Here is a 144,179-nt window from a genome sequence, read left to right as displayed (position 1 = left end):
CAACTGTACCATCAAAGAAGAGATCCAGATCAGAAGGTTTTTTTAGTGACCGTTCTAGTGTGTTATCAAGTGACCGTTCAGTCCTGGGGCCAAGTGTAGCTAAGATTGGAAATCAGAGTCATGCTGCCCCCAGTGGTTTTGAGCTTGAGCAACAAAAAGCAGAAGAACGAACTAAAAATGCTGTCCCAAACAAGCGCACTCGAACTTCTTTGGTGGATGTGAGAGTAAGTAATTTGGGTTAAACATCTTGTTTAATTAGCTTGCAGCAACTAGTTTAGTTGTCATATTGGTTGACGCGATTGTGTTACTTTTTCTGTTACTTTTTTGCTTTTTCACAATCACAATATGGCAGTATGGTTATTAGTGTATACCTTTATACACATGCATTTCTTCCAGATAACATGGAATCCTTCTTTCAGTTAATTCTTTGTTTGACAATTGTTGCTTAGTTTGGACTTTTTTCTTCTTCTGTAGATTGGTAAGAAAATTTGGTACTTTTCGCTGTTTATATATTTTTATTTACTCAAGTTTTAACAGAGGTAGCTTCTTTGGGCAGTGGTGATATATTTTAATGGACTAATTGTCTTTGATTTTCTTATTTTGGCTGTAAATCCTAATTAGGTGTTACTCATGCATACGTCCTATGTACTTGGGCCATGCCTATTACAAAATTAATAAAACTCCTGTTTACCTATTAAAAAAAAAAGCTTTAACGGATGCCTTGTCTACTCGTAGTTTCTCAAGTTCATATCTATATATGATTGTTGCTTATAAAAAATATATATTTTTATGCGATTGCATGACTTTGTTCGTGTGCTTGTTTATCTTTTTTCCTTTTTTCCCTAGGTTATTTGTGCACTTGCTGTGTCACGTTGGATTTTCTTGCTTTATATATTTTTATTTGGTGAACCGAATTTTTTGTAACATGCATTGCGTAGATTTATATTCCTCCAAGATATGACTAACAGATTCTAATAAATATAGATGGATGTGCAGAGTAATTCTCTTGTCAGGCCATCTGGAGCTATAGATAGGGACAGGGAGATGCTAAGGCTTGCAAATGGTGCTGCAGTTCAGGCAGAGGATCGAACATTGCCTATTGGTGGTGGCGGTTGGGAAAAGTCAAAAATGAAGAAAAAGCGTTCAGGGATAAAGCCAGATGTTTCTCCGAATACAATGTCAACTAAACCAATTGATGGCTACCGAGAAGCTAAACAGGGAATGCAACAGAGGCCTGTTGTTGCTGATACCCGGTCTAGGTTAAGTAATGATTCCCATGGTTTCAGGTATGACTTCTTATTAATATTCATGCGTCTGCCCATATTGACTTTTTGAACCCTTTGCATAATAACGTATGTTAAAAATATCCAATTGGCAATGCTGGTTCGTTTAGCTTCCATTTCTTTGTAGCTTTTTTTTTTTTAATATTCCCTCCTAGGAAGAAAGTCAGGAAACTTAGTAACACCCCCTTCCCAAACAGGTTAGGAATGCCACTCTGTTTTGAGCTGTATCACAAGGACTTAAGAATAAACTTTGAAGGAAATAAATTTCGTTTTCAAATTTGTTTTGTTAATTGTATATATTTTATTGATTATACAGAGTGTTATCAATTTACACAGGGAGTATAGATGATAAACACCTAAACAGAAATAGAGAAAAATAAAAGAAATCCTGTCACCTAGAAACCAATAAACAAAATTGAGCAGTTATCCATTGGTATAATGTTATAATGAAACGATCCTTGACTTTTGTCACTGTCTTCTCCCCTTTCTCTCCATAAGCACTACATTAAGCACAACTAGATCAACTTCCATAAAGTACTTCCCAAATAGCCAACAAGCTTTGTTCTCCAACATACCAAAAGATCCACCTCTCTATTTGGCATAACCCAATCAAGCCAAAGATAGTGTTCCAAAGAGCAGTCGCCACCTCAGAGTGATATAAGAGATGTCATCTCCCACTACTCTTGCACTTGGTCCAGAGGGCGGCGGGCTCCTGTAATCTGGCCTGCCAGTTCAGTCTACCTGGCCCCCAGGGCTAATGGGTGAGCGGATGGCCTTAAACCCCCCAAAAAAAAAATCTTGCAGGGGGTGGGTTGGGTTGGGTTTTAACCTGTCCGGATTTTACCCGCCTGCCCAACTACCTATATATACCTAAAACCCTTTTTTTTTTATCCCCAGCTCATTTGTTTCCCTCCAGCTGCCATACCTCATCTCATTCTTCTGGCAGTTTTTTCTCCTTCTTCTTCTTCATCTTCTTCTCCATGCAGTGACCACCGCAAGACCCAAGGTTGTGGGTATATTATACCATATTAATGTAATGCTCAACTGCCAAACAACTTGATGTTAAGGATTGTCCTAATAAAATCTCCATTAGGATGTTGTGACCTTTTGGCTTAGCAATGGTGATCGGTTAACTTTCTGGGAGTTTTTAATAGAATTGAAGCCCGTCATTTGAATTATGGCAAATGAAATAGTACTTTCCTTGAGGCTTTTGCCTCATAGTATAGAGGGGAACGGGTTTCCCTTAAACGGGGAATCAAACTTTTTTTTTTTATATACGTAAAACGGGGAATCAAACTTACCATCAGGGGAACTTAGATGTTAGGGTCTCTTCTTCAAGTGTCTTTTCTTGGGACATTAACTCAAACCCTTATAGTTCTGATTAATTTAAATTTTGGCAATTATCGTTTGTAGTTTGTTATCTAAGAGGTGATATCAATATTTATCTTTATATAGGCCAGGAGTGCTGAATGGAGCTGTTGGAGTTGGAAAATCAGATGGTATCTTACAACAGACTGGCTTGGGCATGCGTTCCTCCATCCCTAGGACTGACCCTGACTATGGTTCCCTTACAAATGACAGAAGAGATCGTCCTATTGGTTCAGATAAGGAAAGGTTGAACCTTAGAGCCGTCAATAAGTATGTAGCATCCTTCTTTTCTTGAGTTTTTTTGGGCAATTTTGTCTTATGGTATAATTGCAAGTGTTTCATATGCTTTTTTTTTTTTTTTTTCTCTTCTTCGGAGACTTGTTCCAGTATTTTTTGTTCGGTGAGCCTTTAGTTTTCCATTGAAAGCCCCCTTTTCTGACTCATTTTCTCTCTGTTAATTATTTTGCAATAAAGTCATATAATTATTTTCAATCTCTGCTTGCGCAATGCTTAGGACAAATGTTCGTGATGATTTTAATTCAGCCAGTCCTACCTCAAACACAAAAATGAATGCATCTATTCGGGCTCCAAGATCCAGTTCAGGTGTTGCACCCAAGTTGTCGCCTGTTGTACATAGGGCAACTGTTCCTAATGATTGGGAGCTTTCTAATTGTTCAAACAAGCCACCTGCTGCTGTTGGAGCCAATAATCGAAAACGCATGGCATCAGCACGGTCTTCATCCCCACCTGGTGCCCACGGGGCCAGCCAGAGGCCACAGAAGATTTCCCGAACGGCAAGACGTACAAATCTTGCCGTTCCAATTGTTTCGAGCAATGATGAAATCCCTGCTCTGGATACTGGACCTGATGTCTTGGGTAATAATGACATTGGGTTGGGATTTGCCAGACGCTTGCCAGGCAGTTCCCCTCAGCAAGTGAAATTAAGAAGCGATCCTCTGTCTTCAGCCACCTTATCTGAAAGTGAGGAGTCAGGGGCTGTGGAAACTAAATCCCGAGATAAGTGCAGAAAGTCTGATGAGATAGATGAGAAAGGCGGACAGATGGTACAGAAGGTGTCCACTCTGGTCCTGTCATCTAGAAAGAATAAGCCAGTTACTGGGGAAGACCTTGGAGATGGTGTTCGGAGGCAAGGGAGGACTGGGCGAAGTTTTACTTCCACAAGGTCTCTCATGCCCTTGCCAGTTGAGAAGGTTGGCAACGTGGGAACTGCAAAACAGCTTAGGAGTGCAAGGCTTGGTTTTGACAAGAGTGAAAGGTCAAACATTTTCATCTTATATATGTTCTGTTTTTTTTCTCAACACGTTTTCTCGGTTTCTATTCTAATAATGCTGGGCCATTTATATCGCAATCTAATTGTTTCATGGAATCTTTTTGCTCAGCAAGGCGGGTCGTCCACCAACGAGGAAACTTTCAGACCGGAAGGCCTATGCACGTCAAAAGCATACAGCTACTAATACAGCTACTAATACAGCATCAGATTTTCTCGGTAGTTGATTTCCTGAGAAAATATCTATGAACCCTTAATTTTCTGTGGTTACTTTTTTCTTTTTTCTACACTAACCACTTTTGGTTTTTTCCTTATTTAGTTGGGTCGGATGATGGGCATGAAGAACTATTGGCTGCTGCAAATGCTGTTACTAATCATGGTAATGTTCCTAATAAAATTTTGCATCCATCTTATGCTCAAAATTCATTTAGTTGGGTTAATTTATTTTTTGTTACTGCAGCTCGTGCCTTTGCCAGCCCTTTTTGGAGGCAGATGGAGCCATTTTTTGGTTTCATATCCGACGCAGACATATCTTTCTTAAAGAAACAAGTAATGGACCACCTTTCCATATTCTATAGATTATATGAGATTAAAATCTTGTTGCACAGGATGATGATTTTAATGTGGTATGGATAAGGTGCAGCATTGTAAATGTGTTACAATGCTGCTCCTACGGGAATTTGCTATATTTGGACTATTGTCTTTTAAGGATTTTTTAGTCAACACTGCATTACTTACCCCCCCCCCCAAAAAAAAAAAAATAATAATAATAATATCAAGTTATGAATATTTTGATGTATAGGGTTAAAGGCTTAGGATTGTTATTTTTATCTGAGGTAAAATCCTCTCATGGTTATCAACTATAATAATTTTCTAATTTGTTTTCATCTGTTAGGGAAATCTTGATTCTGCTGCTACGCCAACTCCACTCCATTCCAATGTTGTTGGTTGCAGTCCTGTTCCTAATGGACATGGATTGATTGAACATGAGATAGATATGGGGCTTACTAGATGCACCGAACTGCTTGCAGAACATTTAGTACCAGGTACAGGGGATCATAGTGTGATTCCCTTATGTCAGAGACTCATAGCAGCTCTAATTTCAGAGGAGGATTGTAACAGTGGACATGAAGACCTGAAATATGATGAATATGGTACTGAGTTTGAGCTCGATGGAGAATTGGAATCAAACAGTTTGAATGACCAGTCGTTACTTGGCTTTCAGTTTGTTGGGTCTACTGCTTTTAATGGCTATACAATAACTGGGAAGGTAGAGCCTGATGAACATGAAAGCAACATAATGGGCACCATAAACGCAGGGATGCACTCAAGAGTTGGTCATTCCCTAAACGGCTTACATCCGGACCAGTCAATGATGCCTAGCATGGCCTGCTCAGAAAGTCAGTATGATAATATGCAGATAAATGAAAAACTTCTCCTGGAGGTTCAAAGTATTGGTATTTTTCCAGAACCTGTGGTAAGTTACTAATAATAGAATTATTGCATGGGATTTGCATTTCTTTTGTTCCCTCATATGGTAGGTAGTTTTTTTAAAGGGTTAAGTAAGTACATAATTAGTCCCTGAGTTTTACACTGTCATCTTTTTACTAATGTTTTAAATTTGATTTGATCCTGGGGTTTATAATTTTTTTTCTCAATTTAGACCCCCCATCAAATTTTTAGTAGATTTTCTAATGGAAATCTAATATGGCATGCCAAACGTGGCTACAAAATGATTAAACATTTGAAAACATAAAATCATTTTTTTAAAAAGTAAAAAAGCAAATATTATATTATATTATATGTTTTAAAAAATTTAACATTTTTTAGCCACATGGCACGGCACATGTAAACAGTTGGCATTGCACGTCAGATTTCTGTTAAGAGAAAACAAAATCTGATAAAAGGTCTGAAAAAAAAATTACAAACATGGGGACCAAAATGATAAAATTGAGAACACGAGAAGCAAGTGATAATAGTATAAAATCCAGAGATTGAGTACGTACTTTAGCCTTTTTTAATATGGATCGCATTTCTCTTTTCTGGAGATGCTGGAATGTTTTACATCATGCTCTTTTAGCTTTGTTTTTAGGGGCTGTCAATGGTTTTGTTGATCACATGTTCTTTATTATTCAGCCTGACATGGCACTGATGGAGGATGTAGGAATCGGTGATGAAATCAGCATATTAGAGGAGAAGTACCAAGGACAGGTATTTGATACCATTGCAAAAGCCCTTAATTTTTTGTATTGTGTTCATTTTGAACTTCCCATCCTCTCGAGGTTAGTATCATATATTCATTAATCATTTTAGTGGGTGTGTGCCTATGCCTATTTTAGTTGGACAAGTTTTAGAGTTAGGACTGTACTTACAGGAAGAAATCTCTAATTTGTATGCCTCATATAGTAGGGTAATGCCTTTTGATCATTAATAAAGTTCAACTGATAAAAAGAAAAACTATCAGGAAAAAAGTCTAGAAAATTTTTGGAGTTCGAAATGAAGAATATTCATGTTGCATGTACCATGAAATTGTTTGTAGTTGAACATTTCATCTTGCAATGACCTAAATTGCACTCTCAAGACATTCATCCTAAGAATTTATTTGTTGATTCATTAGATTTCGAAGAAGAAAGGCGTACTAGAAAGACTGTTGAAGTCTGCCTCAACCATAAAAGACCACCAAGAGAAGTAACAATTCTGTTCTTTATTTTCCGATAAATTTTCTTGCTATTCTTTGACTTGTGCTTTTGTCCATCATGGTGCAAATAAAAACAATGTATTCTCTTGTAGGGAGTTTGAAGAACGTGCCCTTGACAAACTTGTTGGAATGGCCTGTGAAAAGTATATGGTAATCTTCTTAATGATCATTTCCTCCTTTCATCTTTTCTTTGTTATTGCATTTTTCTTTGTTATTGAAATGGAGTGGGCTTCAACTGCCCTTTGCAGTTGTCAATGAAAGATATTAGGATGGGGGTTCTTCAATTTTTTTGGGTTTTGATCTTGAGTATTTAGGATTTGAGGGATATCAGTTTAAGATTCTTATACTATAAGGTCAAAGGGCTTTTCACAATTGAAAGTTTTCGCTTTTCAACATTTGTGTATTTTTTGTCTGAGAATTCTGACAATGTGGTGTGCATTATTGGTTGTTTTGTATATTCATCATTTGTTTAGTTATGTGTTGTCTTGCTGTTTGCTTTCTTGTGTAACCTTTTTCGCATTTCTAATTGAGGACATCTATAATCTTTCTTTCTTTCTTTTTTTTAAAAAAAAAAAGTCATTGTTGCCTGATCTGATTATAATGCCTTAGATAATCAACAGTGAAATACTGCTGTAGTTCTGTTTCAGAAGGTTCAATTGCATACGTGGTAGGTTAAATTTAATAAAGTTTCTGTTTTATAGACTTATCGGGGTCCTCATGGCACTGGTGGGAAGAGTTACGGTAACAAAATGGCCAGGCAAGCTGCATTAGCATTTGTTAAACGGACATTGGAACGTTGTCATAATTTTGAGAATACAGGAAAGAGCTGCTTTAGCGAGCCCTTATTTAAGGATAAATTTCTTTCTGGGTCTTCCAATCTTAATGGTGCCCGACCAGCAGATACTAGCACAGAGGGTGAACCAACCAAACCATATGCCTCCATCCGTTCTCTTGAAGGTAGGTTTTCTGGTATTTCCTTTGGTGTTCAAGGGCAAAACAGTGACAATCTGCCTAATATTCAATGCATCTTTAAACATGTATTTTTCATGTCCACCGTGATCTCATGGGCAAAGTGTTTGGTTGGGTTTTTGCAGTCTGCAGATTTCTTCGGCCCCTTTTGTTTTGTGGTCTGTGGCATGATTTAGTTGTGGATTGTTATTTTGTTTTTCTGCAGGTTCAATGGGTTCGCAGCAAAGCCCTTCACAATTTGTTCAGAATGCAGACAACCATGATATTAACTCTGTGGATGTGCTTTTGCCTGAAAATCACTTATCTGAACAAACCACTGGTAAAGAAGATACATGGTCAAACAGGGTGAAGAAGAGGGAATTGTTGCTTGATGATGTTGGTGGTACTATCGTTACTTCAAGTACCCCGTCAGGCATTGGCAGTTCTCTATTGAGCAGTGCCAAAGGAAAGAGAAGTGAGAGGGACAGAGATGGAAAAGGACACAGCAGAGAGATGTCATCTAGAAATGGTACTACTAAAATTGGTCGAGCTTTATCCAACACCAAGGGGGAAAGGAAATCTAAAACAAAACCTAAGCAGAAAATGACTCAGCTATCTGTTTCTGTAAATGGCCTTGTCAGCAAGATACCAGAGCAATCCAAACCAGCATTACCTTCTGTATCAAAGTCAAATGAAATTACTAGAAGTAGCAATGTCAAGGAAAAAGATGGGTTTGGCTTGGATGTAATGGATGACCCTGTGTCTCTTGATTTATCGAATCTACGTATACCGGAAATGGATGTACTAGGTGTGCCTGATGATCTTGATGGGCAGGGCCAGGATCTGGGTTCTTGGTTGAACATTGATGATGAGGGTTTGCAAGATCATGACTTCATGGGTCTTGAAATTCCGATGGATGACCTTTCAGACTTAAATATGATGGTTTGAAGTTGCTTTCTTTGTATAGTCTTGTTCATTATACTATTGACACACGAAACAAAGTCGCTGTTGTCAAGAAATGACCCGTCACATGAAATAGTCATTTGGCTATCGGGTTGACAAGTAGGTTATATAAATTCTTTCCTAGACTCTTGCACAAGTTGATTTTCGAGTGAACCTTTCGGATGTTTTGGATTTTGCTCCTGTATTAAGTTGGTGACTTCAGACTGTAAATTTTTGTTCAAGGTACAAGTTAGTATGTCCTACAAATTATCTCTTAGCAAACAGTGGACTCTGGCTGTAGCTGTCACAAATGAGAGAGCAATGCCTCTTTTATTGTACATACATTTTATATTTCTAATAAAATCAGCTTTTTGTTCCATTTACTCATGGCTGAATTACTCGTATTTTGAGGTATTTCCTTCCTTTCATACCCTTCTATTATGATTCCTTATGGATAATTTCATTGTCATCTGCTACAGCCGAAGTTGTGGTAAATGCAGTAATCTCATTCTAGCTTTTGTGCATCAAAGATTATTTCCTTGAGAAAGTATATTTCATTAACAACCTGATGATAATCATGCCTGAGTTTTCATCAAACAACAAAAAATGGCGTCTCTGTTTTTTTTTCTCCTCACCATGTTTCTGTCCTACTTTGTATATTACTCTTGATGTATTTTTCAGGTTTCTGGTTTGCAAGCTGATGGTAACATTTTTCTTACTATTTTTGTTCTTCTTTTCTTCTTTAAAAGTCTTATGCTGTAGATTTGGATTGTTCATAAGCTATGTTTTTTTTATTTATTATTATTTCTTATGTGTAGGTCATGCCCAGTGACAGGAAGTAACATATGTCATTGTAATAGTTATGACTCAGGGATGCTATCAAGCTCATGATGATTGGTGGGGACCCTTTTCAGGAATTAGTTATCTAACTTGGAGTTTCTTGACTGGATTTGTTTTTCACCTGATTAGGTCGCCTTCCCTAATCACAAGCAGTGTTATATGGCCGAGGTACATCTCTAAGCCCTGGCCTTCAGTCAACTCAAATCATGTTTTTGATTCATTCTGAAGGTTGATCTGTGTTTCATTGAAAGCATTATTTCTATGCTTAAAGGCAACACATTTAGATTATTCAAAGGGCACAGGGAATTGGATTTAGAAGTATTGAGGCTCATCACTTGAGATTATCTATGCTCAAATTGACGATTGGTTCATTCTTAAGGCTTGCCTTATGTATTGTTGGCTGTTGTGCCTTGCCAGATGGTTTGTTGCTTCAAATTGAAACTGGAAAGCATAAATTCTGGTACTCTCTTCTGTTCATTCTTGATACTTTATTTGATTTGGTTCTCATTTTCCAGTGGTGCTGGAAGATGGTTTTTGGAGGATCTAATGCATTGCTCTAAGTCTGCCTCTTACTGAGTCCATTTCGAGCTTCATAATAAATGGTTTTCATTTTTGGTGAGTTTTAGTTGTGACTTGTATGTGTGGGGGCGTTGGCCTGTTGACCAGGCTTTCGTGGTGCTTGTCTTGATCTAGGGGCAAAATTTCCCAAGGAAATATGAATTATTATTATTATTTTTGTTTTTGGGGGCAAGACATATGAGTTATTATTGCCTTCAATATACTCTAGTAATTTTATCAACATCTTTTCTAGCTTGAATTTTACATTGGAAAATGACGAAGACGGTCATTTTTTCAGTTTTTTTTTTTTTTTTTTTAACAATTCTATTTAAATGTAAAGCATTTTCATAAAACAGAGTTGTAAGAGAGTATCATTATTTTACAAAAAAAAAAAAAAAAATCCCTCCATTTAACCAGAGTTGTAAAAGAATTGCAAAAGGTTGCATCTCTTTCATTACTCTTTTACTATGTATATGCCAAGTTGATCAAACAGATGAAAGAGGCTGCAGAACGTTTGTGGACATCGTAGTAGTAATTTTATTTGTTTTGTTTAGTGTGGCGATGGGCATGGAATGATGGAAGACTACCTCCATTATTACATCTGATTTCTTATGTAGTTTGCATTTTCGTTTGCTGATTTCTTAGTTCTGTTGCAGAGATACTTGTGTTCTTGCTGCTTGTGGTTTGATTGCTATTTATCTAAGCAGTGGGATCAGTTATAATACTGGTCCATGTATAATGCACTGTTAAAGCCTCATGTTATCTCTAGCCCCTTTTGATTCGGTGAGACTGTTAGATGTCATTTGATTATATAGATAAGAAGAGATGAGAATTCTGTAAATAGTAGTGAAATAATTTATAAATAGTAGTGAAGTGATTTGAGTTAAGATTTTTATGGGATTTTTGGAAATGAGAAAAAAAAAATTGAATAAAAGAATTATAAAGTTAAAAAAGAGTTAGAATATAATTTTTAGTTTTATTTTTATTTTGAAATTTGAAATGACGAATTGGTTAGAATATAAAAGACTGGCCCCAATTGGACCAACAATTATACCTCAAAAATAATGCTTATTGTTAGTCCTATTTGTAAGGGTACAATTGGTCTAATCCGGTTTGGTTTTGGATAAGTTTTGGAACCAAATTAAAGTTTTAAAAATTTAATAAATAATTGATCACCAAAATCAAAATTTTGATTTTTTTGATTCAGTTTGGTCCGGTCTAATTTTTTTAGTTTATTGTTTACACGTGAGACACTATATAAACTACTTTTTCATTCATCTCTTTATATAACTTTTACCAAAAATGCTACATATAATATTATTTTATAACTTTTATACAATTTCCTAATAAATATTATTATCTTTTAGATTCCAATCCATTAAAGTCAATAAAAAAATGTAAATGAATTTAAAAATAATAGTAATAATTTGTTAAAAATGATATAAAAGTTATGAAATAGTTGTTTATTCTTTTTATATTATTATAGATTGATATGTTCCCAATCCCTTCAAAAATAAATAAATAAATAAACAAGACCACAGAAGTTGGTGTCAGGCCTGCCACGAAATTTCGGAATCATACATACCAACATACTTTCGCACTTATTTCCCTTCCAAGTCCGTAAGATAGATAGATCAGACCGGTTCGGTCCGGTTCAGTAGATATTTATAGTTAGGGTTGAAGATATTTTGCTCTTGGGAAACCCAAAAAGTCTCTGCAGTGAGTGCAGTGCACGCATGTATCTAAAATCTGAAGTGGACGGACACCTTCCTTCTCCTCTTTCCTTACACTTGATGACGTCCCACTTTTACCTTCCCTTCACAGAGGCAAAAAAGGCAGCTTTTTGTTTTTTATATTTGTCACGGAATGAAATATCTTTAATGTAAATTCAATTTAGAATATATAAATCTCATATAGTTTTCTTGAAAAGAAGTGTGACCCTTTATTAAAAAGTAAATTTTTTTAGGTTAGTCACAATTTTAAAAGAAGTGATCGAGATTTGTACATCTTAATACTAAATAAATTATTTTCTATTATAATATAGCGGGCTATAAATGAACTTGTTTGATAGCTCATTCAGTACTCGTCAGGTAAAATTCGAATCGAATCAATTCGTAAAAAAAAAAAAAAACTCGACCATAAAAGTAGATATTCGCTCGATTAGTAAATTATACATACTCAACAAAACTTGACTCGGTTAAGACTCGTTAAGGCTAATTCGTTTATGCCCGAGTTGACTCATTAGCTCAACTCGATTAAAACTCATTCATATATTGATAAATATATACATACGCATATATATAAACATATATATATATTAGCTAATAATATAAGCATATCACTTTTATAATTAAATATATAATACGTAACCTAATTACTTATGTCTATATATTAAATATACTTCAAAGTTAAATTTTACAATTGGTACAATATTAGTAGATAAGATTTAATAATTTTATATACTAGTATATGAGAACTATATATGAAATAAATATATGCTATCATATTATGTGTATGTATTAATAATTTATTTAGACATAATATATTGTTATTTTGGATAAATAACAATTAGTTAGATATTAATTATTTATAAGTTTTTAAAATCTTATAATTCAATAGAGGTTCTATTTGTTAGTTGTACAAATTCAATATTAGGTTTTTTGTTTTTTATTTATCTAATTTATTAATTATTAAATCTTATTCAAAAATAAAAATAAACAATTCGAGTCGATTTCAAGTTCGAGTTGAAAATTTAACTTATCGAGTCAAGCTCGAACAAATATTAAGTAAAAATCTTGAACTCAAGTTCGAGCTTTTTTAGTCAAGTCAAGCTCAACAAGCTAAAGACCGACTCAACTAAACTCGATTACAGCCCTATATATATGTCATATAATTAGGACCTTTTTATGCTTTTGTGAGTTTAAACCTTAATTACTATATTATATCATTTAGGACACTTTTGTTTCATTTTAAGAATTGGAGCTGACAAATTAATTTAATTGAATTTTTTTATTTAGTCGGTGTTTAGAGACCATTATCCCTATTACTTATTTACTAAGTTTTGATTTGTAAGATTTAAATTTTAAGATTTTTTTTAAATTAAATTATACCATATAAGTGATTTACATATGTTATTCACATCATTATAAATAAAATTTTCCGATTCTAAGTATATATCACATCAATCACGATTATGGCAATTATTAACTCATGTCATGCTTAACTCCCTACGCCACGTGAGTGGAAGAATCAAACATATAAAGGTTGTGTATTTATAGTCATTTTAGTTATTATTTTTATAGTCTTTTGGTGTGATATTAACTTTACATTAAATACTAGGTCAAGTAATTAATAGATAAATAGATGTTCTTAATTTTCTAATATCACATCATAATTTTTTCTTTTTATTCCATCAAGTTAAAAAAATAACAAAGCATTGCTATTCATTTAGTGATACCATTTTATTATATTTAAAAAATGATAAATATTTTAAATGGATGATCTTTTGTAAAATATTTTTTTTATTTTATAAAAAAAATTTCTTTATTTAAATATAATTTTAAAATAATTGTGAAAGAAAATTATGTCACAATGTATTATCACTCCTCATATTAAGCTTATCTTTTATTTTATTTTATTTTTTTGAATAGTATGCTTTGGTCTCTTTGTCGTCTCCGTTCACCCAACCCAAAGGTTTGATTCTGTTCTCTAACAAATCGGCTACGCATCTCTCAGCTGGACACGTGTATTTCTGCTTGTTATGGGTCTCTTATGACGTGATTTGTTGCATTTGTATGCTCTATATAAGGTTCTCGTTGGCCACTTCTTTCTCCTCTCGCTTTTATTCAGTATATTTTGGAACGGTAAGCAACTCTTTAACTTCACTTTTTTTTTTTTAATTTTCTTCTTGCCTTGCTCTGTTTTCTTAGTTGTCAGAAAGTATTGCCAATGCTTCAGAAACACTATTTTTTTCCAGAAGTTCTTTGAGAGTGTTTTGAGATGTTTTATGATGGGTAATCTCTGGAGTTGAGAATGATAAGAAACGATAGGAGGTGACTTGGTTTTGCTTTACTATTTCCGCTCAGATTCATTGAATATGCATGGCTTTGTTCAACCATGAAAATAACTAAGAAAGAAACTTAAATGGATTGCCTCAGATCCAGGGAACCCATTTATTTGGACCTGTTTTTTTGTGGGCTTCTCTGTCTCTGTTTCTCTTTCTTAATCGTGTTTGTTAGATACTGAACATTTTCTTTCTTCATATTTTTCTGGGTTAGGTTCAATTTTTTCCTTATGGATCAAAGGGTCGGTTAAAGTGGTAGAAAAAAAGCTTTTAGACATTGTCTCCCTTTGGGTGATGGGGTTAGATAGAGAAGTGTCCCCTGAGTTAGTGTAAGTTATGACAGTCTCTGGAGGTATCTATTTCTAGTCTGTAGTTTCAGGAAATATATTCTTTGATTCTCACATGAATATGGGAGTTTGAATCCTTTCACTGCTTCTTACTTAGCTCCCTTAAATTTGTTTGAACTTTGCACAAAGGTCTAGGTTATAACTATCACTGATAATGGTAAATTCTGGTCATTTTTCATTTTTATTGAAAAGTGATTCTTGCCTATTAAAGTCAACCTAAATATCGCTGAAACCATCATATGTTTTTCTTGAGTGCGACCCACATGAAAAGAGAACTAAAGTAGTTGGAGAAAAAGTAGTTTATGTGATTCTCGAGGGTTTGGAAAGTCAAGTTTAATTGCTAAAAGGTAAGGCAAAAGGGGGGCATAGGAACAAAATATCTAAGCTTGTTGCCGTTCTATTTAGGCCAGGAAATAAGATCTGTAATGAGTCAGTCGGCAGTAAAAACCCACATGGAAATCAATGGGCTCAAGCTTCTTGTAAACACAACCCCCATGCTATTAAAACCTGGAACTCAGCCAAATCCACCTTATGGGTCAATTTCACGTGGAAATGAAGAAAACAGGGGAGGAGACAGAAATGACTGCATGCGATTAAGTGGTGATCCATTTGCTGTTAATTCTAGCAATATTTGTGATGAGGAACTCTTGGCCTCGGAGGTAACTTTTGAGAAAGGCTCACCATCTAATACTGACAAGTCCAAATTGAAAGAATCAGATGTTGAGTTGGAGCATGCACAAGATCCTTTTACAATGGTGTTGGATCTTTATGGTAAGGAAGGCAATGGATCCGATGCAAAGTTCTTTGCTGCAGCACCTGAGGTGCTGCAGGAAAAGAAAACATATGGAACAAGTTGCCAAAATATCTTTGAACAGAATTGTCTACCCCTTTGGGGCTTCACAACCATATGCGGGAGGAGGCTGGAGATGGAAGATGCCATGTCGGTTGTACCCCGGTTTTCGCAAGTTCCTCCTCGAATGCTGTCGGATGGCATGAATGGTCATTTGTGCAATTCAACTGCCCATTTCTTTGGCGTCTATGATGGGCATGGCGGCTCTCAGGTATGCTTTACGCTACTTTTCTTCTAATTACTGTTCAGATTAGACACGTGTGTTTGTTCGTGTCGAGTGATTTCGTTGAAGGCTTTCTTTGAATAGGTTGCAAACTATTGCCATGAACGTCTCCATTTGGCCTTGGTTGAGGAGATAGAAAGTACAAAAAGGAGCTTGTGCGATGGAAGTATTGGGAATGGTTGGCAGGATCTGTGGAAGAAAGCCATATTCAATTGTTTTCTCAAAGTTGATGCTGAGGTTGGGGGAGTTCATCAAGGGAATAATGGAAGCAACAGTGAGGCCTCTGAGGCTACTCCAAAACCAATTACCCCTGAAACTGTTGGTTCTACTGCCTTGGTTGCCATTTTATGTTCAACCCACCTAATAGTTGCAAACTGTGGGGATTCGAGGGCTGTCTTGTGTCGTGGAAAAGCACCTATTCCATTGTCAGTAGATCACAAAGTAAGGCATTTCCTTTGTAGTTTTGGATTTAATTAGATGAGATCAAAATGGGGCTGGCATTCCCTGAGTGATTGATCTTGATTTACCTTAATGCTGCTTCCAGCCAAATAGAGAAGATGAATATGCAAGGATAGAAACTGCAGGAGGCAAGATCATACAATGGTTTGGCTTCCGTGTTTTCGGTGTCCTTGCGACGTCCAGGTCCATCGGTATGCCTCACCAATCCTTTGATCTTGTTGCCATGCTTCAAGCTTTGTGTGTATAAGCATGGACATGTGCATGACGACTCTCTTGTATACACAATATACACCCCCGTTTTGTGAAGTTAAATGAAGTATTATTTGTTGCAGGAAAAAAAAGTCTTTTTCTTGTCATTATACCGAGTTCACAAATAGACATCATTAAGAAGTGGTGTCTACTGTATATTATGACATCTTGGTGATGCCTTGACATTGATCAGTTTATTTCTTACCATGTTGGTTATCTCACGTTCAAAATAGTCGTTAGGAGAAAATAAAATAGTCGTTAGGAGAAAATGCGGCGTAGAAGTGAGAGTTCCCCAGTCCATCCCAGTTCCTAGGATAGCTTAGGCACTTAGAAACCATCATCCATCCTCTCCTTTAGACATGCGGGATCTGATCTCACAAGGACAAGGACTCCTAGGCTAAAATTTCAAAGATGCTTGGTTATGTTTAGTTGCAATACATTTGGTTTGAGTTAATCAATGAATTTCCAACCCATCCACCTTCAAATGGTTTATGTAAAGAATGAGCTATACCACTTTGATTTAGATTTCCTAATTCCATGCCTTGAAGGTGATGTACCTAAATTCCAAATTTCTCTATGGTCCACAGGTGATAGATACTTGAAACCATGGATTATTCCAGATCCAGAAGTGATGCTCATTCCCCGCACCAAGGAAGACGAGTGCCTTATTTTGGCTAGTGATGGATTATGGGATGTCATGACAAACGAGGAAGTCTGTGATGTTGCGCGAAAGCGGATCCTTGTGTGGCACAAGAAGCATGGTAATACCCTACCTGCAAAAAGTGGAGATGATGGTGCTGATCCTGCAGCTCAAGCTGCAGCAGAGTGCCTCTCGAGGCTTGCTCTTCAAAAGGGAAGCAAAGACAACATTACTGTGATAGTAATAGACTTGAAAGCTCAAAGGAAGTTTAAAAGAAAAACCCAACAAGAAGAATCTCACCCATCATCACCTACAATTTTTTAGATATTTTTATAGAACATAATTCTAATCAGTAGTAACATGGTTCAGCCCTTCGATTTTTGAACTAGGCTGCTAGTGATACCATGGAGTTTTGTATACTAAAACCTGCAATATGCAGAATACTTATTATCTCTAGATTTGCTACGCACCTTCTGAGCTGGCTACATAATCTGGTTTATTGCTATGCTGATATGCATATTGTAGTGCAACACCCACTACCATTCAAGCAGGGACTTGTATTTATACTTCCCATCCCTCTTGCAGAAAGTAAATAATGTTCATGAAATCAAATTCCACTATCATCTTTCGGCAATCATGAATGCTCCCAAACAGAGTTAAGACTATATAAATTCCACCTCTTTCTTTAGTTTCTTTCTCTGAAGGGGTAAAACACACTCGTTTTGGTAAATGAGAAGAGAAAAAAAAAGGGACATTATTAAGATGTGTTTCAGCAGAGTTTCCCTTCCCCTCTTCCTCCACTACACCTGGGGTTAAACCATTTTCTTTAGTAATCTTTCTTACGAATGCACATGCATGAAAGACGGCTTCTAGAAAATAATGAAATCACAATATTCAAAACACAAGCTGATGATTTTGCACCTCTATACAGACAACTATATGAATCGTTTTCAGGTGATAATTTGGTACAATCATTCTTCCAAGTACATTGCTCTCCGTTGCAATCATAATAAAACCTCTAGAAAACACTCATAAGGTCTTCAAAACTTCTGGCAAGCTGTTTTCCTCCAACTCCCAGTTTCTATAGGATAGTACGTTTTCAGATTGGACCCTACCAAAAGTAAATAATTATAAATGTTAGTCACAGATCATATGCAACTATATTTGCCACTAAACTTACCGCTAAACTAGTATTTATGAAAATTCAAGAGAACTCTGAAGTAATCAAGCAGGTGCCTATGCACACCAACTGCGCAGTACATCCTGCAAAGGCTAGAGCTAAAAGCAGAATAATTTATGCTAACTATCTCATCATCTCCTGTTTTTGATAGGCAAAGGATTTACTAAATGCTGTGACACGCAACATGGAGAACTTGAAAATACAATGTATCAGTATTATAGAAATGCATAAATGGAATTAGAAGATGTCTCAGTGAATGATATAGGGTTCACATCCAATGCACTCAGGCATACTTCATAAACACTGATCGGAGTTTTTAGATTCAATAATTGTGTCTATAAGTAACCAGATCCAATCAACCGATTGTTCTCTATTAGGCTTAAATAAAATAAGGTAAGTAACATAATCCCCCCAGTTTGAAGGTTGTTTTAAATTACATAAAACATGTCTCTCATGTTTATCATGCTTTAAAATTGGGCAATAATTGTCGGGCGTGATTCTTGTTTACTTATCAAAAGAACTTATAATTGTCAACTTCAAGGATAATCACCATGTTTCCCATTCGTCCATATCCAATAAATTGGGACAAACCAAGAGCACGTGAATCAGGCCAAGCATTTTCATTGAATGCCTGCAGTTACCGCTCTTCATGAATAAAGGGTTTGGACAAGAAACATAAGCCTCAGAAATTATAAAGCACACACAATCTGTGCAAATATCCAAATTGATTATTAGTACATCTAGATAAAAAAACTCTACTTCCATGTCAAGCTCTTATATCAATATCTACAATTAAAAATAAATAAATAAATAAGCTCTCATTGCAACCCAACCCCACAAAGTTTTAATCATCCAATACTTGGTCCCATTTGTATGCTGCATTCATGGCATTAGCTCTTTTTATTTTTTATTATTATGTCGGGGAACCTCTCCAAGGCAGAACCCTTCGGATCCACCCCTGCAGAGTAAACTCCGGTCTCGTGCACCGCACCCTCGAAAGTTTTCATACACGGAACTAGTTAAATCGCTAGCTTTTCACCAGGAACTGTGGCCCCAAAGGATTGTTTTTACTCATGAGGTGTTGAACCTTGGACTTTGAAGGAAGTGATACCCCAAGACCAAGACTTTCACCACTTGGGCAAGGGGTTGGCATTAGCTACAGCCAGCTTGCTGGCTTTTCTCTCAATGTTTGAGGAAGGACATTTCCCAGCCCTAATATATTTTTTTTTTTTTTATAAGTAAATAAGAATCATTAATCAACAAATAGGCATGGCCCAGTACAAATACAAAAAGTATGCCTTATCTAAGTAGGCACAATTAGAGGTGGTAATATGTGACATGACTCGTTAACCCAACACGAACATGACACGATAAAAACGGGTTAGGGTTTAGCCTTAACGGGTTCGGGTCAAAACAGGTTGACCCGTTAATACACGATTGCTTAACGGGTTGATAACGGGTCAACCCGTTTTGACCCGTTATAACTCGTTCTGACCTGTTAAGAAAGTTAAAGTTACAATTATACCCTTATACCTAAAAATAAAATTGTTAGGATTTTAATTTCGATATTTTTATTGTTTGGATTGTAATTTTGGACTTGTAGTTAGTTTTATATTTTTTTATAGATATTTTGATTTTAACATTTATATAAAATTATGCTAAACTTAACTAGGTCAAACGGGTTAATTTCAGGTCTGTTCAACCCATTTACATAAACGGGTCAAAACGGGTTGACATGACACGACACGACTCATTATGTTAGTGGGTCGTGTTAAGGTTTAAGATTTTGACACGATAAGCTAAATGAGTCAGGTTAGGGTTGACCCATATAGTATAATATACATGTCTTGACACGACACAAATACGACCCATTAACACGATTTAACACCCCTAGGTGCAATAGAGATAAGAAAATCAAGTAGATCCATGCCATTATAATCAACAGCAATGGCCCAAGTACATAAAGTTCTAATAAAAAAAACTTTTAGTTCCTCCAGCGATCTCTCCTTGTCTTCAAATGTCCGTTCATTGCGCTACTGCCACAAACACCGCATGACGCATATGGGGACCATCTTCCACACAGCTTTAATCTGTTAAATGCCTCTTAGATTTGTCCAGCTGGCTAGAACTGCCATTGTCTCGGGAATAACCCAAGCCAAATCTGTTATACTAAACACTTCATTCCATAACACCCTAGCTGTCTCATAATGTAATAAGAGATGGTCTACCAACTCGCCCCCTTTTCTACACATGCAACACCAATTTGCGATGATCGCCCTCCGTTTCCTCAAATTGTAGGTTGTGAGGATCTTACCCAAGGAAGTTGTGCACACGAAAAATGCTGCTTTGGGCGGTGCCTTATGTCTCCATAGATTTCTCCATGGAAACTGAATATTGGGCTCGTGTGAGGGACTTCTTGTAAGAGCGAACCGAGAAAGAACCTTTACCTGCAGGTGTCCACACAACATATCTTCCTACTGGTTGCTCGGTTTTATAGAGTATAAGAGGCTGAAAAATTCTTCAAAGCTGCTTATTTCCCAATCGTGTGCCTTACGACTCAAATTGATATTCTACTGGATTTGCTCCCCCGCTACCACCATGACTTTAGCCACTTACATCTTTGGCACTTGCAAACCGGAAAAGTGAAGGGAATACATCCTGTAGAGCACTGTTACCACACCAAATATCACTCCAGAATTTAATCCTAGAACCCTCACCCACAAGAAATCTTGTGTGTCTAGTGAATACCTCTAATCCTCTTCTTATGTGTTTCCACAACCCCACTCCGTAAGCCCCACTCACTTTTTTAGTACATCATCCTCCCCATAATCCTCCATATTTGCTCTTAATCTCCAACTTCCGTAGGGCTTCTGGTTCCTTATTGCATCTCCACAACCATTTGCCAAGTAGCACTCGATTAAAAATTCTCATATTTCTAATACCCAAACCACCATTGGAGATAGGGCGACATACCTTCTTCCACTTGACGAGGTGAAATTTGAACTCCTCCCCCACTCCACTCCACTCCACAAGAAGTCACGTTAAAGTTTCTCAATTCGAACCGCCACACTTGCAGGGATAAGGAATAGAGACAAAAAATAGGTAGGTAAATTAGATAATGTACTCTTAATCAAGGTAATCCCACCACCTTTTGACAGGTACATTATCTTCCATCCTGCCACTCTCCGCTCAACTTTCTCAATCACTGTGTCCCATAACGAAGATGCTCTCGAGGCAGCCCCCAACAGGAGTCCAAGGTAAGTCATAGAGAGAGAGGCAATCTTACAGCCTAGAGCGTTGGCCAACCTTCTTATGTGATAAACATCTCCAATTGGCACCATCTCTGATTTGTCAAAGTTCACCTTCAACCCAGACGCCACTTCAAAACAAAGGAGAAGAGCCTTCAGTGCTCGAACCTGGCTCAGATCTGCCTCACAAAATATAAGTGTCATTTGCAAATAACAAATGAGAAATATTAATAATTCCCCTCTCCAGGGTACCAACTGAGAAGCTAGCCACGAACCCATTGTTAACCACTGCCGATGTCATTCTGCTTAGCACCTCCATCATAATAACAAAAAGTAATGGAGACAACAGATCACCTTGTCGTAAACCTTGTGTGCTATGAAAAAAGCCAGTTGTGCTTCCGTTTATCAAAACAGAGAATTTCACCATTGATATGCACCGGCGGATCCATGACCGCCACCTCTCCCCAAAACCACACCGCCCAAGTAGATAAAGAGAGAAATCTCAGTTCACGTGATCGTACGCCTTCTCCATGTCTAGCTTGCAAATGATACCTGCAGTGCCAGTTTTCAGTCTACTTTCAAGGCATTCATTGGCAATAAGAACCGCGTCTAGAATTTGTCTACCCTTTTGGGGTTTTGTAATTATCTTTCCCAATACCTCACCTAGTGGGTTCGCAAGCACCTTGAAGATGATCTTATAAATCCCATTTACTAAGCTAATAGGCCGTAACTCCTTAACCTCCGCAGCCCCAACCTTCTTCGGTATCAAAGTAAGAATAGTGGCGTTGAGGCTTTTTTCAAATTTTCAAGCTGAGAAGAACTCTTGAAACACCTTCATAAGATCATCCACTAACACGTCCCAACATGTTTGAAAGAAACCCATAGAAAAGCCATCGAGATCCGGTGCCTTGTCCTTAACCATTTTCCTCACCACTTCATAAACCTTCGCCTCCTCAAAAGGCCTCCAATCGACAAACATCATGTGGCCCAACGGAATCAAACCCAAGCCCATCAAGCGTAGGCCTCCATCCCATCTGTTCAGTAAGTAGAAGCTCTACCACCAACACTATCTTCCGAGCTACTTCTTCCTGTGTAAGAGGCCGGTCCTCTTGTATCCTTTCTAAGTCCTGAATTTCCAACCCCTTGTTTTTTCTTGCGTTCCCCTATATCACCAAAAGACTACATGTTCCAAAGCTTTAAATCATTTTTTTAGAGCTTTTAGTTTACCCGCAAAAGTGAAGCTAGGGGTCCCCTGTATCTGGTATGATGCCCACCACTGTCTAACCCTGTCTACAAAGCTTTTAGATTTCAGCCACATATTTTCAAATTTGAAATACTTGTGCCCTCTTTGGATGGCACCACAATCTAGCATGATAGGCCAATGATCCGAGCAAAGACAAGGCATTCTCTTTTGCCAAACATCCGAAAAATGACTCATTCTGGAGATATCAAGAATCTATCCAGTCGAGATCCCGTCTGATTATTCAACCATGTGAAAGAACCCCCCACTAGTGGCGGATCCACTAAGTTTAAATCAAAGATGCACTCCGAGAACTCTATCATTGATGGCCGCTCTCTTCTATTTCCCAAACATTCACTTGGAAATCTTATGACATTAAAATCTCCACCAATGCACCATGGGAGGTCCCACAAACTATGTATTCTAGCTAAGTTTGGTCCATATACACCTGCAAAGGCCCACAAAAAGTTATCGGTTACACTCATAAAGGAGCATGCTACCAAGTTAGCCCCTATGAACTCCTCTCTTTTCTCCACCACCTGTCTATCCCACATCACCAACACATCTCCTGACACCCCATTTGAAGCCAAATACACCCAATCCACTTGTACACAACTCCATAAACTTCGTCTCTCTCATAATTCATCGATCATGCTAACCTTTTAAGCTCTAACTGTTTTTTTTATCCAACTTTCCTGTGTTGTTGGTGCCCCACTTCAATGGCAGTAAGGAAAGCCATAAACTATTCCTCAAACCCTTCACACTCCATCCCCACACACTGTTGTATTTCCTTCACCTTGTGAAATACCCAATCAGAAACACTAGACTGATCAGGTAACATGTAATTCAGCAGGATGGGCTCACCCACTCTGAACTCCATCGACAAAACCTGAGTCCATCACCCACCCTCCCCAACAGGCCCATTTAGCACCTGGACGAGTCTGGTCATTTTCTTCATAAAGAGTTAATTCTTCACTGCCAGAATCATCCACACACGTCCCTTCCCTTTCGTCCCTCTCAGAGTCATCGAGAAGCTCATAAATAGTGTTCACCGAAGTAAACCCATCACCCTCATCCCATCGACACTTTCTGGCAGCCTCTTGACTGTGACGCGGAGCACGGAGATGTAGAAATGTGCACTAGAATCTTTTTCGTAGTTTTCTGAACACAGCGTGTGTTGGCCATCTACCGGCAGTTCCATCACCGCCTCCGGCATCTTTTGTGTCCCCGTTGACAGATCCTCCGTCATCCGCCTGCTTCGTGACAAGTTTTCTAGTGGAGGGGTTCGATTTCCGCCGTTAGCTGGAGCCTCCTTCCGTTCTCTCCACACGTGTTGGGCTCTCCCATCATAATGCCCCAAGGGCTTAGGCCCAGCCCGTCAGCCCACTTGATTTCTCCCCAAGGCCCCCCATATTCCGGCCCAACCCTTCGAGTCTCAGTCCATTTACCTGGTCCAACCCCCATCGAGTCTCAGTCCATATTCCGGCCCAACCCTTCTATTGCAAGTTAATGACCCTAATGGGCCTTCAATCCCCTAAGCTCATCTCAGCCCCTTTTCTATCCCAGTCCCTATCACTTTCCTTATTCCCCTCAACACATTTCAGTATTTTTTCCACTTCCTCCTGCAACTTCCACAATCGTGTCTGCATCTCCACCAAAGTGTTTCATACGTCAACCTCCTCCTACCTGACACCATCCCTGCCAACGCCCCCCTTCCGTATAACTAGGTGAGTGGCTCAATGCATATTTCTAGTAGAGTACCCAGTTGCAGACTTTCCCCCGCCGTGCCCTACTCGAATTTCATGGTGAACCGCTGCCTGCATAAGCACCTCCCTATAGGACCTTGTGTACAATTGAAGCTTTTTCACCATTGGCCTCAACTATGATTCACCGCGAGTCCCCTCAACCGTGAGTCCCCTCAGCAGTTCTCCCTTCCTGAAGATACTCCCGCAGTGCCTCCCTCAGTCTTCTCCATCCCTCCCCCGCCCCCCCCTTCAGGTATAAAAATGAAGCTTCGCCTCCCTCTCTCCTTGTATTCAACTACCGCCATATATCGACCACAGTTTCGAGCACCATTTTGCTATAAAGCTGCGATGTCCCTCCCTCATCGTCATGTAGAACTCCTTAGCACCTAAGATACAGTCCTCCAAAGCTCTCCCGAGCCATTGCACCGTGGAAACTCCCAGCAGTAGTTCATGCTCACTCTTCCACCCTCTCTCTGTGATACGTAGCAGATCTCCTTCCTTAACGAGCACAAATAGCTTTGATTCAATCACAAGCTCTCTTGTGAACCCCATCTGTGCTACTACGATCGTTAATGTTGCACCATCATTGACAGAACAAAAAAAAACTATTTTTCGCAAGTGTACTCAGCCCTAATATTTGCTGGGCTGATTTTCTTTATTGAAAGAGGTAAAGCTGAACTCTTTTCAAGTTTGCAGGAGTTTCTTTGTTGAACTCTTTTTTGGCCTTATTTAAAAAATGGTATCAATGCATAGGTCTCTCAGACGCAACTATGGCCAGTTAGTGTGCCCTCATGCCCTCCTTTTGTCATTCTTTAACAGATATGGATGAATGAGAAACATTGTAACTTTTTTTTTATAAGTAAAACAACATGAGAAACATTGTAACTTCACTGAAAGTTCATGGCTTAATTATAAAATAAAAAAATATGGGGTTTGATTTGAAACAACCCTCAAACTATTGGGGGATAATTTGCCCAAAATATATTCTCGTTGGTTCAAAAACCAAGAAACCTAATTGCAAGAATTATCAATTTTGAAAACAACAATTCAAGTGTTTGAAATTCTTAAGCAGGAAACCGGGGCGTGGGGAAGAAAATATGGAATATATTTCATCACAATAAGCAATTTATTCCTCAACAGAAAAGCAACAACTTCCTACAACTAATGAGATACCAGCACACGCATTTTTGTCAATAATTGTCAACACATTCAAGAGAACAATACCCCCATATAAGCTTAACACAGAAAATCAAGACATTGCACTTTCAATTTCAGCATTCAAAATCAAACTATGGACATACCAGATGTTTTTATAAGGTTGCAAGTGGAGATCCTGCACTTGTGAAGTAAGATGAGAGATCAATGTCTAAGTCTTCATACATGGCAATGAAAGGATGAGTCTGGGTTTCACAACAATAAAAATACCATCAGATTAATAATATAACTAAGCACATCCTACTTTAATAGTTTTACATTGAATATAAAGATGGAAAATAGACAGGGCTCATGCATACCATAAGTTGATGTGCTGACAGTCTAGCTTCTTGTTCTTTCTGTACACTGAATAGGGATATAATCTCGTGAGATCAGAAGTTGCAAACATCAAGGATAAAATAAAACAACCAAATGTCAAATATCTAAGCCAGTTGACTAACATGCAATACAATAATCACTTGGAACATAGCAAATCCAAAGAAAGCTTCTCAGTTGATTAGTCTTTCCATCATTTTAGGGAAGGGCAGAAATGGCAGGGAATGAAAAACAAATGTTAGGTCAGATACAATTTCCGTTAAGTTTGACTTCAACCAACAAAAAAAAACATGACAAATGTACAATGGCCATGTGTTCTTTTCTTCTCCCAAACAATGGATCATAATGAAGTCCCTTAGAGTTTCAAAAATTAGCTACTAAAACATGTTTTTATCCTTACCATGCAGAAATAAATGAGCAGAATTGTGGAGAAAATTGATCAGAAGGTGCAGAAGGTGGTGATTTCTCAACAATAGCTTCCATGAGCTCATAAAAGTTGACCCATCCTTCACCCTGCTCTGGTGGTGAATATGGGAATTGACCTGTTGCACACTCGAGCAATACTAATCCCAAACTCCAAATGTCACTTTTGTAGCTATATCTGCCTCCAATAATTCTCTCTGGCTTCAGAATACATAAACAACTGGTAAAATCCATAGGGCACATAAACATTGCATCATAGGGATGCTTCCTAGAAGATAGATGGAGAAAAATAAGAAACGATTTTTCTATGATTCACTTACAGACATATAGTTGTACGTGCCAACAAACGTATTTGCCTGCCCAGAGGTGCTTGCCAGAATTGCACTCACACCAAAGTCAGTAATCTTGACTTCCCCTCTATGATTTATCAACAGATTGGAAGGTTTTAAGTCCCTATGGATAACATGTTTTTCATGATGAAGATACAGCAAACCCTTAAGCACCTACAAAAATTAGGAAAAAGAATAGTAAGATAAGAATAACATGTTCTGATTGATATTAGTAGTAGATAAATTTCCAAACAAGCAGACAATTTTCAATTTCCCCACCTGTTTACAGATGGCAGCAAGAAATGGCTCCGGAATTGTTTTGACCTTTTTCAGAATATCTAATAGAGATCCACCATCCATGTACTCTAAGATGATTGAAATGGCACCATTATCATAGAAAGACTGGTAACAGACAACAACATATCGACATTGTGCTGACTGATTAATTTTCAGTTCCTGAGCAATTTGCTTGCGATGGGACTCCTCAATATTCATTTGAATTACCTGAATATATACAGAAGAAGTAATGAGAAAGTGAGGATGAGATATCTGAATGATAGAAAATACACAGATGTTTGGCATCAGGTCTATTGTTGGTTGGCTTAAAAAATCTGTAGAGGCATAATGGCAAAACAAAAACAAACCACATGGAAGTAGCCTTTCAGGCTGGTTGACAGGAAGGTGACTCAAAGAGCCACATACGAACAAAAAGAAGTGTAAAATTTGAGACATACGTTGAAAGGAATGACTAACAAAGCTATAGCTACTTTTGGCAGATACTACATACACGAATTCAAACCTAGAGAACCTGTTAAATTGAGAGGAAGAACAAATAACTCTTTTAACGGACTATAAGAACAATCAAATTGTTCCCCTTTTAATGAAAGAATCGTGCATTAATGATCTTTTAAAATGCAACCCAAGTGGAACCAATCAAATGGTTGAAATATAAAGAGGCTTAGGAATAGTTCTCGAACTCACTTGTCTTTGAAATATGAATTCAAGGGTTAGAAACCTTTTGAGCATCCATTTTTGGGTAAACAAAAATGTTTTTCTAAAATCAAAAACAGTAATACTCACAAATGAAGATATTTTGACTGGAAAACAGATGATGAATAATGAAAAGACAAAAAAAATGAGTTTATGACTCGAACAGAAGAATTTCAAGAACGTTCTAATCTATTCTTTACTCAAAAACTAAGAAAAAGTGTTAGTTTATGATGATAAGAGCACTGACTTCTTTGAAGCACATGAGAAGATATTTAACTGGACATGTAGAGAGTGAATGATGCATAAATAAAATGGATGACGGGCATTAAATTTTACAATACCTTTAATGCAAAAAATTGGCCAGTCCATTTGTGTTGCACCAATTGCACAATCCCGCCATTTCCTTTTCCTATGACTTTAATGGAGTCTAGGTCTGCTAAATTCAACTGATCATCTGATGGCTTGATGGGGGGTGGCTGAACACAAAGGCATACACATCAAACGAATGAACAAAATAACTCATGCAGCAAATTACTCAAGGCATGACATATATTAAATTCCTAAATTTGACAAATTTGAGATTCACAGATAAGATTTCAATGAATGAGATTCAGTTGGCGAATATCATTTTGCTAACTATAATCAACTGGTCCGATTAGTAAGAACATTCAGTAGTTAGCCATGATTAATTATTTTTCATTCCTCTGGGCTGAACACTTAAAAAGGAAACTTTGTAACTTTATGCACATTAGAGTGACCCAAGAACAATCAACCTTTCATAACAAAGCTTCAAGCCCTTATGAGTTAATATAACGGGAGATTCAAGTAGGATAATAGTTCCTTAAGCAGGTTTTGACCATCGAAATAACAACTTCTGATGAGCAAGTTGGGTTCATTCTCCAATAGCAGTCCGGAGATGAACACAACAAGATTCTTGGAACAATGCCAATTTCCCAGGACTCATGAGCCAAAAGCCATCAACTTTAATAAATAAAATAAAATGCGTAGCTAATTGAGGTAGTTTTTGTCTTTTTCTTTTTTGTTCAAATAGCAGCGCAACAGCAAAAATAAGATCCAAAATTTCTAATCTTTTTTCTCGCTCCGTTTTCTCAGCAACCAGACTGAGGGAGACATAAAGTCTGACGTGATCAGCTCCTCCCCACCCCCAAAGAAAAAAAATATATATTTGCGAGTGACGCTCAATTTGATCAAGGAGAAGCTAAAATGCAAAACCCCTAGATAGCAGAAAAGGAAATATAATAGGAATCGTATTTCAGCAATCAAATGCAACGAAAAGAAAAAACCCGCAGAACCCATGACATTGAGCCAAAATCAACAAGAATTTCAGAAACATAAATTTGAGATGTTAATCGTACAGCTTCGACTTCGGTTTGAGAGACAATCCGAACCCCGTCCCTGTTCACGAGCAGATCGCCATCCATAAACGTACCGCTTTGAGTCCTACCAGGGATCCATGACTACAATTAGCCAAAAGAGAAACAACGAAAAGTAAAACAGAGAAAACATCATCGAGAGTGAGAGAGAGAGAGAGAGAGAGAGTTACAGGAACTTGGAGAAGGAGACCTCATCGGGAGGAGGGAGAGTGAGCTTGAGGTTAGGAATTAAGCCTCCCTTCTTCATTCTGATTTTGATTTGCTATTCGAAGCCTCTCCTATCTCTCTCTCTCTCTCTCTCTCTCTCTCACACACTCACTCACTCTCAAGTCTATCGCTCTAGGGTTTCAGACAGGAAAGGGCAGCTAATAAATAAACATAGGGCTGGGTTGGACTAGCATTAGTCGTAGTTATGACAGTAGAAGTATTGGCTGGTTGGTAAAGACATGTATGTCGCCATTATCGCAGAAAAATGAAGGAAGGAAGGAAGGAAGGAGATGATGGTGCTTGCCTTCGTTTACTTTTCCTTTCCGTTTACCCGCGCTAATAGTTCACAAACCCATGTGATTTGACTTTCCAACTAATAGTTTGTCTATCTATCGCTTATAAATATAAGATTTTATTCATTATCTTTCCATCATATACTATATATCACATAATTTTTTATTTTTTTTCTCTTATTAAATATATAATATAAGAATAATAAATATATAAAATTCAATTAATTTAAAAAAATAAAAATAAAAATAATATATAATGTGTAAAAATAATTAATAGAAAAGCTCCTTATAAATTATTCTCGAAGATTAACAAAAATAAAAATAAATACATTTTTCTCAATTATTTGATAATTATATTATAAATAGAAGATGTTTTCCCAATTTTATAATTATTTTGGAGTCTCTCCTCCCTTTTCTAACGTTTTCCTTTTTTTTTTTTGTATTTTTAAATTTAAAATTATTGTAATTTTATTTTTCATTGTTATTTACATTTTTTAAGGAAAAAACTTTGACACGTGTCAATTCTAGAGAGTAAAACGTTTTTTTGTGAAGTGGAGTGGACGAAATTAATTCTAAACTTGTGACAACACAAGATATTAATCATAAAAATATTATGCAATGGACAAATGTCAAACCAAGTAAGGTAAGGCACGTGGAGTTATTGGCTAAGAATAAATCTTCTCATCAGTCATTATTTATTACTCCACACCATACATCTTATAAAAAATAATAGTTGTCAGATATGAGATTTAGAGATAAATAATGACTAATGTATAACAAAACTCACTGATTATTTATCCATTTTCATTAATGAGCTTAAAAAAGTAATATCATGAGTTTGTTTAAAATTATGAACCTTAGAGTCGTGTTCAAAAAAAGTCCAAATTTCAAGGATATGAACAATAAGTTTTCTTTTCTTTTCTTTTTTCTTTTTTTTTTTTAAATTTGAAAATAGGCAAAGGACTAGATGAAATATTGATACCCTTAATTTGTAGAAAAATATTTTTTATTTTTTTTTATCTAAATTTGATCATTTTTAGTCATACTTAACTCTTTCGCTCATTTTTAGTAATTTTATATAGCAATCACTTAAATGGCAACCAATTAAAATGTGTTATATTAACATGTGTGATTGAAAATGACAAAATAGTATATATCTTATTGTTGTATAATCATAGCAATATCTGATATTTATTGATACTTTCATGAGGATTCTAAATAACAGGAAGTGCAGCCACTCTCTCAATACAAACTTTGAGTGCTATATAAACTTAGCCCCTCAGTTAGTAATACTTGAATTCATGATCTTAACAAGCCCCATGAGAGTCAATCTTTTCACCATTAGTCAAAGACTCAAAGCCCTTCATTTTGTAACAAATTGTTTTAGAATAAACATAATCTAGACTATAAATTAAAATATTGTATATATATATATTATTTTGAAATATGAAGCGATAGATTTTTATATATCAAAATATAACCTGATGTTATATCCCGAGCTACATATATAGTAGTGGCGGAACCAGCAATTTTTCTAAAGGGGACCAGCAATATTATACAAGAAGGTAATCAATGAAAATCTTGCATTACTTTATACTTAATAGAGATAAGTACAGATCGTTTATAATAATGTCGTATGACCCTAATTGTATATTAATCTACATTTTTGTTCATGTTTGAATGATGAATCTACATATGACTTTGAATTTTTCTTTAGAATTGTAATCTTCCCTTTGCAACCCTCAAAAGGACATGATGAGCAAAATAGGTTGATAGTATTAAATATAATTTTGTTATGTATTAAAGAAATGATGATGTTACTCAGCTCTATATTTTGCTCTCTCAAAGTTATTATTAGATTAATTGTTTTTTTATTATTATTTTTTTCAATATTTAAAAAAAATACAAATTCTAGAAAGTCAAAATAAGGAAGTAAAACCAGGGGCAATTTAGTATTTTTAAAAAGATGATGTAACAGCTTCTTTTTTTTTTTTTTTCTTGCCATGTTGCTTGTAATAGTAAGAGGCCAGAGCCGTAGACTTGACCAATAAAGTCAGTCAACAACAGCCCACAGCCACAAATCATTACGTTACAGATTTGCAGTGATCTGTCTCTCTCTCTCTCTGTATAATTTTGAGCAAAATTATTGTTTATCAAATGACTGAGAAATAAGCGAAGAGTGATATATATATATATATATATATATACACTTTTATAAGTGGAGGTGGGGTTTTCAATCATATTTTTTATTTAAAAAATCGGATTATATCTCATCAGATTCTTGGCGATCTAGATATAATCTTAAATATGTAAATTTTGCATACATTTTTTAAAAAGTAGTGGAAAATATTATTAAAAATTAAGTTTTTTTTATATAAATTTTATAAGTAAAATATAATAAATAATTTTTAAAACGAAATATTTGGTTGACATGAAAGTCTTAGATAGGAAAATTTATGTACTAACGTTGTTTGATATGATTCATCATATTGTAAAAAAATCTTATTGTAAAAAGATTTAACGTATTACATTAAGAGTCTATTTAAATATGTAAAATATTTCAATATATTTATGAATAGTAATAAAATAATTAAATTAATATGTTTTATTAGATTTTGAAAAAGAATAGAAAAAAATTGAATAAAAATATTCCAAAGTTAAAAAACTATTTAAATATAAATTGTTAATATTATTTTTATTTTGAAATTTGAAAAAGTAATATCATTTTTTGTGTTTTGTGGAAGATTTTGAAAAAAATTATTAGATAAAAACGTTAAATATTTGAAATTAAAATTAAAAATTTTTTATATTTAAATAAAACTTGGAAAATAAAATATTTAAAAATACTTTAAAACAATTATATTGCTAAAGGATCCTAAATTTTGTTGATTAAGATTTGTATGTATATTTACTTGTAAAAAAAGTTTGTATATAAATATAATTATTTAATTATTTAGCATCACATCATTGAAAAAAGTAAAAAATAGAAAAAATAATGAGTAAGATTAGACCAATTGTTTGGAATAAAATGGATCGATGTCCTTTTCATCCGATTCATTACTCAATTATAAACTCAAAACGATCTTCGTTGGCACGTCCTTTTCTTTTTTTCTTCTCGGCTGTAATTGAAAACGATTGACAAGAAGTTCAGAGGCAGCGAGGCACGTGTTCTTTGACATTTTGTCATATTACAGAAAAACATATAATTATTAATTATTTTCATAATAATGTTTTAAATGAGATATTTTTATAAAATAATTTATAAAAATAATATTATCAATTTAAAATACAGTTGTATAAGGAATTATAAAAATAATAATAATACATTTATTTTTACTCATATAGAAATAATTCGATATTAAAAAATAAGTTCTACTACAAAGCATTCATTCCATCAATATATTTATTTCTCATTTATTCTCTTTTCATTTTTTTTTTGGTTTTGAAATAGAAACATCTGATTTTCATTCATCAACTAAACTTAACCATTACATTGATTTTCAAGACAAACAAGACAATGAATATATGAAGGATATTAACATAAATAAAATAAAAGATTCCATCTCAACAAAAGTCTTAGAATCTTCAGGAATAAAATCACCAGCTGTACATTCAATAGAATCTTCCTATGAGCCCTTTGTTACTTCAATAACCATTAGATCCGATCCTATCACTCCTCATGAATTGTATCATCTTCTTCTTATCCATGAGACCAGGCTGTCTCATAACTCTCGTAACACCAACCGCCCCATCTGTCAAGTGTGCTCTAAACCAGGTCACGTTGCCCTACAATGCCACTACAGGTTTGACCATGCTTACCAATATGAACCACCGCAATCATTCACTGCAAACTACACCTCTTCTACTTCGGTTGCTGATCCAACTTGGTATCCAAATTCCGCTGCTACCCATCACCTCACTCATGATCTTTCTCACTTAAATATCTCTTCCGAACCATATACAGGACATGATCAAATTCGTGTTGGCAACGGGAATGGACTGCCTATTGAAAATATTGGTGACTCCTCTTTTCTCTCTAACTCATCCTCTTTTCATTTACATCAGTTGCTTCACGTACCAACTATTACAAAAAACTTGGTTTCTGTTTCTCAATTTTGCACTGACAATAGTTGCTTTTTTGAATTCCATTCCAATCATTTCAATGTCAAGGACAAAACAACCGGGAAGCTCCTCATCAACGGCTCAACCTGTGATGGTCTTTATCAGTTTTCACCTCCGTCGCATTCTTCTTCCCCAAAAGCTCTTCTCGGTGAACGTACCTCTCTCAGCCAATGGCATCGGCGACTTGGTCATCCCACTCTTGAGTTGGTCTCCCGTGTATTGCGCTCCAACTGTTTGCCATATTTCCCAACTAAGTCTCAGTTTACTTGTCCGGAATGTCCTCTTGCAAAAGCCCGGCAGCTTCCTTTTTCTTCTAGTTTAACTCACACTACTAGGCCTTTAGAGTTGATCTGGGCCGATGTTTGGGGTCCAGCCCCTATTATGTCAAGAAATGGATTTAAGTATTATTTATCCATAGTTGATCACTACACAAGGTTCTCATGGATTTTTCCTTTAAAGCTTAAATCAGATGTTTTGTCAACTTTCACTTCTTTTATTACTTTTGCTGAACGATTCTTCAATAATAAAATCATAACCCTTCAAACCGATGCTGGTGGAGAATTTCATTCTCTCACTCCCATATGCAAAAATCTTGGCATTACTCATCGTTTCTCCTGTCCACATACTCACCAACAAAATGGGCTTATCGAACGCAAACATAGACACATTGTAGAGACTGGACTTACTCTCTTAGCCCAGGCCTCTCTTCCTTTTTCTTTTTGGGATGATGCATTCGAAACTGCTACTTATTTAATTAACTTACTTCCCACTCCTATTCTAAATCATAAATCTCCATATTTCATGGTCCATCACAAACCACCGGATTACTCTTTTATTAAAATTTTTGGATGTGAGTGTTGGCCTAATCTTCGTCCCTATAACCGTCACAAATTAGATTTTCGATCCACATCATGTATCTTTCTTGGTTATAGTACATCTCACAAGGGTTACAAATGTTTGGATTTAAAATCACATCGTCTATATATCTCTAGAGACGTCGTTTTTGCCGAAACAATTTTTCCTTACACAAAACACAATAAATCCACCTCAACTTCAAACACCAACTCCACGGTTTCTATTCCCTGCACATTACCATCAATCTTGGGCCCACCTCCTCTCACATTCTCTAGCCCACCTCCTGCACATTCTACTCCCAGCCCAACCTTCCCTCAATTAATTGACCCGTTGCCTAACACAAACACCGGCCCATCCAACCCATTACTTCACAACCCAAATCTCTCCCAACCCATTAATCACTCTACTCAACCCGAACAGACTTCGTCGTCCTCTTCTTCCTCTGCACCTTTACTCATCGAACAAATCCCTCGCATGCTTCCTCCCCGATCCCCCATCATCACACGATCACAAACCCTTTCCTCCCGTCCTCGTGTCTTCAATGATGGCACCATTCCCTATCCAACACGAAATTGCCTCATATCTACCAAATCCATCCCCGATGAACCATCTTCTTTTGCCCTAGCCTCAAAATTTCCATATTGGCAAGAGGCCATGGCCCGTGAATATCAAGCCTTGGTTCAGACTCAAACATGGTCACTTGTTCCCCCTACAGAGGCTTCTAACATCGTTGGTTGCAGGTGGGTGTTCAAAACCAAATTGCATTCGGACGATTCGATTGAAAGGAGAAAAGCTCGGCTTGTTGCAAAAGGATTTCATCAGCAGCCTGGTGTGGATTACACAGAAACCTTCAGCCCGGTTGTAAAACCCACCACTATTCGGTTAGTTCTTTCCATTGCTATTGCTCAAAACTAGTATCTCAGACAAATTGATATTCAAAACGCCTTTCTTCATGGAAGGCTAACTGAGACTGTTTACATGCAACAACCCCCTGGTTTTGTTGACCCTCATCAGACTAATTATGTGTGTAAACTTCACAAAGCCATCTATGGTCTCAAACAGGCGCCCCGTGCCTGGTTCTCTGAACTAAGCAACTGGCTTCTTGGTTACGGCTTCCATGCCTCCAAAGGGGACCCTTCCTTGTTCATCCTTCATAAATCTGATTGTTGCATTTTTACTTTAGTTTATGTTGATGACATGGTTATTACATCTTCATCTTCTGCTGCCACTGAAAATTTTCTTGAGGACCTTAGTCGAGTTTTCCCTGTGAAAGACTTAGGACGGTTGTCTTATTTTCTTGGGTTGGAGTTAGACTACTTATCCGATGGTATGCTTCTGTCTCAGAGAAAATATATCTCTGACATTCTCCAAAAGACAAATATGACTGATGCAAACCCCATTTCATCTCCCATGTCAGCGTCCATTAAGCTCTCTAAATTTGATTCTCCCTCATTTGATAATCCTACATTGTTTAGGAGTGTTGTTGGAAGTCTCCAATACCTCTCACTGACCAGACCAGATATTTCCTTTGTCGTAAACAAGGTTTGTCAGTTTATGCATGATCCTAAACTCACACACTGGTCTGCTGTAAAAAGGATTCTGAGGTATCTCAAATACTCTATTAATCATGGTCTCTTCTTTACAAAAAATTCTGACCTTACTCTTCATGCTTATTCGGACTCTGATTGGGTGGCTGTCCCGATGACCGACGCTCTACTGGAGGTTTTTGCATATTTTTAGGCCACCATTTGATTTCCTGGAGCTCTCGCAAACAAAACACAGTGGCTAGATCAAGTACAGAGGCTGAGTACCGTTCCTTAGCAACCACTACAGCTGAGCTCATTTGGCTACAAACTTTGATCAAAGAACTTGGCTTCTCTCTTCATCATCCACCTATTCTATGGTGTGATAACCTTGGTGCCACATACCTCACTTCTAATCCAGTCTATCACTCCCGCACCAAACATATGGACATAGATTTTCACTTTGTTCGAGATAGAGTGGCTGCCAAGACATTACAAGTTTCTTTTTGTAGCAACAATGATCAGCTTGCAGATATTTTCACCAAGCCGTTGGTTGCAGTCAAGTTCTCCTCTTTACGGACGAGTCTCAAGGTGTGTGACACCCCATTGGACTCGCGGGGGCGTATTAACATAAATAAAATAAAAGATTCCATCTCAGCAAAAGTCTTAGAATCTTCAGGAATAAAATCACCAGCTGTACATTCTATTAGCTAGTACTGTCCTTTGTAACAGATTATTATTCTCTGTGATGTATCACGTCCATTACTCTGCTTGTAACCATATGCCTATATAAAGGCATGCCTGCTATTGAATAGGGTCAGAGGAAAATCATTTTCACGGAAGTCCAGTATGTGTTCTTCTTGCTTTACACTTTTTCTCATTTTATCAAAGGACCATCTTCTAACTATACTGTTTCGCTCTCCAAGTCCAGTGCTTGCTTTGCTATATGGTGAGCTACCTTGTTTCTTTCGCTCGAGATGTGCAGCACCCTCCATGTTGGTCTGTCCATAAGAATTGTCTTTATGTCTTCAATCACTTGACCATACCAAGAACAATTCATCAATGTACTATTTACTTCTCTAACTACAGCAAGAGCATCACCTTCAAACTCCACCTCATTTCATATGAATCTAGCAGTCTCCTCAACCACTCCCATTCTTCTAAAGTAGCCTTACAAAAAACAATGCAATCATCTGTAAAAAGCAGATGATTTATTCTGGTTCTCCTTTGCTACTGAAACTCTTCTTATCCACCCTTATATTTCTGCATTATTGATCATTGTTGTGAAACCTTCCACACATAAGAGGAAAAGATAAAGAGATAATGGGTCCTCTTGTCTTCCCCTTGTCTTAACCCTCTTGTGGGAATAATAACATCTCCTGGCTATCCATTGATCAATATTGAATAATGAACAGTGCTGACACATTGCATAATTAACTCTATCCACTTCTCTCCAAAACCCAACTTATGCATAATACCCCTAAAAAATCACTACTCCACTCTATCATATGCTTTAGCCATGTCTAATTTAACAGTCATACTACCCATTTTCCCTTTTTGTCTAGATTTCATAGAATGTAAAACTTCATAAGCAGTGACTATGTTATTTGTAATGAGTCTACCTGGAATAAATGCACTCTAATTGTGGGAAATCACCTCTGGTAGAACCAGTTTCAGCCTATTTGCTAATGCTTTTGCAATGATTTTATACAAAATATTGCAAAGGCTAATAGGTTTATACTCTCCAACCCCCTCAGGATTTTTATTTTTAGGGATCAACACTATGTGTGGCATTTAAAGATTTCTCTAATCTACCACAATTTAAAAAATCAAGAGCAACCTGACTTACCTCATCACCCACCAAGCTCCAGTAAGATTGGTTGAAACAAGCCCCAAACCCATCGGGACCTGGGGATTTTAGAGGGGCCATATCATTTAGTGCTGCTTCAACTTCAGCTCTTGTGAATTTTTTCTGCAGTTTAATATTCATGGCTTATGTCACTCTGTTTTCCACCTCCCCTAAGCAAGCCCTCACTGCTCCTTCAGAATTTGATGATTTGTCAACCTCCGCATAGTGATCCTGAAAGGCTTTCCTTATACCTTCCTCTCCTGTTCTAACTCGATTATAAGAATCACATATTTTTGTAATGCTATTGTACTTCTTTCTTTGTGTAGCACAAGCATGAAAGAATCTAATGTTCCTTTATCCTAGCTTGTACCAATTGTTCTTAGCCCTCTGCCTCCATCTCATGTTTTCTTTCTCTAGCAAACTGCCAACTATCCTCTGTAGCTGCTTAACTTCTTGCACATTACAAGGCCTTCCTTCTTCTTGTAACTTTTTCAACAGATATTCTCTCTAATATTAGCTTCACTCACTGATTCTCTACTACGACTCCATCTTATGAGCTCTCCACTACAATGTTTTAGAGCCTTCTGAACCTTTAGCATAGGTACACCTGGGGAACTTTTGACCTTCTATTCTTTCTCAATAAGCCTTGCACACTCTTCATCATTGAGCCAGCTTGCTTCAAATCTGAATAACCTCTTTTTCCTACTCCATACTTGCCACTTCCTTTCACATGACAAAAGCAAGGGTCTATGGTCTAAGGATTTAGCCACTATACCTTCTACTCTCCTTTTTGAAAACATGAGCTTCCACTCCCTATTAGTAATCACCCTATCCAACCTTTCTTTTATGAAACCTTCCCCCATCCTGATTGTTATACCATATAAAAGGATCCCCTGTAACCCCTAAATCATACAACTGATTTTTTACAAGGGCCTCCCTAAAATCCACCATCTAGTTCTCAGGTCTTACACGTCTACCCACCTTTTCCCTACTCCACAAAATCTCATTAAAATCTCTTGTAATGCACCATGGTACATTTCCCCCTGGGTTGATTTCTAATAAAAGATCCCATGATAGAGCTCTCTTCCTAGTCTCAGGGTATCTATAAAATCCAATCCAGAGCCATCTTCTTGACTGATTTTTCACACTAAACCATCCATTGATGTGACTATTAGAGAAGATGTGAAGGTTCAAAATTAACATGTTGCTTCCACAAAATAGCCAAGCCCCCGCTCATTCCTATTGGTTCCACTCATAAGCACCCTTCAAACCCTAGCTTTCTTCATAATCCTTCAAGCTTAGACTTTTGTAATAAGGTTTCCATTAAGAAAACCATCTCGGGTCCCTTGTCCTTCACCAATTGGTGAAGGTCTTGAACTGACTGAGGGTTCCCAAGCCATCGACAGTTCCAAGTCATCATAATCATGGCTCTCGGCGAGGCTGATCATCAGCCTCTGCCATTCCACAAACCAAAGAAAACTCATTCCCAATACAAACATTTTTACTCCTCTTACCCAACCTATCCTCATCACATTCATCCCGCAAAGACAGACCGCGCTTCCTCTCCAATGTAAGAGGACGTACCTTCTCTGTCTTCCCTCATAAGCATGCTTTTCTCTTCCAAGAACCTCTAGTAGTTAGTACATCATTCTCTCCATCACCCAGTCTGCACTCCACCTGTTTGTCGAAATTATGTTGAGAAGAAAGGCTTCCTACTTCAACTGTCTTCTATTTCTGATCTACAGCTAATATTGGGCTCTACACTCAAGGCCCATCATTTATGTTAAGCCCCAGACATCCCTTTGTTCACTACTTAAACTCTCATTTCTCCTTGTCTCCTTTTAAAAAATGGATAAGCCTCCTTGCTAGGGGTGTAATCGGTTCGGTTTGATCCGATTTTGGATAAAATTTGAGACGGTATGCACCCGTTTTGCATTTTTAAAAACCAATTCCGTACCGGTTACCCCCTAAACTGGTATTTTCAATTTTACCGATTCCGGTCCAGTTTTTCGGTTTTAATATATTATATACTATATTATATATAATGTATAATAATATATTATAGTATATAATACTATAGTAATAATATATTGTAGTATATTATAATATAAATTATAATTGTATTATAGACTATAGTGATATATTATAATATATAATGTAGTAATATATTATAGTATATTATAATATATAGTAATATTGTATTAGTATAATTATTAATACGCACTATATAGTGTTAGTATAACTATTAATACAATAGACTATAGTGATATAAGATTTTAAAATTTAATATTATATTAATTAGTAATTTATCATATAATACAAAACTATTTTATATAAAATTATATACAATATAAAAAAATTATAATATATATATAAACCGGTCCGGTTCGGTCCGGTCCAGTTTTAGAAAAAGAAAAATTGGAATCAGACCGATTTTGATCGATTTTAAGAAAAATAAAATCAATACAGGACCGAACCAAACTCGGTACCGGACCAAACCCATCGGTTTGGTTTACCGGTTTACTGGTTTTTTTTTACACCCCTACTCCCCGCCCTTGAATTTCCTCCTCCCTCTCCTCCAGACTCCTCATCCTCAGCTCTGTTTGAATTTCCTCATCCTTATCCACCAACCCTTCTATCTTCTTCGTACCAACCTCAAAACTTCCTCCAAGAAACGCGGCCTCCGTAACCACCTTATTGTTGCCCCACTCATTTTGGAATTCACCTTCATCCTTCCCTTCGGTACCGGAATTCGCTGCCTGACAATGGCTGCTCTGATCACCCTTTGGTTCCTCCTTCAAGCTATCCTCATTACTTGACCTGGCTCCTTTGAACCTTCCTCCACTTCCCGCTCATAGCCAAGGCCCATATTGGTTTTCCTTTAGTTTTCCTCTGCCCATGGATTGACTTGTCTCTAAACAGCCCTGCACCCCATGCAACAACTTGCCACACCTCAAGCAGAACCTTGACAACTTCTCATACTTCACTGGAACCCACATCTTGGTATTGTTGAACGTGATCATACGTCCTCTTGGCAGTGAATGATACACGTCAAGTTCCACTCTAACCCGTAGATAATTTTCCCACCCAACGTCATCATCTGGCGTATCAACCTCCATTACTTTTCCCAGGGACCCCCCAATCTGTTCCCCGATCTAACGATTCATGCACAACATTGGCAGATTATGCAGTTGAACCCAAAACAAATCAGTGTTAAAGGTGAGCTTATCCTGCTGAGTGGCTCCATCAAACGGTTTTAACACCAACAAGTTATTATCAAAAAGCCATGGCCGCCATCCAAAACTCGGTCTTTTATCTCTGGTGTTAACAAATGTAATCACATATACATTTGGTCTTATTTCTTTGAATACTACAGGTTTGCCCACTCTCCAGACTTTCAACATGGTAGATCATACTACCTCCTTCCCGATACGTCGATCCATATAAATTTTCCCAATTAAACTCCTATCCCCCACCTCACCTGAGTCTTCTCCCTCCATCATTGTAATCTCGATTCCTTCATTCTCATCCTCATTAAGAGACATCTGCTCCCATGCCTCCCCGAATTCCTCCATACTGCACCGCCCAATTAATACCTTATGCCCCTCTCGCTGTAGTTGACCACACCTTCTCTACTCAGTAGGAGTAGAGAGACTCTCTACTTTGACTTTCCTTCCTCTAGAGAGAGAACGAAATATGATGATGCGTAACTATGTTTTATCTGATTTTTATTTGCACTATTTCTCTTTTACCAGTTATATGAATTGGATACCAATTTAACTTCTATTTAAAGTGAAAGAGAAGTGATACAACCAAGAGAAAATTTCATAAATATAAACTCACAAGCTGACGTGACTTCATGTGATCTATTATATTTATTTTATAATAAAAATAATTTTACAATCTGACGTACCACATCAAGATATGTAAATTTAATTTTGTAAAAAAATTTTGTGACTTTAACATTTTTCAAAGCGAATATAGTAATGAATAATTGTTTTTAATGGGCAAAAACAGATAAATATAATTCAAAAGTATGATATAAAGTTTTGGAAAACACTAACAAACACTCCAAAAAAAAAAAAAAAACAATTATGGTGTTGTAAATAAAAGCGGCTCTCTTAGATGAAGGAGAATCCATCAACGCTAGGATGTGCATTAGAACTATCGTAAGGTGCAGTTTTGATAGTGAGATAAGATAAGATAATTTTAGATAAAAATTTAAAAGTTGAATAAAATATTGTTAAAATATTATTTTTTAATATTATTATTGTTTTAATATTTGAAAAAATTAAATTGTTTATTATGCTTTATATGAAACTTTAAAAAAATTATAATAATAAGACGAGACGAGACGAACACTTTCGCTATCCAAACAGATAAAATTATAAATATATACAATACTACTCATAAAAGAAACATAAAGCCAGTTGACGACCAACTAGAAGTTGTTGGCATCTATTTGCAAAAAATAACATATATATATCTAGAAAAATGAAGAAGAAAAGAGAAAGATGGTGGGAGATAAATGACAAGAAGAGAACATAGATTGAGAGTACTTGAGGTACTATCATAATACCTCATTATTATTTTTTATTCTATTATTATTTTTTATCTACTTTTTATTACTATTTATTTAATTACTATTCAATATTCTATTATTATTTTTTTATTACTTTTTCACTATTATTCACAAACATTCTTAAACAGTTGAGAGGTCATGGAAATAAATATTAAGTAATTTGAAATTTTAAAGGTTTGTGATACTTCCTCTTCGATTCCATGATCATAAACTTAATTACTTCAGCTTAAAAGAAAATTAAATGTCATGTCAATTAATATTTAGTAATTTGGAATTTTAAAGGTTTTTAATGTTTCCTCTTATTTCTTCTATAACCTTTCATTTTCCTTCCTTGGTATTTAATTCAACATAATTAATAGTTAGATAAAGTCATATTTATATTTAGATAATTCTACTTAAACCATCCAAATTTTAAAAAAGTAAACTTACAAACTGACGACTTGATGTGATATATCATAATTTAAATCTCTTCTAATTAAAATACAGTAGTTTTTAAACTTACTTTTGTAAGAATTTTTGGTAGATAACTCCACTACTAAGAGTACTAACATCCAAACACTTCCCAAGCAGTTTCTTTTTTTTAGCCATAGTTCAATTCTTAACAAGCTGAACCGCATCAAGACTTAGACAGGTCCAGTCCGGTCCACATTTTATAGGACCAAAAACATTCGGTCCGGTCCACGATTTTTTCGGACCAGACCGAATGAAAAATAAAAAACATTTTATATAGATTTTATATATAATAATTGTACAATTAACAATATAAATTTTTAAATATATTATTAATACTTGTTAATATTCTATAAATTAACAATATTTTATATATATCTTCATCTAACCTATCACTATTAACAATATAAAATTTTAAATATGTTATTAACACTTGTTAATATTCTATGAATTAATAAATATATAATATCAATTAGTTAATTATATAGTAATTATATAAATTAATAATATAATTTTCATCTAATTTATTATCATTAACCATATAAAATATTTTTTTTATTGAGTTTGTTACATAATCCACATTAATAAGTCACTTAATTTAATTTAGTATTTTAAATAAATTTTTTTATTAATTATTAAAAAAAAAAAAAAAAAGGCCAGACCGACTGGATCGGACTGGACCGATAGCTCTCGGTCCGGTCCGGTCCCTTTGAGTGTTCAGTCCGGTCTGGTCCGGAAAAATAATGAACCAAAAGTATTCAGTCCATCGCCAGACCAGACCGGACCGTTTGCAGCCCTACTCCTAGGCCAGCAACCCAAGGGCTCATAGGAGCAAGATATCAACAAGGGGGCGATTATTCGCAAGGAGATAACACCCTAAGATGAAGATAGTTATTCTGAGATTGATAACCCCTATAAATCAGAGCAGTTATCCCCTCCTCCTTTTGTTAAGGGATAATTAGAGATAAATTCAAGAAACGAATGGTCATCGACTCCCTGGACACGTCCCTACATCTCTATAAATAGTACATGAAGGTAATAAACGTTCTCCTGAAGATTATTGAGATATTATATATTGAGACTACTTCTCTAACGTAAGCATCAGAGCTTATCTTGGGGCACCCAGTGCCGTCGGGTTATTCATTGCATGTCGTTCAAGGGTGTGAAATACGTCCTTTACAATAGCAATGGACGTAACAACATCAGGAAACAATTCTCCTCATCCTTTTCCTAAATGGAGTCAGAAAACCAGTTTTAAAAAAATGAAGTCAGGGAACCGAAAATGCATATGCAACAAGAACTAAAACGGCAAAAAGGTTTCAGAATTATTTGAGTGCCTAACACTCCTGCAGCCACGAAAGAGCCTTACAGAAGCCGTAGAAGCATCTGCCGCTATGGTCCAATCATCAATAACGTACAAGCCATACTAGAAAACACAAGAGCATCACTCGTGGTAGTAAATTCAGATAACCAAATGTGTGAACCAAATATAAAGAATAACATTTGTATTGCAGTGCTCAACATTACTAATTCATCACCTTTTGATAGCCTATAGAAAACTATATAATATATACAAGTATCTGTCCAGATTCCAGAAAATTACTTCCTCAGATTAAAAAGCTTTCTGAGACATCCCTCTTCCTTGTCCTGTATACAAATAGACTACTCTATAACGTGGATTTTAAGATTCAATGATGTTGAATGAAAATTTCGATAACAGCTGTGGCACGCCTGATATAATAGGTCCATATGTCTGCAATGCAACAATGAAGTTAATCAAAGAAGATTTATAACAATTCATCACATTTTTCTGCAAGCAATTTTCAATTCATCGCATTTAAGAGGGTATTAAAGCATACAGGGTCTTCATGCTAGTTGGAGCAATGGCCAAGGTCATCAAAATATAGCGGAAAGAAGGTCAATCGTTGAAATTTGAAAGTATTCTTATTTCAAACAGGTACTAAGACATACAGGAGGAGTTGAACGGGGTCACAATGGACTGATTCCATCTATATAGGACATCATCGATGTTAATCAAGAATATGAGGTTCGTTACCTTGTGATTTTCATGAATCTGGCACAATGGAACTGCAAGCAGTTTTAGAGTTTTTGGTACTATGAACTTTTGACTAACTGGTAGCCTCACAAGAAAGAGTTTGGTGCACTCCTACAGAAGAGGATAAGGGATAAGTTTTCCATGACATCAAAACTTGAAAGAAGAGATTCACGCAGACCAACTACCTTAGGCCTTTTTACATTAGGTGGCAGGTATGGATATAGTAATGTTTCAAAATCAGGCCTCCACCACATCCCAAGGCATTCTCCCACCTAAGATTGATGCATTATTTATATCAAATGTTGGTAATGAGAATATTGCAACATAAATGAGATAAACTTGAAGACCTTTTTGATACCTGCCATGCAGTCTCATCACCACTTCCATTGGCAGAGAGTTTTTTTGACAGCTTACGCCTCAATCCATCAATATCTGGGTATTCAATTCAAAAGATCCTAGCTCACTAAATCCTAAGAATACTAATATTCCACAATTGAACAACCATTTACCATCTCAATATTAAGTTGAATGAACGGTCAATTTACCTGATTCACCTGGTCTTAAGCGGCCACCAGGAAGCTTAAAGATGGAATTTCTTACTTGCAACAGCAACACATGCGGATGTTTGAACAACTCGACCTGATTTAACAAAAGTCGCAAATGTTTAACACAATATCATATGCCATGATACTTTCCTTATTCAATGGAAAACAAATTGTCAAGTCTATGGTATATGAAGGGAAACCTCAGAGATACTAATGATTATTAACCAAGAAAAGAGGATCCACCAAAAATTGTTCATATCCCACCCCCTTCCAAAGAGAATAAGTTGAATAAAAGGATTAAAAATCCTTAAAAACTATATTAATAATGTGACCTGTCTAATTGAGAGAGCTCTATCATATGTACCATAAGATCTTACAGGAAAAACAATCGATTTTGTAGTCTTACTGAGACCTCTAATGTTGGCCTATAGGGCACAATGATGTTTCTATTACAATCTTGATCTCCATGTGTGTATGAGAGAGATTTTATATGCAAGAAACAAAGATAAACTGGAGCTAGGCCATCAGAGCCACCCCCCCCCCCCCCCCAAAAAAAAAAAAAAAAAAAAAAAAAAAAACCCCAAAACCCGAAAAGTCTAATGAAAACCAAAACATCTCATTGCTTCCTAAAAAGTACTGAAAAAAAAATTCTTTGCCCGTAAAAGATTTCAAATGATCCCCCAGCCCTAAAATTATGAAAAAAAAGGTCCACAATTACTCTCAATAAACCTCAAAAATATATTTATGTGGATCTTTGTTAATACTCGAAAAATTAGTCCTAAATTTTTAACTTTGAAGTTTGGCCTCAAAAGGTTGTAAATGTCAAAAGATATCTTTTTTTTTCTTTTGTTTATAAACGAATAGCCCATGAACCACCATATTCCTCTACTTTGCTTTATCTATTCCTCTATGTCCACGACTTCAAAAGGAAATGCCGAATTTTCAGTTAAAGATAGGAACCCATTATTGATAATTCACGATCAACTTCAAACATTCCTAAGTTGATGAACATGTTATTTATATTTTTTTCATATTCTGTGTGTGTGTGTTGTGTGTATGTATTGCTATGCAGGTCAATATATAAGTCGCACACAAAGAATATCAAAGATATTTGATTATCATAATATTAGGTCCCCAACCCCAAGATAAATTCTTGGCTTTGACCACTGGCTGTCCCAACCAAAAAATGAAAACTCTGCTGTCTCGGCCTCTCTTATAGTTAATAAGCAGCTTACTCAGTGCCTTGGATCTGTATTTGCTTTATTGCTTACTTGTACATTGAAATGAAACAGAAAATAACATAACTCATCGCATTATTTCTCCAATTTCTTTCTAACTAATAAAAACAAATAAATTTCTTTTATCCTCGACCAGATGGCAGGACCTTCAAAAGCAATTCTGATCTCAAAGTGGTGTTTCTTGTATTCAACGAAATCCAGGTTTTACTCTATTAATAAACACTTCCAAGAATATTTACATATTTATTTAAAGCAATTTGTAGCTTTTTTCAAGCAGATTTAGTAATATCAATCTGATCAACCTAACCAGTTGATTGTTATTACACTTCTAGAATACAAAATCAGTAGATGAAGTTGAGATTAATAAGCAAATACTATGTAATTAACCTGGCTAGTCATCCAGCCCCATAAAACTCAAAATGGTTGTTTCATAAAACGATAATGAAAAGAAAGAGAAATTAGTAGAAAGTTCACAATACAGAAAAATAATAATAATAATCGTGATATAGCTAGGTTACTAACCAGGATAACAGCTTCCACAGAAGTCCTTAGCCCATGAGCAGCGTAGCTGAACAACAACAACAAGAAGTTTCAGGAAAGCAATAAACAAATGAAAACAAAACAAACCCAGTTGAGCAAACACAGTGAGTGAGTGAGGGAGTATGTGGGTGTACTTGGACTTCATCCTCTGAACACGATCGGCCAAGGTCTCGTCCTTGAAGGGAGCGGCTTCTTTAGATCCAAAGTAGTAGCAACTCAGAGGGTATATGTCTATTACACGATGACTCTGATCATTGCCGCTACTTTCACTGACATTTCCATTCGAACAGAGTCCATCTTCCATTTTCGATTGCCCTGAAATTCAGGCACAAAAGAACTTACTTGTAAGAAGAAGACGATGACGATGATGAAAGATTTTTAGGTCTGTGCTATACAGGGTTGTACGTTGGCTATGAAACGTGGCACTCCAGAGACACCTGGTCGTCGGTCGATCTATCTAATAGCATTTCGGGCTTGTAGACTGCTACATTTTGTGCTCTCAACAAGGTTCTGTACATATTCAGCTGTGAAAATGATACAATAATAACTATATCACAATTCATCTACAATTAAGCATTAAAAATTAATTTCTTTTCACCTACTTTGAACTGTTGCTAGGATAATATTTTCCGGAATAAAGTTAAAAAAATATTCTTTTAATATAAAATTATAGATAAGTTGTAGGGTAATTGGTGTTGTATTATTATCCATCTAGAAAAAATTGAGTAATTCTATTATGTTATTGATTTATAGCACTCACTTTATTCAAATGATGGTAAAGATCAAGTATTTTGCGTCGAACTGAGCTCAGCAATGCAAAGACAGGCTCTGCTTGGCTCGATTACAGCCCTACTCCAACGTCTAGGTTGTTCGAATATTGCAGCCCAATACCAATTCTAGTTATTCTAAAGCCAGACGTTGCGAAATTTTTTCCAACGAGCTTCAGCCACCAATGGTAGCAGTCGTCCCAAGCAATGGTTCGATTAATTTCTTTTGTGATTAACCTGACTGTTTCTCGGGGTGGCAAAACGATGACTGAAATGGTGTCTAATGACTGTCTTAAAAATAATTAGCATTATGTTAAGAGTCTAATGGTTTGATGGCATATAATCTGGTTCTCCAAATAAAAAATTTGGGTTCGAAACCCCCCACTCCCTTTGTATAAAATAATAATAATAATAATAATAATAATAATAATAATTAGCATTATGGTAATTAAAAGTTTAGGGTTTATGTTTTAGAGTTTTCAAAATTAATCTGGTTTGGACCTATGTTTGAATTTATTGTATATTTTTAGTTATTGAGGTAGGGCTTGTCTTAAGTGTTTGGATAATTTTATATATTAATTCCTTAAAATTGAAAATTATAAATATGATTAGGATGAAGAATCACATAAAAAAATCTCATGTTCTTCCATTTCAAATAAGAGAAATGTTGTTTTTCATCTTGTAATCCTTAGCCACACTTGCAGCTATATGATACATTTTAAATGACTTTTATTTAAGGAATTAACATATTAAATCACATAAAATATATCACAAGTTTAGATGGAATGCAAGATTCGGAATGAAGAGCATCATTGTTCTTCGAAATGATACATAAACATTTCTTTTAACAAGTCTTTCTTATGAGTGTAAAATGGAATGTTGTTATGCAAAATCCGAAATTCAAATTAGATGAGCAATTCAATGTTAAGAAAAACTAATAATAATAATAATAATATTTTATTGAAATGAAAATTTCACATTGGCGGATTATAAAACTAATTATAAAATAATTATGTATATAACATGTTCTTTTTTAAAAGGAGTTAGTTTTGAATATTATTTTACCTTGGATTTTTAAGTGAAGGTTTTCTCTTGTTTGTGCTGTCAAAACCTCAATTATATTTTTACCTATTATATATAGACATAGTTAGATTGCAAATAAAAGAAACGACATAGACCAAATAGATGAAAGCCTCCTCTCGTTTTTTAGAAATGTTTGATCTATATATAGAATTACGAAAATTTTATTTTTATAAATTGACGTATATTGAAAATTATAATTATTTATATGTTCTTCCAAACTAAGCGACCGTGATCTTTGCTTTGCTTCAAGATGATGAAAGTTGAGGAATCTTGAAGTGGTTTGATTGATTAGAAAAACAAATAAAGTTGGTATAAGGGACAAACTATCTAAGTCCAAGACCAGACCAACACTAGGAGATAAGAGGAAAAGTAAGAAGGTAAGTGAAAAGAGTGCGTCAGAAGGCAAGGAGATAGTGTCAGGAGGCAAAGGGCAATGTCAAAAGAAAGGAGAGGTGGTTAGACACTCAAAACGGACGTCCCTCACCACTATCTAAGTGCATGCAAGAAGAGTGTCAGATAAAAAGCAATCAGCCAAACGATTATCTTCTTCAGCTTCTTCAACCTCCCAAAGGGGAGCCAGCGAGAGATCTTTTCCAGCAAATATATTCAACATCTCCATTATACAGTGAGAAACGAGAGGCTATGAGAAACTGTAAACAAGCATATTATATTAGATTTTTCCTCTTCAAATGCCCCGTGGACGTAGGCAATATGCCGAACCACTTAAATTTGTGTGTCCATTTCTTTTTATTTTCTCTGTACTTGTTTTCTATTCACCGCCATGGATGTACTCACCGCCATGGATGTACGCATCAACATCATACAACTGCACCAAACCACTACCAAAAGTTCCAAACAACACCGACCAAGGCTCGGATCATCATAGCGGGTCAAGAATGACTATTTATTCCCTTCCAGCCTGTTGTGTGATTTTTACACATCAATAGTTGGCGTCGTCTATGGGATCTAATTTACTTTCTACACCAAAGGTAGGAGAATGACAATTTTTCAGCATGCTGAATAATTACCGGACAAGCAGATAAACATCCTCCTAGATAAGTGCTCTTAATTTTTCAACTCATATGAAAAACACTTCTGGAAAAAATGAACGAGTGAACCTTTTCTCGCCCAGGCGAGAACCCAAGCTCTTCACCACTGCACTCACTATGCAAAAAGGGGAGTACATGGTGCGTACTATTCACGTAAAAGACAATCTGCCCACGCACATATACTTCTCGAGTCACTAGCATTATGCACTACACACGTCAAGGGTACTATGCACAATATAGTGCACAGGGGGAGTGCACAGTACCATGCACATCCCCACTACTGTACATAAAAAGAGATGGGAACCTGAGCAAATGTGCATTAAGACGCGCTCAGGCGCATTGTACACATGTCACACATGGCACAGTGTCGTGCACGTACAGGCCATGCATGGCAACACGACTGGTGCACGTCTTGTACACCAGAGATCCACCTCGGGCTCACGCCACTCTCGCCCACCAGGAAGGCCACCAGCATTCTCTATTGCGCCCGTGGTGGTCACCAGCAATGAAGATCGTGCACGGCAGGCAACGACTGGACGTTGTCCCATGTGATCGAAAGGCTCAAGACGGCCTACCTGACCTTTCGGTGGCCACCACTTGGGCCGCTGAAAGTTTTTTTCTTTGACCGGCTTGCCCCCAATGCTAGGGGCCGAGCACAGTGTACCTAAAGGGTGCATGACCACGTGCATCCGAGAGGCTCATGACTGGCTGCCGTGAGCCCGCCACACCTGTTGGCGGCCACTAAGTAGCACACCGACAGTTTCTTTTCTTGTCAGGCCGTTTCCCATTGGCAAGAGACATGCATGTCATGCACGCCGAGGCAACATGCCCAGGGTTAAGAGCTTGTTCAGCATGCTCCCAGCCTAGTGGCGACACTACAGGCAATTGTTTGGACCATCGGCATGTTTTGTCGCTGGAAAGGTGGTCTTGACCTCGAAACTCGTGCACTGTGGGCAGTGACTCCCATCCATGAAGGAAGTGCACATGGTGCCATCGGCTACCCATGGACTCGAAAGCCCCCTAGTGGCCACTACCACACCAACATCTTTTGTAGGTGGCTTAGTGGTTCTAGGCCTAGAAAACGCATGTGGGTCCCCTTCCCATCACTCACTCCTCATCCACGAGGTGAGTGACACGGCCTCACCTCTTCAGTCACACAACGAGCACGCCCTTCTCAGCTAGACACCTTGCTCGGTCACCCAGCATCTAGCACTCCTCCTCGGTCAGGGACCAAGTGTCTCACCAAACACCTCTCGACCACAATGGCGAGCACCTCTCAGCTGGCCACCCATGGCGGGCAGCCACTTTCCTCGGCCCGAGACCTTCCTCGACCACGAACTGGCGGGCAACCACTTCCTCGCACACCTACTCCTTGCCCACTGAGTGGCAGGCACAAGAGCTCAGTCAGGACAGGATCCTCAGCCGTATACATCACGACCATTCACTCGGCCTAGGGTTGAAAGTTGGTTAATCCAGACAGGAGAAACCGATTAGACCGATTGGTTTGATCCGAATCGGACCGAATCGAGATTGAAGTCGGTCGGTCTCGATCCATGTAATAGAAGACTGAAAGTTTTCGGTTCCGGTCTCGGGGTGGGGTATTTCCACCCCAGACCGGATCAGACAAACCAAATAGTAAAAAATATATATTTTATATATATATTATTTATATAATAATTGTATAATTAATTCTGTAATTTTCATCTAACCTAACATCATTTACAATATAAAATTTTAAATATGTAAATTGTAATTACAAATTAATATTAAAGTAATTAACTAATGTATAATATGAATATCAATTAACTAACCTATCAACAATTCACCATTAACTAATTAATAACATTTACATTTATGATCTAATTAAAGTTCTAAATTATTAGATAAGTTTTTGTAAAATACCTAAGTTATAACTTGCCAGTATAAAGCAATTACAAATATTAATGTAATTAACTAATGTATGATATGAATATCAATTAACTAACTTATCACCAATTCACCATTAACTAATTATTAACATCTACATCTATGATCTAATTAAAGTTATTAGATAATTTTTTTGTAAAATACCTAAGTTGCAAGTAAACATAAAGCATGTATGGACAGGGGCCTATGGATAATTCAATTATTTATGTTTTATATACAAAATGTAAAAAGTTTAATATAGTTCATTATGCATTAACTATCATAATACATTGACATACTCTAAGTTAGTAACAACTTAGTAATTAACATCATTAATATAATTATAATTAATATTTTTTTAAAGAGTTAGTTACATAATCCACATTAATAATTTACTTAATTTTAATTTAGTAATTTAAATATATATTTTTTTAAATTTATTTGAAAAAAAATAAAAGATAATTGAGCTAGACCGAATGGATCGACCGGTCCTTATGGATGTTTGGTCTGGTCTGGTTCGGGAAAAATGATGGACCATCACCCTCGGACCAGACCAACCGATTTACACCCATAACTCAGCCAATTCCTTCTCAGCCACGTGAAGTGTTGCCCGGCCACCAAGCATGCGGGTACCTCTCTCTTGACCAGTCACATATGCATCTTGGTCAAGCAACTCAGTCACCGCTGGCGAGCAATGCCCGGTTCGATTAGAAGATGACCAGCCCTTGAGCCGCTCGATCACCATGGCGAGCAACACATTGCCCAGCCAAGTCCCCTCGATCACAACACTGGCTTGACCACATGAGTGTACACGCTCCAAGACGATGCTTAGTAGGAGTGATACCCGCCCCCTAAGGGGCAGGGCCACCCCACCCCCCGCCCTCGCATATGCGAGGGTGGGGAATTTTTCCCCGTACCCCGCCCCTGCCCATGCTAGGCGGGGTCCCCCGTCTGCTGGCCGGAGTGCGGGGGTGGACCCCCACCCATTCGCACTCCACATCCCCTACTGGGCCTTAGGCATAGTACATTTTTCTGGGTCCTAAATGGCCCAAAATCAGTTTTTGGGCCCATAATTCGTTTTTGAGCTACTTTGAGCCCATTATTTAGATTAAAAAATATATAAATTTAAAATATATATATATATATATATAGAATCATAGATTGAGCTATTAAGTAGATATTAAGTTTCAACTATTAACTAATTAAGTAATAATCATCACTAAGACAGTAAGACACTATGCTAAAATAAATAGTTTACAATTATACAAATTAAGAGTACTAATAAACTATTACATTATTACAAACTCCTCTAAAAAAATAAATATTACAAATTGTACAATTAACTATTGTAGCAACATTATAATTAATTGTAAATTAACAAAATCATAATTTTTCAATTTGATTAATTTGATTTTGGGGTGGAGCCGTAGCGATGAGTTCACTGAGTTGTGAGTTGTGTCGATTACTGTGAGACTGAAAATCAAGATCATAAAAGTTAATAAGTTATAAAACCTGAAATATTAATAAGTTAAAAATAAATAAAAAATTAGAATTAAAAAGTTATAAAGATGAAACAAAAGTTTAAATGCAAAAAACAATTAGGGGAGAAATTATGCAAACCATAGTAATGGTGGGTCCAATACAAAGTCATACTGCATTGGAGGTAATCGTAAACACAGTCTCATATATCACTATAAGTATTAAATTTGAAATCAAATTAATGAATACCAATTTAATAAAAATAAATAAATTAAAATAAATATCAGATCTAGACTGATCATCACCCTCCTTCTCGACGTCGGCCTCCTCATACTCAAGAACATTCGAAACATGAATTGGAGTTCCCTTGATCCAATTCTGCGTGCAAATCAAAACCTCCACAATGGCAGGAGCTAATGAACTCCGAAATGAATCTAATACATGCCCTCCGATGCTAAAGGCCGACTCTGAGGCTACTGTGTTAACAGGGATGGCCAAAAATGTGCGGGCTACTCTCCAATGATGGGATACTTCACGGTATTCACCTTCCACCAACTTAATATATCGAAATCTCGTGAAAATGGTAGAATCTCTACTGCTAAGTATCTATCTATCTCTGACTGAGCCTCTACAGAACTCTGGAGTAAGGGAGTCTGCTCATACCTCTCACCCTACTCCAATCTATGCATTTTCCCAACCTCGACTTCAGGAAACTGTGAGCCTGAGGCTGAGAGGGTAGGTGTAGGTGCCGCAATATTACCACCCCGCAGGGTGGAAAACTCATCAAATAATCTAGTAAGGGTTTTCCAAATCCTTGTTGCAATAAGCTCCGCCCATACTTGTCGGTACGCAAGGCCCAATCCAAATAACATGCCATACAACTTATACCTCAGGTCAAAGGCGACAGCTACATATAACAAAATATTAGCCCTAGTTAAATCTCTCTAATACTTGTCGTATTTTGTTCTCATAATCAATGCCATCTCCTGCAGCCTAATGTGACCACCCGCGAAAATATCATTTAATTCTTCTTTTACCCGACATATTTGCTGACATACAACGTTGGATGTATGGTACAAAGTTCCGGATAGTCTCGTGGTGATATCGTAAAAAAGCCTAAAAAACTCTACAAAAATAGTTACAATTTCCCAATCATCATCTACGAGTTTCCTCAATCCCCCGTGATCTTTAACATATTGATTGGTTTCGTCACCCAATAATGCAAATGCCAGCCTATATTCTTGGGCTGCCTCCAACATCAGAAATATTGAGTTCCATCGTGTAGGCATATCAGTACAAAAGCCCTTCTTAGATGTTAGACCCGCAGATCTCGCAGCAACCTTGAATTTCTCCAACCTCGAAGGAGAAGATCTCACCCATCTCACAGCAGTCCTAACCCAAGTAATCGAGTCATGAAGATCCCTTAAACCATCAATGACAATCAGATTCAGAATATGTGCCGCACATCTCACATGCAGACACTGTCTTATTTGCCTCTGTAAGATAGGTTTTCAGATGTCCCAATGCAATATCGTTAGACGAGTCATTATCGACTGTGACTGTAACAACTCGGGTCAAACCCCACTCCTTTATTGCGGCATCCAAAGCCTTCCCAATTGTCTCACCCTTATGATCGGTGATTTTAGAAAATTTTATAATTTTCTTTTGCAATATCCAATGACAATCAATAAAATGCACAGTCAAAGACATATAATTAAAATTTTGGATTGATGTTCAAGTGTCAGTGGTGAGACAAACAAATTGATCCGTCAATTGACCCCTCAACTTCTCATTTTCAATGTAAAAATATTTTTTTACATCCTTTGCCACTGTGTGACGAGACGGAATATTAAACCTTGGTTCCAAGTAACGAGAATACGCTTGGAATCCTTTCCCGTCAACAATTTGGAAAGGTAGCTCGTCCATTATGATCATACGAGCTAGGTGTCTTCTACACTCATCGGGATCATACTTAGTATACCCCCACAAAGTTGCACCCCCACTAGTCTCATCCACCATTTTTTGAACTCCAATTTCTAGTCTAGATTGGCTTTTCTCTTGTAATGATCTTAATATTGGATTTTTTTTTACATTGCTCTTCTAAGTGCACCTTTAATTGTGAGGTGCCATGTTTCCTATAGTAACATCCATAAATTTTTCCATAATGGTTACACTTGACTTAGGGGTTACTTGAGTCACCATCCTCAAGTTTGGTGAAATGACTCCAAACTATTGAAGCAGGTTTCTTGCTGGGCTTGGGAGCGAGGCAAGGTGCCGTAAGGCTAGGGGTAGGGGTATGAGTAGGAGGGGTAGGTGTAGGTGTAAGTGTAGCGGTAGGGGTGCCCTCGGCTTGGAAATGAGAGCTCGCACTAGAATCTGCTGGCATATCTATAAACTCAAGCAAACAAAAAATATGAAATTATAGAAAATATAACAACTATATAATGAACATAAAAAAAAGTAGAATAAAAAAAAGTATCACTTGACATTTATATATATATATAAATATATATTGAGTACTTTGGTTATAAATGTAATAAAGTATATTAATAATATAGTTTATTAGACATGAAAGATTGCAAGCATAGCAACTATATAATGAATATAAAAAAAAAAAAAATTATCACTTGACATTCATATATATATATATATATATATATATATATAGAACTACTACGAAAACACGATAAGAGATCACAACTTTTTTTTTTTTTTTGGTGTCGTGTTTTGCTCATCTAGCTCTTACCTATATAAGAAAGAGACACCCCCGGCCATTTATAATTAATCTTCCCAAAATACATCCTAAATATATGCATATATATAGTACAGCTTTCTATTTTAATCATGTCTTGCAATCAAATGCAACGGATCAATTTGAGATCAAAGGTCCTTCAGAGAAAAGAAGTTGCAGTACCAGTACTACTTTGATGAAAGAAAGAGTTGACTGTTTCAAATAAATATCTGAACTGGTTGGTGTGTGCATATTAATGTCGCACAAAAGAAAAACAAAAAATGTGTTTGGCCAACGTATAAAGACTGTCGGGAAACTTTGAGATAATTGAGAGACATCAGCTATAGAGCATCCTCTTTGGACCAGAATTAATATAGCAGCAAATGGACAGTACTACTTTCAGCATGTTTAAAACGCAAAAATTAAATTAGGTTAAAATTAACTTAATTGGGTACTGATCATCATGTCTTGTTCCCTATTAATATAAGCTCATTGGCATGCACTATATATATATATATATAGCCAGGTTTATGTATCAAATTTCATGACATTAATTTCCAAATTCCTTTTTCTTACAAACTTTAATTATGTAATTAGGTGATTCACTTTTCACTTAGCTTGTTAATTATTTCTAACTCGTTCAGGTGATCTAAATTTATATAAAATTTTCTATTTTTTTTAAATATATATTTATTTGGCCTGCAGTGAACATTATGATTTAACAGGAATATAATGGCATTTATATATATAGTGTTTATGATCGGCTCATGAACCATATATAATTTAATTTATTTATTTTTGTTCCGCCTTTGATTTCATCGTTGGAATAATTCTTTTTTTTTTTTTTTAACAAAAGGAAATTATTAGGTGTTTAGATTTATTAATTATTTAATTCTATATGCCAAAAGCAGGAGCGCCAGTACTAGAGTTAATTATTTTTCTTTTATGGAAACAGACTCGTTTCATTAATAAAACGAAATTACAAATGTGACTTATACATAGAAAATTCAGACTATAAGCCAAACTACACATCAGATATGAGGCTTCCCCACACACAAATTTCTTTGTGGCGGACATTGTCTTAACTTCTAGGAACTCTCTCTAGACAGAGAAAGCACTCTTTAAAAACAGAACTTCACGATCCCCTCTGTCCTCACAAGGAGGAAGAGCACGGGACACTGCTATGGATATTAAATTCAAAAACCTATTTCTATTATAATACTAGCTAAAAATAACAACAAATAAACTACAAATAACACCACATAACCAAACTACAACTCCACAAGCACTGGCGTGAACCCGGACGTCACGCCTACCGCAAGCATCGGCAAATCGAATCTCGACGACACGAGCACCCAGCTTCACGCACGAATACACAGCCTCCATTGCGTAAGCAACACCTACGCATGAACACTGGTCGTACGACCACCAGCCATAACATCGTCCGCCTCTCTCGAACAGCTCTTGCTCCGGATTGCGTCCGATCCAAAAACTCAGCACCACACTTGCGTAAAAAACAAACAAACTAATCGACAAAAAAGAGAAAAACAAAACTGGACAATAAAACGAGTGAACAGTACACATAACGTCGGCAGTGGCGCGTGCATCTCACTGGTCACTTTGGGAGGAAAGTTGGCAGTCAATCTTGGAAGTCCCGGAGTCGGGGAGTCCAGAGAAGCCGAGCGTGTCGTCGGAAAAAAGCTCCCCGGTGGCGCGTGATGGACACGCGTAGACGCGATCCGGAAACTTACTCCCGCGCGTGCGGGCTACGCTCCACTCCGATGGACGCCGGAATCGGTGGTCTTGAAGATCGGCGTACTAGAGTTAATTAGATACCGTAAACAAGGATTTGATTATGACATTGTAGACTCCTGCATGATGCATGCTGTGATTGGAGGGGCCTAGGGATTTCATTTTCACATTGCTTAATGGACAATATGTAATTTAGAGTATTTCGAAATCTTAAATTAATTTAGGGGTTTCAGGGTTTTGGATTTGAGTCCTAAATTAATTTAGGATTCAGAAAAATCCCTAAATCCGAAATATTGGAGCTCTAAAGATTGAAACCCTAAATCCGAATTAATTAGACACAAATAATATGGCACTCTTTAAAGTATAAATCAAACAAAAAAAAATAATTATAGAAAACAAAAAAAATTCACATGCACGAGACTCATTCAAAGTTCAAACCACATGCACAATCTAAGCTCCACAGCACACAATTCACAAAAATCTCATCCTCCATCTACGATAAACCCCATCATTCCTCCAATCTCCATTAAAAATATAAATCACAAAAAAAATAAAATTTTGAATTTAGGGTTTTTTACCTTCGGATCTTCGGTGACGGAGATGAAGAGAGAGGGATCGGGTGCGAGTTGTGCGACGGCGACGTTGAATGGGACGGCGATGCAAAGATACGGACTGGGTGCGGTGCCAAGAACTCAAAGAGAGGGAGAGACTGAGAGTTTGAGCGAGGAAGACGAAGTGAGTGAGGGAGGGAATCGGGAGGGGGGCCGGGGGGTAGGTTTTTGTTATTAAACCAGGTATGAAACGACGCCTGGGTTAAAAAAAAAAAACCTTTTTTTTTATATAAATATATAAAATATATATACGGGGTTGGGCGGGGTATTTGCGGGGCGAGGGTCACGCCCATCCCGCCCCCGCCCCCGCCCCCAGAGAGAGGCCCAGATGCGGGCGGGTGGCCCCACCCCCTGCATCGGCCGGACGGGGTGATTCGCCCCACTACACGGGGGCGGGGCCCCGCTGCCCACCCCTAATGCTTAGTACCATAGGAGAAATTACACACGTTGCATGGGCCATGCAACGTGCGTGCTCCACCGACTTGCTTGCCCGTCATGCTCCACCAATTTGCTCACCAAAGTTTGCTCGGGCATGAAGCCCCTAGCCCCAACTGCTTAAGCAACAGACCACAAGCTACCAAGCCCTCGTCCAAAAAATGAAGCTAGTCAGTCGTGTTCAACATTGTGAAATTCACTCAGTAGTAATTTAAAAAAAAAAAAAAAGAAGAAGAGCAAGGAGAAAAGAAAGCGACAACCAGTGTCGGACAATTTCAGTCAAACAAAAATAGACTAAAGCGACTAAAACTCCACGGTTTTTCTCTCTCAAAATTTGTGTGAATTTATTTATATTGACAAAACTGTTTCCTATGGTGCGGAACACCGGCCACGTAGTCCCGCTCAGGCACTGCTCAGATGTCCCAATATAAATTCGTCAGGACAAATTGTTTGGCACTAATGCGAATGTGGGCACATTGAACCTCCGTCATCGCTAAAACATGACAAGCCACAGGCTTCACCGGCACATCTCCAACCTTCGCCACCCCCCATATCGACCTTAAGAATCGCGAGCAACTATAAGGGACAAGATATCTAGGCCAAAGACCAGACCCAGCCAACCAGGCTACCACTAGAAGATAAGAGGAAAAGCAGGAAGGTAAGGGAGAAGAGTTTGTCAGGAGGCAAGAGGAGCAGTGTCAGGAGAAAGTGGAAAAGGAAGAGGTGGTCAGACACGCAAAACAGACGTCTCTCACCATTACTAAGGCGCATGCGAAAAAAGGGTCAGATAAAAAGCAAGCGGCTAGATGACTTCGTCTTCTTCAACCTCCCAAAGGGGTCTTCTCCAGCAAATATATTCAAAATCTTCATTGTACTTTGATAAATGAGAGGCTATGATAGACTGTAAAAAAGTATATTATAATAGATTTTCTCTCCCCAAACGCCCCATAGACGTAGCTAATATACCAAACTACGTAAATCTGTATGTCCTTTTCTTTTTATTTTCTCTACACTTGTTTTCTATTCACCGCCATGGATATACGCACTGACATTGTATAGCAGCATCGGATCACTGTCGGGGGCTCCAAACAACACCGACCAAGGTCCGAGTCGTCATAGTGGACGGGGAATGACTTTTTCTCCCCTTTCGACATGTTGTGCAATTTTTTACGCATGAAATAACAATTCACCATATTTTATTATATTGACAATTTGATAATCATCCCAATTGCCAACAAAGAATGGGAAAAAATAATCATTCCAACCACCAATTTAATTTAAAAAAAAAAATTTATTATATCAACAATAGGAACGAGACTAAGGACATGTTTGGCAATGAAATTATGTTCTGACAATCAAGATATTTTCGCTCCTAAAAATATTACATTTACCATCTAAAAACTCTTCAAGATTTTTGAAATCATACAGTCTAGATTGGGCCGTCCGTAGTGGCTCCTCTAACCATCAAGAGTTTTTTAACCAACACAAGTGATCAATTTGAAGCATTCATTGATGGCCCAAATCTAATTGTCGTGGCTGATCAATTCACCTCGTGGTACCACCATGGGGTGCCTTTTTTATTAGTTGCTAGGTCAAATGGGTGCGGCTACTATGCCGCCCCATCTTGACTGGTGGGTTTTACTGTCGAGTTGTAAAAAAGTTTTTTTTTTATTATATTTTTTTAATATATTTAAATACATTTAAAAAAAATACATAAATATATTTAAAATCACTTTCTTAATTATTAAAAAATTTAAAAAAAAAAAAAAAACAGTCAAATGGAGGTGACAAATAGAGTGGGTATAATAGTGTTTTTCTAGGTCAAATATCCCCTCAAAGGAAATGGGCTAGACCCCACGTTCCAAAGGCTCACGAACCAAGGACCAAAAGCTGCTTAGCCTGTATAAATAGAGGTCAAAGTACACGCCAGAGGCAACTTCGGAACGATCTGAGAATTGAAATACTTCATACACACTATTTTAACGTAAGTATCCGATGTGTCATTCACCATACCGAACCCATCGTATCTTCTTGGTGCAAGCTGTTGTAAGTCATTAGCAAGAGTACGAAACACGTCCACAAGAAAAGTATTTATCACATTTCCTTAGAAACTCGTCTAAAAAACTCTTATATAAAACATATTCTCAATGAATCTCGCCACTCTTATAAAACTTATTAAAATCTCATTTAATAACTCATTTATATTTAATTATGAGTCTCCAGCTTACAGAGAATATCATTTTATTTTTTTAAATATACCTCCTTGTATTCATTAACCACTTGTATCATAATCCATAAACAATTTATCTATGAGATAATATCAAATTAAGATAACATTTGATTTTATTATCATTCTTATCTTATTTAAGAGATTTGGTTTAATTTATAATTATCATGAGATTTATTTTTATCTATTTACAATGCAATTTCTTATTTCTCTACAAATATATACATATACTTTCTATTCATTTTCTTAAAGAATAATAATGATGTTGTGCTTAAAGTTTCTCTCTCGTTCTCATTCTTCACTTTTCCATTTCCACTTCTAATCAATTTTAAAGAAAAATCATAGCTTCCATTTGACCGATTCCTTTTTATTTAATTTTTATTACCAATAAAGAAAATATTTTATAAACATCATAAACTTCATTTCATATAACTTTTTTTTTTTTTTTGTAACAATCATTTCATATCAAGTCAAAAACATGTTTTAAAATGAAAAATGATAAACAAACACCACTTTCACACCATATTTCATAATATATATTGTAAAATAAAAGTATTTTTGTAAGCTAACTTGTAAAAGTAACATTATTTTATTAAAATATCTTTATTTTATAATATGTATTGTGAAATTTGTATAGATTTTTTTTTTAAAAAAATCATATTTATTTTTATATACATTATTATATACTCTATTTTGTCAAAACATCTTGGAATAATTGTCTAAAGTATCATCCCCGCAATAAGCGGGCAAATATAAAAACAAGAAATTGGAGAATACGGAAATTCTTCGTCACCCATTGAGCATCAACCAATCAAGATCTAGAATTTCAGAGAAAAATGAAAAGTCAAACTGAGGGCATGGTTGTCTTTGGTGGCTTTTATCCAATCAAGCTTCATTATTCAGGTATCTTACATCAACAACGACGGATGTTCAACAACTCCTCGAAATGTTTTTATTTTTGGTAATTTTCTAGAGAATTAATAAGTTGAGTAAACTAGATAACTATGAACAACTTCTTTCATGTTAAAGACAAAGAGGGAGTCAATTTTGGTAAGCTTTCCACTCTTAAATGCTAAAGGGGATACCTTTGTTTGTCATGTCAAAACTGGGTGAAGACTCCATCTTTTTGTCACCTCTTTCTATATATCTGATCTGAAGGAAGAAGAGGGAACGAGAGAGAGAGAGAGAGAGAACTTCCGTTAATCAGTTGTTGTTCTTCGTAGGCAAGTATTGATCTGTTATTCCACTTCTCATTTGTCGATTGTTTTGATGGAATAACTGTTATAATTTTCTGGGTATTTGTGGTACTGCAAATTAAGTTTGGATATATTGTTGATTTTATGTGGTTTAGAGAACTTATTGCTCAATGGGTAACGGCAATTTATGTAACTTTGGTTGGATTATGTTATCTTTGAATGATATTGGATTTGTTGTGATTGTATGTGGTATTTATAGCCACCATATTAAGGAAATTACATGGTTTTAGATGGTTTTGGGATTGGAAGATTATTATAAAACATGAATTAAGAGCCTGAGGACAGATTTTTCGAGCTAGTCTTTTGCTTCATTTTTTTTTTATAGCATCTATAACTGCTTCCGGTTTAGGGACTATCAAGAGAAATTAGCTTATCAACTTCCTGAACAGAACTGTAAGAATCAGCATTGATCATCCCCTGTTATTGTACATGCTCCCATAGAAATAACATATTTTGGTTCAAGCATTTATTCATTTCATCCCACAAAATGGAGCCATTTCTTTTCATTGTTACAGTACGTGCAGTTAAACTTAGGTCTGCCTTTATAGGACTAGATCTTGTTGCCAGTATCTAATGATCAAAGTTGACTCGTGGTCTTATTAATGAAGCAAAACTAGTATCACATAGAAGCCATACTACTTATGTATCCAGTGTTCATTTTTATGCATTGCACTATAATCAGCAATGTAGGATCTGAAGGTACAAAGAAGAACTGCTAAACGAAGTAATTGAAGAAACAACATATGCTTTTATTGTTAATTATACACTAGATAGTAATAAGATAGGGGTCGCCATACAGTTTTGTTCGAGCACCTTAGTGCATGAGACTTATAACTTAATAGCAGTTTGAAAGCACTATCCCACTCTCACTTGCAAATTGGGTAGTTATTCTGAATATTTTTCCTACTTTTTACCTGTTGATTGGAGCATGGTGATGTTTGTGCTGTGCCTTTATAAGATACAATCCTAAGAAGCTGTAAATAAATAAACAACTGTACTTCTCTAATGTATTCACAGAAAATGAAAAAAAAAAAGAAGCCTCATTGTTAGGTATTCCCTCTTTAAATGCTTATGGCACACATCGCATACGAATGGTTCACTTTTTATTGAAGGAAGAGTTCATGCCATCAAGATACGCTTTACTTGTGCTTTATTATAAAAAAATTAGCATGTTTTCTGCTCTAGTCACATACTTTGTTATGCGAATATGGGGAAAACTTCCAGGTTGGAATTCATGTACCCTTTGTTAATTTTAGCATGTTTTCTGTTATGTACACGGGTTATGGAAGTGGCTCACTAGTTTACATTTAACAACTAAGAAAAAACAAATGAAGCTTTCCGTTATGATATTGTTGAATTTGATACTACTAAATAAAAATGTTGTATGCTATACTATACCTTCATCCCACTCTTATCCTACTTTGTTAATGTGACATTATCCATCATTTCTTGACTTGTTATTTTAAAAAATAAGAGCTAGTCTTATGGTTGATGCCATCAACATAGTATGATGGGAGTGGGGATGTGTAGCATATAGCATAAGTCAGTACTAAAATATGCTAGAGATTTGGTGAAGCGTTTGATCATTTCAACCCATTTACTTACAAGATTCCATCTTTTCAGTTATGTCTCTCTGCATCATGGTGGAGTATTTGCATAATAACAGGTGTGTAATCTGAAATGCTCTTTCATACTTGCAAAACAGGTTCTTGTTAGAGTTGCAACAGAACAGAGGACTTCAACCTGTGGAATAAATCTCTCACACAATGGATCAAAGTACTCAACTTCTCTTGATCATCAGTATTTTCTTATTGTTGCACTCATTCTCAAATGTCATCAGGCAGATTAATACTTGTTGCCTTGGAAAGAGATTAGTGGTGATATATGGTCCCTTCTTGTTTCTTGTTCTTCTTCATGTTTTTACCCATGTAGAAATCATGGTTATACTCATATACACCAGCATGTCTCACTATACAACATGTTTGAAGGCCAGCACTTCTTACTTGAAATGCTACCTTTTCCATATCGTGGACTTTCTACATGAATCTTCTGCCACCTTTAATATCCCAAGTCATTCAGGCACAAGGTTAATTAAAAATTAAGTAAATAAAACAGTTAATAGTTACTAACTATAAATCAGCACCACTTCTTGCAGAGGCTACCAGAAATGGCCTTGAGTTGGTGAGATCAGTCTCTGATAAGCATCTTGATCTTTTGAGGTCATCCACTCGATATATTTCAGTAGTGAAAGGTATGCATCCAACTTGGACTAAATACGCTTTCGATGAGGAAATTTGAGAAATGTTGTGGTTATATTCAATTTTCCTCTGTATAAAAGAATATTACCTATGCCATTGTTCCTCTTCTTTTGGCTAATTTGTTCACGTTCCATAAGGTACATCATTTTTCCTGTTTAGTTCTGGCAGCACTGTCGGATTGATATTATTTAATCAGCTGATACCATTATGAACTATGAATCAAGGACATTGATTTTTTCTGGATCTGCTTCTAAGTTGTTTATGAGGACATGCGTACCTTTACTCATGTTCATTCTGTCAGATCTGGTTGCTCGTGTGATTTGTATTTAAAATTTTAGCTATCTAATAGATATGGGATCTCGTAAATTTTGAATGTTCTTAGCAAGTTAGTCTCTCTACGAAATGTTTGTCCAGACCAGTGATAGGTTTCGTGATTATGGTAGGGCAAGTATCCGATGCTGTGGGGCGTGAAAAGGGCAAGTATACCCTCATTCGAGATCTGGAAGAATCCCAATTAGGGATTTATGACAAGCCCCTTCCATGCTTTGGCTGTGGGATAGGATGGTTTTCGTAAGTATATATTGTTCCTTGTTCCTCCTCCAACAGTACTATTATTCATCATCTAATGGCTTGATGTTTTTGTTAAAGATTTCTTTTAGGTTTTGTGTTTCCACTTCTTTGGTACTATGGGACAATTCTCTATTTTGGAAATTACTACAGGAGGGATCCTAGGGAGCGAGCAGGACTAGCAGCCTCAGCAATTGCTGTAATCTCTCTCTCTCTCTCTCTCTCTCTCATAAAATCTGAGCAATAATTTTTTTTTAAAAAAAATTGCTCTCCTCTCATATAAAGAAATAACCATCCAATCTGCTGATAGATTGAGTTGATTTTCTTTTTTTTTTATGCAGTGCAAATTGCAAAGGTTCTCCTGTGTCTTAAAAGTAGCATAATTTATTATTTTCATTGCAGGCACTGGCTTGTACTGTAGTGTTGCTGGTCATAGCAGCTATTCTTTTCTTTTAGCCACTGCGACTCTGTTCCTGGGATGCTCCTAACACATTGTGAGCATCACAAAATTGAACTAGAATCATGTAGATAGCACGGCTCAAGAGACGGGGAAAAGCATATAATTCAAAGAATACTCCCCAAAAATTTGAGACTAGATGAGATGATAAAAATCCAAATGCCCTTTTTGTCCAGTTATTCTAAAGCTGGACGTTGCGAAATTTTTTTCAACAAGCTTCAGCCAACAATGGCAGCAGCCGGCCCAAGCAATGGCTGGATTAATTTCTTTTGTGATTAACCCGACTGTTTCTCGGGGTGGCAGAGCGACGACCGAAATGGTGTCTAATGATTCTGCATTTGTATGTAATAGATGCCAAGAGAATTTGTTTACATTTCAAACTGATAAATGTCTATGACACTTTATTTGAAGCTCTTGTCCATGGTCCAAATACATACATACATATATCCACTTCATCACTGTCTTCATGTATAAGAAAGCTAATGGGTCTGATTCGTCTACTAACTTGATGGTGATGATTAAGAAAGGTATGCCAAGTAGTATACATATTTGCTCTTGTCGGGCTTAAAAACTTGAAAAGCTTCTGTTTGACTGGTTGTGATGGCCATCTAACAAATTTCATCTACAGTTTTTTTAATGGTTATGATACTTAAATCAAAATTGCCAGAGTTTTCCTTCTGAGGTTGTGGTCAAAATGCTTCCTAAAAGACTGAAACATAATAAGTAGATCACAAATCCAGAGAAATATGAATAGAGGTAGGTTACACCCAAGAACTGAAGTTGGAAAACTATTGCGTATGCCCAAAGTGGTCGGGTGTCTGAATTTATCAAACTGAAGTACATAAAGAGAGAAAACGACCACTACCCACGGGAATTCGAAAATGCAAAAGTCAGAAATTTACTAGAAATCCGTAACAAAAGCACAACTCTTCTCTCGCGAAGGCAGTACAAAAAATGGATTGTTTTCTATCGAATAATATAACATGGCAGTTTGTTTTCTTGACAAAAATGGAAGCCACGTACAAAAGGAGGACCGGCTCAGCTTCATTCTTCATTAAATGAGAGAAAATGCCTACAAAAGCTGGATTGGGGAAATTACATCTAAATATGTGTTTCAATCTCTGGCCACCAGATGGACATACCTCTTCTCTATGGTGAATCTGGAGCTTGAATTGATCTGGCATCAAGAGAGAAAACTGTGAAATCATTGCGGCCTGGTGAAGATTCAACCGATATACCATATACCATAAAAAAAAATAGACGGAAAGCACAGTCCATTAGATGGGCTGACCTTGTGCTCAAGCATGTCAATGAGTTTGGATTCATCTTCTGTTATGCCAGACTCCCGTAGAGCCTTGAGAACAAGTTTCCTTAGTTTCCTCATCTTCAGAAATCCATCAGGATTCTACCTCCAAGCGAAAGATAATCAGTAAACCTAAGAGAGTACTTTACAGAGAACACAAATGTAATCCCATAATTCATTGCTCTAGAAACTACTCTGCATTATGCCTTTATATTGATCACCATACTGGAGAAGAGTAACTGGTTCTCTTATATGCTATCAATTTTATCGCATATGCAAGATAAAAATGTTTAACTAAGGAGATAAATGATACACATGCAAAAGAAAAGTGTACAAATATGTGACTGAAAATGATATTAGAGCTATAGTATTCAAGATACATACAGATTTCAAGGCTGATGTGATCAACTTCCTCCACTTTATTTTCTCTTTGGTATCTTCTTTGGCTGAGCTAGATTCTGCCAACTTACCATCCTTCAATGGACTCTTTGTTTCCGCTGCTTCTTCTTTTTCACCATGAATCACTTCCCCGTTACCTAAGTCACTTGAAGTATCATCCTTAGTCTTTTTCCTTGAACCATCCTTCGCAGATCCCTCAAGTTTTCTCTTTTTCTTTGATGGGGCAGCTCCTTTATCTGATTCTAAGTTGTTGTGCACAATGTCAGCCTTAGGTGGATCTGGCAGTTTTGGTTCCTTCGCATGTCCATTGGCAACCATTTCATCCTTTTGAGTGTCTCCAGTCTGAAGTTTTGCATCTGGAGTGGATTCTTCTGTCTGCTTAGGTGGGTCTTTTGCAGCATGGAAAGCTCGGGCTTTTGCCCTGTGCTTCTTTCCTTCAGCATGGAGAAGTAGGGCTTGCTTACTTGTAGCACTGGCATTGCAGAGACTGAAAATACAGAAATGCATCCAACGAACAATAACTCAGATCCAATCATAAGAAGTAACCATGAGTCATCTGTTGGGTTCTGCAACTAAACTCCCTATTCTTCCAATACTCTAAATTTATTTATTAGAAAGAGAATTTTGCATGATATTTTGTGCACAAATAAATGAGAATTTAGTCTAAAGTTAACATTGCGATATGGCAAATTTTTAATTTTTGGGAGGGGCGACTCAGATCAGGATAAGAAGGAGAAATCAGTTTGATGGCTAAAAAGTCATGCTTACAAATCAGGATAAGACGGGTCATAAAGATATAAACAAACCTACAAAACCAAGGTGGGCGCTCTGACAGTCCAACATTTATATCAATATCAGGTTGTTGCTTTGAATTCTTGTTGGGCTTGGCAGTCAGAGAATTCGAAGCATTCCCTTGACCCTTTGGACCATATTTTTCCTGAAAACAAAGGCAAACAAGTGATATTCTCAAGCCAGATAGCTGTATGCATCAAAGTTTATAACCAAGTTGACAAAAAAAATTATAACAATAGCTAGCAAATGTGGCTGATTAATTTTGATAGATAATAAGAGAATTTATTCCAAGTAAATAGGCATAGCCCAAATACACAGGAAGTATATAAGTGAGTACACCTAAATACAAGCTAAAGCAAAACAGAACTAAGGCAAAACATTACAAATATTCCCATCCCTTACAAGGTTCTTCACCCAAAAACTTATAGTGCTAAAGAAAAAATCCCTGAATTTCCACATAGAACGTTCGCAATCTTCGAAACACCTCTCATTTCTCTCTAACCATAAGGACCAAAACAAACACAAGGGGATCATCCTCCATACTGCTGCACTGCCTCCAAATCCCACTGAACCTTGCCAGCTGGCCAAAAAGTCCACCACATGCAAAGGCATTACCCAAGCAATGCCTACCCTTGTAAAAATCTCATTCCACAACTTTGTCACCACCACATAGTGAAGGAAAAGATGGTTAACAGATTTGCCATCTATTTTACACATAAAACACCAATCAATCACAAATAAACCTCTTTTCCTCAAATTATCCGTGGTTAATATTTTCTCAAGAGACACCAGCCAACAAGAAAATGCAACTTTATTAGGTACCCTTGCTCTCCAGATACATTCCCAGGGGTATACTTTATCACCATGACTATTTAACACCCTGTAGAAATATGTTATCCCTAAAGGTAGGAATGGAAGTGGATGGGAAAATTTCGTTAGGAAAATGAAGGAGATTATCGGTTCAAATTCCTTTGTTTTAGCTCCTAGAAACAGAGGTGTTCTTAACAAGGGTGCTGCTAAGAGGGACTCTAAAGGAAAAGAGGTGAGTATGGTTAATCCTCAAAGAGGAGCTTCTTCCTCGCAAACAGCTCCTTATTTGTTTGCATTGATGGAAGCTGTTAATGATAATCCAGGCCCCAGTAACAAACACGGAAAAGGAAATAACAAGAAAGATGTGATAGTGTCGAGGGTGAGGAATACGAAGGTTGGACCAAAGGAAGGGAATCAGAGACATCTTTCCGGTGATGAAGGTGACGGTTAGCATCTCGCAATGTTGCAGAAATTTGGTGAAGTCAAAGGGTCATTTTGGCATGTGCGGGCAGAACTTCTTGGTTGGAAAGACAAGTTGGATTCGATGTTGAAGATGATTGATGAAGGATTAGGCTTAATTATGGGTCTAGTTTCAACTAGAAAACCAGATGGGTTAGTAGAGGAAAAGGGGAGGCTGTATGGACCCAAGGCTTCTAATGTCTACGTAGGAACTAGGCCTATGAAAGGCCCATTCAAGAAGCCCGTTACACAAAAGAAGCAGTCTGGCGTTGGGCTTCAACAATCTACCAACCCGAGAAGAGAGTTGTGCCATCCCAAGCCCGTGGTGGCTCTACGACCTGGTCCGTCTTCACAGAGCGGGTCATCGGCGGCGAGCATATCTCCTGGAGGTTTCCCAGCAACAAGTTCTTCTACAATACTCACAGCGAAAGAGACCATGAACAAGGCAAAAAATTTTAGAGATCAGCCCAAGGAGAGGAATGCTTCGTATTGTCTTCCCTTCACTTTTTTAGATTTCAAGGCATCAAGATGCAGCTATGGCTGATTCTATCTCTTTTTTGAATAATAGTATTCAATGGAAGGTTGATTTTGTGAGAAATGTGAATGACTCGGAAGTTAATGTTAAATCTGATTTTTTTAGTAGATTATATGAGTTGAAGATTGTTCAAGGAAGGGAGGATGGATTGATGTGGATTCAGGAAGGAAATTCCAGATTTTCTGTTCATTCCTATTACAATGCATTAATCTGTCAAGGTGTATGTGACTACCCATAGAAAAGCATTTGGAAAGCTAAGGTGCCGAGTAAGGTGGCTTTTTTCTGTTGGCCGGTGTCTCATGATAAAATTCTGACTACAGAAATCTACGAAAGCATGGACTTTGTGTCGTAGATTGGTGTTCCATGTGCAAGACAGATGGTGAATCAGTTAATCACTTGTTACTCCATTGTGAGGTGGCTAAAAGTTTGTGGCACGAGATTTTTGGAAGGATGGGTATTGCTTGGGTGATGCCTAAGCAAGTGATGGATTTACTAGCTTGTTGGAGAGGTGTAGAGAGGAGTCAACAAATTGCTGCCATATGGATAATGATTCCTTTGTGCTTGATGTGGTGTTTATGGCTAGAGAGGAATGGGAGATGTTTTGAAGATAAAGAACGGTCACTGGAAGAAATTAGGGAGTTTTTTTCAAAACTTTATGTTTTTGGGCTAAGGCTATTGTAATGAATGGTGAAGATATTCTGGATTTATTTTATTCTGTTCTGTTTTTTTAGCTCCTGTATGTAGGTATTTCCTCGTGTATACCTCCTGTATACTTGGGCTATGCCTATTCTTGGTAATAAAACTCTTATTAATTATAAAAAAACAAAAAACAAAATAGCTAGCAAAACATAAATTCCTTTGTTCCTATTCTTATTAACATAATCTGTTACTTACGAAAATAGTTTTTTTATAAGTAATAAGAGATTTTATTGATATAGAATAGGCATAACCCAAGTACACAGGAAGTATACATGTGATTACACTTAGTTAGGAACTAGCAATGGTTACAAGGAAATAATGAAAGCTGAGACCGTTAAAATCTATAGAAATTGCCCATATAAATAGAGTCTTCCAGAAGAAACACTGAAACTCTTCCAAAGAACGCTCTCGATCCTCAAGATTTCGGTCATTCCTTTCACTCCAAATACACCAAAGTAGGCAAATGAGCCATCTTCCACACAGCTGCAATCTAGGGTATCCCCCTAATCCCTCTCCAACTAGCTAATAGATCGACCACTCTCCTCAGCATAACCCATGCTAAACCCATTTTGCTGAAAAAACAATTCCATATGGCCCTTGCAAACTCACAATGTAGAAGTAAATGATCAAAATAGTGGTAAGGGTGAACTTGTGTGCATGAGCCCCATGTCACAGGTTCTATTCCTCCAGGGATCAAACTGTGATTTAAGTGGGAGGCCATGGCGGTGGGTACTAAGGACTCTGCCGTCTTAAAAAATAAATAAATAATAATAACAATAATAGAAAATGCCCCAATATACGTGGGTTTTCAGATATATTCGATTCAAAGATAGCATAAGAGACTCAAGTACTTAACTTTGCATGATAATTACACAAATTTTTTAACGCAGGGAATTTCATTGCAAACCCAAAATCATAACACCTAAAAACTACCGTCAAGACTTTCTCTGGACGCATCGAGACACCAAATGCTCACACATCTCCAAAGTAATTCTGAGCTATCCATTTACAAACTTTTCATCATTTGATTCGGACCAAAACCATGTTTGGTATTGACTAAATCCACTACTTCACTCCCAACCGAGGCAATCAACGCATTGATTTTTCTCTGAAGGAAAAGAAAACATCGACCTCAAGTTTGTTGACAATTAAAAAAGAAAAAATAAGAAACGAGACACGCACCGCCTCAGTGATACACTGCGTGTGGCCCTGAACGCTCTGCTGCCCGAAAGTTTGTCCGCAATCAATGCAGGAAAGCTGCACGATTAACCAGAGTTAAAAAAAATATGACTGACGTTCAATTCAAACAAGAATAATAAATATATATATATATATATAGAACAGAAGACGAAGGAACTAGGGTTTTGAAAATGAAGGAAAAGCTAAAAGAAGACCTTGCTAGCGGAGCAGATCCTGAAGTGATTTGGGAGCTTCGGCTTCTTCAGGTTCTCTCCGCAATCCTCGCATTGAAACCACACCATTTGTCTCTGTTCACGTGATTAACTATGAGAAAGAGAGAAATGTACGCGGAGCTCTGCAATAGAAGGAAGTGATCTGGGGTTTAAGGCGAGGTTAGGGTTTTCCTCACCTACAGCCTTCAGGCTTCGAAGTTCACAGTTGACAGTACTTTCTAGTTTCTATAGTAGGCCTAGTGCCTACACAAAAACAAACGACGTCGTGTACCTTAAAAAAATACTACGTATGCCACGTAATCAGTTAAGACACAATATGCCACGTAACAAATATTATATGGGCCAATAAATAACACCGCCTGATAGTTTAATTTTTTATACTTACAAGATTATCTACACTAAATAATATTTTAAAATAAAAATCAAACAAAAAAAGAAATTTTTTTTTTAAAGATTTGCGTACTCGCCATTATACTTTGCTTTTGGATTTCTAAGGAATATGTTAAATGTATTTAAAAAAATTATAAAAAAATTATTTATTTATATGTCAATTATTGATACGTAAAAAATTATAAATTATAAATATTTAAATTTTAAATTTTTAAAAATAACAATAAAATGAATCTTATATGTAAATATATAAATAAGATTATAAGTAAAATTGTAAAACATTCTCATTAGTTTGGGCAAATGAAAATGATAGCTAAAATTTGGATAATCTGTGCCAAAAATATCCCATATTGGGTTGGGCATATCAAAAATAATTTGAATTTCAGATACAGTACTTGGCCAAAGATAGAAGACTATTGTTAGTTCACCAAACATTAAAATACTAGTTCTCACTCCAAGCAAACATTAACATATTAATTTCTCACTCTAAGCAAAAATACTATTTGGTTTGTAATTAAGAAATTTAGATAGAATTTTAAATTAGTTTAATCAAATATTTTTTGTTATTAGCATTAAATGACTTTTGAAAATATGATTTTTTTTAATATTAATTTAATTAGAATATAATTATTATTAATATTTAATTGGTAGAACTACAAGATGTGATCAAAATAAATTAAATAAAAATTTATTAAATTAATAATATTTTATTATTATATAGAAAGTGAATGGATAATCCAAAACTGAATTTTTGACAAAAAACATATATAAAATAAAAAATAATAATTAAGTGAATGCAGTAATATAAGTTGTCTAAATTCATTAAATGTGTTTATTAACTAAAATAAATTAATAATATTAATAGTATGTGTATTATCAATATTTAATACCCTAATTTAAAATTCTTAACCTTTAATATTTTATATAATCTAAATATGTCAGAAGAAAATTACATAATTATAATTAGTTAGAAGGAATTTAAATAATTAATTACTTTCAGTTTATATAACTACTTTAAAAAACTATAAAATATCATATACAAAAACTATTTAAAAATTATATAATAAATTCAGTTGATCCAATCCTGCCAGAATGAAAAATCTCACCTTGAGACTGTACTGAAAACCAAATTTTCCTATTTTCTTGGATCATGATTGACTAATTCCTTAATCGATCCAGTCCGGACGAACCGAAACCCGATTGGTTTTTTCAGTCTAAACCAAAGTTCTTACACCTTTAATCATGCATAAACACTACCAAACAATATGGTAGCCCAAATTTTTGTTGTTTATCCAGTAAACAATCTTATGACTGCTTTGGTGATTACGAGACTTTTTTAATAACTGCTTTGTTGGTTTTTTAGCTTATTTTAGTAGGTGATCATAGTTTTGATTTCGATACTTGAGAGTTTGATTATTGTGTCTTTACAAGTTGCTTGCTTCCTTACGTGGGTTCGATTTCATTTATCTTATTTACGTGGGATTGTGGATGCTTTTATCATGGAAGATTTTCTATCACAATGCATGGGAAATTTCCATTTGTCCAATGTGAAAACTCAAAAGTTGTGATGCAGGATACAATTTGGGTGTTTACGGTGGATCAATGCAATTGTTGCATCTTTTCCATTATATTTGTTAATAAGGAAGTCTTTAAAGCCATGATCAAACCAGTATGGAATCCTACGAAGGATGAAGTTATATGATCTAAGTGATGGAATATTTATAGCCCAATTTGCAAAACATGGGATAAAGTTCATGTCCTCAGAAATGGTCACTGAATTTTTTTTTTATAAAAGTCTTGTACTAATACAAGACTATGATGGGAATTGTCAAAGTTAAAAAATATGTATGAATTATGCTTTCTTCTGGATTAGGCTCTACAATCTTCCTTTGAGCTGTATGAATGTTGTGGTTGCACGTATGATTGGTAGTTCTCTTGGAGAGGTAGAATATATCGCTTTACTATAAAGTTTGAGAATGAGGGGCTCTCGTATGGTGCTTGGTTACGTGTGGATGGTGGTTTTGGTGTGAAATAGGGGTCGGATGATATTTTGAGAGGAGGCTAAGGTTGGTTATTTTTCTGATTTAAAAGGTAATAAATCTCGGGCGTTTGGTCCATTTTGTTCAGGTGGTCATTGGTGGTAAACCGATCAATTCAAATGTTGAGATGCTGACACTGGAGCAACGGTTACAACCGGTTATCTCAGACAATGGCTTTCCAATTTCGTCTTTGCATAGTTCTAAGATGAATGAAAAACTACAAGTTACATATCAAAAGCTCATGGATTGGGCTGGGCTTAGGCCTTCAAAGGATATGTTATTAGATTGTGGGCTGGATTCAGTTAAGAGAAGGGCTTCGATTACTGGACAGGGGACTAATATTTATGCTAGTAAATCAGTTTTCCCAAATTGTCAAAGTGTTGCAACCCTGACTGATAAAGGTCCATCATCTAAGGTGGTTTCAAATAAGGGCAAGGGGATTGTAAGTTTCACTATTGTATCATTTTCTCCAAATTCTCCAATTGTTTTGCCGAATTCATTAAAAACAGTAAGACACCGTTTGAAAAAGCTCCATCGTCCACAGTGGGTAGTCTTTGGCGTTGGAAAGTGAACAATTCTCCTCAACATGCTCCAAAAAAGTTGCCCTCTCTTATTCATTCAAAACTTGTCAATGATATTGTGGTTTCGATTGATACTTCTATCCAGATTGATTCAAAAAGGCATTGTTTCTCAGATGATCACTATTTGGTGGGCATCCAAGTGTTATCAACGGAGGTAACTATGAAAACACTTAGTTGGAACTCCCATGGGCTTAGGAACCCACAAGAAGTTCATGTTCTTCATGATTTAGTGCGAAGAGAAGCATCCGAGGTTGTCTTTGTGATTGAAACCAAATCAATCATTAGAAAAATTGAGAATTTAAAATTCTATATTTTCTGATTGTCTTGTTGTTAATTATGAAGGGAGGAGTGGGGGGGACTTGTTCTGTTTTGGCGTAAGGATATCAAACTGGAAATCATATCTCATTCTAAACATTATGTTGATGCTTGGCTTTCAGATTTAAGTACAGGTTGTAAGCGGCATTTGATTACTATATATGAGTATCCTGAATTTGGGTGTAGAAAGGAAGTTTGACATTTGGTCAAATCCATATCTATTGTGGGTAGTTGTCATTGGCTTTATTTTGGAAATTTTAATGAGGTGGTTTCTAATTCTAAAAATAATGGTGGTAGACTTCGGTTTGATTGGCATATGAGGGATTTTTGAGATGTCTTGAATTCTTGTAATCGTAAAATTTTAAACATAGAGGGTGTTTTTTTTACTTGGTCAAATATAAGGGAAGGAAATGCATTCATACATGAGAGGCTTGATAGATTTCTTGCAAATCCTAAATGGCTAGCCATGTATCCATCTACAAAGGTTAGTAACTTTGCTACTACATATTCTGATCACAATTGTTTAGTTCTTGATGCAAGTGGACTTGTGTGTGTACCACGAAGAGGTAAAAAACGTTTTAGATTTCAAGTAATGTGGATTGGGGTTGAGTGGTGTGAAGATATTATTTCAACTTCTTGGGGTAATCAAAATTGTGTGGATGAACTGTTAATTTAGAGGAGGCTCTCACTCTGTATCGTAATAATTTACAAGGAAATACAAGAAGTTTTGTCATGTTAAAAAATAGTTGGCTGAGAAACGAGTAGAATTGGATAAAGTAGTTGGCAGTAGGGCTGAGCAAAAATCCGACAATCCGACTCCGAATCCGGCTCCGCTCCGATTCCGCTCCGGCTCCGACTTGTCGGAGTCGGAGTCGGAGTTTTTTTCTTCTTGGAAGTCGGAGTCGGAGTCGGAGTCGGAGTCGGATCCATTGAAGATCCGACTCCGACTCCGCTCCGATCCGACTCCGCCTCCGACTCCGCCTCCGCCTCCGCCTCCGCCTCCGACGTCGCCCTCCGACTCCGCCTCCGCCTCCGCCTCCGAGTTTATACATATTTTATAAAATATGTGTTTTTCTATATATTAATTATTTAAATTTTATACAACTATATCTTATATAGTTAGTTAAACTCAATAATATACTAGTTAAATAATATATTTATACTACAATATATAGACTAAATTGACTAATAATAGTTTAGTATATGACTATATGTAAATATCATACTATTACAAATTTACAATATTACTACCATGTAACACTAAATTACTAATGTATAAATATAATAACATATAATACTAATAATTAATGTATATATAATATACTATAAACACTAAGATGAATAATGACATCGACATGTAATATTGTAATACTAATGTATAAACACTAATCTATAAATTTATAATAACATATAATACTAATGTATAATAACTATTAGTATAACTAATATCGCTACTAGTATAACTAATATTAATACTAATACTAATATACTAATACTATTATATAGTTATATTAAATTAAAATCATTATAGCAAGTACTAATATATAATTATTCTAATCACTAGATTCACTACAACTAATTCTAATACTAATATAGACTATAGTTATAACTTGTAGTATCATAATTATACTAAATCACTATAACTTATACTAATATAGTTATACTAAATGACTATATCTATAACTATATATATTATATAGTATTAATATCACTATTAGTATAATATATAGTATTAATAATAACTAATAGTCTAATACTAATATAACTATTAGTATAACTAAGTATAACTAATATCACTACTAGTATAACTAATATTAATACTAATACTAATATACTAATACTATTATATAGTTATACTAAATTAAAATCATTATAGCAAATACTAATATATAATTATTCTAATCACTACAACTAATTCTAATACTAATATAGACTATAGTTATAACTTGTAGTATCATAATTATACTAAATCACTATAACTTATACTAATATAGTTATACTAAATGACTATAAGTTATAACTATAACTATATATATTATATAGTATTAATATCACTATTAGTATAATATATAGTATTAATAATAACTAATAGTCTAATACTAATATAACTATTAGTATAACTATTAGTATAACTAATATCACTACTAGTATAACTAATATTAATACTAATACTATTATATAGTTATATTAAATTAAAATCATTATAGCAAGTACTAATATATAATTATTCTAATCACTAGATTCACTACAACTAATTCTAATACTAATATAGACTATAGTTATAACTTGTAGTATCATAATTATACTAAATCACTATAACTTATACTAATATAGTTATACTAAATGACTATAAGTTATAACTATAACTATATATATTATATAGTATTAATATCACTATTAGTATAATATATAGTATTAATAATAACTAATAGTCTAATACTAATATAACTATTAGTATAACTAAATCCCTATATAATAATATATATCATATATTTTTTTTATGAATCTTCATATATATATAATATAAAATAGATTCATATTAATTAGTATATAATGTATATTAGTATATTACTATAGTAACTATTCATTATAAAAAAAAAAAAAAAATCATTTATCATCACAGCAAAAACGGCGCCGTTGATTCATTTATTTTAGAATTAGGTCTAACGCTGCACGCAGTCCCTCTCTCTCGCGCAAGACTCAGTCACTCAAGTCACCCGGTCCCTCTCTCTCGCGCAGGCTCGCAGCGCCGCAGCCCTCTCGGCTCTCTCGCGGCCTCGCTAGTCGCCAGTCGTACTCTTTCTCGCGCAGCGCCGCAGCCGGCGCATCTCTGTCGCGCAACCCCTCTCTCGCAGAACCCCTCTGTCGCGCAACCCCTCTCTCGCGCAGCGACTCCCTCGCACGGCCCGAATCGCAGAGCCCCTCTCTCGCCGTCTCGCGCAACCCTCCTCTCACGGAGTCACGCATGCCGCAGCTCCTCTTGGTAACCGATTACCCAACTCCATCTCTGTTCTTTAATCAAATTTTTGAGGTTGATAATGTTGATTTTTTCGAATTTTTGAGGTTGATAATGTTGATTTTTTCAAATCTTTGAGGTTGATAATGTTGATTTTTGTTGGTTCTATAATTAATTCCTAGCTGTACGAATAGTCTGAATCGAGAATCTGCGAAGCCTTCAAATATTTGTTTGTTTCATTCCGTGCTTATTATATGACCCGAATGGAGTATGTGCAAATTTGGATTCAAATTCCTTCAGAAGCTGTTTGATTCTTTACATATGATTTCTGTGTTATTGGTTTTTCTATGTGTAGGTGCTTTATGTCTCTGTTAGGGCTTTTACTGATCCAGAAATAGATTCCTCTCTTAGTGTTTGTTAAGTCAGCAGAATTATTCCACTCAAAAGAATCTTCTGCAATATCTCCTTGTAACAGAAAAGATAAATAGTCTAGCTAGGTGTCATGAGTTGATTGGTTTGTTTTAGAATTCTGTTATGAAATGCTTCTATATATTCTCTACTGTACTGAGGTTTTGTTGTATGAAAATTACAGAAGATGAATGCAGAGCATCTTTACGGTTTTATCTCAAACAGTGCATATGCATTTTATTTAAACCGTCTGCCCTGTATTTTCTACATACATGAGTAGTACCATATATTAAAACAATGTGCCTGATCTTTTCCAAGGACAGAGATCTGGGACAAGTAGTTTTCGACGACTATAATGTTTTAACCTTTCAACCGTATTATTTTAACCGTATTATTTTATTTGTTTGTTGTGTGTTAGTTCTTAAATCATGAATATAGAAGGCAGACACACGTCTACATCCACAGCTGCATCTTCTCCTGGCATCCCTGAACAGCCTATTGATGCTCCTTGTCCCATGGTTGAAGAGTCCACCGGACCAATAGAATCTTCGGTAGGCACTCGGACTCCTAGTGCCTTCTGTTCTAACCCTCGCCCTCCACCTGGTAGTAGAGTTCCTAAGAATAGGTCTTTAGTATGGGTCCACTTCACAAGAGTGCCTGATTGTGATCCTGAAGAGCCTATAGCTACTTGTAACCATTGTGGGAGGCAATGGAAATGCCATCCCAAAAGGCAAGGCACTTCGGCCATGAAAACACACATCCAACTTTGTCCCAAAAACCGTAAGAGTAAGTTGGACAACACTCAAACATTCTTGGTCCCGGAAGCAAGAATTGAAGGCCAAGGGGAGAAGACCTTAGGGATGACCAAGTACAATGAGAAAAAAATCCGGGCAGCCCTTGCTAGGATGGTGATAGTGGATGAGTTACCCTTTAGGGTTGTTGAGGGCCAAGGGTTTCGGGAATACACTAAATCCCTTGATCCTAGGTTTTCAATTCCTTCTCGATTTACCGTAATGCGTGACTGTATGAGGCTATTTTTGAAAGAGAAAGATAGCTTGAAGAAAATGTTTTTGACCACCAAACAAAGAGTGTGCCTGACCACTGACACTTGGACTTCTATCCAAAATATTAATTACATGTGTGTGACCGCTCACTTTATTGATGGTGATTGGAAGTTGCAGAAGCGGATCATTTCATTCGTTCGGATTAGTGACCACAAGGGGGCAACGATTGGGAGGGAATTGGAGGAGTGTATGCTTGATTGGGGCATTGACAAAATCCTCACAATTACGGTGGACAATGCTACCTCTAACGACTCTGCTATTGATTGGTTGAGAACAAGGGAAATAGGAAGTGAGGATTGTGTTGCAGCTCACGAGTTTATTCACATGAGGTGTACGGCACACATCTTAAACCTTGTTGTGAGTGAAGGTTTGAAAGATGTTGATGACTCGATCATAAGAATCAGAAATTTGATTAAGTATGTGAAGTCTTCTCCCCAAAGACTTGCCACTTTCAAGTCTTGTGTTGATAGGTCAAAAGTGCCATGTTCTAGTTTCTTGTGCCTCGACGTGCCTACTAGATGGAACTCGACTTTTCTTATGTTGGACGTGGCTGAGAAGTATCAAAAAGCCTTCCAACTTTTGCTTGATGAGGATCCCTACTCAAGAGTTTATTTATCTGAGGATGAGCATGGGAAAAAGGGTCTTGGAGCTCCTGAGTCTGATGATTGGGAGACCATAAGAAACTTTTCGAAGTTTCTTCATGTATTTTATAATGTCACCATGCGTATTTCTGGTACACTATATGTTACATCAAATTTGTATGTCCAAGAGCTCATTAATAGACGCTTGAGTTCAATGGCTTTGAGAATGAAGACAAAATATAATAAATATTGGGGTGATCTTGAAAAAATAAATCGATTGTTGTTTGTGGCTGCCATTCTTGATCCACGGTACAAATTAGTTGCTCAAGCATATTGGTTCAACAAAACACTGGGGGATGAGAGGGGTGAGGAGTTTGCTGTACTCCTCAAGAGAGATATGGAATATTTATATGAACAATATGTAGGGTTTTGTGGTGGCCGTGTAACTGGGTCTAAGTCAAATCGGAGTCGGAGTGGTGAGGCTAGTGCATCAATGGGGAGTAATAGTGGTACCGGTAATGATGATGATCCCATGGACTTTTTGTTCGAATTCCATAAAGATCAAAAATCAGCATCCTTGATGGATTGTAAGTCTGAACTAGAGCGGTATTTGTTGGAGGATGTTGAGATTCCTACGGGGAATTTTGAAATTTTGGTATGGTGGAAAGTCAACTCAAGCAAATATCCGGTTCTTGCCCTAATGGCAAGAGATATCTTGGCCATTCCGATCACCACCGTTGCATCTGAGTCGGCATTTAGCACAGGAGGCCGTGTCCTGGATCCATTTAGGAGTTCTTTGGCTCCTAGAACTGTCGAAGCTCTTGTGTGCACGCAAAACTGGTTGAAATCAACTCCTATATGCTTGAGTCAAAATTATACGGATGCCATTGATGATGCGGAGAGTTATAAGTTAGACTCAGGTAATGTATTTAGAGATTTTTTTAAGTTGTTATATATGTTGATTTTGACATTTTCTGATACTAACCTCTTATACTTTAACATCTTAATGTAGAATTAATCACTGGTATGGCCAACTTACTTCGTGAAGATGATTGACAATTTGACATATTGAGCCTTTGAGGTTTGAGCTACTATCCAAAATACTAAATGCTTCATGCTAAATTCTGTTTACTTTTCAAAGACAACTATGCTATCTACTTCTACTTTATTTATACCATTGGTCCATATATATTTAAGTTTCCGAGACCTTACTTCTACTTTGTTTATTTTTCATATGATATTAAAGTTGGGTTGTTTTTCTTACTAATATTTTCATTTTTTTTTTCAGGCACAACTTGAAAGTTGGAAGTTGGAACATTTGGAAATTTGTAACATTTAATATATTTTGGTTCATTTGTTGGGCATTTAGAATATTGTAATTTGGAAGCTTGTAATTTATTTTATTTTGGTGCATTTGAAAGTTTGTAATTAAATATTTAAATGTTGTTGGAACATTTATTTTGGTTGGCTCTTAGAACATTTTGGATTTCTTTTTTGTTAGCTATGTGATGGATGATGGATGGTAGGTGTGATATGTGGATGTTTATTGAAGTGATTAGTATTTAGTTGGATGTGGATATGAGGATATGGATGATGGATGATGTGGATATTAGTAAGTTTGGCCCTTTGAAATAGGTGTGATATGCATGTTTTTGTTTGCATGTTCTTTTAGTATAATGATAACATTAGATTGATATTGCATGCATGTCCAGGTTTTCTATTTAGTTTAGATTGTAATATTGAGAAAGTTGAAATTTGAAAGCCCACAAATTTTTTTTTTTTTTTAAAAGTGGATCAAATATGAAGTTAAAAAAGACAAAAAAATAAAATAAAAAAATCCGACTCCGCTCCGACAAGTCGGAGTCGGAGTCGGAGCGGATTATGTGCATTGCGGAGTCGGAGTCGGAGGTCGGATTCGACCTCCGACAAAGTCGGAGTCGGAGTCGGAGGTTGGGCCCTCCGACTCCGAATCAATCGGTGCTCAGCCCTAGTTGGCAGTCCTCAGTCAGTTTTAGTAGTCAAGAGGCTTAAATATGATATTAATTTGTTATTAGAAAGGGAAGAGATGATGTGGAAACAAAGATATCAGGTTTTGTGGTTACATTCAGGGGATCAAAATCCCAAATTTCTTTCATTATAAAGCATCCCAAAGACGGAGTCGAAGTTTTATTGATAAGCTTAAAGATGCGGATAGAGTTTGGAAGGAGCGGGTGAATTGAAAAATGTTGTTGTGAATTATGTTTTAGATTTATTCTCTTCTTCTAATCTAAGAGGCATGGACAATGTAATTGAAACTTTGTAGTCTAAGTCATTAATGAAATGAATGAAGTGCTTTTACATCTATATTCCATTGAGGAAGTTAAAAAATCTTTGTTTCAAATGCAACATTTGAAAGCATATAGTCCGGATGGGATGTCGCCTATGTTTTTCCAAAAGTATTGGCATATTCTTGGAGATTTAGTGGCTAAAATGATGTTGTTCTCTCTCGATCATGGTATTATTCTTTCTGAGTAGAATGAAATTTTATCGTTCTAATCCTTGAGAAAAGAAAGCTTGAAAAGATTTAAGAATTTTAGCCTATTAGTTTGTGCAATGTAGTATACAAAATAATTTCTAATATGATAGCTAATAGATTGAAAGTTATTTTACCACAAGTTATTTCTTCTAGTCAATGTACCTCTGTTCTAAGGAGGTACCTCTGTTCTTGCGTATGAAGCTTTCTACTCAATAAGAAAGCAAAGAAGGGCTAGGAAGGGTGTAATATCTATTAAATTTAATATGAGTAAGGTTTATGATAGGGTGGAGTAAAAGTTTTTTGAAAATATGTTGCTTAAATTAGGATTTGATAAAAAATGGGTAGCACTAATTTTATCATGTATCTCTTTAGTATCTTATAAGATTCTTCTTAATGGTGTGCCTATGTCATCTTGTGTCTCTTTACGGAGTTGGCGTCAAGGCGACATGTTGTCACCTTTATTTATTTGTTTTGTGTGCTGAAGGATTATCCGCTCTTATTCAAGATGTCGAGAATAGAAGATTGATCAAATGTGTGAAAGTGTGTAATGGTGCTCCAACAATGAGTCACTTATATTTTGCTAATGGTAATATGCCGTTTTGTCAAGTTACTATTTATGAAAGTTCTGCTATTAAGCATTTGTTACATATTTATGAAAATGCATTTGGACAACAACTAAATCCAAAAAAAAAAACATAATTATTAATTAGTAGAAACGTTAATGAGGATGTGGTTAACGCTGTTAAGGATCACTAGAATGAGCAGTCCATTCAACAACATGAACGATATTTGGGTTATCATCTTTTGTTGAGTGATCTAAATCTGTAACTTTTTAGGGATTAAAATTAAGAATTTGGAATAAATTGTAAGATTGGAAAGAGAAACTCCTATCACAAGCAGTAAGGGAAATTTTAATCAAATTAGTGGCCTAAGCTTTACCTACTTACACTATTGACTGTTTTCAATTGCCTAATTCATTTTGTAAGGAGTTAGAGACCATATTTGCTAGACTTTCGTGGGGATAGCATGGATCTGAATGTAAACTGCATTGAGTTAGTTGGACAAAAATGTGTGATTATAAATTGCATTGTGGATTGAGTTTTTGTAATCTAGAGATTTTTAATTTGTCTTTGTTTGTTAAACAAGGGTGGAGATTGTTGACTAATTCTGATTCTTTGCTGCTTAAGATTTTTAAGGCTAAGTACTTTCCACATACAACTTTTTTACAATCTAAATTGGGTGTAATCATTCTTATGTGTGGAGGAGTATTTGTGCAGCAAATAATATTCTCATTAAAGTATAAAAAATGTATTTCCTCCTTATATGGCTAAGAAGATTGATCATATTCGATTACATTCTTAAACTATTGATAAGCTTGTTTGGAGTGGCAATAGAAATGATATGTATTCTGTAAAATCAGGGTATCATTTTACTATAGGGTTATTTAAAAATGGTGGGTGAACTGAAAGTTTACATTCACAAAGGAAGTTAGAATTTTGGCAAAAGTTATGGAATTTGTCTCTTCTTAACAAAGTGAAAAACTTTGCTTAGAGGGCTTGTCATAACAACTTGGCAACTAAGCTGAATTTGTTGAGAATAGATGTTGTATATGATGGTTTGTGTGCTCACTGTCATTTGCAATTTGAAAATCTTATACATGTATTTTGTTTGTGCTCCTATGTTAATCAAGTTTGGGTTTCTAAATGCAGTCAAATTTTACAGTTGTTTTTTGCTAAAACTCAATTTTATATTTTGTGGTGGAATTTAATGGTAGTTTATATGCTTTTAGTTCCATATTTTCTTATTATTGTTTGAGGAGTTTGGAAATATAGAAATCTTAGATTATTTGAGAATGTTACTTGTACAATTCAATAAGTTGTTGATAATTGTCTTGACTCTGTGGCAAGTTTCAATTCTATTAAAAACTTTTAGTTGATTGTGAGAAAAGAAAGTGTACTTATGTAGTAGTGCTATGCATTTTCTCCGTAACTCCAACTTTGGCCGACCACCCACTCCAATTCTGAATCCGACAGAGTTGGAAAGTCAAAGTTTGGAGTTAGAGTTTGGAGTTGGAGTTGGAGCCAATATCGGCTTCAAACTTTGAACTCCGACCTTATAAAAAAACATTCTTGATTGCCACTTTTACTTGTTAACTTTAATTCCAATATATGTCATGTTTCTTCCAACCTTTTATTTATGTCCTTTTATTTGTTTTCTTCTCATGTCTACGCTACTTCTAATCTCAATGTTGTTAAGGTGCAGAGTGTGGGTCGATGACAAGAGGAAGAAGAAAGGTGGAGGCTTGATTCGGGAAGAGGAGATATCAAAGGGGCACATGAGGAGCAGAAGGGGATTTGGGGCATTTCAAAGGGGACGTCGAAACGGTGCATGGGAGGAAAGGGACATGCGGCATCGTTTCAAGTTGTTGTTTTAGTTACTTGATTTTAGTTGAAAAAAATGTAAAATGTTGTTGTTTTGATTAATGTCTCTAAACGCCGTGTATTAACAGTTGGGTTGTAGGGACCTTTATGTCTTTTACTTGTATTTCTGTTAGGATCATGCAGATAAGGGGAAAAAGGGAATCAGTGATTTTCTTATGTGAAATCTGAGCTAATTTGTCATCTTCTTGTGGGAGGTTTTGGATTCTTCGAAAATCCAAGTTATCATCAGTGGAAACACTGTAGCTTTCGTTGTTATCAGCTACCTGTGGTCACCTATTGTCCTTCCTATTTTACTACGCTATTACATTGTTAGTACAAAAAAAGTATAACAAGTGGTATCCTTAGAGCCTACGGTCTTTCCCTTCCATCCACCATAAATCGAAGCAATATTTTATTTACCAATCCGGAAACTCACCCAACCAGTGTGCCCATGACGGATAACACCAGATCCAAATAGGAGAACAAACAACGCAAGGCTGAAGACCAGGAGCATGCCCTTCAACAGCTGGCTGAGAGAGTGGACCAGATTTCTGAAATGCTTCGTACACTCTGGGAGCATCAACACTAGCAGATTTCTGAAAACAAAAATGATAGAGAGAGTGAGAGGAATGAGCAAAGAAGAGCATTAACCAAGGGAGTCAAACTTGATTTTCCACTATTTGAAGGAGAAAACCCAGCAAGTTGGGTGTTTAAAGTCAATCATTATTTTGACTTTCACCAAACTCATCCATCACATAAATTATTAATGGCTTCCTACCACATGCATGATGAGGCATTAGTATGGTACTAGGATGCTTGGGACAGTGGTCATTTCACCAATTGGAAAACTTTTACACGGGCACTTTTAATTCGATTCGGACTCACAGCTTTCGATGACCCGATGGAAGCCTTGACAAGGCTTAAACAGACCTCCACTGTGGCCGCGTACAAAGCTTAGTTTGAGGCACTCTCAAACAGGCTCAAAGGGCTTTCCGAGGTGCACAAACTAAGTTGTTTCATCAGTGGTTTGAGATGAAATACAGCTCCCATTGAAAATGTTTAATCCTACAAGTCTGAATGTAGCATTTGGATTCGTTAAGATTCAAGAAGAGTACATTCTTAGCACACGAAAAGGACTAAAACCAGGAGGAGAAATGAATGTTTTACCCATGGCAGGATGACCATCACTTGGGGGAGAGCATTCCACTAAAGGCAGTAGTAAGTGGACTAAACCATTCACTCATACACAGAAGATTTTCTCGACACTAATGGATAAGAAATTGCGGAAATGTTTATGTTATAATTGCGACGAGAAATGGAACCAGAGTCATATTTGTAAGTCTCCCAAAATTTACCTATTACAAGGTTATAAAGACATGGAGGAAGAGCAAACCGAGTGTGGGGAAGAATGAGATCAATCAAAGGATGACAGCTTGATGCTTACTAGAGTTGAGGTAAATCCTGAGATTTCCTTAAACATCATTTCTGGAACCCCTAGCCCGAGTATTATGAGAGTGAAATGGAGGGTTAATGACGAACAAGTGGTGATTCTAGTATATTCAAGAAGCTCACTTAGTTTCCTAGACCCAACAGTAGCTAAAAGAACTAATCTAAAGGCCAATCAGTCCAGTAAATTGGCAGTGAGAGTGGCAAATGGAGCAATTGTTCAAAGTAAATGCCATTGCGACTCGGTGCCCCTAAAAGTGCAAGGTATACAGTTTTGTTCCTCTCTTTATCTTAATGAATTGGGCGGGTGTGATATTATATTGGGAGTAAATTGGTTGGAGAAACTTGGTTCCATTGTAAGGAATTTTTCAAAATTATCTATGCAATTTGAAAAAGATGGTCATAAGGTGGAGCTTAGAGGGTTGGAACCCCAACCAATCTCTATTGAGGGTAGTAGCAAGGCAATGTTGGCCTTGGTGACCAAGGGAAGGGGTTTTTTGCTTTAGATTCAAATGGAGAAAAAAGTGAAAATTGTGGTTGTGCAAAACACTGAAGTTAGTGAGCTGTTGAAACAGTTTAAGGGGGTGTTTGAGGAGCCCAAGGGGCTGTCTCCTATGAGGAATCATGACCAAAAAATTGTGTTAAAAGAGGGTACCCCACCTATCTCAAATCGACCATGTTGCTACCTCAATTACCAGAAAATCGAGATAGAGAAGATAATAGCAGAGTTGCTGAAAATAGGAGTGATTAGGCCCAGTTCCAGTCCATTTTCCTCACTCATACTGCTGGTACGTAAGGCTGACGATAGTTGGGGCATGTGTGTTGATTATTGTGTACTAAATCAACACATAATAAAAGATAAATTCCTCATCTCAATGATAGATGAATTATTGGATGAATTGTGTGGAGCGAGGGTGTTTTCAAAGCTGGACCTACGGTCAGGATATCATTAGATTCGGGTGGTACTTGAGGACATTGAGAAAACTACTTTTAAAACTCACGAAGGACACTACGAGTTCTTGGAAATGCCCTTCGAGCTTAACAATGCCCCCTCCACTTTTCAAAGGCTTATTAAACAAGTATTCAAGAAGTACTTAAGGAGGTTCGTGTTAGTATTTTTCAACGACATTTTGGTGTATAGTGGGTGTTGGAATGAGCATTTACAGCACTTAAAAACAGGTGTTGGAATTACTGCAGCAACACCAACTTTATGCGAAGTTGTCTAAGTGTCGCTTTGAAGTGGAGGATGTTGATTACCTCAGGCACATCATTTCTCATGAGGAGGTACGGGCAGATCCGAATAAAATTAAGTCTATAATTGATTGGCCCTCACCAAATAATACTAAGGCCTTGAAGGGGTTCTTAGGCCCAACGGGCTACTATAGAAAATTCATTAAGAGATACAGATTGTTTGCAGCTCCATTGACTAGTTTGCTTAAAAAGAATAATTTTAGGTGGAATTCAGATGCTGAACATGCCTTTAATAGGTTGAAAGAAGTGGTTACTCAGCTCCAGGTGTTGAAACTTCCAGATTTTACTCGTCCTTTCACCATTGAGTACGATGCTAGTGGTACGGGAATATGGGTTGTCCTAATATAATATGGACAACCTATAGCTTTTCTAAGCAAAGTATTGAAGGGGAAATGACTCTTCTCCTATCCACCTATGAGAGGAAGCTGTTGGCTTTAGTGACGACTGTCCAAAAGTGGAGGCCTTACTTGTTGGGGCAATCATTTATAGTCAAAACTAATTAGCAAACACTGAAATTTCTACTGGAACAAATAGTAGGCCCAAAAGCATGACAAAAATGGCTTAATAAGTTGATGGGGTACGAAATTAAGATTGAGTACAAGAAGGGGCAAGATAATAGAGTGGTTGATGCTCTTTCTCAAAAGGAACGATTGATTATTCGGTAGAAGCAGTGTTTACTTAGATTTCACTTCCAAAACCAGATTGAGTAGGGGAATTGAAGCCGAGTTATCAGCTGTCTAAATAGTTCACAGATATTCTTGCCAAGGTAGAGGGACAACAGAAGATTCCTAAGGGAATTTCTATCATGCAATGGCTACTTCTAAAGAAGGGAAGATTGATGTAGGTTCTAGGATCACCTTTCATTAAAAAGTTGCTACATTATATCCACACTGATCCGATGGCTGGCCATACATGGTACTTCAAAACTTATCAGCAGGCTAAAAGAGAATTTTACTAGGTTGGTATGAAAACTGAATATTAAAAGGTAGGTGAAGGAATGTGAGGTGTGCCAAACAGTTAAATATGAAAATATTCCTCCTACGGGGTTGCTTCAGCCATTGCCCATACCAGAGCAAGCTTGGACAGATATCTCTATGGACTTCATAGAGGGTCTACCCAATTCAAATGGGGCCTCAGTGATTCTAGTTATTGTTGACAGATTCACCAAGTATGGTCATTTTATGGCCCTCTCACACCCCTATACAGCCCAAGACGTGGCCCAGGTTTTTATGAATGCAGTTTTCAAACTACATGGTTTTTCCAACATAATTATGTCTAACCGTGATTCTATTTTCCTAATTTCATTTTGGAAAAGTTTGTTTGAATTACAAGGAATTACATTAAACTTCAATTCTGCTTATCACCCTCAAAGTGATGGCCAAACTAAAGCTTTGAACAAAAATTTGGAGAGTTATTTGAAGTGTTATGTGGGGCATAAACCAAGAATCTGGGTGCAGTGGTTGTCATTAGCCGAATGGTGTTACAATTCAAGCTACTATAGCTCAACAAAATTGTCACATTTTGAGGCTTTGTATGGGCACCCTCCACTAAGACTCATTTTTTACATACTCGGGACCTCAAACAATAATGCAGTGGACAAAGTGTTATGAAACATATCACAGATACTGGAACTTGTAAAGCAAAACCTCAAATCAGCTCAAGACCGTATGAAATTATTTGAAGACAGAAAAAGTACCGAGAGAGAGTTTAGTGTAGGTGACTGGGTTTACCTGCGTCTTCATCCCTATCGACAGAAGACTGTTGCTGTGCGCCACAATTTGAAGTTGGCCCATTGGTTTCACGGGCCCTTCCAAGTGATCTAGAGGATCGGATCCGATGCACCGCCTTGAGCTCCCACCGATGTCCAAGATCCACCCTGTGTTTCATGTGTCCTGCTTGAAAAAAAAAAAAATCAATGAGAAAGTTCAAATCTTGCGTACTCTACTATCCACAAACGAGAAAGGGGAAGTTTTACCTGGGCCTGAGTAGATAGTTGAGAGCCATATGAGGCAGCAGAGCCACCATGCCGTGACCAAGGTCCTGGTGAAGTGGACAGGAGCCTCTATGGAAGACAACACTTGGAAAAAACTCTAGGATCTCAAAGCCTTGTACCCACACTTTGTGGACAAGGTCTTGTAAGTGTGGAGGATTTGTTAGGGTGCTGAGTGTGGGTCGATGACAAGAGAAAGAAGAAATGTGAAGGCTTGATTCTATCGAAGAGAGTTAGGGAAAATGAGGAACAAAAGGGGATTTGGAGCATTTTAAAGGGGACGTCAAAACGGTGCGTGGGATGAAAAGGACATGCAGCGTCGTTTCAAGCTGTTGTTTTAGTTACTTGCTTTTAGTTGAAACTAATGTAAAGCGTTGTAGTTTTGATTAATGGCTCTTAACGCTGTGCTTTAATAGTTGGGTTGTAGGGACCTTTATGTCTTTTACTTGTATTTTTATTAAGGTCTGTAGATAAGGAGGAAAGGAGAATCGGTGATTTCCTTACGTGAAATCTGAATTAATTTGTCATCTTTTTGTGGGTGGTTTTGAATTCCTTAAAAATCCAAGTTATCATCAATAAAAACACTATATTTCCATTCTTATTTCTGTTTTGCTACGCCATTACATTGCTAGTACAGTAAAAGCATAACAAATGTCAAGAAAAGAATTCTTCCCAATCTACTTTTCACGCCATTCGGATTCCCAATCTCTGCCACTTTAAGAAAAATTCATTTTTATTTGTTTTCTTCCGCCACTTTTTCATCCCAGGTAACCAAGTTTCCTTTTATTTGTTTAACTGCTGTGCTGCACACAACTCTCTCTCTCTCTCTCTATGTCCCTCTCTCTGCGTGCTGTGAGATTCTTGGCTTGGCACGAAAGAAAATGTTATTTTTTTATAAAAATATTTTAATATCGAACCGAGTTGTATAAAAAATATGTTATTTTTATAAATTATTGTATAGAAAATGCCACAGAGTTGTGAAAATAATTGAACTCTTTTTTTTTTTTCAATAAATAAACAAAATTAGAGAGATTACTCAGTAAAAAAATATAAAAATAAAAATATAGAGGCACGTCCGCCGCACGTGAATAAAGTAGACCAAAGACGAAAGGAAAGAGCAAGAACAGTGGATTAGGGTTCGTTCGTTGCCTCGTTGGTGCTCGTACTGGCAAAATGAAGCTTGCAGGCCTGAAATCCGTCGAGAACGCCCACGATGAGTCAGTGTGGGCGGCTACGTGGGTCCCGGCCACCGATACCAGAGGTGCCCTTCTACTCACCGGGTCTCTAGACGAGACTGTGAAGCTCTGGAGGTCCGACGAACTGGTCCCGGAGCGCACCAACACGGGCCACTGCCTCGGGGTTGCGTCCTTGGCGGCTCACCCCTCTGGCCTCATCGCCGCCTCGGCCTCTCTCGACAGCTTTGTTCGGGTCTTCGACGTAGATACCAACGCTACCATTGCCACTCTCGAAGCTCCGCCATCTGAAGTCTGGCAATTGCGCTTCAATCCCCAGGTAATGGGACCAACTATACCTTTCTTTTTCTTAAGAATTATCTCTATTTTTTCTTTTGGTTTATGAGAAGTGGTTGAACAGAAAAACAGCTAAAGTTTCGATTTATGCTCTTTTTTTGCCCTGTTGAGCCTAATTCAAGTTTGTGGGCTTGGTCCCGATATACCCGGAAATCGTTAGTGTTTCTGTAAAATCGAATTGTTTGTTATTTTTTTGTTTCAAATCGTGTGTTGAGCTTCAATAATGTTAGTTATTAGTAGTTCTCTTTTGTACTTGTTTTAATAAAAAGAGCTATCTGGTGGCTTATGAAAGTTAAAAGCTTAGTGACGCAAAGCGTCGGTCTTTTTTTATGTGTTTAAATTTGCTTGTAATCGATCTAAAGGCTAGGTTCATAGGAAAAATAGCGTATTTTAGTGCATTCGTATTTCCGAGCCTTCAATATGTTTTTCCTCTTCTCTCTCTCTTTCTCTCTCCAATTAGCTTGTACATGAATTTCTTCTACTTGTTACAGTGATGGCTTTTGGTTCTGATTCTCATTGGAATCGAGGAACTAAGTTTGAGTCAGTTTATTACTTGCTATGTGATTGGTTTAGTTTTTGTTGCTAACCTCGAGTAGTTCATGAGAGAGGCACCGTGGATTGACATGGTTGATTGTTGTCGTGGTCTAATTTTTATCATATGTGCGTATTAAGTATAATGGCTTTTCAAATATCTATCTTGCATCTACTGCCAAGAGCTCGTAAGGAATTTCAGCTTTGCTTTTCTAACTTTAGAAACACACTTGCATATTGGGAGCCCTCCTCTCTCCATACCATTAGAATTTCAATCAGTGGCAATGCCATCTTCTATGCCAGCTTCTTAGAAATCCATTCTTGGCCTTGGCCCTCCACTATCGGTGAGTTAGAAGTTTTGAATGACTTCAAAAGTTGGAATTGTTTGTCTTGTTCTATAGTTGCACTTCTTGTGCTTATTTATATTAAAACATATGGTACTTGTTTTGTGCTTAACATCTATTCTTCTATGCTGTGTCTGTAAGTTGTACTTTGCATAGAAGATCAACATATTCTATCTAAATATAAATATTTGTTTTCTAGTTTGTGTTTTGGTTTGCTTGAACAGAGATTTTGTTGCTCCACATTATTAAAATTCTTGAGAAAACACATGCCATGCCTAGATATTCATTAAAAAAAAAACAGAGAACACGTCTAAATAATTTTTATTTGAAAACTAGTAATTTTCTTTTGTGTACATATGCAAGTAACAAGGATACTAGAAGAATGAGTGTAGAGTCCATCCCATTCACTCGAATCAGTTTTTGCACATAACAACACTCAAAGCTAGCTCTCTTGCAATTATGCAAATCATCTATCACTTCACAGAGCTTAAGTTCCTTTTAATAGGCTGCTAATGTCAGTTCATTAGAAAACTTGAACATTATAGGCTAGCTGTGCAATTGAAAATAGCAAAAAGAGAGAAGATAATGTGTTAATATTCAAAATTCAGGACTAGCTGAGAGAGAAAGAAAATCAGAAAACATGATGTTAAACAGCATGCATGCTGTTATGGTAGCTGAGTCAGGGGCATTGGGTAGCCATGTAACCATGTTGCCATTCTTTTTTGTCTGCTTAGCAAATATGATTGGCTTCCTGTGCAGTTTGCACATGCAACTTGTACGTTTGATATGCCACCTTGTATTTGCAAGATAATCCAAGTTTTGCTTCTTTCATTTAAATAACTCTGTATGATAAAACAGCAACTCGGAACCCATGCCACCTTGTATTTACAAGATGAACCAAGTTTGGTTCTTTCCTTTACATGACTCCTTATGCTAAAAGTTGAAACCGGGCCTTTGCACTTTTTAATGAAATTCGTATAACTTATACATAAAAAAGGGTGGAATCTGGGAAGTCCATCATGTTTTGAATATTTGTTGCAGTATGCTCATAGTAGCTGCCTTTCAGGGTTCCACTCTAGCAGTTGCTGGTGGGGGTAGTGCGTCAATCAAGCTTTGGGACACTGCCACGTGGGACTTGGTTGCCACTCTACCTATTCCTCGTCCAGAAGGTCCCAAGCCCTCTGATAAAAGTGGCAGCAAGAAGTTTGTCCTATCAGTTGCCTGGAGTCCTGATGGGAAGCGCCTTGCTTGTGGCTCAATGGATGGCACTATCTCAATTTTTGATGTGGCTCGTGGAAAATTTTTACACCACCTTGAAGGACACTTCATGCCTGTGAGATCTCTGGTGTACTCCCCCATTGAACCACGGCTACTCTTTTCCGCCTCGGATGATACACGTGTGCACATGTATGATGCTGAAGGAAAATCCCTTGTTGGAGTCATGTCAGGTCATGCAAGCTGGGTATTGAGTGTGGATGTAAGCCCAGACGGGGCAGCTATCGCCACTGGCTCTAGTGACACCACCGTGAGGCTTTGGGATCTTTCAATGAGGGCGGCTGTGCAGACAATGAGTAATCATACAGACCTGGTTTGGGGAGTGGCATTTCGACCGCCAGGAGGGAGCGGCGTTCGGGCTGGTCGGCTTGCTAGTGTGTCGGATGACAAGAGCATATCGCTTTATGACTATTCCTGAAGTAACTGGCATGTGGAGGGTGTACACAAAAAAATTGTGTTGTTATAACTTAATGGATCCCATAAAATATTTGGTTTCTTGGTTTGATCTTCTGATTGGCTATTAATATGCTATTCATCATCCTTATCATGATGTGGCATCATATGATTAATAGGTAAGTGAAATATCACAAATAGCTTTTCAATCATTTAATACGGCTTTATGAGATGATACGAAGATGATGATTAAAAAAATGATGAGAGGTATTACTCTAACTGATATGGTGCATGTTCATATCATAAATATGCCAGATTGTGGTCATATTTATAGAAAAATAAAAAAGTACAAAGTTTATAAAGAGATTAACGAAAACAAAGTACAAAATGAAGCGATTAGATGTACGTCATGATAAAATTATTTTATTGAAAACTTTGTTATTTTTAATTTTATTGTAAGATAACTAACTTGTAGTACCAAATTACTAAAATACTCTAAAAAAATTTGTGGTTTTATCTTCCATACTGGCTCCATCGTAAACATAGGTAAAATAACTTTATTATGCAACGCCAAAGCACATGATTCATTGTTGATTTGACCTAACTTCTTGTGATATGTTAAATTTATTTTATAATAAAAATAATTTTATAATTTGATATATCATATTAAAACACGTCAGTTTGTGAGTTTAATTTTATAATACTCTTTCGTGGCTGAAGCATTTCTCATTTTAGAATTTAAGTTTTATATTTTAGTGCTTTAATTTATTTCTAGATAATGATATTTGGCGTATATTATTTAAAAAATGTGGCATCTTTGAATTCAATAGTGTAAAAACCACTCAACCTTAGCCCTATGAATGTATATCCTAAACTTTTACACTCAACCTTCGTTTTTTTAATCCCATTTCAATTTTGAATACAGTCAATTACGTGTTACAGCTTCACTCCACGTATCGTTCACTTCCACGTATCGTCCACGACTCATCGTTGCCTCATTATTATATGTGTGAAAAAAAAATTGGCGCCTAACATATTTTGTTGCATTTTAACGTACTATATAATTATGAAATAGAGAGATGTGATAAAAAGTTCTTATCTATTCCATTTTGAAATATTGAACATATTAGTAATAGAGCAGATGTAGCACGAGACCCTTCTTGATAAGAACAAAAATGTTTTTTATTTTTTTTTTAGTACTGCTACATCTACAAATAAAATACATAAAAATAATCTCACAAATTGATATGACTTTATCTGATCCGTTAGATATACTTTATAATAAAAGTAACTTTATAATATGACGAACCACATCAAGATATATCAATTTATGGGATTGTTTTGTGTAATTCCTTTTGTGACTAAAATATTTCTCTTTTTTTTTTTCATTCATTTTTTTTATATTCTTAAACAGTTTTTTTTTTTTTATCTAAAAAAAATTCACAACTTTAATAAAAAATATTTTCTTAAGGAAAATGCTAGAGCTCCCGCTGGGGCTCCTGCTGGAGCTCTAGTGTGTTTTATTATGTATATTTTATAGTTTTATATATATATATATATTTTTAATAATTTTAAATATTTTTAAAAAATAAAAAAATTCATAATATTATTATAATACTTCCTTAATCACGAAATAAAATAAAAAATATTTTTTTTATTTATTTTATTTCGTGATTAAGGAAGTATTTTTTAATAATTTGTTTTTACCTTTTGATTAAAAAAATATTTTTAATGATGTTCTAAATTTATTTTATTTTTTAAAATTATTAAAAAAATCTATATAAAAACAACTTAAAAAAAAATACATGTAAACACATGCTACAGCTCCACGGGAGCTCCCAGCAGGAGCTTTAGTATCATTCTTTTCTTAATCAATAAGTTTAAAAAAAAAAATTTGTCGAGATCCAATTGGGACACAACATTCGGTGACTCTAGCATTTTTTATAGTAATATGACCATCCCAAATTAATTGGTTAATTGTGACCATAAATTATTGCGTTATTACGTTAAATACTTCATAATAATTATTATTGATGGTAACCCGCATCATAATGTCTAATTTTAAATTTTGAATTTTAAAACGTCTATTAAATTATTAATTATAATGCACTCCAATAGTTAAAAAATGATTAATTTTCTATTTAATTTCTTTTACATAACAGATGTAGACAATGCTCGCGCTATAAACACGAATATATCAATGGTCTTTGGGTGCTATAAACACGATTTTTATCAATTTTTTAGTTGGGCATATGAAATTAATTAATTGGATTGGAAGCTTTCTAATCATGGATTATCTTTACTTCTAATAAAAGCTTGATTATTCTTCTAGAAATAACCTAAAGTCATGACTTCATCATGGCTTAACTAGATTTTGTAAACTCCCTAATTAATCAAACTCATTTTTATCAGATATTTTTGCAAAATATAAGTCTTAGGCTGCGTTTGGTTTTCAAATTCAGTTGAGTTTAGTCTAATTTTAAGTTGAGTCTAACATCCAAACACTCAACTATTAAATTACTAAACTCACCTCAACTCAAAACCTTCTTACACGTGGGACCCACAACCTTTTTCAACTTAAAAGATCTTTATATGTGGAACTCATAACCTTTTTCAATTTTTCATAAAAAGTATTAAACTCATCTTAACATTCAAATACATTTTAAATTAAGTTTAGATGAGCCCCACATAACTTCCCTCACTACTCAACTTACTACTATTCGTAAAAAACTAAACTTAGCTGAACTCAGCTCAACATCCAACCTCAACCTTACACTTATTATGGTGGCAAGTTTAGTTGCATTTAGATAATAAAGTATTCTCAGATATTTTGTAAATAATATTGAAAAAATAATGATAACATATTAAATAGTAATTAAAAATAGATAAAAAATAATAATAAAATAATAAATAATAATGAGATATTCTAATCAGTTCCCAAACTTAGTTTGGGACTCGGGTGTGTCGACAAAAATGTGTCGGGGACTCGGGTGTGTCGACAAGCAAGATTGCAAATAAAATTTTCATACAATATTTATTTTGTAATAACTCAAGATCAATATTATATCAAAATTCAAATATTAATTTTATTTTAATTATTTGTAATTAATAATATAGGTCAAATTTAAGTAGACAATAGTTCAAGTCGTATACAAGTCAATCATAATCCCATGAATTTAATTGGACAAGGATTTTTCTGAGGATATCCAGCCCTCCATCTCCGACGGATCCCAGCTGACTCACTTTAGACACCGCCCGGATAAATTGAGAAAAAAATTAAAAATTATTTTTTTAAAAAATTAAAAATTAAAAATTAAAAATTTAGAGAGAGAGAGAAACAACAGAGACGGGAGGGAAGCTGAAACTTGCTTTTCGTGTCTGTGTTGTAATATATAAAAGCCATCCACAGCTCATTTTCTTCAAGACAGAGAGAGAGAGAGAGAGAGAAAGAAGCTGCAGAGAAGAGGGCAAAAGGGAAATCAGAATCCTCTCTCAGAACTTTGTATTCTGCTAATTATCATCTTCTTTCAGCTCTCTTTGCCGTTTATATTCACAAAGCTGCCACTCCGATCTGACCACTGAGTTCGGTTCTTTTCCAGTCGGTCCCGCCTCGGATGAGTTAGAGACCGTGATCGCCTTTTTTCTACAATCTTTATGGTAACTCAAATCAAATAAAGAGACCCTAATATATATATATATATATATATATACACACACACAAACACACACACATATATTTACTTCTTTTTTTCCCCGTTTGGCTGATTGGTTCTATTTGCTTGACTCTTTGATTGGCTGAGTTGAATCGGCTTTCATATGTTTTGGAATCTTAGCTTGTGCTTGAAATTAATTATTTCTTTATTTTGTAATTGTATTATGACATATAACTTTGAAAATTATAGCATAAAGGCTAGAATCTTGATTTCTTGGAATTGGTTTTTTGGCAAAATTTATGTCTCAAAATAACTCCTGTTTTATCACCTGCATTGTAGAATTATTGGTTTAGTGCATAATTTGTGGAATTTGAGTATATGGCGGGCACCATTGAAAATAATAGACAACCCACTCCATTATCTTATAATTCATAATTGTATAGTTAGAGGAACATCATAGTGCCTTATGATTAGCCCAAAGTTGACAGGGATTGACGTTTAGTGACTGACCGAGTTCAATCATGCCCTAGGAAAGAGAGATTGATCTAAGTATTCACCTGGTCGAAAATAATTTTCGTACACATTGAGGGATCAGTACAAGTTGATGTGGCTTGGTCTTGGCTCAAATTAGTGGGATTAAGTCGACCATTTTGCTTAAAGAGAAGTGGGGTTTGATGGCTGTGCCTTGTTAGTAAGAATATTTGAGCTCAAGTCGTTTGCTTGTATGGCAGTGTTTCTGCATGATGGTGGAATTTCCACCTAAGGAATAATTTTGACTTAAGAAATGGAACCATTGGTTGCAGGGCTGTAAACAAACAACTCTACTCGAGTTTCGGTTAAACGCAAGTTTGGCTCAAATTCGTTTATTAAATGAGCATTCACGAACACAAAATAATGATCAATTTATTACACGGTACAACTCGTACAAAGCACGGCTCTACTCATGCAAGCTTGTATAAACTCGAATAACTTTGAATTTATTATTTTCTATAGCATTATCTCTATATGTATAATGAAAACATTTAAAATGTTGAAAGGGATTAGAGCAAATCATGTTCCTAATGCTAATATGTTACTTGAATCCTTGTGAATCTAATTCCTGATATATGTATATACAAAATTTATAAAGATATTGGCAAAAATTCAAAATTTTTAGATAAAGTTTCGGTTAGACTCAAGTTCGGCTCAAATTTGTTTATTAAATGAGCGGTTCATGAACACAAAATAATGATCAATTTTTACACGGTACAACTCGTACAAAGCACGGCTAGACTCTTGTAAGCTTGTATAAACTCGAATAACTTTGAATTTATTGTTTTCTATAGTATTATCTCTATATGTATAATGAAAACGTTTAAAATATTGAAAGGGATTAGAGCAAATCATGTTCCTAATACTAACATGTTACTTGAATCCTAGTGAATCTAATTCCTGATATATGTATATACAAAATTTATAAAGATATTGGCAAAAAGTCAAATTTTTTAGATAAAGTTATAAAATACAATATACTTTATAAAGTTATAAAGAGCAATATAATTTATCTATTTTATCTAAATGAAGCAACTCGCGAATAAGCTCAAACTCGCTCGAATATTAAACGAACTGTTAATGAACATAAACCTTGTGTCGGTGGGGTTGTCGATAACTGAGGAGGCTGCACAGCTGGGGTTGTCGACGCCGGGAGGGCCATGGTCCAGTGGAGCGACACAGACTTGTGCATCAGAATTTTGTGTGTTGCCTCCCGTCACCACGGCCATGAAGGTGACGTCCCAGGTGCCGGACATTGAATTACTTCAGCGTCCTGTAGATGAGAGGTTGGTAGTGTCGTTGGTAGGGCTGGAGCATTGTGGGATGCCACAGAAATTCCCGTTGGCGACCCTTGTGCTGATGGTTGACCTCCATGCTGTGCAGGTGCCTATAACGGCGCCGAAATCCATTAATGTAGCAGAGGAACACACAATTGTCATCTCAGACAACGCGGGAGGTGTGGGTAATGAAAATGAGGTTAAAATGGAAGGGACTCTGGTTGTATTTGAGTCTACAGAGGGAGAGGAGATGGTGGTTGAGGGGTGGGAGGATGCAGAGGGGGCAAATCCTCTTTTGAGGTGGAAGAACTTACTCCCTTGAACTCATCCGAGGGTGTCAGATTGGGTAATTCAAAAAGTTATGGAGATCAAGCATTGTGTAGGGATTACATGCGAGGGTTTTGAAGAGGGATTTTTGGCGTTACTGACATCTATAGAAGCTGGATATGCGCAATTCAAAGCTGATCCATCCCATAATTTGGCTAAAAAAAGAAAAAGGGAACTCGAGAGGCTTACGTGGGCCATGAACGATGATGAAGGGGAGAGGAGCTCTAGCCGGGGGTCTCTCAAGGGGCGGGCAACGACGATTCCTATATGAAGCCAAAAATAATATCATGGAATGTAAGGGGGCTGAATGAACATAACAAACGGCTCCAAGTCAAAAACTTACTTCGCCAATGGCAAGGTGATATTATTTGCTTATAGGAGACCAAGTTAGAATTAATTGCTAGAAAACTAGTTCGAAGTTTGTGGAGAGGTCAACATGTTGGGTGGTTGTATTTGCCTTCTAAAGGAGCATCTGGTGGTGTTCTAATTATGTTCAATAAAAAGGTGGTGGTAAGGTTGGAGGAATGTGTGGGTGATTTCACTGTGGCTTGTTCCTTTGAGAATGTAGAAGACGGTTTCCAATGGGCATTTGTAGGAGTCTACGACCCTAATATTGATTCAAAAAGATGGTCAATATGGGAAGAATTGGCGGGACTTCTTAGTTGGTGGGAGTTACCAAGTTGTATAGGGGGTGACTTCAATGTATCTCGTTACCCTAGCAAAAGGTTGGGTACGTCCATTAATGGGAGGTACATTTACTTGGTCCAATATCCGTGAACTCCTATCTTGTTTGAGGATTGATAGATTTTTGCTAATTCCAGAATGAGAGTTATATTTTCCGGATGTAACCTAACGAAAGATTACCTAGGGTATGCTTTGATCATTTCCCTATCATCTTAGATTGTGGAGGCATCCAATGGGGTAGAAGGTATTTTAAATTAAAAAATGTGGCTTAAATCTGATGGTCTTGTAGACAGGGTTAGACCATGTGGTCTTCTTGCCATTTCCAAGGTTCTCCAAGATTCATAATGATAAGAAAGTTAAAAGCACTGAAACATGATTTGAAACAATGGAATGAACAAGTGTTTGGCAATGTGATTCTACAGAGATGCTCCTTCTTAGAGGTAGAGGAGTTACAAGGTCTGGAGAGCGAGGAGGAGGCAAGAACTCTTTCTGAATCCAAGAGAAATCGCAAGAGTTAGGTAGTCACAGAACTTGAAAGAATAATATTGATGGAAGAGATCTCTTGGAGACAAAAATCAAGGGCACTATGGCTCAAGGAGGGAGACAAGTGCACGAAGTTCTTCCGTAGGGTGGCTAATTCACATAAGAGGAATAATGCTATTGATATGTTGATGGTAGATGGGTTTCCTCGGATCAGTCAGTCATTAAGAATCACATTGCACAATATTATGAACATCTCCTATCCGAACAACAAACACGGAGACCGAGAGTAGATGGTTTGACTTTTTCAGCATTAGATCAACAGTGTGCAGGGTGGTTCAAGAGGCCCTTTGAAGGAGATGACGTATGCTAAGTAATCCGTGGTATGGCTAGTGACATGGCTCTAGGCCCTGATGGTTTTATCGTGGGATTTTTCCAAACCTGTTGGGAAGTGATAAAGGGTGACCTTATGCGGGTATTTCAAGAGTTCCATTATAATGCAAGATTTGAAAAAGTCTCAACGCTACCTTTTTAGCACTCATTCCCAAAAAGGTAGGGTCTGTGGATGTTCGAGACTGTCGTCTCATTAGCCTTGTGAGTGGGGTCTACAAGACTCTTTCCAAAATGCTAGTGAATCGATTGAGTACGGTCATGGAGAAGTTAATTTCGAAGCCGCAAAACGCATTCTTCAAAGGCAGACTAATTCTAGATTTGGTCTTAATTGCAAATGAAGTGTTGGACAGATGACTCAAATCTCGAGAACCTGGGTTACTTTGCAAATTAGAGATGGAAAAATCCTCTAATCACATCAATCGGAAGTTCTTACTTTATTTACTTGCAAGATGTGGCTTTGGAGGGAAATGGCTAAATTGGTAGAATTTTAAATCTCAACAATCCACATTTCTATATTGGTGAATGGTTCATCAATGGGTTTCTTTGACTCCTCTCGTGGTTTGAGACAGGGGGATCTGCTCTCTTCCTTACTCTTTTTATTCGTCATGGAAGCTGTCAGTAAGATGACTGTAGGCCTTGTGGAAGGTGGTTTTCTCTACGGTTTCTCGGTGGAGAATGGTAATTATGGCGCTATCTATATTTTTCACCTGCTTTTTGCTAACGATACCCTCATCTTTTGTGGAGCAAATCATGGGCATATCCAATCTTTGAGGGCTCTAAGCCTCTACTTCTTTGTTTCAAAGTTGTATCGGGTTTGAGAATTAATCTCCCAAAGTCTGAATTGGTACCCGTGGGGACTGTCCCCGAAGCTGTGACTCTAGCCTCTCTCTTGGGATGTAAGGGTATCTTCGCTACTCCTGAAGTATCTTGGCTTACCCCTGGGCACTTCCTTTAAATCAGAGCGGATTTGGAATGTTGTGATTGAAAAGATGAAGCGCAAATTGACATTTTGAAAGTGGTTGTATTTGTCTAAAGGTGGTAGGCTCACTTTGATTAAAAGTACTCTTTGTAACCTACCCACTTATTTTTTGTCCTTGCTCCCACTCCCAGCAAAGGTTGTCAACAATATTGAGAAGTTACAACTTGACTTCTTGTGGAGTGGATTGGATGAGTTCAAATTTCATTTGGTGAAGTTTGCACTCCATTTTCTGGGGGTGGACTGGGGATTCGTTACTTGATGAAGTTCAACCAAGCCCTGTTGGGTAAATGGTTGTGGTGGTACCAACAAGAAATGGAGGCCCTGTGTAAGTCCATTACAGCTACACAGGTTGGGGAGGCTTGGGGTGGATGATGCTCGAATGAGGTATGTAGTCCATATGGGGTGGGTTTGTGGAAATATATTAGAAAGGGTTGGGAGACCTTTCGGAGACATGCACATATTTTAGTGGGTGACGGCTCTCGTGTCATATTTTGGTATGACAAATAGTGTGGTGAACGAAGCCTCCAATGCTTTCCTTGTCATATTTGAGCTCACACGAGCAAAAGATGCAGTGATAGCGGACCTCTTGGCCTTTTCTAGTGGCTCCTCCTCAATGGAATGTTGATTTCACCATGGCAGCCCAAGATTGAGAATTGGAGGCTATCACAGAGTTCTATGTGGTATTGTATTCCGTAAGTATGACCGAGGGTACAATAGATAAGATGATTTGGAGCCCTTCCAAGAAAGGTAAATTCACCGTCAGATCATCTCACAAAGTTTTAACGAGCCCAGGCGTGCCCACATTCCCATGAAAGCTCATTCAAAAGCAGTTTTTTTTGTTTGTACAACATCATTGGGCAAAATTCTCTCTACAGATAACTTAAGGAAATGTTGGGTAATGGTGTTGGATTGGTGTTGCATGTGTAAGAAGAATGGTGAATCAGTAGATCATCTGTTTCTACATTTCGAGGTGGCCAGGACCATGTGGGATGACTGTTTTGCAGGAATTGGATTATCATGGGTCATGCCTCTTAGATTGGTGGATTTTCTAGCAAGTTGGAGAGGCCTTCGAGGTAATCCACAAGTTTTAGCAATCTGGCAAATGGTTCTTATACGTATGTGGTGGGAGTGAAATGATAGAAGCTTCGAAACCCGTGAGAGAATAGAAGCTTTGAAAACCGTGAGAGAACAATGGAGGAGTTGAAAGTTTTCTTCTTTAAAACATTGTTCTTATGGGTGGAGGCCATTGTTTGTAATAGACTAAATGTCCATGACTTTTTACTGTCAGTTGTAAACTCTAGTTAGGTACTTCTCATGTATACTCCATGTGTACTTGGACTTTGCTTATTTCTATGAATAAAAATTCTTGACTACCGCTAAAAAAAAATGAACATAAAATCCAACTCGATGAAAAGCTCAAGCTCAATTGATGTTCAAATAAAAAATTAAACGAATGAGGCTTGACCACCCACTACTCGCACGGACTCGACTTGTTTACCCCCCCACTTGGGAGTGGTGGGTAGTGTATGATGCTGAGAAATGGTCAGTACTATGTCAATGGTGGAAAATGAGGTTGGGGACACAATGCTGGTGTCTTCCAAAGTGTTGTTATATCTGTGAGCTTGGCACGGACAATTAGTCTTGCTAGTTGCTTGTCCCTTTCCAGAGTCTTTGGCGGTTGGAATTGCAAATCACACTGTTAATTTATTTTGAATGTCTCACATATATGATGTGCCACAACCTTGAAGAAGCATTGTGGCAAGTAGGAAGTTATTTTTGATTGGCAAGTTCAAGTGTTTGTGTACTCTTAGGCCAACCTTTTAACACAAACACTTGAAATTGCCAATCAAAAAAGAAAAAAGAAGAATTGTGATGTCATTCTTCTTTTTCTTTTTCCATAACTAAGTTCATATGGATCTCTCATGTATGTTCATATTCTTGTGATATAATTCAAAAAGTATTGCCTATAAACTTTATCTAGTCATACGAAGCAGTTTCCACCATGTACACTTTGAATTGTGATTCAAACCTTTTTCTATCAATTTCTGTTTTTCTACAAAGAGTATGTAACCCGTTTTTGGGTGGTTTTACATGGACTGGTTGCTAATTTAACATATCACCTTTTTGTCTACAATTTCTGTCAAAGTAGGAGAGAAGCCAAATTTCACCAGTTCATGTTATTTATTCCAATCTTTCTGTTATGCCTATGGATTTTAGAACAGTTTTGTTTGCTTAACTTCTTTAAAAGATTACTTATGTTAGATCGATGAATCTTCTTTAAACGTATGATGTGCTTTGTTTGTAGGCTGGACCAGATAACATCATTGTAGGTTCTCATGTGTGGGCTGAAGATCCCTCACTGGCATGGATTGATGGCGAAGTCTTCCGAATTAATGGTGAAGAAGTTCATGTGCAAACTACAAATGGGAAAACTGTGAGTCAAAAAGGCTTTTCTGTTGCATAGAATCTATGCTACTTAACTTTTGTATACAAGTAGTTTCATTATATATACATATTGTATTCAAGTGTAATGGTTTCTGAGGCAAATTTACTTATAATTTCATTTGAAGGTTGCCTCAATATAATTTAAAAATTTATTAGAAAATTTGGATTGAGGGTTTTATAGTTTTCACTGACTGGGAAAAATAATTGCAGGTTGTTACAAATATCTCAAAAGTGTTTCCAAAGGATACCGAAGCTCCTCCTGGAGGTGTAGATGACATGACAAAGCTTTCTTATTTGCATGAACCTGGAGTTCTGCATAACTTGGCAACTCGATATGAACTTAATGAAATTTATGTAAGATATTATAGATTTTCTACCCCCTCCCCCTGACCCCCTCTTTTGTTCACGTGGTAAAGTGGATTTTGAATTGAACAAAAGAAGAATGTTACAGACAGTCTTATTATACTCTTTTTTAACTACCTTCCCAGACATACACTGGAAACATCCTGATTGCTGTAAATCCTTTCCAAAGATTGCCACATTTATATGATACTCACATGATGGAACAATATAAAGGAGCTGCATTTGGAGAGCTAAGTCCTCATGTTTTCGCAGTTGCAGATGTTGCATACAGGTAGTTGACATATATATTCTTAGACATCATACTTTTTTCTTTCATGCTTTTATTGCATTTTATACTTATATTTGCCAGGGCAATGATCAATGACGGAAAGAGCAACTCAATTCTGGTTAGTGGAGAGAGTGGTGCTGGTAAGACAGAGACAACAAAGATGCTTATGCGATATCTTGCGTACCTCGGGGGTCGATCTGGAGTAGAAGGGCGGACAGTTGAACAACAAGTTCTAGAAGTAAGATTAAGCTACCCTTTTCTATGGCTTAGAACTCTAGTTCCTTAAAACTATCTCAATTCTTGATACATGTCTTTAAGGAGTGGAAATGCAGCCTGACTTGGATTTTCTGGTTGATTAATTATTACAGTCAAATCCAGTTCTTGAAGCATTTGGCAATGCCAAAACTGTCAGGAACAACAACTCAAGGTGAGTATATGTACAATACATGGCTTGACAAAATAATCACTGCTCTAATACATGATCTAGAGGCGTAACTGCAAATGATGAAAAAGCTGGATAGCCCGTGAGTGGAGTAATTGCAAAAATAAAAACATCAAGGCAATGTTTGGTTAAGTCATATTTGAAAAAATTTCAAAATTTCAACTTCAAACCATGCATCTTTTATCTCATTTATCTCAAAAGAATTTATTATTTCAATGTTTCATCCAATCCTTTGCCTAGATTTTAGTGAGAAGTAAAAAACACAAAAATCAAAACAGAGATATCCCAAGGGGATGTTTGGAAATAAATCTCATTCCATCTCATTTCCTTCCCAAACATCATTCAAATACAAACACTTTGAAACTAATCATTACAAAATTTTCAAATTAATCATTACAACTTGTCAAAATAGTATGTAATGGCCGAATCAATGGCCTTGAGTGTTCTGCATATTATATATAGACTTTACTAGAATGCTATACATGGAAAGAAAATAAGTTCCCAAATGATTCTAGTCCTATAGATGGAAACTATATTCTGTCAAAATTGTATGCTAACTGTACAAGCATAAGTAAAATAAGGAAAGCTGAAATAAGGAAAGAAGAATTATGGACAACAAGGTTGTTTGTTGACAGCCCCCCTCAATTGATGTGGGTTGATCAACAGGCATCAATTTGCTACTTAAGAAGCAATGTCGATGGTGAGTGAGAGCTTTGGTGAAGATATCAGCAATTTGTAGTTCGGTGGAAATATGTGGAAGAGTGATAACACGAGCTTCAAAGGCTTCACGAATAGAGTGACAGTTGACTTCAATATGTTTTGTATGCTCATGATAGACATGATTGGCCGTGATCTGTATAGCACTCATATTATTGGCATGTAAAAGGGTAGGATTGGTATCAGAGAAGTCTAGCTCAACAAGCAAACCTCGAAGCCAAATAATTTCGGAACAAGCAAGAGACATCGCCCGGTACTCAGATTCTGTAGATGACTTAAAAACCCTGTCTTGCTTCTTACTCTTCCAGGAGGTCAATGCATCACCAACCCGTGATGGAGAGACATGTATCAACACAATCGGCCCAATCAGTGTCGTTATAAGCAATAAGGCGAGGAGAATTGCCTGTAGGAAAGAATAAGTCATGGGCAGAAGTGCCCTGAACATAGTGTATGATCCTACGGACAACAACCAAATGAAGATGATGAGGGGTTTGAAGAAACTGGCTGACTTGTTGTACTGCAAAGGAAATGTCCGGTCTAGTAATGGTGAGGTAGACAAGGCTACCCACCAACTTCTGGTATAAACTAGGATCAACAAGTAGGTCACCCTCCTCCTTGCGAAGCTTGACATTCAATTCCATGGGAGTATCAACAGAGGTGGCCTCTTGCAGGCCAGCTGTAGCCACCAGGTCACTAGCATACTTATGTTGATTGAGTGAAATACCAGATGGACTACGATGCACCTCAAGACCGAGAAAATTGGTGAGAGACCCAAGATCTTTCATATGAAAAGACTCTGAGAGATGAGTCTTAAGCTGACCAAGTAAAGCAGAATCGGAATCAGTAATTACAATATCATCAATATAAACCAAAAGAACAACAATACTCATGTTTGATTTCCGAAGAAATAAGGAAATGTCCTACTTGCTCTGCTTGAATGAAAATTGTAACAAAGTGGTTCGAAATTTATCAAAGCAGGCCCTCAGAGCTTGTTTGAGACCATAAATGGATTGATGAAGCTTACACACATGTGAAGTGAAAGAAGAAAACAATCCCGGGGGTGGCTTCATATAAATACACTTTTAAAGATTCCTATGGAGAAACACATTTTTGACATCCATATGATGTAGTGACCAATCATTGGAAGCAACAAGAGCTAGGATAATACGAACGATAGTCATTTTAGCCATAGGTGCAAATGTCTCTTTATAATTGACAAACAAGCGAAAATAGGGAGATTCCTTGTGTAGAATTTGGGAAGGTAAACGATTAATCAAGTGAGTAGCAGTTTTCATAACCTCGACCCAGAATATGGATGGAACAGAGAATTCTAACAAGAGAGCATGTACCACATCCAGAAGATGATGATTTTTGCGTTTGGCTACTCCATTATGTTGTGGAGTAGCTGGACACGATTGTTGATGAATAATACCTTTAGAAGCCAAGAAGTCCTAAAACTTATTAGACAAATATTCATCACCAAAATTTGTGTGTAATGTTTTGATGGAGGCAGAAAATTGATTTTCAACATGCACTAAAAACATAGTGAAAGTACGAAAAATCTCAGATTTAGAGCAAAGAAAATATACCTAAGTAAATCTGCTATGATCATCAATGAAAGTCACATAATATTTAAATTTATCATGTGAACTAACTGGGGAAGGTTCCCACACATTACTATGGATAAGATCAAAATAGTGAGAAGCTCGACTAGCATGCAAAGGAAAGATGAGAGTTTTGCTTTTACCAAACTTGCAAGAAGCACACTCAAGAGAGGAAGAACAACGTTCTTTATTACCAAGTAAACCAAAGTTTAATACATGAGATAAGATTTGAGTATTAGGATGGCCTAAACGACGATGCCACACCATACTAAGATCTGAAACATTATTACAAGCAAAGGAAAAACTATGAGAAGCTGAAGAAAATGCTAGAACATGCAAAACTAGTGGAAACAAGTGCCCCACTTTAGGTCCCTTTGCGATTGGCTTCTCTGTTACCTAGTCCTGTACAACACAACTATCACTAGAAAAATTAACAGCACAATTGTTATCAACTAACTGACCAACATAAATAAGATTCGTGGAAAGTTGAGGAGTAAGAAATACATCAGTAAACTTGGAAGAGATATCTCCGACAACAGCGATTAGCAAGGAACTGCCATTGGCAGTTTGAATAGCAAATCTTCTAGCATAGGGCCGAACATGGCACTAAGCGGTGGGATTAGAGGCCCCCGAGTCCACATACCAGAGTTTAGTAGAATTATTACCTTGGAACCCCATTGCTGATAATGTCCAAATTAACATCTGTTGCACCATTTCGGGTGTACAGTAATTCGCTGTAAGAGGTGCACGAACATAGGAATCACCTGGAGAAGAGGCATTTGCCACATAAGTCACTGCTTGAGGTGCAATAACAGAAGTCTGAAATGCTTGAGCCCGACGATTCTGGAGGCGGATACGACATTCTTTGATAATATGACCATTCTTGCAATAAGAGCAGTATTTCTTGGGACAATTGGCAGCAATATGCCTATATTCCTTGCGGCAAAAACACTGCAAGTTTTTAGAATGCATAGGCGGTCCTCGTCCTTGGGCAGCATAAGCCACAGTTCCTGAACTGCTTCGAGATTGCTCCAAAGTAGCTTGAGTACTCAAACGTTTTTCTTCACGAAGTAACTCACCAAAACAAACATCAAGAGAAGGAACATGAGAGGAGTGAACATATTCATATTTCGGGCTTAGTTTCATAAGAAACTGATCACGCTGACTAGTCTTGTGAAGATGTTGAATAGTTGAAAGATCGGCAACAAGAACATCCGCTGTAACTAGATCAATATATTCATTTCAAAGAGTCAGAAATGCCAAGTAATAGTCTTGGATGGAAAGGCTGCCATGTTGAAAAATGGCAATCGCATGCTCTAACTGAAAGCGACGAGCATCATTATCTTGATGATAAACCTTCTTTAGATTAGGCCACATGGATTGAGCAGAGCGATGAGGACGCAAGTTGGTGACAATATGGGATTCCACCGAACCAAGAAGCCAAGACATGATTCGAGCATCAAGCACAATCCAAGAAGGATAAGACCCGAACTCCTTGGATTTGTCAGTGTTGGATGTTTGTGCGACATCCGTGCCATCAATATGACCCCAAAGGTCTTTTCCTTTGAGGAAAAGTTCAAACCAAAATGCCCAAGTAGAGTAATTTTTGCCCGTAAATTTGATCCACACTGGTGCGAAGTCCATGGCAAATAACATTGTTCAACAAATAAGCCGAGATCCACAAAATACTCAAAGTGCTTTATCGAGAGCCACAAAGACCAAAAACAATTGCCGAAAAAAATTACCCAGACCAAGCCGAAATCCCACCAGACTTGAAACACCTAGACCAATAACAGAAGCTGCCGAAAAAAAACATCCAGACCAGAAACAGAAGCTGCTGAGAAAAAGAACACCCAGACCAGAAACAGAAGCTATCGAAAAATCACCCAGAACAAAAGCAGAAGGTGTCGAAAGACTAAGAAGAGGCCAAAACACACCAAGGCAGAAACAGAAGGTGCCGAAAAACACCAAGAGCAGCACAGACCTCACCAAAACACAAGAAAGACACCTCCAAAACTGAGAAACAGAAAAAAAATCGAAGGAAACGATGAACTTAGCAGTCGGCTCTTGATACCATGTCAAAATAGTATGTAATGGCCGAATCAATGGCCTTGAGTGTTTTGTATATCATATATAGACTTTACAAGAATGCAATACATGGAAAGAAAATAAGTTCCCAAATGATTCTAGCCTTGATTCTAGTCCCACAGATGGAAACTATATTCTGTCAAAATCGTATGCGAACTGTACAAGCATAAGTAAAATAAGGAAAGCTGAAATAAGGAAAGAAGAATTATGGATAGCAAGGCTGCTCGTTGACACAACTTTCCCAAATTTTTAAACAAAAAACAAAAAATAATTCAACATTTTCAAATCCCTAAACAAAAATAATATTAAAAAAATTATATTATAACAATATTTTAACTTACATAGATAGGTAGCAGAAAGAAAAACTCTCTCGGACGTAAAACCCTAAGGAAGCCAGCACCACCCTTGCCGGCGAGTGACCTCTCATCGTCGTCACAGACAAAGCCGACGGGCCCCGGCGACTTCCCTGAGGGCCGTCCGGCATCGGTCCAGAGGAGAGAGAAAACAATACGAAGCGTGAAAACCCTAAGGAACCAGATCTGCTGCCACCCACCCTTTGTCGGCGAGACACACCGCACCGTCGGCACATATAAAGCCGACGGACCTCGGCGACTTCGCTGAGGGCTGTCCGGCGTCGGTTCAACCTCCGGCGTCTTAGATATCGCTGTTTTGCCTCTCAGAGTACTTCGACGATCCTCCCGAAGGCTTCGTTGGTCGTGTCTTCGACCCTGAGGGCTCCGACGAGTGCTCCGATGTCTTCTGTGAGCACGATTTGCAGCTGGAAACAACTCTGCAGTGCTTGCAATGAGCATGATTTGGAGTCTGCAACTTCGCAGTGCTTGCAGCTCCCAACGGATTTCTTATTTGGTTTCTCTGAGACGATGAATGGTTGTTGAAGAAGGGGAGTGGGTCAGTATGGGTTCTTCTATGGAGTTGGCCATAGAATCTAAATCCTTTACTCTGGTAAAGGAGGGGAGCATGTTGGCCATTACTTAAAGGAGTCGAAGGGTGATATCTAAGTTGGTTTTGGGTTCGACAACAGTGCAGTGGCTGGCCAAGGCCATAGAAGCGTGTACTAAGGATAAGAAACAAGATTTTTTCTCCATTGTCCGGGAAGGTCGACGTAGTTTCACAACGCATCGCTGCTCGAATGCTCGCGGATGTTATATGGTGGTGGAGGAGTATGGTGGTGGGGGGAGGAGGAATTTTATTTTCATTCCTGAAGAGGGGGCAGTGGTTGGAGAAGGATGGGGGAGGTGCTGCGCCATTTTTCCTTCGGTAAGAGAGGGAGTGACGGCTTGGAAGCACAAGGTGGTGTGGTAGGGAGGGAGAACTTGGAGAAAGACCCAAGTACATCCTTGGTGGCGAGGCAATCCTATGCGGCAGCTCTAAAGACGGGACATGCTTCGGGGGTTCAGAGTGTGGGGGGTCTGCCAATCACACCTCAAGACCAGCTTGTCGAGATGCACAATTCTCTAAAGGAGATGGAAACCCCACTTGTCGAGTTGAAGACATCGATAACTTTCTTGTTTATGAAAATAGATTGGCTTTCAGCTGGAGGCAACAGGGTGGTAAGAAACATGATAGGCCCGAATCCTTTAAACTTAGAAAAAGGAAAACGGAAGATCGGATTCGGCCCTGTCCCTATAACCAGATCCAGGAGAGTATGGCGGGTCAAAAGGAAATCTGGGTTATTTGAAGTGGGGTCTACATCGGGTATTGGCGTAGAGACATCAGTAATGGAATGTCATTCGCCTCGTGTAACACAGGATAGATCGATAGTCGGTATTACACCCTTGGTCCCTGAAGAAACTATGGCTCCCTCATTAGAGTTGAAGGAAAAATGTGTACTGCCGAGGTTTGAAGGAGATGTAGGATCCGCTATCATCCCAGAGGTGAAGGGACTTGTTGTCAACTCAGAATCTCCAATGGGGGACCCCGATACCTTTGGAGAGAACCAATGGAGGTACTGGAGAACCAATGGGTTTGGCGTTGGTGCCTTGTGTAGAGGAATGTCTAGAGTCGGGAGTGCAGGTTGATGGGGATATTGTGGCTCCCCTGGTCTCTCTTCCTCCAATAGCAGATTGGATTCTGCCTAAAGTTAACAAGATTCAGCAGCTCGTGGGAATTTCACATGGAGGATGTGAAGACCAATTTAACAAACTAATTACTGCGATCGAGGCAAGCCGCACACTTGAAACCAAATCAAGCTTTAAGAAAAGTAGAGAGTTACAGCGTCTCTTTTCGACAATCAACTACGACACTAAAGGTGGTAGTTCAACTAGAGGGAAGTCTAAAGGGAGGGTATTGTGAAGACGGGAATCAAGGTGTTGGGGTTGGTGTTCGGGTAGAGTTTTAGTTCTACTGGAAACAAGGATTGGGGTCGGGTCTGATGTACTTTGGGTTGGTTTTTTATGGGCTTTTTGGGTCATTAGGGGCTTGTTGGGTCATTTTGGGCAAGGTGTTTTCTTGTATACATTCAGTGTACTTGGTTTCTCCTTTTGATATATACAATATTTTTACTTATAAAAAAAAAACAATATTTTAATTTTATAATATTTTTTATTCAAATTTTTCTCTCATTTTCCAAAACCCAATCAATACTTAACTCAAACTATCTCACTACTATTTATAAACCATCTTACTATTATTCACAAAATTCTATTCTCATCTCATTCTCTAAGCATCTCCTAAAAAAATTATATTTAAACAACTTTTCAACTCTTCCCATCCACTTTCACAACTCCCAATACAAAACTTCTTTAAAAAAATTATGCAAATTTTCCTATCTACCTCCACAAAACTAAATAAAAAATCATCTCTAAATTTTTCAAAAAAAAAAAAAAAATCTAAAAAATCTCATTAACCAATTATGTCCTAATATTCTTGAGTTGCATTCTCATGTTACAACATTGGTATATAAGGAGCTTGGGGAAGCTTTAGATGAAAAGGTAATGTGTTCTCCCATCAACCCCCACTTTGTCCCTAAAACATTAGTGGTTTAATCAAATGGACTGGGATAAGTTTGTTGTTCCGTTATCCTCACTGATGGTTTGCTTCAGTTCTGGAAACTTTGGATTTTTTTTTGTTGACAAGTAATCGAGTATTTTATTAAAAAACACTGAAGGCATAGCCCAAGGACACTGGTATATAAAAGATGAACACTTAGGCTGCGTTTAGATGTTGAACTGAGCTTAACTGAGTTGAATTATTTATGCATAGTAATGAGTTGAGTAGTAAAGAGAATTATGTGGGACCCATCTAAACTGAGTTTAAAGTGTGTTTGGATGTTTAGATGAGTTTAATACTTTTTATGGAAAATTGAAAAAGGTTGTGGGTCCTATGCATTAAGATGTTTTAAGTTGAAAAAGGTTTTGGGTCCTATGTGTAAGAAGGTTTTAAGTTGTTATGAGTTTAGTAATTTGAGAGTTGAGTGTTTGGATGTTAGACTCAGTTTAAAATTAGACTGAACTCAGCTGAACTCAATTGAGTTCAATAACCAAACGAAACCTTAAGTAGACAGACAACTCTGGATTCTTCACTGGCCATTAATGTCACTTACTATCCTAGCTCAGTTATGATACGGTTAATGTTCATGAATGTTGTTTGTATGAGTTCAACTTATGCAGTGGGGCTCATCTTTATGTCTATCCTGATGTCACAATGCAGTCGTTTTGGTAAGTTTGTTGAGATCCAGTTTGACAAGAGTGGGAGGATATCTGGGGCTGCTGTACGAACTTACTTGCTCGAAAGGTCTCGTGTTTGCCAAATTTCAAATCCTGAAAGAAACTACCATTGCTTTTACCTTCTTTGTGCAGCACCACCTGAGGTAATTATCCTCTATTTTCTCATTGAGATGTGCCCATGTTCTCAAGGGTGCATCTAAGGCCCCTTATGCCTGTAATCACAAGCCATTGCCATTGTCTTTCTTAATTTAGGATAGAGAGAAGTATAAGTTGGAAGACCCTAAATCGTTCCATTACTTAAATCAATCCACCTGTTATGAGCTGGATGGGTTAGATGATAGAGAAGAGTATCTTGCCACCAGAAGGGCCATGGATATAGTTGGAATCGGTGAGGAAGAGCAGGTCAGTCTTCGCACTGGTTCTAAGAAATAGTTTGTATTATATTGCCTTCAGATTATTTGTAATATAATTTTCTTTTCAGGAGGCAATTTTTAAGGTTGTAGCTGCAATTCTGCATCTTGGAAATATTGAATTTGCAAAGGGAGAGGAGATCGACTCTTCTGTCGTTAAAGATAAGCAGTCTAGATTCCATCTTAATGTGACAGCCGAACTGCTTGAGTATGCCCTGTTAAAATCTTTTTCTTCATTTACAGTGCATTTGTGTCATTGTTTATTCAAGTCATATACCTTGTGTGGTAGGTGTGATGCCAAGAGCTTGGAAGATGCCCTGATTAAGCGTGTAATGGTGACACCAGAAGAGGTTATTACAAGAACTCTTGATCCTGTTGCTGCATTGGGTAGCAGGGATGCATTAGCTAAAACCATCTACTCTCGTTTGTTTGATTGGTAATAGAATTTCCTTCATGTTACCTCTTTGTGCGTGTTTTTGCATTTTTGCACGGTCCCTGCATTACATGATCTGATTATCAATAGGAATACATGGCATTCACATGTCGAAGGGACAAATAAGTTTGTGTTTTAAGTCCTGTTTGCTTGGTTTTTGGGCTGTAACAAGTTTTTTTTTATCATTATGTACAGGATTGTGGACAAAATCAACAACTCGATTGGGCAAGATCCAAACTCAAAATCCTTAATTGGAGTTCTTGATATTTATGGGTTCGAGAGTTTTAAGCAAAATAGGTATGCAATGAAAATTAAATATCATTTGCAGTGAATCGAGCCTTACATTTAACAAGTTTCCATATTCAATAGTTTTGAGCAGTTCTGTATCAACTTTACAAATGAGAAACTGCAACAACATTTCAATCAGGTTTGATAATACTTGGCATTGTTCATGCTCCCGATTTTGGTTAAAACTTCTACCCTCACTTACTGTAGGTTTTGTGGTAATTGGAACATTTGCAGCATGTCTTCAAAATGGAACAAGAAGAATATACGAAAGAAGAAATCAATTGGAGTTACATAGAGTTTGTCGATAACCAAGATGTTTTGGATTTGATTGAGAAGGTATTTTATTGTCAGTTGCTGCTTGTTAATTTATTTTATATCTATTTATGTGAAGAATATCATTTGCTTGATAGCTTTATATGTTTGGCATACTTCCCATTGCTGTGCATTTCTTCATAACAAACCAAGTTTCATCCATATGTTGTTCTTCTAGTATCATTTCGTTACAACTGAGTTGTTTGATCTTCTTACAGAAACCTGGAGGAATTATTGCACTTCTGGATGAAGCCTGGTAAGCAGCTAACTTTTTCATAGCTTCATAATTCAATGGGCCCAGATTCCTATCTGGACATGAGTTTATGATGAACGTCTCCAATTTATTATTATGAGGGTGATAACTGCACCTTCAAATCCTTTATTTTCATACTCATGTTTGTTTTACTGCTTTGCACAGCATGTTTCCTAAATCCACACATGAAACATTTGCTCAGAAGTTGTACCAAACATTCAAAAACAATAAGCGGTTTATCAAGCCTAAGCTGTCTCGTACTAGTTTTACTATTTCTCACTATGCAGGAGAGGTAAATATATTTTCCCTTTTAGGCATGCTCCATTTATCTATACTCTAACTTCAATATAATATATGCTGAAAGATTAAATTTTTTCCAGGTAAATTATCTGGCTGATCTGTTCCTTGATAAAAACAAAGATTATGTGGTGGCTGAACATCAGGATCTGTTGACTGCTTCAAAGTGCTCTTTTGTGGCAAGTCTATTTCCTCCACTTCCAGAAGAATCATCAAAGTCATCCAAGTTTTCTTCCATTGGCTCTCGCTTTAAGGTATTCTACTCTTCCTGGACAACTGTATCAAGTGAATGCTTTATTTGGTGCTGGTTGACTTTATCGTTCTAAAGTTCAAATGCCTTACGAAGATAACCTTGTAACTCAGGTCCTGTATAGAGAGTGGATGGTACCAAATTAACTAGAATAGCATAGTTAACCAATCTGAACAATTGTTCCACACTTAAAACATTCACCTTAATTAGAAATAGATATAATTTAATAATATTTTGGACACGTTTTGGGAAAGGGAGCCATGGGTATGGCTGCTTCAGGGGTCAGTTACCTAAAAGAGTCGATAGAATTGATGTTGGATAGTCTAGTCTCAGATGCATCTTAGAGAGAACTATAAGCAATATAGTACAGTTCTGAAACTTAGCCAACATAGAAGAGTAGGTTTGTTTGAAGTCAAAATCTATTCAATTTTGGTGGCCACAAATTTTCAAAACCCAGAAATTATTTGAAGTGATTTATTGGATTTAAGTGTTTGGATGTTCGGGTGAAGAGTTTGTTGATAGGGAATGATTACATCTGTGGAGGCTGGAATACATTATATGTCATGTCGGGCAACACCATTTAGAGCATTAATAAACTTCAACTTGCGTATAAAAAGGCAATAATATAAAAATCAACCTGGTGTCATGCTGGGTTCCTTTAAGCATAACACCTGGGATTTTTAGGCATCACACCCTAGAGAAGATGCATCAGGAATCATGTAATGGTATTTACAACGCTACCCAGCCAATATTTAATGATTTTCACTTTAGGTATATATCCTTATTGTGGCCCTTTTAGTTCTTCCTCACCTTTTCATCACATGACATTGGGCTTGCAGCTGGGCTGTACCAAAAGATTTGTTTCAACTTTCAATCATATCCTTTTAGTTCTTAATTTGAAAAGGTGATCATGCTACCTTATAGGTAGAGATGCACTAACCTTATCAAGCAAATTTAAGCGTCTAATATGTCGGTTTCATTCTCAACTTGAATTTTTGAATATATCTCGTTTCTTAAAAATAGTGAGAAGTATTCTTGAAAATGCAGTTACAACTTCAATCTTTGATGGAGACCTTGAGTTCGACGGAACCTCATTACATCAGATGTGTGAAGCCAAACAATGTCCTCAAGCCTGCTATCTTTGAGAACCTGAATGTTATCCAACAATTACGCTGTGGTGTATGTATACTCTGACCATACCTTTTGCTTTTTGTTTTTTCATTTTAAAATTTTTTATACTTATTTTATTTTTTGTGAGACCTGCAAGCATACATTTTTTTTTCTAATCCTGTCCATTAAGTGGATTCCATGTGTCTTCATGATTTGTTGTAGGGTGTTCTTGAGGCAATTAGAATCAGCTGTGCTGGGTATCCTACAAGGCGAACATTTTATGAGTTTCTTCACCGCTTTGGTGTTCTTGCTCCTGAAGTTTTGGATGGAAAGTAAGCATAGATCTTTTGTTTTCGAGATTTTATGGCTACTAAGTTCCCTAATTCTGAGTAAATTATGAATATCTAATGGAACATACAAGTTAACAATTTGAATATCTTATGGCACATCATGTGTTTCTTTCTTTCAGGTCACTTCTTTTATTCCTTCTTTAGATCCGTATATTCTTGCTACAGTATGTTTTTGTTTTTCAAATAACTGTCATAACTTTTTCATGAACAGCTATGACGAGAAAGTTGCATGTCAGATGATTATGGATATAAAAGGATTGAAAGGTTATCAGGTAATTCACGTACCCCTTGGTGACTTATCTCGATGTTGCTACTTGGTTGTAATGGGGTCAGGTTGGCTCAGGACTCCATTCACTGCATAGGTACAACTTCTTATCCCTGTCCGGATGCATCAGGACAAGGTTGGATTAGGATAAGCTTAAAACTTGGGTTAGATGGAGCCAATTCCCACCTGAGTATTTGATTTTGTTCCAATATCTTGTCACTAATATCTGATTGCCTTTTCCTCACTCACGTGCATTGCCAAAATCCTTGCAGCAATTTATCATATTCCATTTTCTTTCCTTAAAGTTCCCTATTATTATGTGACTTCCCTTCATTCTAAGAAGTGTACGGAACGTTCCAAAAGTCTTTCGAAATTCTTCTGGAGAGATGTGATTACAATTTGTCTATACCAACAGTGGGTTCCAACATGGGTTGAAAATACCTAAAATCTGTCCTTAAACTGATGCTGGTAGGGACATATAGACCATCCTTCGTTTTCTGTGATTGTCAGCCTTGTGTTCCTGCCTTAATAGGGGGGCTGCTCAGGGTGGGCTGCCTCAGTCACCTAGCCCATTGTCTAGGAATCTTCTTGTGATTTGTAAATGTCTTTTCAAAGCTAAGCACATTTTAGAGTTGTATATTGAGATTTCAAAATTGTTTTATTTTTCACACACAAGCCTAGTCATTTATCAATACCCTTCATTCTAGAAGTATATTGAAAGTTCCAAAAGACTTGTGAAGTTCTGCTGGCGAGATGGGATTAAAATTTGTCTATATGAACAGAGGTTTCCAACATGAGTTGAACAAAAACAAAACCTGTCCTTATGCTAATGCTGGTAGGGATAAATGTGGGTTCCACATTTTAATGTTGTCTATACCAGCAGTGGGTTCGACATTTCCTAAAATTTTATATTGAGGTTTCTAAATGGTTGTTCTATTTTATTTATACATGCTTAGTTATTTATCAATATTTCGGGAATGTGTGTGAGGCATTTTCTCCATCTGTGTGTTTCTAATGCCATGCTTTGTTCAACATGGCTTTGCAGATTGGCAAGACAAAAGTTTTCTTGCGAGCTGGTCAGATGGCTGAGTTGGATGCAAGAAGAGCAGAGGTGCTTGGAAATGCAGCTAGAATCATTCAAAGACAAAGTCGTACATATATTGCACGGAGGGAGTTCCTCGAAATACGTAAAGCTGCGATTCAATTGCAGTCATGTTTGCGAGGTATCTTCAAGTTGTCTTTGTACCAATGCTGCTTAGTACGTTGATTCCCAACATCTGGTAACAATTTATTTTGAGAGATTTGAATTCACATGGTATTTTTGTTTAGTTGTTGTTTCTTTGATTTTGTTCGTTTGCAATTTAGATTAGTATGGAAGTTCTATGAAACTCTATACCTTGCCCTTTCTTATGATTCCACATGTCTAATCATCAGATTTTTAAAACACTTTTACAATGAAAACCTCCTCTAGAACTACTTTTAAAGGAAAAAGAAAAAATATAACCACCTCCATAATTTACCTTTTCAAACTTAACTAACCAAGCTCAAAGCTAACTGAGCAAATCTTCAGCTCAAGGCATGTGCTTGGTTGTTTGTGTGCAGGTTAGTTGCACGTGTGAGTTGGGGGAGGGGTGGTTCAATAATACGGGATGTAATACTCAGAAAAAAGGAAGGGATGTAGAAGCATATAATTATTTAATAATGCATAAAGCTTATGTAGGTTTTTATAGGTTAAAGCTTGTATAGTTCTTATGACATTATTTTAACCAATATGCTGGACATAGTAATGTTGGCATTATTTTCTAAATAGGTTACTAAAATAGCATTTGTGGCAAGGAGACTGCACCGTACATATTAGTATTCTATTTGCTGCCTCTTTTAGCCTATGAATCCAGATTCATATTATAAAAAGCCCATTGTTCTTGATTATTATCAGGTATATTGGCTCGGAAACTCTATGAGCAATTACGTCGAGAAGCAGCAGCTTTGATGATGCAGAAGAATTTCCGAAGATACATTGTCAGAAAATCTTACTTAAAAGTTCGGTTGTCTGCAATCACATTGCAAACAGGGTTAAGGGCAATGACTGCTCGCAATGAATTCAGATTCAGAAAACAAACTAAGGCTGCAATTATTGTCCAGGTCATATATCACATATCTCTAAATATACTCTCTTAGAATATGGAAACGGAGATCTTGCAAGTGTTGTATGCATGCTGCAAAACCGAGCTCTACTTAGCACTTAATTTTGGTTGGAACTTATGAAAGAATTTAATATTGAATGAATGAGTTTTTTGGATGGATTTCAGGCTCATTTGCGTGGCCACATAGCATATTCTTATTATAAGAATCTCCAGAAGGCCGCACTAGTTACTCAGTGTGGTTGGAGGCGAAGGGTTGCACGGAGAGAGCTCAGGAAGCTCAAAATGGTATCATATTCCTTAATCTTGTTTTTTTCCTGCAGTAAGATGCAGTGTGTCAGACATTGTGTCGGAGGAATAATTCATGCGGTGACTATTGGTGTAAATCCATACAGGCTGCAAGAGAAACTGGGGCCCTTAAAGAAGCAAAAGACAAATTAGAAAAGCGGGTGGAAGAACTTACATGGCGTTTGCAGCTTGAGAAGAGATTAAGGGTAACTTCATTTTCTTTTATATTGTACTTCAACATCAAGTAAGCTATGATGTGGATTAGTGAGACTATACCCGCCACAATTGACTTGCATTCTAATTTAATTACATGTTGAATTGTATCAGACTGATTTGGAAGAGGAAAAAGTCCAGGAAATTGCAAAGTTACAGGATGCTTTGCATTCAATGCAAAAACAAGTAGAAGAAGCAAATGCAAGGGTTATCCAAGAACGAGAAGCTACTCGGAAAGCTATTGAAGAAGCTCCTCCAGTCGTTAAGGAGACTCCAGTTATAATCCAAGATATGGAAAAGATTGATCATTTAACCGCTGAGGTGGAGAGTTTAAAGGTACGCAATCTAGCTTGGATGATAATGATTGTATGCATTAGGTTTTCTCCCATGAGTTATTTGGATGTATGATTAGTGTTTTCTCCCGTGAATTCTTAACTACTGTGGTGTTGATATGTATACATATTGTCTTCCTAGACTAGAATAGCTAGATTATAATGAATCTTGATGGACATGTCTCTTTAATGGAGAAGTACTGCAATTTCCAATCTTTTGAAGCTAGTTCATGTTCAATTGTACTTCTAATTTACACACCACAATAGACTTGCATTCTAATTTAATTACATGTTGAATTACATTTTAATAGCTAGTGATATGAAACTTCATTATTGCATATACACGTGGATTTCTTCTGTTCGTTGGCTTAATATGAATTGATAAAGCTGTATGTACCACATGCTTGAGTTATTTGAATTGACGTGAGAATTGCAATATTCGCATTAGTCTTAGGGCTCGATTGGACACTTGGAGTGGGTACTGTGAAGCAGTACTCCAACGATTAGTCTTCTGGTGTATGTAGTGGTAGTTAGTGATTGATTGTAGTGAGTTATGGGTACTGTGAAGCAGATTCTCATTAAATCTAAAGTTTTTGAGGTAGTAAGGGATGGGAGGTTTATTTATTTGATTGAGAAAGGATGGAAGGTAGTGAAAGAGATTAGACTAGGGATAGGCACGGCATGGTGGTTCATCAAAGCGTTGGAGGATTGCTTAAAGACTGTGAGGAAGGACTTTTATTTTGCCCATAGGGAAGGAGATAAGGGCTATGTTGCACAAAGGCGTCACAACTCAAGAGGTTCCTTCATGGCATTGATGGAATATGGTGAAGATGGGTATCGAAACTTCTTATTCATACCAGAAGATAGGGAGGGAAGGGGGTGGAGGAAGCTGGGGGAGACTATGAGGGAGGTTGCATGGACAGGTGGTCCTGTGTCTCAGCCACCACAACAACTACCATTTCGGTCATACCGGGAGGCACTGCTACACAAAGGCAGTACAAGGGGATGCCATAGTTCTGACACCTTGACATGCTCAAGAGGTGGAGCAGGCCTGCAAAGGAGGGCCACCACTTATGAGGGGGTGCAGGCTCGAGAGAAAGGTGATAGAGTGGCTGTCGGTTTGTTTGAGGAAAAGGAGTTGCGACCACTACAGGAGATGAAAGGTCAGATAGATTTGTTGCAACGGAATATCAATGGGTTGTTACAGTGTGCAGAGGAGAAAAGACGAATGGGCTTGGGACTGGGAGTGGGCTGTGGTCCAAGTGATGATAAGAGGAAATTTGTTCCAGCAGGGGAGGAAGGTAGCATACGGGAAGAAGGCTTGTGTTGGGATTAGTTTGGAAAGAAGAATGTTGTGGGCCATGAAGAAGACTGGAAGGGGAAGAAGATAGCTCATGGGCCGGGCCCAAGTAGAAGCCCAAGCAAGGTCTAGAAGCAGAGAGGCCTGATTTCGGGCAGTGTATCGGGTGAACCAGTGGTACCCGATACGCCTACTCCGGGCCCGAGTTATGAGTCGGGTCTGACACAGAAAGGGCTGACCACTTCCGGCGACTCAGGTGGTGGTGGTCGGTCGGTGGTCTTACGGCTGCCAGAAGTGGAGGTGGGGGAAATCGTAGCAGAGGAACTGTGTATTGTTGAAGTGGAAGGTTCGAGGGGTGCTCAAGGAGGGCCGTCGTCGGGTGGGTTGCCTCAGACTATTCCGGCGAGCCTTGTCACACACCTTGACCTGTCTCCCTTGGGTCAGGTACAACTAAGGTGGTGGGGGGCAGATATGGCTCACGGTGAGCCTTTGGAGGGAGTCCGAGAAGATCATTCTGCTGCTCTGGAGTGTGGGGGGGCAGATTCAACTCACGGTGAGACTATAGTGTGTGGGGGTACGTCGGATAAGGGGGAGTTAGATGAAGGGCAGCAATTGATGCTTTATGATCCTTGTGTAAACTCAAAAGAGGGGGAGGAGTCAGCAGGAGAGGATCCTATCCCTATAAGTATGATCCCTCCTAGTGTGTCCTCTGATTGGGTGTTGAAAAAGGTAGAAGAATTGCAAAGTTGTATGGGAATCTCGTGTGAGGGCTATGAAGGGCAGTTCAAGGCATTGATTATAGCCATGGAGGCAGGACATCAAGGTGCAGGGTCAAAAAGGGAGAGGGAGTTGAAGAGGTTGACGTGGTCCATTAATTACGATGGAAAGGAGGGAAGTGCAAGTCGTGGTAGAAACAAGGGGAGGGCTGGAACAGTTGATAAATGAAGCCAAAAATTCTGAGTTGGAATGTTAGGGGACTGAATGAAATTAATAAACGCCTTCGAATAAGAGCCTTATTAAGGCAATGGAAGTTGGACATCATTTGCTTGCAAGAAACAAAGTTGAAGCTTATCAATAGAAGAATTATTCGGAGTATTTGGAGTTGTCAATTTGTAGATTGAGCATACTTACCTTCGAAAGGGGCCTCGGGTGGAGTGTTGGTGATGTTGGGATAAGAGGGTGGTGGAGAATATTGATGAGTTTGTGGGAGAATATTCGGTGGGGTGTTTGTATAAAAATATTGAGGATGGCTTCGTATAGGCTTTTGCTGGGGTATATGGCCCTAACTTAGACAATGAGAGGAGGTTGCTTTGGGATAAGCTAGCTGGCTTATGCTCTTGGTGGGAGGCTCCTTGGTTTATTGGTGGGGATTTTAACGTGACAAGATTTCTCAGCGAAAGATCAAGGGGGTGAGGGGTGGGGGGAAGACAAAATCAAGCTATGGTGGATTTCTCGGATTTCATTTTTGAGTTAGATTTGATGGATATACCTCTAATGGGAGGTGATTATACTTGGTCTAATTATCAAGTTTGGTCAAGACTAGACAGATTCCTCATTTCTCCCTCGTGGGAGCTACAATATCCAGACTTAAGCCAGAAAAGGCTCCCAAGGATATGTTCAGATCATTTCCCCGTCTTGTTAGATTGTGGTGGCATTCAAGGGGGTAGAAGGCCGTTCAAGTTTGAGAATATGTGGTTAAAAACGGAGGGGTTTGTGGACTTGATTAAACAATGGTGGAATTCATACTGCTTTGAGGGTAATCCGAGCAATGTATTGGCTGGAAAGTTGAAAGCTTTGAAGAAGGATTTGAAGACATGGAATGAACAGGTATTTGGTGATGTAACTATACAGAAGAAGAGCTTATTTCAAGAATTACAAAGCTTGGAGGGTGTAGAATATGTGAACAACGGAAAAGATCAAGTAGTTTCTGAACTTGAACGTCTGACTCTAATGGAGGAGATCTCGTGGAGGCAAAAGTCAAGGGTATTGTGGCTTCGGGAAGGGGATAAATGCACAAAGTTTTTTCACCGAGTTGCTAATGCACATAGGAGGTTCAATTCCATTGAGTCCCTGAATATAGATGGTGGTGCATCCTCAGATCAGGTTGTGATAAAGGAGTATGTGGCTGCCCATTTCGAACATCTGTTGTCAGAATCTCAGACCTGGAGGCCTACTGTAGATGGTTTAGCCTTTGAGGCCATTGATCAAAATAGTTCGGCCTGGTTGGAAAGACCATTTGAAGAGGAAGAGGTACAACAAGTAATCAGGAAAATGAATAAAGATAAAGCTCCAGGTCTGGATGGTTTCACTGTGGCTTTTTTCCAATCTTGTTGGGAAGTGGTGAGGGAGGATGTAATGTTGGTTTTTCAGGAATTCTTCACTTATGGCAAATTTGAGAAAAGTTTAAATGCTACTTTTATTGCTCTAGTTCCTAAAAAGGCTGGTGCAATAGAGGTACAAGATTATAGGCCAATTAGTCTTGTGGGTAGTGTCTATAAGATACTTTTAAAAGTCCTTGCTAATAGGATGAGTTCGGTCATGACGAAGATCATTTCTAAGTCACAAAATGCCTTTGTGAAAGGGAGACAAATTTTGGACTCGGTCCTTATAGCTAATGAATGTTTGGACAGCAGGATCAAGTCGGGAGTTCCAGGTATTATATGCAAATTAGATATAGAAAAGGCCTATGATCATGTTAATTGGGATTTTCTGATTTATATGTTGGGGAGATGTGGTTTTGGGGAAAGATGGACGAAATGGATGAGGTATTGTGTGTCAACAGCTCGCTTCTCAGTCTTGGTAAATGGGGACCCATTGGGGTTCTTCAATAGTTCGCGAGGACTACGTCAAGGTGATCCATTGTCACCCCTCTTGTTTGTTCTAGTTATGGAGGCGCTAAGTAGAATGGTGTCGGCTGCAGTAGAGGGAGGTTTTTTTCACTGGCTTCTCAGTAGGAGATATCCACGGCTCTACCATTATTTCTCACCTTTTGTTTGCAGATGACACCTTGCTATTTTGTGAGGCAAATGTAGGGTATATTAAATCTTTGAAGGCTATCCTACTTTGTTTTGAAACGGTATCCGGGTTGAAGATTAATCTTGTTAAGATGGAGATGGTTGTGGTTGGTGATGTAAACAATATCAGAGGGTTGGTTGACATATTGGGTTGTGTGGTTTCTTTGTTGCCAATGAAGTACCTTGGACTTCCGTTGGGGGCTTCCTTCAAAGCTAAGACAATTTGGGAGGTGGTGCTGGAAAAATTTGAGCAGAGGCTAGCCGGGTGGAAAAGATTGTATTTATCTAAAGGGGGGCGTATCACGCTTATCAAAAGTACTTTATCCAACCTTCTCACATACTACTTATCTTTATTTCCTCTTCCTGTAAGTATTGCAACTAGAATGGAGAAAATTCAACGGGACTTTTTATGGAGTGAAATAGGAGATGAATTTAAATTCCATCTGGTGGGGTGGGACAAGGTATGTTCTTCTTGAGGGATGGTGGCTTGGGGGTTAGGAATGTGAGAGATTTTAATAAGGCCTTGTTAGGTAAATGGTTGTGGCGTTATAACAATGAGAGGGGAGCCTTATGGAAAGGGATGATTGACATGAAGTATGGTCGTGAATGAGGGGATTGGGTTTCTAAAGAAGGTAGGGGGTCTTATGGAGTGAGGCTATGGAAGTATATACGGAAAGGTTGATGCTCCTTTGCTAGTAATACTCGGTTGTGTTTGGGGGATGGGAGTAGGATCAGCTTTTGGAAGGATGTGTGGGTGGGAGACATGGCCTTGAAGGAGGCTTATCCCACAATTTTCAGTATTGCAAGGGAGAAGGAAGCTATGGTGGCTGATTTGCGGGTAATTAACCAAGGTTCACATGAGTGGAATATTAGCTTTACTCGGGATGCTCATGATTGGGAAGTGACTTGTTTGGTGGAGTTTTTGAACTTGCTGTACAGCACTCCTATTGCGGCCACAACTGAAAATTCGTTGGAATGGAGACCCTCTAGGAAAGGGAAGTTCTCGGTACGCTCCTTCTATGACTCTATTACTATGCAACAAAGGCATAATTTTCCATGGAAGACCATATGGAGGAGTAAAGCACCAACCAAGGCAGCATTCTTTGTTTGGACAGCAGCTCTAGGGAAGATTATGACCATAGATAATCTTAGACGTCGTGGCCTTATCATCACGGACTGGTGCTGTTTGTGCAGAAATAGTGGTGAAACGACGGATCATTTACTCTTACATTGTGATTTTACTCGAGATATTTGGAGTTATTTCTTCAGCAAAATGGGAATAGCTTGGGTAATGCTTGGCAGGGTGGTGGAACTGTTAGCAAGCTGGAGAGGGATCACTGGAACACCACAGATCAAGGCTATGTGGAAGATGACTCCCATTTGTATGTTTTGGTGTATTTGGTGTGAAAGAAACGAGAGGCTTTTTGAGGATCATGAGCGCTCCATGGAAGAGTTTAGGAATTTTTTCTGGAAGACTTTGTTTTTGTGGGCCATTGCTCTAGATTTGAATGGCCTTAGCTTCCATGATTTCCTTGTAACTGTTTCTAGTTCTTAAATAGGTGTTTTCACATGTATACTTCCAGTGTACCTGGGTTATGCCTACTTTCTTTATCAATGAAATAATTTATTACTTATAAAAAAAAAAAAATTTGTGAATATTAGTGAAATGGTTTGTGAATAATAGTGAATAGTTTGAGTTAAGATGTTTTATTTGATTTTGGGAAAGCAAAGAGAAAAAGTAAAAATATTATAAAGTTAAAAAATTGATTGAATATAATCTTTTTAAAATTATTTTTGTTCTGAAATTTGAAAAAGTTGTATTGATTTTTTTGTTTTGTTTTGAAGTTTCTAAAGGTTGTAATGATTAAGTAATGATAAGATGAAAAAGTTGAAGATTTTGAATCTCATGTCATCATCTCATTATGCTAATTAGAATGATTAAGTATGAGTGACTTAGTGTATTGCCCCAAGGAAAACCAAAGCCACATCTAGGCCCATACTCCATAAATGCTAGTCAATATTATAATTGGAGCCTTTTGGAATCATTATAAAGGACTTGAACTTCTCCCTCACAAGCAATGTGTAATCTCATTCACTACCTTACACACACAATCCGGAGAATTACAATCTCTCCCCTAAAATCCCTGATGTTCTCATTGGGCCAAGTCCATCATGTATGGCACAATTCAAGTCCTACACTTCTGGTTGGAATTGATGCTGATACCATTTGTAACAATCTAAGGAAGGTCCGAGCCACATCTAGGCCCATACTCCAAAAAGATTAGTGAATGTTCCAATTGGAGCCCCTTGGAATTATTATAATGGAATTATTATAAAGGACTTAAACTTCTCCCTTCCAAGCAATATGGAATGCCATTCACCGCTTCCCATCACACAATCTAGGGTATTAAACTTAGAGATAGAAATTTGGAGGTTCGCTACCTAAATGAATCTTTCTCGCTATGCAGGCTTTGCTACTATCTGAAAGGCAGACAGCAGAGGAAGCCAGGAAAGCTCGCACAGATTCTGAGGCTAGAAATGCAGAGCTGTCCAAAAAACTTGAAGATGCAGAACAAAAGGTGGATCAGCTTCAGGAATCTGTGCAGAGGTTTGTAAACACTAGTGAGACTTGTGCAATTGTCAACTGTTGTTCTCATGTGATGCAGACAATGAGCTGCATGTCTGGTTGACTGAATCCACCCTTCTTTTCAGTATGTTTAGTTGATTCAGCTGCATTAACGTGACCGTGATTGTCCTCCCCTGTTGTCTAGTTAAACAACATGAGAGAGAGAGAGAGAGAGAGAGAGATTAACCTAGTGGTGACACTGAAATGTATCTGCAAGTTCACACTTTGCTCATTGATTACCGTGTTTCTCAGTTTTCATTATTTTGTAAGGAATTCTACTCCAACTTGTCTATCAATTGTTTTTAAGTCAGGCTTCCCATCCTCTCACCTCTGATCTAGAAATGTGCACTTCTCTGTTTGTGTTAATGTATGCATACAGGAGCATATTGGTCTAAATCTCTCTCTCTACGTAAACATTTTTAATGCCTAAAACCTTAAAAATGTCTGTGAAGTTGATATATCCATTTGATTCAGGTTAGAAGACAAACTATCCAATTTAGAGTCCGAGAATCAAGTACTTCGACAGCAGGCACTGACCTTGTCACCAACTGGCAAACCTTTGTCTACGAGACCAAAGACTATGATTATTCAGGTATAGTGGAATTGTCATTTTTTTTACAATTTCTTTGCATGTAATATACAAATCTGTAGAAATGTGTTTATTTCTTGAATTTTACAGAGAACACCAGAGAATGGGAATGTTCTAAATGGAGAAGCCAAGGTTGCTTCAGTGAGAGATCATTTCCTTTTAATATTTAAGTCGTTAAGAAATTCGTGGGGATGGAAGAGCAGTCAATTCTGATTCTGCATTTTGTTTCAGGATATGACTCATGCTGTCTCAAATGCGCGCGGGCCTGAATCAGAGGAGAAACCACAGAAATCTCTTAATGAGAAGCAACAGGTGACATACGTGAAACAGTCTGCTCCTCAAAAGCATACATAAAAATTTCTTGGTATTCTATTTTCCTTCTTTAACTGGTTTCTTGCACTCTGCTTTTCTGATGCAGGATAACCAGGACCTTCTGATTAAATGCATATCTCAAGATTTGGGATTTTCTGGGGGCAAACCAGTTGCTGCTAGTGTCATATACAAATGCCTTCTTCACTGGAGGTCATTTGAAGTTGACAGAACTAGTGTTTTTGATCGTATCATTCAAACAATAGCTTCAGCCTTGGAGGTAGGTTGCGGTTTTATCATTTTTAAAATGTATGCATATGTCAATTTACCCTACCTTTGAGTTTCAGCTCTTATCTGCCTTTGCTTTTTGAGTAATATTTTCTTTTTTCTTCTGACATATCATTTGAAGTTATTAATGCTGGTGAGTTTTGCGTATTGAAGGTCCCAGATAATAATGATGTATTAGCTTATTGGTTATCTAATACATCAACTTTATTGTTTCTGCTCCAACACACGCTCAAAGCAAGTGGAGCAGCTAGTTTGACTCCACAGCGGCGGAGAAGTGCAACAGCTTCTCTTTTTGGAAGGGTGTCTCAAGTATGAAACATTCATGTAACCTCGTACATGTAGTTTCTTCTGGGGTTTTTTTGTTATTTTTATTTCTTATTCTTCTTCTTTTATTTCCTTTTTCCGTCATGTGAATTCTAGGGGTTACGGTCATCTCCTCAAAGTGCAGGGCTCTCATCATTTCTTAGTGGTCGAGGGCTTGGTAGACTTGATGACTTGCGGCAAGTTGAGGCGAAGTATCCGGCATTATTGTTTAAGCAGCAGCTTACTGCCTTCCTTGAGAAGATTTATGGAATGATAAGGGACAATCTAAAGAAAGAGATCTCTCCATTACTTGGATTATGTATCCAGGTAGTTCTAAAAGCTCTTTGTTGTTTATACTACCATTGATATCACTATTTTTCAATATATATATATTATATATTTTTTACCCCAAGGGGTGGTGTGGTGGTCTGTGGCGAGCCGTATAAACTCAAAAGTCTTTGGTTCGAAACTCTTGGGGCCATCAGAGTAGGGAAGTTTTCCCTTGAATTACTCAAGGTGCCCTTGCAGAAAACTTCTTGCCAAGAGCTTGTGCACCATTGAGATTAGTTGGAACGTTGTCCCGGACACCCGGTGGCAATCATATATATTACTTCTGATAGACTGTAAAAGAAACTGCAATTGAAGATAGTAAAACAGATCTTTTTTATAACTGTAATACAGATGATTGAAGCAGCCTAATGATTGCTTGTTATAATAATCTTGCAATTGTAAATAGCAGTAGAGGTTTTTTATTTTTATTTTTCAAAAGTGATGGTTTGTTTAGCTTAAAGGAAACTCATGGCATCCTCAGAGTGTCAGCAAGGAAAATCAGTTTTTTACCCTTGTGACACAAAATCACTCACACCAATCTGTAAAATATATCATTTTTGGAGCCTGAGCTTTGCTCATATTGAGCCACAATATCTAATTTACTCTATATATTTAGATATTTAGGTTTTGAAAAAGTTTTGAAGATGAGAGGTTTCCACCATTTCATGATTACTTAATCAATAAAGAAAAACAGACTCTTCATCTTATTGTAGTTATTGATTCTCCATCAGTTACCCCTTTGGCTTCCCCACCACTTGGCCTCTTCTACTATTTTATTATTACTACTTTTTCGCTAAAAAGAAAAAGACTATTCATCTTATTGTGGTATTGACTCTCCATTACTCACCTTTTTGGCTTCCTCACTACTTAATTCTTCTACTTGTAACTCTTTGTATTTTAACCAGTTAATTTTGATGTTTGGTGAGAGACATTCAAATTGTTTTTCCCATTCAGTAAACTATTTTTCAATATATATGACTCCAAAGCCCAAATACTAATATTCTGGTGTGCCATTTTCAAATTTCCTGTTTTTTAATGAGAATAAGATTATAAGAATGTTCTTGCATTTTAGACTCTTTGAGACAGATTTTGGACAATTGATGCATGATAGTCGGGTAATTATCTACTATTGGTAACTTGAATTTCCCAATACACAGCATTCATTATAGGGGAAGATGCATAAAAAGTTTATGGGTGCCATTATCTGTTTTGATATGTGTTGATCCCACTTAATAAAGGGGAGTGGCAAGTAGGATAGGAGCAAAAATGTCTTTGTTTTAATATGTTTGTAAAATATTATGCAGGCACCCAGGACATCACGGGGAAGTTTAGTGAAAGGGCGTTCCCAAGCTAACGCTGTTGCTCAGCAAGCTTTAATTGCACATTGGCAGAGCATTGTTAAAAGCTTAAACAACTTTTTGCAGTTGATGAAAGCAAACTATGTGAGATCTTTGGTTTCACAAATGTCTACAATTTTTTTTTTTTTTATAAATACAAATGTCTACAATTGTGTTTTTGTTGGAACAGTATTATTCTCTAATATGGTCTGGCTTTACAGGTGCCCCCATTCTTAGTCCGTAAAGTGTTCACTCAGATATTCTCTTTCATCAATGTTCAGCTATTCAACAGGTAGATGCACCCATCACTCTCCTCTTCGCTTCTCTCCTATTGCATTTACTCTTCATTTATTATATATTGCAGTCATGGGATATCTGTAATTCCCATAAAACTCAAAATTTACTTGCTGCTGCAGTCTTCTTCTGCGGCGTGAGTGTTGTTCATTCAGTAATGGGGAGTATGTAAAAGCGGGTCTGGCTGAACTAGAACAGTGGTGTTACGGGGCTACTGAGGAAGTGAGAATTATTCAAATTGTGTAACCTTTATTTCCTGCATTTTTTTTTTGTATCTTACCTGGAATCCTCGTGTACAGTATGCAGGCTCAGCTTGGGATGAACTGAAGCATATTAGGCAGGCTGTTGGATTCCTAGTAAGATTCATTTGTACAAGCCTTCAGGCGAAATAACTCAGCCATCTCATTATTTCATATTGCCTTACCAACTCTTTTCTTTCAATTTCTAAACAATTCAGGTTATACATCAAAAGCCGAAGAAGACTTTGAATGAAATAACCAAGGAGCTTTGTCCTGTTAGTGCCTCTTTTCACTTAAATTACTTAGTAGTATGCTTTTATTTGTATTTTTTTTCCCTTTTTGTTATTTTTATCGAGGTTGCTTCTTGTTTGCTTCTTCAGGTGCTCAGCATACAACAGTTATACAGGATCAGTACAATGTATTGGGATGACAAATATGGCACACATAGTGTGTCTACTGATGTAAGTCGAGTTTGATTAGCACTGGACATTTGTTAATCCATCATTGCCTTGGTGTGACAGAAAGTTCTGTTCATATCCAGATATGAATATGTCATGCAAAAATTTCTTTAATATTTCAGGTTATTTCGAGCATGAGAGTTATGATGACAGAGGACTCTAGCAATGCTGTTAGTAGTTCCTTCTTATTAGATGATGACTCAAGGTACTGTTTTTACATTACACTCCGTTTCCATTGATATCTTTCTCCATTCGAATATACAACCTTTTGTCTTTACATTTTATACTTTCAATGTAGTATCCCGTTCTCTGTGGATGACATCTCCAAGTCAATGCAACAAGTAGATATAGCAGACATCGATCCTCCTCCCTTAATTCGTGAAAACTCGGGATTTGGGTTTTTACTTTCACGTGCAGAGTGATGATCATAATCATGGTTTCGGTTGTCTGCCCGTGGGATCTACACGTCAATGATGTGCTAAAACCTGTGCATATAATCTTCTTTTCTGTTGTTGTTCATGTGTATAGTACATAGTCCATCAAGCCTAGGCGGGTTTCTTGGTTTGACGTCTGGGTCAATTCATTTTCGCCCCTCCGGTTATATCAACATGAGGGGGGGTATTTGTTAAGAAGCCATTATCACGTTTTAATGTGATAATGTGCAGTTATATGTGGGGCATTGGTGTCCCTGTAGCCATTGTCATGCAGGCAGTGGTGGTTTTTGTTTAATGCTTCCATTATTATTATTCTTGTTGGGTTCTCAGTTCTTGTAGTGGGGTTTGCTTTGTAATTAGTAACTGCAAAATTCATGTCATAGGTCATCATTTGTTGTATCTGAAAGCAAATAGAATATATTCAATAGACTAATATTTTGTTGTATGATGCAATATTCTTTTTCGGTTTTTGAAATAACGAAATCTCTGCACATCTCAGGGCTTGAATTTTCTGAATTTTTTTTTTTTAAAACAGGTAAAGATGAATTTTTGTAGAGGGTGAGTACTGTACCAAATAATAATAATAATAATTAAAAAACAAAAAAAGACTGTGGATATAGCACCCTATTAAAAGCAAAAACGTTAAATTTTAAAAGCCCATAAATTCTGGTTGCAATTATATCAGAATTAGGCCCGTTTGGATACAAAATTCTTTTGATTCATTTCAATTCATCTTATTTATTTATTATAATTTTTTTAAAATTTTTTATATAAAATATAATAAATAATTTAATTTTTTAAAATTTAAAAATAATAATATTAAAAAATAATTTTATAACAATATTTTATTTAACTTTTAATTTATATATTAACTCATTTTTATCTAAATTTACTATCCAAAATTTTGCTTAATGTGTTTGGATGAGAGGGGTATTAAGATGGGTGACTTGTGGGTAAGGAAAATGATACTATGCCCTTAAGTTCGTTTTTTCAATTTGATTGTTCATGTATTTTATTTTATTTTTTAATATATTTTATTTTACTTAATAGTTAAGTAAGTTATTATTAGTGTATTTATATTTTTCTTATTTTTTAAAAATATTTTGAAATAAAAAAGAAAAGAAAAGAAAAGTACATTTTAGACTGGGCGCATTGGCCAAACTTGGGTGGCATTGACGCTATGGGTAATAGAGTAATGCTACTTAATCGCCTACTGTTCAGCAACCTTCACACATTGATTTTTTTAATTTATTTGTAATCAAAACACCCCCCTGCGCTTCCCAAAATTACGTCTTTCCCCTTCCCCCCATATTACATCCCGATTTCTCCCCTCGGACCCCAACATGTTACCCGTTCCGTTTCAAATTTCAAGTCGGATTCTATATCGTCCTTCCTCACCACCCGTTACTCGTATTGTATTGTTTTGTTTTTTCAAAAAGGTAAGAAATGAAAGAAAATATTTTTATTTTTCTCTTCTAGTTTTGTATCTCTATTTTTATCATTTTGTGTGTTTTTGTGTTTAATAGATCAGTGAGTTTGTGTTTTTTTTATCTATATTTTTGTGGAGTTTTGTGGGGGTGTTGTGTTGTGTTTTGGGAGGTTTGTGGGGGTTTTGTGAGATATTTTATTCTGTTTTGTGGGGTATTTTATTCTGTTTTGTGGGATTTTTTTTGTTCTGTGGGAGGTTTGTGGGGTTTTGTAGGACTTTTTGTTTTGTGTGTGGGGCATTTTATTCTGTTTTGTGGGATTTTTTTGTTCTCTAGGAGTTTTGTGGAGTTTTGTAGGACTTTTTGTTCTGTTTTATGGGAGTATTTTGGGGGTTTATTTGTTCTGTTTTGTGTTATTTTTTACACAGAGAAAGGCACGAGGCTACCTAGCTATAGCTAGCTTATGTCTTTAATTGGTGAAAGCTTGTGAAGTCTACATAGTAAATCTAAATAGGATCTTAAAAGCCATCGTGTTGGGAACAAAAAAAGAGTTTTTTTTTATTTGGGAAACTGTTAGGAATCATCTGTTGGTTGGTTTATCAATTATGGGGGATGGAGAAAAAAAGTACAATACACTATAAAAGACAAATAATAAACAGAAAGAAAACAAACCTCATGAAGTTTGGTTGACCTTGGATGCATGGGATGGAGTGGGGTGGGGTGGGGTTGGGACAAGTGTTTGTTGTTTGTACAAAATAGGTTAATGGTATATTTTCTGAATTTTCTCTTTGGTTGCTTTTCGTGAGAAAATGAATGACAATCATGATTTTGATTGATCCATCTATCATTTCAGTGTTGTGGCCTCTATGATTTTAACATCTTCTTACATTTTATGTTTGCGTGTGCAGTTGAAAGGGTGAGTACTAGTCACCTGTAATCAAATTTGAGTTAAATAGCGTGATGGATGATGAAGAAGATAAAATGTCACCCATGCCTTCGACATCGATTTCACCAAATCAGGTATGATACACATTGTTAGTTAAAAATGTCGTTAATGTTTTATATTGCAACATTAAACTAATGCATTTTTTACACTTTGTTATAGGGATACCATGATCCGCTAATTCCATACCGCTCGCCATATATGTTGTCATAAAATACATATCTAAATTCATATTTGTATTCTTGGGGTAGCCAGTTTGACATATCTTTCTTTTTTTTAATTAAATCTTTTTAGTTGCATGCTCTATAATGGAGTCTTTCTAACATAGTTGGTAATTGCAGCAACCGAAAATTTCACCATTTCGACCAACTATGCTTGATCCTCCTTCAAGTAATCTGGAGGATTTGAGACCCATTGAAGATATGATAAATGTAGTATGTTTTTATGTTTGAGAAATGTTTTCTTGTACGTCCGTGGATCCGATTCGTTCTAACCCAGTGGGTATTTGCAGCATCCAGTGATGCCACCATGCAGACCAAGTATGCCCTACCCACACTGCCTAAATCATTCATCAACTATGGCAGTTAGTGCTGAAAGTGAAAAGCATGTTGGAGGTACGTTATAGCTGAATGATCAATATTTTGTCATATTATTTTAGCCTATTACATATAACAAAAATGCTAACCTAAACGAAAATATTATTTTTAGAAATTTCATCTGACGTTAACATCGAGCCGGATGCGGAGGGGACAAATGAAGTATCAGGAGATGATGAAAGAGTTGAGCCTCCAAAATTTGGGATGAAGTTTACAACTGATAAAGATGTTTTAGCCTATTACAAACGATATACCAAGCAAGAGGGTTTCAGTGTTATCACAAAAAGGACGAAGAGAGAGGTAGATGAGAGTGTGAAAGCCACAACAATTTATCAAAGCCACGACCAACAATTAAAACGGATTGTAAGGCGAAGATAAATGTTCACTTGGTAAATAGGGTATGGGTCTTGACCACTGTTGATCTTATACATGATCACGGTACTGTGACCCCACAAAAGTCTAGATTTTTTAGATCTCACAAATATTTAGATAAATATAGTCACGACTTGAATGACAGAGCGAATATTATGATGAATAAGAATTTTCAAGCACTTGTGACTGACGCGGGAGGGTTTGAGAAGTTAGAATTCCAAAAGAAAGATTATCAAAATTTTATTGAGAAAACTAGACATTTGAAACTAAGTAAACGGAGGTGGTGAAGTAATGACTATTTTAAGAGAATGAGGCCGATGAATGATGGCTTTGTGTCAGTCATGGATGTGGATGATGAATGCAGAGTCATGAATGTATTATGGGTTGATGCATGAAGTCGAGCGACATACGAGTATTTTGGAGATGTGATCACGTTCTATACGACATACCTCATTAATAGGTATAAGATGACGTTTGCTCGCTTCGTGACACCATCATGGACAATCCATACTGTTAGGGGTGGGTTTGATTTCAAGCGATGATACATGTACTTTTATTTGGTTGTTTGAAGCATGACTAGAGTGCATGAATGGACAGGCACCTAAAGCAATCATAACAGACCAAGATCGAGCAATGAAGAATGTTATTGCCATTGTTTTCCCGAATAGCTGCCATAGAGGTCCGACGAATGCAAAATTTAAAGAGGTTCAACAAGAGTTTGGGGGATGATTATGTGTAACCCTACACTCGTTAGTACACAATGTTGCATTTCCACATTTGATGTTTCCGAATAAATTTCCACCTTCGATGAACATGTAAAAATTGTCAAGTTTTCAGTTTATTATAATGAAGAGGAGTGCGAAATTAAATGCACATGTGCCCTATTTGAGATAGGCATGCATTTAGAGTTTGCCAAATGAAGTACATCCATGAGCAGCCAGAGAAATATATATTGGATCGATGAAGAAAAGACTAAAAGAGGAGATACATATTGGTGAAGAGTAGCTATGATGACTTGAGGGTCAATGCAGATGCACGACGGTATGACCTTGTGGTTAAAAGATGTTTGAGATTGGCAACGCATGTATCTCCGAGTGATGAACATGTGAATGCATTCTTGCACCATTTGGATGATTTTGAGCATAAGTTCGCAGGATTACAACTTGACTCCGGTTCAACCAAGGTGAAAGAGAACACAGTCACCGACAAGGATAAAAAAATATTAGGCCCTCATGTAGTTCGGAGGAAAGGGAGGCCGCCAACAAAAAGAAAGATATCGCCAATAGAGAAGGCTACAATGAAGAGAAAGAAGAAAAATGTATTATGTTTTGTTCAAATACTTTGTGTAAATATTAATTTATCTACATGTTACTTTCTGACATAAATTTTTTTGTCAATTTAGACTTGCAGGAAAATCTTTGACGACAAAGCACAATATAGTGACCTCCCCGAATCACAAGTAGGTGGTAGTCTTTACGAGACTATTATCCCAACTCAATGTAGTACTCTCTCACAACTACGACCACCGTGCATGCCCCATGGGAGGTAGTGCAAAACACTGGTCGTGTTTTTTGAGCAACAATTAGTTTAGATGGATTACTAAAATGAAGATTTGTAAATAGTTGAATAGGGTATGAAAAATATTTTTGGTGCGATTTCTATACTAGAGGGGGTGTGAAAATGATTATAAAATGATTGAATGGCGTGGAAATGATTGTAAATTTTGTTTTGAACCGGTATGGGAAATAGTGTAAATATTTTTTAGTTGATCATGTATGAAAATTGTAAATACAGGTTATGGTGCAGTGGTAGTGTGTAAAATGGTGCACTGGTAGTGTGTGTAATGGAATTCCTCCAAGTTATGGTGCAGTGGTAATTTTTTAGCTTATGTTTTTATCACATTTTCTCTTACACCTTAATATTTCTATTAGCAAAGTGGAGTCTAAAAAAATATCTAATGTTGTGAGATCTGTTGTTGTAACCCCTATGTTTCCATCTTGTATGGGTTTGCCATAAGAGGGTGATGTAAATAAAACTCTGAATGAAGAACTCAATTATTCTTTGACCTTTATTGAACAATACCTAAAGTATATTGAATGTATTGATGATATATTTTAATTGCTTTCTTATTTAATTGCCGTGTACAATTCTTAACTTGTTCTTAAAAAAGAGAAGGAAAACATTATAGCAAAGGAAGCTTCAATTTTTAGCATGCATCACTTTACTGAATTTGAGAAGTTGTCAATCTGGTAGTATTTTGCATGTGCAGATTTTGCTACCAGGTTTAGTGCATTAAAGCCAAGATTTCTACAAGTATTTAGCGCATTTTTTTGCACCATGAACAGTAATGAACATATTGAAAAAAACTACATTTTCATAGATTTCTGCAAGGCTACATTTTAACAACATCATCCTTCATGTACTTCAAAATGATCCATTTGCTATCCACAGCTACATTTTCAAAATAGATTAGATTGCATTTAATACTATCCACAACTACATTTTCAGTACATATTAGATTACATTTAAAACTATCCTCATACATTCTTCAGTCTGATCCAACAAAAAACTATTACAAGAGATATGATCTAGTACAAATATAACAATTTCCAAGCACCCATATTCTCTGCGATCTGCCTTTGAAGTTTCTACTATTGCTTGTGAATCTCTTTCTCTCTCTCTCTCTCTCTCTCTCTCTCTCTATTAGTTTATCTTTGGCATTTTTAACTTCATACTCACGCAGCAATAAATCATTCTCCCTCTTCCGAATAACATTATCTCTTTTTAAAATATTTCCCTCTACCAAGTGCAATATATCTGCCCATATAAAAAATTTACATCTTGCATCTCCCTACATAGAATTCAAAAATTTCAAGTTTCAAATATAATGCCTTGCCTAATAAACAGCCACAAAAATGGCTAACAAAAATGCGAACAAATATGCCAATCTTGTACAAAATGCATTGCCTAATAATATGCTAACAAAACTGCCAACAATATGCAATGGCTAACAATATGCTAAAAAATTTTGATACATTATATTTCTACACATCCACACAACTTAAGCACAAAAAAAAAAAAACACTTAGCCAAAATCTACACAACCAAACTGGCCTTATGAGCCTTTCCTTACAATACACAACCAAACACTACTGTCAATATTAATCATATTACAAATAGAAATAAAAGAAACAAAGAAACAATATACAACCAAACACTACTGCCAATACACTACTGCCAACATCACAACAGAAACAAAAGAAGGTACATTGAACGCAACAACTCCTTTCAACTCAGCAACTCCATTCGATCCATCCATTCAACACAGCATTCATTCATTGTATTTTCCATATTACAACAATTTCCCAACCAGGTTCATAACAACTTCACAATCAGTATACTACAATAAACTTAGACAAAATCTACAAAAAGCAGTATTCAATACAACAACTCCATTCAACTCAGCAACTCCATTTCATCCATTCCATCCATCCATTCAACACAACATTCATTCATTACATTTTCCACATTACAACAATTTCCCAACCAGGTTCATAACAACTTCACAATCAGTGTACTACAATAAATTTAAGGCAAAATCTACAAAAACAGTGAACATTCGTACACAAAAAACTTACCTCAACCGATAATTTTCTCCATCATTTCCTAAATCAGACACCAAAATATAACAAAAAAAAAAAAGAAAAAAGAAAAAAAAAGAAATGTAGAGAAAAAATAACCAAAATCCATAGAGAGGGCAAGAGATTGAGACAGATGGAGAGAGACTCACCGTAGCACCGAATCTATGTCTACGATGTCTAGAGTTTCAGGAGTGTTAGCTGGGCGAGATGGGTTGAAGGAGAGAGGCAGTGGGCGAGAGAGAAGAAGAAGGGTTGAGGGAGATGTTTGAGTGAGAGAAAGGGCGAGGTCTGGTTGGGCGATTTTGCAGAGAGGCCTGGGCGAAACCGTGAGAGTCCCAAGTTTGAGAATAAGAAGAGAAGAAGAAGAAGGGTTGGGGAAAGGCCTAGGTGAAGGCGTCGAGTCTGAGAAGAGAGAGGCCTAAGCGTCGAGTTTGAGAACTCAATGGGAGAAGGGTTGAGGGCATCAAGTCTGAGAAGAAGAAGGCCTGGGTGAAATCGTGAGTCCCAAGTTTGAGAATAAGAAGAGAAGAAGAGGGTTGGGGAGAGGCCTAGGTGAGGGCATCAACAGGGAGAAAGGTTTGAGAAATGAAAGAGGTCGGGGGAGAGAATTGAGTGGAAGAATCGGTGGATGGGGGAATCGGGTTTGCCACGTGTGTGTGTGGTGTGTGTATGTGTGAACTGAGGGTTGAATAGATTTTTCCATGGGTAATAATCCTGGCTGGCTGATATACTATCTTTACACATGGCACAAGATTATTGATAGATTGAGTGGAAAAGTAGACATTCATACCGGAGGAGATTTTCGATATGGATAAGAATATTGCGCGCTTCAAGGAGCAAATTCAAAACCCACATTTTCCCAATGCGGTTCATGGCCATTCAATTCAATGATCACACAATTTGTCTTTACTTGTCTCTTCAAACGCCAAAGTTCATACAATCTGGTAGTTAGTGTGATGATGTTCTTATGAGAATAGATTGCGATATATCAAATAAATAAATGTTTTAGTACATAGCAATCTTATAAAAATAAATTTATAAATTGACATGACTTTATGTAATATGTTAAATTGTAAAATTATTTTTATTATAAAATAGATCTAACATATCATATGAAACTATGTCAATTTATAAGTTTATTTTTGTAGAATTCTAAAAAAAAGTGTATTCATATTCTATTTAATTAATTTTGATATGATAAAGTTTTTGCATATTAAGACTTGTTAAACAATGGTTAATGATAATATTTAATTATACCATGTAATCATAAGCTTTTTGTGTTATGTTAGTGATAAGTTAGTGTGTTATCTTTTTTATACCATCTTTCTTTCTAGATCAGGCCTGGTTTGATTGTAAAATTAAAATCCAAAATTTTGAAAACCTCTAATCTCATTATTATAATTTTTTTAAATTTTCATACAAAATAAAATAAAAAATTTAATTTTTTTAAATTCTAAAATAAAAATAATATTAAAAAATATATTATAATAATATTTTATTTAATTCGTCTCATCTTTGAAAATAAATAAGGTAATTAGCTTCTCTCAACTTTTGAAGTAATATTGTTTTATTACTTTGAACAAAACTTTTCAGATAAGGCTTTGCTTGCTTTACGTTTAAACCTGTGTTTTATTTGCTTTGAACTACTATTATTTACGTTTTTATTAGAACTGACTCATGATGGCCTTTCGATTATGGTTGCTTGACAATATATACACTGAAGGCAGAGTATTGTAAGGGTATTTTGGAATTGTAGAAATTTTCTGATTTCCTCTTCCATTTTCTTCTTATTCGAAGGAAGTGAGCCATTACGGGTATTTCATCAAACAGTTGGAGTGTTTTACATTTTCGCATCATTAGCTTCCTTCCTCTCCATCATTCTCATTGCTTTTTCTCTCATTTTTCTTTTGGTCTCAGTCCTTTAGAAGCAAAATCTATATTACGACCTCTTATACATCGACACCGTTACCTTCAACCTGTCATTTCTATGTCTGGCTGGCCCTGTCATGTTGCTCCAGCACAATCTAATACATCATCATTTCGTTAAGGAAAGCATCTATTTCTAGTTTTAAATTCTCATAGGAAGAATATTCCAAAAAGTAGACTGTTTTTTTTAGATGATCTTTCCAATTAAAAGATATGAATAGATAATAAGATCATAAAATTAGAGGAATAATCTATTCACTTTAGATAATTTCTGTCCATTCTTTTTAATTTCAAACTTCAATAATTAAAAAAATGGCAAGATACTATGAATAACAATAATTAACTCATATTTATTGAGTTTTTAATAAAAATATCCAATTTAGAAATAAATACATTGGAAAAAAATATACATATTATTTTTATATATATTTATGAATCTGTCGAATTCATTTTTTAAAATACCATTTCTATTTTATTTTATTTTTAAAACTTTGCCAATAATTTCTCTTTTGTCCGTTTTTTAAATTTCAAAAGAATAAAAAATTGGCATGACTCTGGCAACAGGTTGGCGCGTCATTTTAAAAATGCATGTGATGTTCTTTGTTTTTTAGTTAATATTTGGGAATACTTTTCAAGTTTTTCATTTGAATTTTGCACAAAACCGAGGGAAAATTATTAAAAAATACCATCAATATAAAAGCAATTATTATAAAATACCCCGGGGCATTAGAATTTCTCTGGACATCTAGTGTCGCCCTCTTATCTATTGCAGGTCATCCGATCAGTTGATGATGTGAAACACATCATTTATTTATCGTCGTGGTTTGAAAATGTATTAAAACTATAATGAGAAAACTTTAATTTATTAAAGTTTAAAATTTCCCATCTAAATAATCTAACTAGACTCCCAAAAGATAATGAAAAGTTGGATACAAAATAATTTGAATTACATAAACATGTTTAAGATGTGTGGATTAATACATTAATATATATATATATATATATATATATATATATTCAAAGTTGTTGGGCAAACAATGATTACACGCAAAGTGTAAAGTTCTAAAAAGAAAAAAGCCTTTCCCATGCTTCTTCTAAACAAAAGACAAAATATTTATTTATCTTCTTTTGATCACAATTGTTGCCACATTTTTGGTCATTTTATTCTTTATTCCACCAAGTTTATGCATATTTCTTCTTGCGCCCCAAAATTTATTTCGTTGGTTGAAAGATTTTAATCACATTAAATAATAATAATAATACGGAGAACAACAATGAGCATTTATTAGGAAGGTTCTCATTTAACTTACAATTAATAATATTAGATCTAATTACAATTTTTTAAAATTTTCGCACAAAATATAATAAATAATTCAAAATTTTTAAATTTTAAAACAATAATAATATTAAAAAATAATATTCTAACAATATTTTATTTAACTTTTAACTTTCATCTAAAATCATCTCATCTTATCTTATTATCCAAATGGAGCCTAAATCTTTAATAAAAAAAAAATGAATACAAAATTTAGAATTAAACTGAAAAAGGTGCTTAAAAATAATAAGTGATATATTCATAATTCATTAATCTATTTTACAATCAAATAATATGTAGCAACACTCCTTCAAAAATCTGTATTTTTTATTTAAAGTTATAATTACCCTCCATTTAGAACAAAATTATAAAAACTGTTCTATCTTCGAACCTGTGTACAGAACATATATAATAAAATATTTATTGATATAATTTAATTTAAAAGATAAATTTTAAAATTTAAATATTAAAAATCAAATATTACCATTTAAATAACTTCACATGACTTGATAATAGAAGAACTAAAAGCAAAATAAGCAATACAAGTACAAGGGTGTGTTTGAAAAGATATTGCATAAAAGAGGCAAAGAGGGTAATACCTAAAGATACGGGCACCGAAACCTTAAATAACCTTATTTATTATATACACAATTCTTTAGTACCATCTTTGAAAATTGCAGCGGCAATTCCCAGGCCGAGAAAGAGAGATTTCGGGGGGTAGACAAACGCGCCTCAGACACCGCACCGTAAATCTCTCTGCAAGATCAAGATTTTTTTCTGCTTTCTTTCCCTTTTCCTTCTTTTATACGTGTATTTGAGTTTTCTTTTGAATTCCACTCTCGTATATTTCTGAATGTTCAGGGCTTGAATTTTTCAGATGGAGAAGCTATGATTTCGATCGGGTATTAGGGTTTTGGAGAATTCTGCTTCATTGGAGAGTTTTGTTCCCACCTACCTCCGTCCGGTAATTGATGCCAAGTTCAGTAGACTTGTAAAATGTTAAAGTAATTTGCATTCAAATCCAACGGTGACTTACCTAATACGTTCGAATTGTCAAGATTTGGAAATTTGATTTTTTTCCTGAATTTAGAGTTTTTTTTTTCTTTTTTGATTTTCGGGAAAAAAGATGATGTATTCGAAAGTTGAAGCTGGGAAGAAGGTTGGTGATGATTCAGGTAATCGGAAGCTGCTGAATGAGATTGAAACTATAAGCAAAGCCTTATACCTGGAAAAAAACCCATCTAGGAGTTCGATTTCTAGAGCCAACACTCGGTCCAAGTCTTCTGGAAAAACCCACTTACCAGATCCTCAGTCGAAGCTTAAACCAGATGAGGAGGACCCCTCACGAAAAGAAAAGAAGTCCATTTGGAACTGGAGGCCATTGAAGGCCCTGTCCCATATCCGAAACCGGAGGTTTAACTGTTGTTTTTCTCTCGTAGTCCATTCCATC

At 36.7% G+C, this 144,179-nt stretch overlaps 9 protein-coding genes across 20 annotated transcripts in view; 6 read left to right on the top strand and 3 right to left on the bottom strand.

Moving 5' to 3' along the window:
• LOC109009003 overlaps positions 1-8,906 on the top strand; it is a 13,147-nt gene extending 4,241 nt beyond the window's left edge. Inside the window, exons 3-15 of one of the 2 annotated variants that reach the window (XM_018989333.2) lie at positions 1-224; positions 997-1,286; positions 2,739-2,921; positions 3,166-3,927; positions 4,052-4,158; positions 4,259-4,318; positions 4,400-4,488; positions 4,835-5,416; positions 6,076-6,150; positions 6,557-6,627; positions 6,730-6,787; positions 7,339-7,594; positions 7,812-8,906. The exon at positions 1-224 is cut by the window's left edge and continues 53 nt beyond it. In XM_018989333.2, the coding sequence (XP_018844878.1) occupies positions 1-224; positions 997-1,286; positions 2,739-2,921; positions 3,166-3,927; positions 4,052-4,158; positions 4,259-4,318; positions 4,400-4,488; positions 4,835-5,416; positions 6,076-6,150; positions 6,557-6,627; positions 6,730-6,787; positions 7,339-7,594; positions 7,812-8,533 (3,479 nt within the window). In that variant the 3' untranslated portion in view covers positions 8,534-8,906. Of the gene's footprint in view, positions 225-984; positions 1,287-2,738; positions 2,922-3,165; positions 3,928-4,051; positions 4,159-4,258; positions 4,319-4,399; positions 4,489-4,834; positions 5,417-6,075; positions 6,151-6,556; positions 6,628-6,729; positions 6,788-7,338; positions 7,595-7,811 lie in introns of both variants that reach the window. The other variant, XM_018989326.2, reaches the window with a different exon arrangement.
• Positions 8,907-13,699: 4,793 nt separating this feature from the next.
• LOC109008983 (protein phosphatase 2C 77) lies at positions 13,700-17,219 on the top strand. Its single transcript, XM_035686194.1, has 5 exons — positions 13,700-13,788; positions 14,741-15,396; positions 15,493-15,849; positions 15,953-16,058; positions 16,704-17,219. The coding sequence occupies exons 2-5, from the start codon at positions 14,761-14,763 to the stop codon at positions 17,078-17,080; spliced, it is 1,476 nt and encodes a 491-aa protein (XP_035542087.1). The 5' UTR covers positions 13,700-13,788; positions 14,741-14,760; the 3' UTR covers positions 17,081-17,219.
• A 389-nt stretch (positions 17,220-17,608) lies between these two features.
• LOC109008993 (mitogen-activated protein kinase kinase 2) lies at positions 17,609-29,417 on the bottom strand. The gene is made up of 9 exons (XM_018989318.2): positions 29,006-29,417; positions 28,818-28,902; positions 27,783-27,917; positions 26,731-26,955; positions 26,443-26,625; positions 26,100-26,323; positions 25,684-25,729; positions 25,471-25,569; positions 17,609-17,867 (listed from the first exon to the last, which is right to left on the bottom strand). Exons 1-8 carry the CDS (start codon positions 29,080-29,082, stop codon positions 25,480-25,482), a joined length of 1,065 nt encoding a protein of 354 aa, XP_018844863.1. The 5' UTR covers positions 29,083-29,417; the 3' UTR covers positions 17,609-17,867; positions 25,471-25,479.
• Positions 29,418-44,177: 14,760 nt separating this feature from the next.
• LOC109008972 (pre-mRNA cleavage factor Im 25 kDa subunit 1) lies at positions 44,178-47,600 on the bottom strand. 2 transcript variants are annotated; one of them, XM_018989300.2, is made up of 8 exons: positions 47,501-47,600; positions 47,230-47,410; positions 47,078-47,123; positions 45,318-45,411; positions 45,131-45,204; positions 44,958-45,044; positions 44,773-44,883; positions 44,178-44,469 (listed from the first exon to the last, which is right to left on the bottom strand). In XM_018989300.2, the coding sequence occupies exons 2-8, from the start codon at positions 47,397-47,399 to the stop codon at positions 44,398-44,400; spliced, it is 654 nt and encodes a 217-aa protein (XP_018844845.1). In that variant the 5' UTR covers positions 47,400-47,410; positions 47,501-47,600; the 3' UTR covers positions 44,178-44,397. The 2 variants fall into 2 exon arrangements, with proteins under 2 accessions (XP_018844845.1, XP_018844836.1); XM_018989291.2 differs by having other exon boundaries at positions 47,491-47,594.
• A 14,351-nt stretch (positions 47,601-61,951) lies between these two features.
• Positions 61,952-66,180, top strand: LOC109008928. 6 transcript variants are annotated; one of them, XM_018989234.2, is made up of 6 exons: positions 61,952-62,037; positions 64,096-64,166; positions 64,531-64,641; positions 65,092-65,218; positions 65,297-65,414; positions 65,618-66,177. In XM_018989234.2, the coding sequence occupies exons 2-6, from the start codon at positions 64,157-64,159 to the stop codon at positions 65,669-65,671; spliced, it is 420 nt and encodes a 139-aa protein (XP_018844779.1). In that variant the 5' UTR covers positions 61,952-62,037; positions 64,096-64,156; the 3' UTR covers positions 65,672-66,177. The 6 variants fall into 6 exon arrangements, with proteins under 6 accessions (XP_018844779.1, XP_018844816.1, XP_018844825.1 ...); XM_018989271.2 differs by having other exon boundaries at positions 61,955-62,037; positions 64,546-64,641; positions 65,618-66,175; XM_018989280.2 differs by lacking the exon at positions 61,952-62,037 and adding an exon at positions 62,108-62,184 and having other exon boundaries at positions 65,369-65,414; positions 65,618-66,180.
• Positions 66,181-66,470: 290 nt separating this feature from the next.
• Positions 66,471-72,282, bottom strand: LOC109008925 (UBP1-associated proteins 1C-like). The gene is made up of 6 exons (XM_018989216.2): positions 72,064-72,282; positions 71,852-71,926; positions 68,181-68,311; positions 67,360-67,861; positions 66,964-67,077; positions 66,471-66,849 (listed from the first exon to the last, which is right to left on the bottom strand). Exons 1-6 carry the CDS (start codon positions 72,148-72,150, stop codon positions 66,787-66,789), a joined length of 972 nt encoding a protein of 323 aa, XP_018844761.2. The 5' UTR covers positions 72,151-72,282; the 3' UTR covers positions 66,471-66,786.
• An 18,863-nt stretch (positions 72,283-91,145) lies between these two features.
• Positions 91,146-94,261, top strand: LOC109008916 (WD repeat-containing protein VIP3). Its single transcript, XM_018989205.2, has 2 exons — positions 91,146-91,549; positions 93,508-94,261. The coding sequence occupies exons 1-2, from the start codon at positions 91,211-91,213 to the stop codon at positions 94,132-94,134; spliced, it is 966 nt and encodes a 321-aa protein (XP_018844750.1). The 5' UTR covers positions 91,146-91,210; the 3' UTR covers positions 94,135-94,261.
• Positions 94,262-97,532: 3,271 nt separating this feature from the next.
• Positions 97,533-132,964, top strand: LOC109008897 (myosin-17-like). 3 transcript variants are annotated; one of them, XM_018989183.2, is made up of 39 exons: positions 97,533-97,766; positions 104,739-104,867; positions 105,089-105,232; positions 105,367-105,512; positions 105,591-105,747; positions 105,878-105,936; positions 114,030-114,189; positions 114,299-114,448; positions 114,528-114,664; positions 114,746-114,892; positions 115,085-115,186; positions 115,259-115,316; positions 115,412-115,513; positions 115,708-115,745; positions 115,908-116,034; positions 116,123-116,293; positions 117,337-117,468; positions 117,622-117,731; positions 117,961-118,021; positions 119,060-119,237; positions 119,951-120,156; positions 120,324-120,443; positions 120,551-120,649; positions 120,771-120,992; positions 127,771-127,910; positions 128,403-128,520; positions 128,608-128,649; positions 128,749-128,829; positions 128,936-129,106; positions 129,268-129,423; positions 129,535-129,744; positions 131,052-131,189; positions 131,306-131,376; positions 131,501-131,600; positions 131,678-131,734; positions 131,836-131,892; positions 131,998-132,078; positions 132,198-132,280; positions 132,374-132,964. In XM_018989183.2, exons 1-39 carry the CDS (start codon positions 97,764-97,766, stop codon positions 132,495-132,497), a joined length of 4,587 nt encoding a protein of 1,528 aa, XP_018844728.2. In that variant the 5' UTR covers positions 97,533-97,763; the 3' UTR covers positions 132,498-132,964. The 3 variants fall into 3 exon arrangements, with proteins under 3 accessions (XP_018844728.2, XP_018844719.2, XP_018844736.2); XM_018989174.2 differs by having other exon boundaries at positions 128,608-128,658; XM_018989191.2 differs by lacking the exon at positions 128,608-128,649.
• A 10,431-nt stretch (positions 132,965-143,395) lies between these two features.
• The window catches only part of LOC109008850 (protein PLASTID MOVEMENT IMPAIRED 1-RELATED 1), a 4,310-nt gene continuing 3,526 nt past the window's right edge, over positions 143,396-144,179 (top strand). Inside the window, exons 1-3 of one of the 3 annotated variants that reach the window (XM_018989090.2) lie at positions 143,396-143,475; positions 143,607-143,693; positions 143,856-144,179. The exon at positions 143,856-144,179 is cut by the window's right edge and continues 1,943 nt beyond it. In XM_018989090.2, the coding sequence (XP_018844635.2) occupies positions 143,856-144,179 (324 nt within the window). In that variant the 5' untranslated portion in view covers positions 143,396-143,475; positions 143,607-143,693. Of the gene's footprint in view, positions 143,476-143,590; positions 143,734-143,855 lie in introns of all 3 variants that reach the window. The other 2 variants (XM_018989107.2, XM_018989117.2) reach the window with 2 other exon arrangements.

The sequence above is a fragment of the Juglans regia genome, chromosome 1 (genome assembly GCF_001411555.2).
Source record: "Juglans regia cultivar Chandler chromosome 1, Walnut 2.0, whole genome shotgun sequence".
Lineage (NCBI taxonomy): Eukaryota > Viridiplantae > Streptophyta > Magnoliopsida > Fagales > Juglandaceae > Juglans > Juglans regia.
This window is presented reverse-complemented; position numbering and strand designations above follow the sequence as displayed.

What these genes read in the sequence shown, in the direction of transcription:
- LOC109008972 (XM_018989300.2), bottom strand. Translation starts at nt 47,399, where the DNA reads ATGGAAGATGGACTCTGTTCGAATGGAAATGTCAGTGAAAGTAGCGGC. An exon ending in GTTCAGAGGATGAAGTCCAA is followed by an intron (nt 47,124 to 47,229) that starts GTACACCCACAT and finishes GTTGTTGTTCAG; the next exon opens with CTACGCTGCTCATGGGCTAA. An exon ending in CTGTGGAAGCTGTTATCCTG is followed by an intron (nt 45,412 to 47,077) that starts GTTAGTAACCTA and finishes TTGTTAAATCAG; the next exon opens with GTCGAGTTGTTCAAACATCC.
- LOC109008897 (XM_018989174.2), top strand. An exon ending in ATGAACTTAATGAAATTTAT is followed by an intron (nt 105,233 to 105,366) that starts GTAAGATATTAT and finishes CTACCTTCCCAG; the next exon opens with ACATACACTGGAAACATCCT. An exon ending in AGGCTGCAATTATTGTCCAG is followed by an intron (nt 120,157 to 120,323) that starts GTCATATATCAC and finishes GATGGATTTCAG; the next exon opens with GCTCATTTGCGTGGCCACAT.
- LOC109008916 (XM_018989205.2), top strand. Translation starts at nt 91,211, where the DNA reads ATGAAGCTTGCAGGCCTGAAATCCGTCGAGAACGCCCACGATGAGTCA. An exon ending in AATTGCGCTTCAATCCCCAG is followed by an intron (nt 91,550 to 93,507) that starts GTAATGGGACCA and finishes GCTGCCTTTCAG; the next exon opens with GGTTCCACTCTAGCAGTTGC.
- LOC109008925 (XM_018989216.2), bottom strand. Translation starts at nt 72,150, where the DNA reads ATGGTGTGGTTTCAATGCGAGGATTGCGGAGAGAACCTGAAGAAGCCG. An exon ending in TCACATCAGCCTTGAAATCT is followed by an intron (nt 67,078 to 67,359) that starts GTATGTATCTTG and finishes GCTTGGAGGTAG; the next exon opens with AATCCTGATGGATTTCTGAA. An exon ending in TTGACATGCTTGAGCACAAG is followed by an intron (nt 66,850 to 66,963) that starts GTCAGCCCATCT and finishes TCTTGATGCCAG; the next exon opens with ATCAATTCAAGCTCCAGATT.
- LOC109008993 (XM_018989318.2), bottom strand. Translation starts at nt 29,082, where the DNA reads ATGAAGAAGGGAGGCTTAATTCCTAACCTCAAGCTCACTCTCCCTCCT. An exon ending in GTCTCCTTCTCCAAGTTCCT is followed by an intron (nt 28,903 to 29,005) that starts GTAACTCTCTCT and finishes GATCCCTGGTAG; the next exon opens with GACTCAAAGCGGTACGTTTA. An exon ending in CTCAAACCGAAGTCGAAGCT is followed by an intron (nt 27,918 to 28,817) that starts GTACGATTAACA and finishes CTTTGTGTTCAG; the next exon opens with CCACCCCCCATCAAGCCATC.
- LOC109008983 (XM_035686194.1), top strand. Translation starts at nt 14,761, where the DNA reads ATGAGTCAGTCGGCAGTAAAAACCCACATGGAAATCAATGGGCTCAAG. An exon ending in CATTGTCAGTAGATCACAAA is followed by an intron (nt 15,850 to 15,952) that starts GTAAGGCATTTC and finishes TGCTGCTTCCAG; the next exon opens with CCAAATAGAGAAGATGAATA. An exon ending in TGCGACGTCCAGGTCCATCG is followed by an intron (nt 16,059 to 16,703) that starts GTATGCCTCACC and finishes TATGGTCCACAG; the next exon opens with GTGATAGATACTTGAAACCA.
- LOC109008928 (XM_018989234.2), top strand. An exon ending in ATATATTTCAGTAGTGAAAG is followed by an intron (nt 64,642 to 65,091) that starts GTATGCATCCAA and finishes TGATTATGGTAG; the next exon opens with GGCAAGTATCCGATGCTGTG. An exon ending in TAGCAGCCTCAGCAATTGCT is followed by an intron (nt 65,415 to 65,617) that starts GTAATCTCTCTC and finishes TTTTCATTGCAG; the next exon opens with GCACTGGCTTGTACTGTAGT.